Genomic DNA, 136,264 nt, shown 5'->3' with positions numbered 1-136,264 from the left:
AAGCCGCAAGAGTTCCGAACAGCTCGACAACCGACGGGGAGGTTACATTTTCCCCATCTTTCAGATCGTGCGACGTTCGTGACACGCGCGCACTTCTCCCCAATCATAGGAGAAGATAAAATATGATTCCTGATTTAATTGGATCGAAAGATCGACTTCGGTCGTGTACTAGATATTGAATGCGACATGAGATTGCGATCGTTCAGGATTTTCACGTGCCCAGCGGACGACCGACTCGACGCTTCGCTTGCGGGTTCCCGCTACCGTCTCCCTGTATTCCCCTCATCGATTGGGTATAAACCAGAACCTAGCCCTTAGGATTCCAACGATCTGGAGTGAGCAGATAGGCAGTGTTTCTCCGAAGTTCTCTACAACTCCGGTCTTGCCTTCTGACCTAAAACCGTCATCACTTACCCATTCGACGAGGAAGCGGAGATTTTGAAGCAGTCTGGACGTCAGCAGCGAATTTACATGAGCGTATTACCGCTGTCTCGAGCGGCAGGGTGCCGACACCGCCTCGACGTCGGAGCCACCCTCGTGCGGATTCGACCCGAGGGACTTTTCCCTCCTCGGGTGAATACAGGGGTGATTCCTCAGCTTACCGCCGGCTATTCGTTCTTTACCATGCCTCGTATTGTACCGAAACATCGTGGAAACGGGCACAATGCGGGACTCTCGACCCATTGGCTTGAATTTCCTCCCCTACATTGAGCTGCCGTCAAGTTCGACGATAGAGGATCATAGGATATGGAAGTCGTAATTCCGCTAGAATAATGCAGAACCATGGAGGCGATCGGCCCGTGAAACCGTTCGCATGGATTTTATGAGCCTCGTCCGATCATCCTCATTTCTAGAACACTCGTCGGAGCGCACCTCGTCCGAATCGTTAAGACAGCCAATAATGGTATGGAGTCAACAAATGGCACCGAATGCGCAGCGTCTAAAGCTTCAATTACACACGGAAAGAGCATGCGTTTCGCATGGATCTGACACATGGGTTCATTGACTACATATCTTTCCGCAGCAAATCGAGCCGTCGATTACTCCAACCACAATTGACGCGCGAAGCAACCGGTGAAAAAACCGACTCGCAAGTGAGAAGCGCGCACCCAATCGTCTTCCCGCCCGCGCGCCCAGTCGGCAGACAGAAGAAAATACTCAGTGGTTTGTTTACATTCGTGACTTGTACTTCGTCCGGGGGAGCAGTTGGAAGAAAATTCTGAGCGTCGTGACCACAGGGGAAGCCACCCGCCGAGGAGCATCACGACTAACTGTCGGGAGCTACCGAGCCGGGAGCTCGGGTCCGGCCGGGGAGAAGAAACGCAACCCAGCATCTCGATCATGTATCTGGATCGATGCGGCGAACGGTGGTCAAGACATACGACGATACAATCAATCGACGATTATCATGTCGACGGGCCATGGGTCAACATATGTAGCTCATAACAAGAGGCATGGCCGAGGAGCGGCAACTAGAAGGCGCATAACTGCCAAAGTCAGACTCAGCTGTGAACAAATAGCTACAGATCCATCGAGCCAGGCCTTCAAGGAACCACGATGTCTCCCGGGAATATTCCAGTTCCCTGATTTGGGCTGGGTTTATTCATTACGCTCCTTCAGCTTCGGAGAGAATTTATTCCTGTACAACGTCGGAAATGCCGATCGGAAGAGAAGCGATTTCGTGATGAAATCAATGCTCGGAAACCGTTCAAAACACAGTTCCCTCATTACGAAATCAGTCTCGCTCTGGATTTTCGGTGATGTCCTGGGGATCAATCTTTCGTAAACATCGTGAGTTAAGGACGCTGCGTGCTTTGCGGCGCTCACTCGACGTCCGGCTTCCACTTAGCTGGGCTTCCCACCCACATCCAGAGCTCCCGGCTCCAAGGCCAAATTTCGCTCTCGGATTTACGCTTCCCGCCTCTTAACTTCCATGGCATACAGTCGATCCGAACAGGATGAAACCCTCATAGTAATCAGAGGAAGGGGAGGACTCGCACACTTTTTTCGAGGATTGGAGCGTGCATAAGAAAGAAGGCTTGGGACAGTTGGCACTGCATCGTTTTCCATCGATATCGAAATAGGTCGCGCGATTCCGTTCCGAAGAGAATAATGCTTCCTAAACCGGATTCCACTTGGCGGAGCGGGCCTATGCAAATCCTGAGCTCCTATCGAAAAATCGAGAGCAAGGAGCGGAGGAGAGCAGAGAGAGCAGCAACCTTTTCTCGCGAGATAGGGGGAAGAAAATCTTCCATCGGGCTTCGAGGTATTCCCACCCGGGGTCTCTGATCCGGTGAGTTCACAAAGCCGACTGAGCGTACGAGAACTTGTCCCACATGCTATTGGACGAAAATAACTCTAGAAGCTCTCCCCGAATCATCAGGGGACGGATGGAAGTCCGAAGTCGGCAGAAGGAAGCGATATGAACAATGAAGAGCGCTCGGAGCAAATGAGCTCGAAGAGCCTTTACGAAAGCACACGCGAAGAATCTAGAGAATCCGCTTGATCATAATGATGCTGTCTGCCCGTTCTTCAGCGGAAATTGCAGTAGGGAGCGATCCTCTATCAGAAGCGACGCGTAAATCTGGGTTTGTGATCCATCACATTGCAGAAAGGCGGACCTCTGCGCGTTAGCGTCGCGTCGATGGGATAGGCTCCAATAAACAGATCACTCGCTCACTCACTCACGGGCCGAACGGCCGCTTCGGCATAATTTTCCTGAATACGAGAACCTTGGCAGCTGCACCTGAAGCAGCACGGACAAGAGATCTTGGTGTACGACGTCGTCGTCGGTGTCGAAGTCTTCGAAGGCGGCCGCCACGAAAGAAACGGCGGCGATCTGTAATTGCGTTATCTGCCGCGGTCGTCGCGCGTCGAACGCCGCCATTCATTTGAAGTGGTCGATAACAGATCGGATTTTTTCCCCGGCATTCCACCTCAGGTAGTTTTCCTCGCACGTCATAATTACGGCCAGATGCAGCGTTTTTGACATTTATCACCATCGGGAACAAGGGGAGTAGAATTCCTGCCCGACGGTCTCTTCGAAAGCAGCTGTCGAGCTCTGGAACTTACGTTTATTTGTGGATTGGGTCCGGAGCCGCGAGATGCGGTTTTTCCTTTGAATGAAATCCCAAAGATCGATTCGCGAATAATAATCGAAGGAGCTGGCAAACTGTCAACTCGAGCCGCCAGGCTTTGCTTCAGTCAGTAGATCAGAACAGCGACCACAAATCGACGAGCTCGGAATAAGCTTTCTCGAGTACCTTGAAATTGTTGAAGCCCGGACGAGGCGGAATTCAGATTTCGAAAAACTGGCCCTCCAAGTCAGCCATAGCAGAGGTTCTCAATCCGCGGAAATCATCCCAGGAAGGCTCTCGAGAACTCTCCAGCTCCATCTCCCTCAACGCCGGTTTCAACGGTCTCGTCTTCTCATCAGCAGGTCTGATTTTCAACATTATTGATCTCACCTCGAGTCTTGCGGGAAGGTCGGACGGATTGCTAGGAAATATCGTTACTGATTCACGCTTTCGGAATTTTCGTTCCGAATGGTGAATCAACGGGTTCGGAGCAATCTAGAGAGCCTGTCCGCGATATTGACGATCCCATCCGATCCCATATGATTGACCGAAAAAGCTAGCAGCTGACGCGACGTTCGCCAGCTAACCGAAAGTTCTTAGACAAACCGTTCGGAGTAGTAATAAATTCTAAAAGTCCGCAAAGACACTCACTCGAGAACGGAGCCCGAACAGCTGTTCGACACTTGCGACCGCGAACAACTGAGGAGAGCGAACAGAAAACTTGACTCGGCCCTGATCTCTCCGGAATTAAGTCAATGGAGATGGGACGCTTTCAAAAAATGAACGCTCTCCTGTTTAATGAAATCCGAGAGGCAACTCCCTGTACTCTGGAGAGACCCAGGATTTGGGAAGAAAATCTTCTCTCCAGGTGAGGAGATCTCTTTAATACTGGAACTCACGGCCGGAAGGACGTTTGCTCCCCGGAAAGCTCGCACGATTTCCGTCCATCGACACAGCGTATGCCCGCTCAGATTCTCGTATCGAGTTACAATTATTAGCAGTAAGGAAGTAAGTCACGGCGGCCGGAAAAGTCCGATCATCTTTTCCTAAAAGTCTAATAGGGCAGCTCTGCGCCTTCTTTTCGTTTGAGACGTCGCTCCTGTTCGTGCTGTTCGTGATTGGGTTGCGGCACGGGCGCAATGCGGTTTATTATTCGAGCTGAAAATAGATTATTATTATTACAACAAAGAACGACGGAACAGCGTCCGCGACGAGATTTTCATCGAATGAGCCGAGCCCGCAGCGAAAATTAATTAGTAGGAAAGCGAAGAATCGAGCGCTCGTTGTGGAAATCGCTTTTGTCTCAAACTTCCATTCAATCGATCAAATACTACTATCCATTGACCTCCATTCGATCTCTTATGCGTCCGCGGAGACTTTAGGTAAAATCGCGGGATTCCCATTCGTTTCATTCGGGAACACCTATGGCCTGTTTGCCCGAGGCTCGATGGGGAGAAGCTCTAAGGTATGAGGAGTTTCCGGGGCGCGGAATCGATGTCCAGTCGGGATCCAAAGAGTTCGTTCGCACCTTCGTCGTTGGGACTCGGAAAACGCTGCCGACGCATAGCGGTCAGAGGGGACCAGGGCGCAAACAAACGTCGCTCCGGGCGTCACGACGTCACTGCCAAGTCTTGGTTCGACGAGCACGTATTCGCAACATAATTTGGTTAACATAATCACAACGATTGCGGCAGTCGCGGCAAGTAGCGGTGGATGCCGCTTCGATGGCAGGAGCGTGAAGAGCGTCTTTGACAAGAAAGGTAACGGCGGATATCAACTGTGAGATTGGCGGTTTATTATCGGGAAATTTTCCCGAGCAGTAGACATCCCTCTTCTATGGTAGACGGAATCAGCATCTTCGGTCCTACCACTGAACACCAGACACGGGTCAGTAGGATCCACCGACCAATCGTCGGACCGGTCGGACGAAGCGAGCGGTTGATTGTCAACGCGCGTTGTTTCCGTTCGCCTGGTGCGATCAAGGAAACGTATTGGAGGTATACGGAGTAGGCCTGCCGATCGACAAAGTCTCGAGTGCTGAACGTTCGCCGATGAATCCAATCGACTCCATGAATATCAACGACTTCTGTTCCCCTCCATTCCGCGATTCTCCTTCCCGAGCTCGTGTCTCGAAAATGCGTCCCCTCTCGATGAGAACATGGGTCTCTGAAGGATTCCGATATACCGAACGCTTTAAATCGCTCGTTCCTCGTCGTGCAAGAGAGAGCTCGCTGGGGGTTTCTCGACACGGGCAACTCTCCCGGCTCTCACTGAAGCCTCTGTGGTGGGTGGCTGACGCGTCTCGGGCACATTCTCACAGAGAGCGATTTGCGTCCGACTCGATTTCCCATCGCGTTGATGAATCCAGATCAGGCATCAACCATCGAGCATTGAGAACGAGCCCGCTAGAATGTCCCACACCCGACGAACCCGGTTCAGTTTTTACGCGATCTCGCACCACGGGGTTAGTCAGTTCCGCCGTTATTCCCTTCCGGTCCTTTATGTAACGTACATAAGTGTTCCGAATTATCTGCTACCGGGAATCTGTTTAAGTCTCTGATCCCTGTCTGAACGCTTGGGTTTCTGAAGCGTCTACCACTTTGAGGCAACCACAACGGAGACGCTTTGAACAGATCAACACACACCCGAATCCATGTACTTAAACGCGGTCGTTCAAGTTGTTTTTCATTGACCCCTTCGGAATGAAGGTCCGCGTGATTCACGGAACCACGAGAGGAGTTCACGTGGAGCGATTCTAATACGATTGAGCGAAAGTTCAAGAGGTGCTGCCGTTGCCGCTGGTCGTCGTTGCGATAGGGAACTTCTAGTACTTTAGCTAACTGAGTGGTGTTAAGCTCAGCTAACTAACCGCAGGTGTGGACGGGGCAGTGAACTAATTCGTGAATCTGTCAATCCGTTCGCATACTTTCGACCTCAGGTCTGAATGAATCGCGAGCGCCAGACTGAATTCTCAATAACCGCTTGCCGAGACGGCTCGAAGCGGGCGGAAGGCATCACCGAACAATCACTGACCGACCGTCCGAGTGGCCGGTCCGTTCCTTGCCGGGTCGTCAGCGCAGGAGCAGCAGATCGATCAATTTTTCTTTAATGAGAAAAGAATTAGGAATTGATAAATCCCCAATGAGTGGCCCGGCTGTTTTCCGGTATGTCCGCTTCAATTCACCTCCGAGGTCCCCGCGAGAGGGCTGGAAACGCTGAGACCAGACGTCTCCGATGCCTTGACAGACGAAGGAATTATGTGACGGGCCGCCGACAGGAGCACACGGGCGTTGGCGGACACAATTCGCGGCCGAAATTGAAGCAAATTACACATATTGTAGAAATTCTCCGCTGCCCCGTTTGTACGACCGTTTCGCGGATTCACGGACGGACGGACGGACGGACGGACGGACGGACTCACTCGTCAGAGCAGACGAAGAGGAGACGGAGCTTCTTGGCCGGGCGACTTTCACTCCGGAGCGCAGTTTCAAGAGACCGGACACGACCAGAAGGGTGGAGCCTGTGAATCAACAACATTCGATCCGAGCGCTTGCGACAGCCAGCTATAGAGCGAACGAGTGGAGCAGCAAGTGACAGACTTAGCGGCAATCGCTCAAAGATCGCCGCGACGCACACCGAACGACAGAATGACTGAGTTGGCAGTCGAAAAAACTTTTTTCCTTCCTGCTTACAGGCCTCGGAGTGGGATTTCGGCGCCGACTTTGAAGCACAGACCGGCTCGTCGGCAGAAAGAGCTGCCTGGCAGAAACGGACCATGTTTTCACAAGTGCCAATTTGCTCGTCTTGCTTTCAGGACAAACCCTGGATCAATCTTCTATCGCGGATGCATCACACGTCTTTGCTAAGACTCAGACACTATGATTCCCAGGACGATAGACTCCTCAATTTGTCCTCATTTTACGTCGCGGTCTTCAATACCTTATTCGAAGACGCACCTCTATGACATTTCCGGGTCGAAGGTACGAGTTGGCTTCTTGTGGAACGAAGATAACTTCAGTTCTCCATGTTCCGAGTTCCGGAAAACTCGAAAACGCGAGAGAGAATTCGATTGTCAATCCAAGCCGGCGCTTCTGAGAGGCGCGAGATCGGGGCAGGGACCGCGGAACGGCATCCGGGATGATTGAGATGGATATCTTGAAAATTAGACTTTCTTCATCCGCCTGTCTCTCACTAAGGACGAAAAAAGACGGAAAAGAAAGTAAAAATTCAATAATGAACCTTAGCGAATCGGGCTCAATGCTTCTGGCGATCGCCGCTCGTTTGAGGGGTTCGAGCGGCTCCGAAGTCTGTCATAGACGGAAGGCGGGCAATCAAGTGGCCGACAATCATTGTCATCATCCGGCTCAGTAAAAAAGACAAACACGAGTTTCGTCCTCAAAAAAAGCCACCCCCCAGGCGGAATACCTACCTCGGGAAGTATTTGAGAGACTCAGTGGCGATGAAGTGACTTGCCTGATCGTCATTTGCTTGTTTTTCTTTTTCTATTCCTCCTCTTCCCTCCTCCGTCTAGCGTACAGCGGTTCTTCATCCGCGCAGCACGAATCAAGAGGCAGAAGAGACACTTCTCTATGTTTTTTATTGCATCTGCCTTCGATTCTATCATGTGAAGCGCTCGGTTGCAGCGTGCTGTCGACATTTGACATGTTCTATGCCTCGCGATCTGCGGCGCGAGCTGGATTAGCGGATCTCACACTCGGTTTCCGACCGTAGCGTAGCTATCCGAAAGACACGGAGCGAAAAACCAACCAAATTCTCGCGTTTTTGAATTTTCCCTGCATCCTGGATGACCGAACGCTTTGTCCACTGGGACAGTTTATCCGTCTCGAGCAATTATCCTGATTAGTGTAGATCCCGGTTGACTCGCGTCCAGGTCGCTTCGATGCAGGCCGATACGAAGCTAGGAACTAAATGATGCGTCCCGGATGCCTGGACTATCGGCCACAAGTCGAATCGTGGTCCGATCACGGAGCGTCGATCGATCGGACGACCGAGATGTATCGCGACAATTGCGCTCACCATGACTCTATCGCTTTATATTATGTTTACACTTCAATTAATCGGCTCGTGCAAGTCTTCGCCTTATTCACGGGATTGTTGCTGTTGCGGCGGCGCGGACCCGACCGATAGTTCGAATGCTGGTGCCGATTTAGGTTCGCATCCTGTTCGAAGCGAGCGAAATTAAGAGGAGCCATGCCGCCGAGAGATCTCCCTCGAAAGGGACACCTGGTCGATCTATCTGTAGGATACGAGCGAGCATCGGCGTGTGTGGCTGCTTGCCACTGTCGGTCACAGAGGGTCAATTCAGCAGTGTTCAATAATTGTTTTTTTTCTATGCCTGTGTTGCCAAGATTGTCAAGCAGACAAGTTTATTGATCTTCTTAATAAGAAGATCGCCCACAGTGTGGTCGTCGAGAGGCCTTCTCGCTCCTCGTACGCCGGCCGTGATCAAAATTTCAGACAGAGCTTCAACATAAAATGAATCACCGTACACTTCGCTGCGAAGAATCGATGCGCGGATAACTGGATCTGCAGAGCGCTCAGCTTCTCTGGTCGAATCTGATAGCTGTCTCTGAAGATCTCGATTTCGATCATAAGACACAGAAACTCGGCAGGTGTCAGTCGAATCGTGTGTAGGTGTTGCCCGCTGCGTTTGACGACTTCTGAAGCTTGTCTCAAGGCACGATCGACAGAGGGACCCGGAAGGTTTGTCCTTCGTTCGTCTTGGGGGAACAGCTCTGCGTATCCCAACGGGTCCTGAACTTGATTTGATGAATTTTCTGGAAACAAAGTCACGGAGCTAACTTCAGAGACGAGCCATAATAATGTTGCTCGGTGCGAGTTTTTTGTTGCAATTGAAAAGGAGACGGCATGTTCCGAGAGGTTAGCTCCATCATCAGAAGACCATCTTCTGTAATTAGCTCGACACGCTCAAATTGAGATTATACATGACGTTGACCAGAACGGCGATGCGCGAAAACGACGAGGGAAAAACAGGAGAATGGATTTCCAATTTTATCGACGTGAATTATCATATCCCGACTGAGTCACCGTCGTCCGTGCCAGTCGATCGTCTGCAACGACGCGATTTGAGAGGGCCGCAGAGCAGTCCATCCATCCTTTCCTCCCTCGACGGTTCTCGTCCGTCCAGCCGCGCGGAGGTCGTTCCGTGTACTTGGTGGTGATCATAGTATATATATTCTGAACATCTTCCTTTGTCCGATGGCGTATTTCTCATTCCGGCTGATTCCAAAGCTGGACAATAATGATTCGCTCATTTCACGCCTATTTAGACTTCAAGGCAACGCCAAAACCGGCGTGGCGAATTCGGGAACTGCGCCTGCAACGCAAAATAAGAGACGATGCCATAAGGAAGAAAACATTGTCTGACCATAAGCCTATCTTTTCATCTCCAAGTATCAATTCAGTCCACCCATAGCTTGATTTGTATTAGAGATACCTCACCTGCGCTCAGCCCCTTCCCCGCTTGCTGTGTGACAGATGCGTTTACGAAGGATCTCGAATCGAGGACATATGATGATCGAACCGCAGCTCGATGATGATTCATGATATGTGGTGACTTTCATTCATTACTCCCTCGTTTACGGCGAAAGGGTTCGCGATATCGGCCACATCAACGTCGCGTCGTCGTGAGTAGTGGTGCCATCGGAGTAACAAATGCCGCGAGCAATCAGGTAGTAAATCTTTTAAAAATATCAACGGCATCGGATACTTGTCCCATTCACCTCCACCGTCGACACGCGAGGCACTGAGCCTCGATACCCAAGAATTTATTAGCATCCTATCCCCGGAGACCACTTCTGCTCGCAGGGGCGAAGAAGCTGGTACGTGCCTGGTTGAGTTTCATCCTCAGCCCCTCCGTTTTGGTTGCATGAGCGCTTTGTCGTAAGCGCGCGATACGCTTCGACACGAAGCATCAGTTGACTGCTGAGTGCAAGTTCGCAGATAGGCGGCTCACTCAGATCCGAAAAAAGCAGAAAAAAGTCTGAGGACTGGGTTCGCCGGAACTCGATTGCCTCACTCTCGAGGTCCGGAGCTTCCTTGGGGATTCCGATTCCAAGCATTGGCTCGCGTGCCGGGCGATCCAATGATCTCTCCTCTGTGATGAGCAGTGCTCCTTTGTCTCTGGAGAAAATCCCGCCGATGTCGCCGTTGTCGCCCCATCTGACGCTGCCCTGAGGCAATCCCTCAAAGTTTAACCCTAACTAGCAGTTTCTGGTTTTGAAGACGAGGTTGGGACCTCATAGTCGGGGTCAAAAGTCAGATCCGCCTTGTAATGGGAGGCCCAGAGCAATTAAAGAGAACTTATTGAGGAGCGAATGGATCGACGAGGATGAAGCAAGCTACGAACGGACGAGGGAGACGACGACTAGCGAGCAGGAAGGCAAAAAGAACTTATCGAAGCAGAGGCGGCAAACTCTTCGATTCAAACACACAGCTGAACGGACACAGCGCCTCAGCGGCGAAATTAAAACAGCGCACTCCGATCAGCGCTTTCGGTGGGATCTTCATCGTTGCCTCCGCCGATAGACGAGTTTCTATCTAGGAACGAAGACGGGAGAACTCGATGAGTTCATTCCTGAGAACTCGAGAGGAGTTGTCCAGAAAGGGGTCGGAGGTGTGGAGATACACTTCATCGTAAGAATGGCGATATCCCGGAGAAGCGATGATCCAGGCTTTCCGTTGAGTTGTCTGCGGTTGTCGTGCGAGAGCCATCACGGCACCAAGAAAACGCCTCCGTGCGATCGAATTTCTCGATCTTAATAAATACAATCGGCTCAACTGGAACAGCGCCGCTCCGAGCGAAGAACCGCTGGTTCCGTCGCGGCTGCATACGATCATCCTCATGCAGCGCAGGCAGCGTCAATTATTTCTCGGTGCACCTAGCTGCCGATGTTTCACTGGTCGCATCCTGTTTTTTTTTCTTCTTCTTTCTTCCTCCTGCTCCTGTCAAAGTAATTGAGGTGCCACGACGCTTGCAATGAAATCGAATCCATCGGTAGCAACGAAGTCGCTTGATCGGTAGGAACGGCAAACCGCGGGTCGTTTAGGGACATGAATCGGTGCGATTTTGCGCGAAAAAAAAATCGTGAATTCCCGATGGCAGCTCCATTGAAGCCACACGATAATTGGATCAATTATCGTGCGGGCCGCCTCCGATGATAGAGTTTCCCTCTCGCCTCTCGTACGTTATTCATCGTTGCGAATGGAGCTCCACAGCCTCGGATTCTCAGTCACTTGGAATTACACGCCTTAATCCCCTTATCCATACGCAGACGCTCCGAAATCCCATACCATTACTCGAAGAGCTGACAGAGAAGAGCTTCTATGGATAGATCCAACCTTCACGAGAAGGTTCATCGCCTCATTTCGCGGTTCCTGAAGAATTTCCAGATTAGTCAGGAAAACGATGATCCGAAGTCAAAGATCGTGTGACCGATTCTTCAGCAGATCGTAAATCCCTTTGGTTTTCTCCCAATACAGCTCCCTGTATGAACTTGTTTCTGCTGCTGCTTCTTCTGCTATCGAAAACGAAAAGTCCGTCTTGATGAATGGACCCTGTAGATCGCATGTTCCACGCGGGAATTCTTGTTATTCATCTTGCTCGCTTACAACGCTTCTGCTCTCTCTCTCCGACAAGAAGGTTTCGCTTGCCATGGGGCTGACATTCGTGCTCCATCGCATTCGGGCTCGACACACATCCTCAGGTCAGCCAACGAGCTCCCAATCAACAGTATCGGCGGCATTTTCCGACAGCTGTTAGACATCGTTCAATTACTCGACAACAACAACAACAACAACAACAAGAACAACGACAACGCTTCAACGCCCTCACTGCCAGACGCCTGGGCCAGGTGTCCGGCTGTCCTCGCGGAATGTGAACTATGGAGTCGACCTCCGCTCGACTAACACGACTCAAATGACCGGCGCGTTTCCTTGGGCGCTCGACGGCGACCGGGGAGTGGCCGTCACCTCATTTGGCGTCGCGAGACTTGTCGAGATTGGTATGATCCATTGCATACGCAGATCGATCTTGGGGAACTCATTCGGTCGGCTACGCCTCGCGGCACAGGCAAGCTCATTGGACAGTGCGCCGTCGATCGACCTGAACGAAAGGCTTGATCGTTGTCGACGAGGGGATCGGAATCATCGACTTCATCGATATCGATTGCAAGTGAAACTCTCCTGGATTCAGGAGCATCGCTGATACATGGTTCCGTACAGAGGCATGAAATACAGAATAATACGCCTCTTGATGTTTGACCACATTATGGGGAGTTCGTGGGCGCCCAAAACAAACCTCCGCCCACGCCTGTAGCCGACTAAGAGTAGACCAAGCGAGCGGCCGGTCAGTCGATCTGTCATCCGCTCACGCATACAAACAGAATGACGAACAAACACCGCGAATTGGAACCGTCAGCAGAACGGGCAGAATTTGATACGAGCATCAGTACTCTCACAGAATTGCGTGGGTGCTCACGTGAACGAACGTACGAGGCTCCTCAGCCCGAGGGACCGAGAGAAATTCACATCTAGCTCAACCGGACCTTTTTCTGGTTCCTCTAGGAGCGTCTGACTCAGAATCGAGTCTCAAATTAGACTGTATACAGTGATTCGGGACGTTCGAACGAGATTCGAACATTGGAGTGGAACTCTGAATGGATCTGGAAGTTCTGCCTCATCTGAATTGAGAGACTCGATGAAGTGAGAGATCAATCATCATTCTAATCGCGAAGCAGCCCGCCAGGCTGACGACTCAACGATATCAAAAATCATCATTTCTCAGCGTCGTTCCGATGCACGGCGCACGAGATTTCGCTCTGTTTTTTCATCGTAATTATTTCCTCCCCGCTCCGGAGCCGCCCCACACAAGCCCCGATCTACGTCGCCATAATGTCCCTTGAAAGCCGAGCATAATGGCAGACAGAAAGAAGACGAGGCCTCGAACCGTGCCGTATCTGAAGACGGTCAGAGTATACGCTGAAGACGCTCGCTTCAGATCGGTGATCGTCGATGAAGATACCGACACTCGTTCAGCAATGTCTGTGCGAGCGAGCGCATCCAACCCGATAGCCGGTTTGTGCGATCGCGAGATGGAGCAGAAACTCTGTCTGCCGGTGATTGGTCGCTGTCGTAAACGACGCGCTGCCAGATTGAGAACGATAAGTACGACCAGAAGGTAAAGGGAAAAAAAGCATAACTTGCTTCACTTCAACATAATCACTGTGGAGCGGGCCGACCCCGTCGATATAGGAAAACGTACCGTGTGCCGGACGATGCCTCGTTTCTCCCCGGTAGATCATCTCCATGCGCGGATCAAGGTCAAGCCGATATATGATACGAGATGCTACGAGAGCTGAGCTCTAGGGAATGCTGTTGCTCATCGACATGGCGGGAGCTCGCGGGTACCGATAACCAGCAATGATTTCTATATGTCTCTCCTGATACAGCGCTGGTCCAGATGAGGCGCATCACTGCCGTGTTACTCTACATTAGCCGATCTCGAGAACCACGAGCACCTTCCCCGAACGAGGGTCACACCTCCCTAGAATCAGCTGCTTTGAAGAACTCCCTGCATTTTTTTTTCTGACTCATTGAGCGCGTTCTTCCTTCCACGCCTTCCACTCATTCAAGATGGAGCACAGTACCGGTAATTGCGTGCTGACGAGGACCGTTTGGAACGAGGAGGAATAGTATGTGCGCAAGCTATGACACGAAAATGAATATGTATTCAATATGATTTCAAAATCTTCCAGGCATCCGCGGACCCGTGAAGCACAATAAATATCAGTAGAGAATCTCAGTCAGTGAGACAGCGTGGAAAATCCGGGCACAAATGAAAAACGATCGAGTCTCGTCATTCGCCATGAATCATTTACTTCATTACGATCGTCCGGGCAACCGAGCTACGGTCAGTATCGCAGGTGAAGTACCAGTTTTTCCCCCAATCCGTCGGTTCCGTCGTTCTTCATCTCGACGAAAGCATCGTCTAATTTCGGCGGTGTAGCATTATGTAGCAGGGAAAAAATGAAAAATCACAGCCACGATCTGCTCCGAAGCGATGCTTATGGTGTATAGATGGATAGATAGATAGATGGATGACCAGTCGCCGGCCCGTGTGCTTGCTTGATCTCCTCGTTCATTTTTTTTCCATGAACGCTTATGCCTGTGCTACCACTGAACCATCTGTTTGTTTCACATCGCTACTGCGCATCGGTGAGATTCGGTCGATCGACGTCGCCGTCGCCCGCCGTCCGAGCCATCAGGCCACTGCAGTGCCTGCGAGCTAGATAAGTAGCTGAAACGAATGGGCCCGGCAGACACCTTTCGGATATTTTCCCCTAGATAGAGCCGAGGCTACACGGGAACTTAGCGAGTCATCTACTCAGAGCCCCATACATCTCCATTCGTTCGGCTATTCTTCTCGGTCGCCTGCTCTAGTGCAGGGGCTCCGATAGGAAGCGCCAACCTTCGCAAGAACCGCGGCTCGCGTCGAACGCTATTGTACAAGGGCTGTTCGAAGTTCTAAGGGGTGTGGTCGCACCGCGTCCTGATGGATTCTGCATTGTTTTCCAAGTTGACCGCACAGCTGACTAATCATTGACTGCAACAGCGATGGCATTCAATAATCTCAGGGACACTAAGAGCCTGAAACGAACGTCAAACCCTATCCAAAACAAGAGCTGTACAGCTTGAGCCATCAAAGGGCAACAGGGATTCCGGAGTCCTCGCACGCTCTGGAGATCTCAACCAATGCCCAACTCCTTCGAAGATCACCTCGTCCCGACGAGCAATATTGGTTCTGAAGCACAGAGGCCGATTTTGAGCTGATTCGTAAGAGCAAGACACGTTCCCTACGACTACGGTGAGCAAGATACCTGGGGTTCAATTATATTTATCCATACCTATATAAAATCTAAAAAATTTTTCCGGAGGCTACCCAGCCACCGAAAGGGACGTAGCAAGGATCTGGTGGGGGGAGGCGAATACTGCCATGTACTACTTCACGGGATGATCGACGCTGGTGATCAGATGAGAGTGAGCTCCCGGGTCTATCTATTCTTCAGTTAAGAGGCAGGAGTGTTCACGAACGCTCGATTTTACTATGGATGAGCCTCGATGATTTACATTAATCAGCGTCCAGAGGCAGTTGGGGAAACGCTTTAGCGTCGTGCATGTCATACTTCTTGGTGGGAATTAACTTCATTATAATCATACAATACCCGGAACAGTTTGAAGCCGCGGGACATTTACGTTAGTTTAGGAGATGCGAAGCTGATCGTCCCCCCATTTTTGTGGGAACGGTCTCGCAGAGTTGTTCGTTTCTTGTCGGCCGTCTTCATAATATTATCCCAGAACGATGGCTCGACGTCCAACAAACAGGCCATGATTCGTTCGCTGACCAGTTGATTCGCTGCGAGCAAGAGCTCGGGCTTCATCTGAGCAGTCAGGGAGTATCCAACGACGGAGGGTGCGAAAACCTGTGGAGAGAAGTCGCGCTCAGAAATTTGTAGTTCGTTCTTCTCATCCTCACTCTCGATCGCAGAATTTATGTAAATTCTTCAAGGAGCAGTGGTATTCTATTCTCGCCCCCGAGGTTCCGGAGAGGCAGACTTACCGTAGCAAGGTTCTGTCGATTCATCTTATTCTCAGGAACTTGTTCTACGACTTTAAGATGGAGCATCACAAACGCCAGGGTGTCGCGATTGTGAACCGGGAGTGAAGCGACCTCTCCGCGGATTTTGTGCTCGACGTCGGTATTGCCGGGCTCCGTTATTTTCTCGAAGTGGGTCCACACAGAAGATGGGATCAGGGGCTCACTAAGAGATTCGAGCAGAAATTGCTTGACAACACCGGTAATGGTGGCGGTCTCGTACGAGGAGAGATCGTGGTTGACGTGTTTCTGCAACTTTCGCGAAAGCGCCTGTACTTGAGACTGCGCACCACTCAGACGATAGATGCCAACTTCTTTTATACGGTGAGCTTTTTCTATTTCATGGAAACAGTTGATCAGGATAGGCGGGACGCGTGGTCCAACTACTGGACAGAAGTCCACGAGCCTCTGGCTCTTGTTCCCCGTCATCTGCGAAAACAGAGTAGAATTCGGGTCAGATTGACCTGCTCTCCCCATGTGATCGAATGGGACCGAAATGTTCCACCAAGAGGGAGAAGACAGGGTCTACAAACCACTCATGTACCTTTGGCTGCAAAACGGGACACCGACCTTAATTCATGGATTTGATATCTCCTCAAACATCATAAGCTCAACCTACCCTGTTCGATTTCGGAATACACGGGAGGGGGGCTTCGTCTCGGCAATCGACGTGAACCGTCAAATGGCAATCGTCGCAGCGAAGAGCTTCTTTGTAGAACTTCAGGCGGCGTTTGCACCGTCCACAATTCTCGAAGACCATGACGGTCTTGGTCAAGAACCTTAAAACGTAGATATAGAATTTTCATTCCGCCTGGGGAATGGATCTTGGAACTCACACTGATGGGAGAGCGCATTATCGATTGGGCTCCCGGGCTCCAAGAGGGATAACTCACGTATGCTGCCTGTTCATCAGCTTGCTTGCTGAACTGCTCCGATACAACGGAGACCCTTCATCCTTCATGGGAGTTCTCATGGGATCGCGCGAAGGAGCCAGGGGTGTGGACGACGTAGCGCCATCCAAACGAGCGTCTACACTCTTACTGCGACGGCGACTCGACGCCGAAGCTGTTTGGATACGAGCTTCGGCACATACGGTTTGGTTGTCTTCATTAACGGACACGATCAGCGAAGCTTTGTCGCCGGCTAGGATAGGAGCACAAGTGTTAGTCGGATATTAGGGTCCTCCGCCGATGAGCGTATAGATGTCTACCAAGGGGTGGGAAGGGGAGTTGGGAAGATATGTGATCACGCCGTACTAACCCTTTAGCTTCTTCGATATGACAACGTCACTCTCTTCGCTGGAATTTCGTTTCCTCAGGGATCGGCGCACCGGCGGCACCGAGAATTGCGCAGAAGCCGAAGACTGCCCAGATGACGAAGTGCTATTCATGTCAGCTTCCGAAGTGGTGGCCTTTTCTCTATCGTCGGGCTTCCGGAACGACATGAACACGTCTTCAGTATCTCCGTTGGACACAGAGCCCTCGGTCGACATCGAATTGTCCTCAAAATCATCCAGCAGGGACCCGGATTTGTTTCCCAAAGTCACGGCAGAGGCCATACGGAACGGGTGTGGACTCGCGCAAATTGTGTTTATCAGATCGGTGGTTTTCTCATCCTGGGTGTCTAGGCCCATCATGTAGTCTTTGGCGCTGCGCAGCTGACTTCCGAGTTTCTTCAATTGTAGCTTGGCCAGATGATGCTCCTGTGTCTCGGTTTCGAGAGCAGCTTTCAGTCGGACGATGTGAGCTTGCTTCTTCGAGAGTTCCTCCTCTACATCTCTGCACTTCCGAGTGTAATGGTCCAACTGTAAAACAGGCATTCACTGGATCAGCGAATAATCCAAGCTCGAAGCTTCTCTGAATATCCGATCGATTCCTGAGAGATCGTCATTCAGATATAAGCGTATACATAGGGGCATCTCGACCGGGAGCCGAAGAATCGCCGAGAGTTTGAAATGTACGCAAGTTTCCTCTTCGCTCGGAGATATTTCACGGTGAAAATCAGATAGATCCTTGACTTGAACTCACCTTCGCTTTCTCGTCCTCGCGTATTCGCCACAATTTGGCGTACTTCTGAAGTAAGGCTTCGAGGTAGCGAAACCATTTGTCGTTGGGCCCCGTACTCCGGAGAAAATCGTCGGTTTTCTCCACAACGGACAATTGCTGCGTCATGTCTCGAATTTTTGGTTGATTACTGTAGCATGGAATAACACACGAGAACGGACCGAGTTTCTCTCGAGAGTTCAATTCAGAAGTTTCTGAAGGAGGAGATCTCAATCTCAACACAATACACACAACTCCTTCTCCGTTGTCGTTCGCCAACGGTCGCGCAAATTTTCAAAGCAATAGCATCAACAAGCAAGCTCACTCGGCGCGTCGTCTGCTTCAATTTTTTCGCGCGCTCCCACGCTGCGGCGGCGGATAGGGATCGTCGAAGGTGGTTGCAGTCGAGCTGCGAGCTGCGATTACAGCCGCATTTCCGATGCGACCTAGTGGTTCTTTCCTGGCAGACGTGGCCGTCATCACTTGCCATGTCGTATAGTCTTTGTAGGGTACATAGGAGTATTCAACTACTGGGGATGATCTCTTAGGGATCCGACGGCGATTCCTTTATACAGAGCCGGCTATTCGACGATGGCGTAGGATCGTGGGAGATTTTCCACGTCGAAGCATGAGCGAAGGTATGGAAAGGAGACAAGATACTATCCCCCGTTCGCATAATTGGAGGAAACTGGATCCGATAAAGACGCAGGACGACCGAGAAACGCCGAGAGAAATCAGCTTAGGGAAGTCGGACAAGGAGCGCAATCAGTTGGGAACGGGAGGATAGATCTCGGCGTATAGCTCGTAGAGTTTCCTTCGTCGACGATTTCAAGGCGTTCTCCGCCCCTCAAGTTCTCCGGAGGTCGAGGTGAAGAGCTTTCGAATTATGAGATCAGGCTCCATGAACACGAGCATAGATGTTGAATACCATGCAATGCAATTTCGTCCACAATCCAATTACCGGAGTCAGAGACCTCGGGTAACGAGCAACGCGTCGCGGACGCTGAGTCACGGTCCGCACAGCTGCACATAGAAGAGAGGAGCTAGGGCTGGATGCATCATTATCTCTCTTTGTGATCGGCCCTCAAGAAGAGCGCGGAAATTCTCCGTCGAAATCTGCGAGTACATCAACTGCCGCGCTCTAACACGCCTTCGGCGTTTAAGCCCCATTCTCTTCCACGCGGCGGAGGGAAGAATTCCCGCGGTCTTCGTGGGTATGCCATGCGACACGTTGGAACAAAAGTCGTAGGAGCAATCTTCGCTCGCTGCGAAACGGACAATCATGTTCACGAAAAGAGGGAGAGAGGCGAGACATCTTCATTGATGAGTCCTTGGGAGCAGCTCACTCGGCTGCATCATACGTCCGCGAGAACGCCATCCAGCCGCAGGTTCTCTCTGTTGCGACCAGTCCCGCACCCGAGTTGATGGGACGGAAGCTAAGCTTCCAAAAATTATGAAAAACATAGTTTGATGATACAACTCCTGAAGCCTCCCGGGATCCCTCCGACTTCCGAGAGAAGTCCTCAGTCGTTGCGGCGGGCGACGGCGACGAACACGAGGGAATACCCGAATACTTCCCCCAATTCGCTGATTCGAAGGATGTTGTTGCAGCTTCACCTCACGAATCTCACCGACGTGGCGAATCTAGTGACCTCCACCCGAGACTTGATGATTTCGAGCGCCGACGGCGCAGCCTAATTGTTCCTTGAACTCCTCCGGGAGAAAATATCGATATCCCAGATATGGCTTAGATCGAGTGGCTTGTTCTCCGCAACATGCGACATCCGGCATCCTTCTTCGGATGACTCGTTCTCAGTATTGTCCGCACGCGAATGCTCTCCTCTCTTGTCTGGGAGTTCCACTCTAATCCAGGAGCATGGTATAGTGCCGAGATATCGCAGTCAATGAACCGCCTGGTTCCGTTGCCAGAATGAAGGGTCGGATTTGCTCGAATGACGAATACTCGCCACTTTGCTGCTGGAGGGATTCTTACGACTGAAAGGATGGGCGTTCGTCGAGGCAGCTTACTTGCGAAATGTAGAATCGATCGCGTTCCAGCCCCCAGAGAACCTTTCCTCTGTGGGAAAACATGGGATGCCGCGCGGCAATGGTGTCTCGTATAAACACAGCTCAGCTCATTTCTTGAACCATGAGTACAAATGTAAATTTCTCCGCGATTCCCGACGGTTTTCGGCGCTTCCAGCAAAATTCGTCATTTCCACCCTCGTAAATGAATCGAAGTTTCTCCAAACAAGCTAGAGGAATTTGCCCCTAGATCATGGAATCAGGCTCTGAAAGGCGAAGGTGTTCCGAGTCCAACCGGAGCCCGGTGGGAGCCGGCCACTGTTTGAGCTCCTTCGCGAGCCGAAGACATGGCCGGATCGAGACTCGATATGAAGTTTGAACGTAAAGCTTATTAGCGATGAACTACGCCCCCGGTATGGGGACAAGATGGGGTGCGAATCGTGAAAAATGGTCACAAACTTGATCGTCGAAATCCTCTAAAACAAAGCATTTCATGAGGAAAATTGTCATGGTCAAAAATGTGGGACTGCTCGTGAGGCATGGCCAGAAGGTCATCAGTCAGGTTGTAGGTTGAAGTAGGCCTTAATATGGGCTCGGGTCTACTCGAGGACCATTCATCTTAGCACGAATATCATGATGGCAAGAAATGTTCAGCTTCGGCAGTTTCAACCGGCTAGACGAGAGCGGCTCGATTCCGTCAACTACTTACGAGAAAGGAGGCGGTCTCACTCTTCGAAATCCAACCGTGCCTTCATAGACACAATTTGGTTCCACAGAAACATTGGAGCGAAGTATAACCATTCTCTGATGGGGAGAACTATGATTGCACGCATGGAAGCATGATTTTCATTATGGTCAAGCGTGAAAATTCGAGGATATCCGCGATGGCTCGAATTGGCGTCTCTTATCCATACGAAAAAATCTCATCATTTTAAGGTGAATACGATTTTAACTGTGAGCAGATATAGCAGTCAACGAACCTCATAGCATGACAATTTTCTCGCCCGAGGATGTCACTCAATATCACCACCTTGAGCGTACCCATTGCCTTCCAAGAAACCCTTGAAAGTTGTATTCCAATTAGGTATAAAATCGAAGTGAAAGGCCAGTGCAGTAGAGCTGTTGTCGATGATTTGGGACTCTACTCCATCTCTGGGAGATAAGAGAGAGCAGAGCAGTCAGAAAAAGGTCTCCTAATCTCATCCCGGGGTTACGTCGACTGGAATGATGATGGCAGTGGTGAACCCCCACCCTACGATACATTCCGTATGTACTTAAGTCTACGTACTCCAGTTCCGCCAACCTCCTGGTTGCTACGTTTTGTGGAACAAATATTCGGACCCGTGAGGCATTCGAAGGAGGAAGCCGATTGGGAAAAAGCGTAGCTAGACCCATAACCCGACTGAGTTAGAGACTCAGTCAGTTGCCTGCGCTTTTTTTTTGTAGGGAGCCGCTCTCGCCGCGGATTCGGAACGACCGCGAATATCCGCGATTTCGAAGGAAAACTGGGGTTTCTGTGAAGTTTCCGAGTTTTCTGAAGGCGACGCTAGGCGATTTCAACGATATTCCGCCCCGCAGAACTTGCATTCCAGATCATGAGTCATAGACGGAACTTGTAATCTTGATGAGGCGCCTGTGGCTGACTGTGTACATTGACGCACCCGACGGTGCTCGAAGAGCTCGTCACCGTAATCTATGTACTTGGGTGAGAGGGAAGACTGAAGGATCGCTCCGTGTTCGAGCGAAAGGAAACCGAAGTATCCTGCAGGAAGCTCGCGCCGGCCACCTTAGGATGTGTCATATCCCTTGTCCTACGGGAGATCCCAGGAGAGCTCTCTCTGGTATTCCCGGTAGTCTAGTCTTCGAGGATCAAGATTCTATGACAGCTTCTACAGTCAAGATTCATCGAGCTTATCATTCCGCGACTTTCCGGTACCGATACGCACCGTGCGCGCATCCGTGACGATTTCGCGCACAGGGTTCCGGGTTCCGCTCTTGACATGTCATTTGAATTTTGGCGCCACGATTGGAGACATGTGACGATGTTTCTTACAACACGTGTTTGTGGCTGGGGCGCCGATTCGGAGAATGCACTCCAGAGTGAGAGAAGCGAGTGCGATTGTGAGGCGGGCCGTGAGTCAGGCATTTGAGAAAGTCTACGGCGGTGGGAAGCTCCATGCAGTCTCCGGCCCACATAGGTTCTAAATTGGGTGAGGGAGCCTCCTCCTCTCTCGTGAGCGTCGTCTCTTCTGGTGAAGCATCAGCTGGATAGCAAGTTCAGGTGATGCTCCTATGGAACGGAGGCCATTCTCAAAAAAAAGTTCCGAGTGAACAACCCAGCCCGGAACCCACACGGACAAGATGTTCCCACCTCCCCTCGGACTCCGTCTCTTATGGACGGTTTTCCCGCGTCTGGATCCTGCGACACGTCTCCGACGGTATCGGTACTTCATTCTGATGTCGACGTTCCTTGCGTACTTGTGCTATCACATGACTCGGAGACCCATCGCTGTCGTTAAGGCTGTGCTGAATCACGACGGCAACTGTTCCACCGCCCGCCCTCAGATCAACAGGACAGTGCCCGCAAACGAGAGTGGCACATGGTGCGATTGGGAACCCTTCTCTGGCGACAGTCCGTACTTCGGATATCTGGACTCCGCGTACCTGTTCTCCTACGCGATATGTATGTTCGGGTCCGGTTTCGTCGCGGAGCGGATGCATCTGCGATACTTCCTGTCGCTGGGGCTCATGCTCTCCGGGCTAATGACTTACGCCTTTGGAATCGGTTATACCTTGAACTTGCATTCGTTCTGGTTCTACCTGATTGTGCAGATAATTTCCGGGGGCGTCCAGAGCTCTGGGTGGCCAGCCGTAGTCACGCTCATGAGCAACTGGTATGGCAAGACTAAAAAGGGTCTCATCTTCGGGATTTGGAATGCCCATACCTCGGTGGGAAACATCGTTGGAGCCTTGATTGCCGGATCCTTCGTCGACTACAATTGGGGAATGTCGTTCTTCGTACCCGGTCTGATTTGTTGCGCGGTCGGTCTCTTCGTCCTCTTGTTCGTCCCACCGGTTCCGGAAGAAGTCGGCATTGACAGCGAGGCTCCCGCCGGGGCGGATGCCACGGACGACGAGTCATTGGTGACCGTTGCGGGAGCCAGTATGTCGCGCGGCCGAGAGATCGGTCCCGATGAACGGACGGCACTACTGGAAACTTCCGGAGAACACAAGCAAGCGATTTCTTTCTTCAGAGCTTTGGCTATCCCAGGTGAGAGTTTTTCTTAGGTCTGAGATCGGGCCATACTTGTTTAGATATGTTGGAGTCGAAACGCTGACTTGCGCCCCTGCAATGCCCAACCTGTCAGCCGAGCGGAACTCATTCCGGTGGTGACGGCTGAGTTCCTGCACTGGAATATTTACGCGCGTGGCCGCTGTGATGTTTACCGTCGCGATATGCTGGAATGTAGCGCAGTTGTTCGATGGAATTTTTGCGGGATCATGCGGAGCAGCTGGACAGAACTGGAAGAGCAAGAATACTCCTCCGTGGTTCCGTGATGTAGGCTCAAGGCCTCGGGAATCTCTACGCATGTTTTCGGCGGAAATGCGCTGGATGAATTCCCGAGGTAGGGGGGAGGCAGGCTCATCCATATCTCTGCTCTCTCGGTCATGACTCAGCGACTCGGGCGTGGATTCCGAGGGCTCGTGTGCGCCAGAAATTCGCTAGGTGAAACTTCCGCGTTCGAGAGACGGTAATCGAATTCAACCATAGCCGATTTTCGTCGAGCGTGAACTCCGGATAATTAGCTCTCTCTTTTTCACCTGAAAGCCCTGCGGTGAACCGTTTGATCTCGGAGAATCAGTCGAATTTCGCATTCAGATGACTCGAATTCGAGGAATCCGAGTTTTTCACACCACTGAGCCTGGGGTACGAATTTCGGAATCGAATTCGTCATAATTCTTCATCTGGGTCCGCATTGATAGCGATCGACTCCGGAGCCGAGGAATTCCCTTGAGAACATGGACCCATGTTGAAACTGGTTTTTTGCTCGTGAATCGAGTGAATGTCCTTCGCTGCTCCGAACTCCCTATCCAAGCTGTGAAAGTTCTCTCCGTTAGCTGAAATCGTGTGGTGACGCCGTCGGAGAGGCCTTCGGAGAAGCATAGTCGAGCTGACTCTGATATGAAAGTTACACGATCCACTGAGAGAACGGCTCAGCGAGAATAAATAGATCGAGTCGAATTAGCTCGGAAACGGGAGAGAGCCAGACGAGTGCATTCTTTCCAAACGATGACTCGGATCATCGGCGTTGACTTGGAGGTGAATTGTTGGTCATCTCGATCCGTAGACGAATTCCGTGCTCGTACAATGGAATCCCGGAGAACTAAGCATCGAAGCTTTGGTTGCTCGTTGGATTATTCCAAGTCGGAGGCGATCCGTTTACCCCGAGAGATATGGAAGGCGGGGAAATCGGCGCTCGGTATCATCGTCGCGATTCTGATATCATATCATTAATACTTTTGTGGAAGTATCTTCCAACGCAGCGCGCGAAAACGCGTCGTCGAAAACGTCGAATTCCAAAAGCGGGCTCTCGCTCGGCGATTGAGACTTGCATCGATATGGGTTCGACATCTAGCGGATCGGAACCGCTGTTGGCTCGAATATTCTCGAAGAAAAGCTCGAGGGTCCGGGGCGGAGTTGTCCTCCTACTGACGTTCGAAGAGCGTTGACAAAAGGAGCGGGCATCGGCCGAATTGACGCACGGCAGATAGGATCGCTCGTAGAATTTTGACGTCAGTCCAGGATCGGGCTGGAATCCCTTTTTTTTTATCTCGCCAAGTGGCCTTTCTGTGAAATCCTGGATTATTCACGTGCGTTCGCGAGTCCTTTGTGATCGATATCGTACAAAAAGCGGACTATAATAGAGCTGAAGATTTCCCTTAGTTCACAAATCTGTCACGGCGAATCCCTCTTGATGCTTTAATCAAGAGTGAGGGCTTTCCCGGATAGCTGAAATGGCCAAATGAATTCCTGGATTTTGACGTCGGCTTGTCCTGACGGCACAAAGAAGCAGCGCGAGGTCGACGGGCGAAAGCCATTCCAAGGGCCAACAAGGTGGCCTTGTTTGAAACTCACAGAAATCGGAAGCTGTCGCCGTGTAAACCGCCTCCAGCACCCAGAATTCGGAGCAGGGGAAGCTCACTCCTCTTGAACCGTAGAATGATAGTTCAGGCAAGGGACAGGCGGGTTTTAGACATCTGTACAGAAGTCAGCATCCGCTCGCTATCTGAGTGCCTCGAAATGCAAGCGCGCACCCTTCCCGTGAGCTCACACGGGCTCTGCGCCGGGAGATTGATTGGTGCTGTGGATGTGTGGGGAGTCCCCGATATTCCAAAGCTCAAAGTCCTCAGGAAACTTCCTCCCGAACTTGCCTGAATTGAACGGACTGTGGAACGCACTTCGACCGCTTCAGCGGCAGTTTAGATGGAACGCCTAAATATTTCTCCTTCACCTAATTCGAGTAAAAACTTCGGTACTGGATCGGATTTCATGAATAGCATTGAAAACAGCGAAAAAGAGCCTCAATTAACCGTTCATAGGCACCAGCTGCTGTGCTGGTGTGGAGAATATCGTTGATCCAAACCCCATGAGCATCAGCCGATCTTGCTCGATCTCACAGAGGAGAATGAACATAGTGGAGCGGGTACCTCCCACGCGGAGGAATCTCTTCGGAATTGGAGGGGACGTAAAGCTTTTCCGGGCGGACTCGACAGTGATTACAGTATTCGGGTTAATCGCGTTTGTGAGTTTCTACGCTGTCAGCGATACCGCGCACGGTGATAATTCACGAATCTTGAGCGAGCGAGCTCCTTCGAGAAGCAACTTTGAAGAAGGACCTACGTCATCAATACTTCGCAGCCTCTTTGTCTTGACCTATCACGAACCCTCGAGCTCATATCCGAGCTGCCTTTGATGGTTTCGGAGAAACAAACAATCCCGTAGGCATTCACTCTGGAATCCGAAGTACCGACACCGACTCAAAAGCACCGACTTATGTGGGCTCGGGGAAGTGTACATCGACGGATGCTCAGCTGTACTCGAAATCTCTCTTATTCCTACCCATCGATGAATACTTGATAATTTCCAGCCTAAACCTCACAGGTCTCTGATCAAAATGATCTAGATTCTAGAAGAATTCTGATCACATGATCGGTCGTCTTTTACAGGTGTCATCGAGTTTTCGCTCGCCTTGTTCTTTGCGAAACTCGTTGCTTATACATTCCTGTTCTGGTTACCTCTCTACCTCGAGAGCTCGACGGGATACGATGCTCAAACGGCAGCAAAGCTCTCGACCGCTTTCGACATAGGCGGTATATTCGGTGGTATTCTAGCCGGATACCTGTCCGATAGGTGAGACTGGTGACTTTACGAATTATGGAAGGTACTTCTTTCATCGAAGCTTCTTCTCCATTATCCTTCCCTCCCACTCGTTGAAGATCGCGCTTCGACCTAAATTCCATCGTCCACGATCTCATCCGAAGCTATAACGACTCACGACGTTTTTCTCTTCAGAACCGGCGCGAGCGCAACAACTTCAGTGGTGTTCCTCTTTTTGGCTATACCGATGTTATTCGTGTACAAAATGTTTGGCACGGTGAATGTCGTTTTGAACGTGCTTTTACTGCTGTGCACGGGATTTCTGGTAAGTCGGTGCTCCCGACCCATGCCGAATCGGCACGCGGGATGCCCAGATGCAATCGTGCATTCGTCCTGAGAAGAATATCGCATCTTATGGAGATCGATGAGAGAATTCGTAAGCATCGACCGCTCCCGTTCCAGGTCAACGGTCCATACGCACTGATCACTACAGCGGTCTCGGCCGAGCTAGGTTGCCATCCGTCGATTAATAAGAAGAGCAACGCTTTGGCGACGGTCACTGCGATCATCGATGGGACTGGATCGGTGGGAGCCGCTCTTGGACCTCTCTTCGCTGCGGTTCTGAAGAACGCTCTGCCCAGATGGCTCGCTGTGTTCCTCATGGTCATGATCTCGAATCTCTTGGCTCTTATCTGTCTTCTGAGAATCAGCATCAAGGAAATCGCTAGAATGCGGCGCCGAGAAGACAGCTCTCACGTGGAATGATCTCAATAAGAGCCGCGAGGGTTCGTTTTGATACGCGCGTATTGTTCCTCCTAGTCGTCGTCGGTTTACATTGTTAATACCCAAAGGATTGTTGTTAGAATCTATTCGCCCGGAACTGCAGGAGCTGTCGCTCGACGCGAGATCGCTCAAGTCACTGGTGAACAAAGTCGCTCCGCGACCTTACCTGGATAGTTTTAGGGTCGCAAGATCAATCCTTGTGATTCCAAGACGACATAACGACGTACCTTCATGCATATAAACATATATATATGATGACGTTCAGGCGTCTACGGAGTCTGTACAGCCAAGGTAGGGGGAGCCGAGCACCTTGAAGGAAGAAGGTCTGATATTGTGCTTGAAGGGACCATTTTTGGAGCAAATCTAGTGAGATGTTCGAGGGAAACCTGATTTCGGAACTCAGGAGAAACTCTTGGAAGGTTTCCTTTTGTATATCAACGTGTTTCCATCATCTGAGTGATAAACTTCTGAAAATATAATTTAAGAGACAAGTCGAAGCATGGCCCTTTGATTGCGGGAGAAAGGGGTAATCTTAGTGATCTGAGCTGCGAGAATCCGGGTCCTTCAGCGTCGTTAGCACGCTCGCTATACACGATGCGAATCAGCCCCATCCAATCAGATCTTTCGACGCTCAGCGGAAGATTGTGCGAGATACAGAAGTAGCTGGCAGTAACCACGTCGCTGTCTCCACGCGCTGAGCAGAGGCAATGCTCGTAACTTCCTCGGGACAGAAGCGTAAGCCTAATTATGAGTTGGGTCTTGGGCAGGGTCAAATCATCCTCTTTGAGTACAATCAGTCTGCATTTCACGGACACGGCGAGTATCGAGACTCCCTCTGAACTCGCAGAGGTCTTCGAGGGCGCGTCATGTCGGCAAAGACGAAAATTAACCGAGCGAACTTTGGAACTCGACTGTCTGGAGTTAGAACTCTTGCTTTATTCAGGATTACTGATTGCTCACATCGACTGGACGAGAACTTGAAATGATTTTCCTCTAAATTATATAACAGTCCCAATTAATTGTACATCTCTTCTTCCGAAACAGCAAAACTCGGAGCTATTCATGCACCGAAGGGTGCTTTCGGGATGAGTCATCCTGCTTCCATTTTCTCGGGCAAAGAACCACCATTGCCGGCTGAACGATCGCTCCGCTGCTTGAGATTCCGACCTCAACCTTCCTGCATTGATGAGTCGGCATCCTGGAAGGTTTTCCGAGCTCTACCTCTGGTGGCTCGCCGCGGCCTTCCCGGGCCTCTGGTGGCTCCCTTCGCCTCATCCTTGATCTCTTCTTTGAGCTCCTCCTTCAACTCTAGTTTGACTTCCTCTTTGCTGTCGTCATCACCCTCAACCATTGATGGATCTTCCATGACCTCATCTGCGTCTTCACCCTCTCCCTTTGGATTCAGGTGGGAAGGCCGCGGTTTCCGGGGCTTCGGGACCCTGCATTTGGCGCAGTAGATCTGATAGACTTTTCGCTTCTCTTTTACGGACATTGGACCTCGTTTGTACTCGTGCACCTGCAGAGAACGTAAGTCTGATTGAAAATTCGGCATCCGCGGCTGATTATCATGAGCCACGAATCATTGATCATTATCATCATTCATATTTTTGCTGATATGAATATATACCATAGATATAGATATACTAATTTAAGCGTACCCATTGGGCTTCCTCGTCTTCCTCATACCAATCCGGTTTGTACACCCCGCACTGGAAACACTCTCCGCAGTGTCTGCAAACCCAGCCACCCGGCGGAAGTTTCCACAAACCTACGCAAAAGCTGTGGTGGCCTCGATCGCACTGATCGCAGCATATCATCTGATCCTCGTGGTCGGGTCGTTTGCAAACGAAACATGTCTTGCATTCCATGCACTGCCATGGATACTTCTTAAGGTACTCGGGCTCGGCTGACGGCAGCTCCAAACAGCGGAGATGTGACCATTTTTTACAATCGGAGCATCGGAACATGAGCCCGGGTAGATCCTGCTCGCAGTTTTTGCACATGAGTTTTCGCTGAGTTGTGGTTTCATACCAATTCTCACGTAGGTTCGAGCCGGTTTCATCGGGGATCTCCTCTTCTTCGCTCTCTTCGCTTGGATGACAATCTTCGTCACACTCCGAGTTCGAGCAGTCTGCCTCATCCTCTTCTTCTTCCTCCATTTTTGCTTCCTCGGCCAGTTTGTCCAGCACATTTTTGTTGATCTCGGTCACGGGTCCGTAAAGAACGGTCCCGAGCGGAAGATACTTCAACTCATGCGGTGTGTAGGCCCTAGGGAGACGATATATGCATGATGAGAATCATTGCGAATCGCTCGAGAGAAATTGGTTCGACGATCTCCTCGGGTGAGAGATCGATGGACGACGGAATTCTGGGACATGCGCTTTCGGATACTATTCTCGTCGTCTCACCTGTAGTAGTCCTGATATTGTCCAGGGATGATGGAAACGGGATATTTTCCTAATTTGGGCTTGGCGAATACTTTTCTCCGCTGGGCTGGGAACAACAGTGTGTGGGTCTGCAGATCGAAGATGCTGCTCCGCTCCTCGATTCTCTCAGTATTCAGACGGATATTGTACTCGTACACAGCCTCCATGGCTTTCTTGCCAATCTCAGCCATTTTCGCTTTATCAATCTGAGCAGGAGGAGCGTTGAGCTGATTCTTGCGCTCCTGCAAGAGCTTCTTCGCCCGTTCTTTCCGTTGATTCTCCCACTCTTGAAACTTCTCCGGGAATTCCCTGGCTATCAGTTCGCCGACTTCGTCGGATCTGGTGATGAATTGAAAAACGTGTTTAGAAGGAATTGTAACCCTCCAACTAGCGGACTGAAGTTTTGTGCTTTTAATCGATCGATCCTGACTTGGCCACTCACCTCAAGGCTGTCAAACCCAAGTCGCACTGCATATCGGTGACATAATTCCTCGCTCTGAGGAAATCGCGCTCGTGAGCTTCTATGTTCCGGCGGGTGATTTCAGGGTAGCGTCGTTTTATGTTCTTTATACCGACGAACTCTCCGAGATTATCCTGAAGGACCCATGTATGACCAGATTGGGGCGGCCACTCATGTTCCATCAGGATGTCGTGTCGAGCTGCTTGTGTATGATGCGGCTTAATTACTTGATCATCGCGCGAAACACCGTAATTTCTTGATTTAACAGACAACGCGATTCTCGGATGCTTCGAACGTGAATTCCGAACTTACCGAGAGCTTGCTCAGCGATGTGCTGGTCAATACACTTTAGTTTCTTCCTGGTTTTCCCGCTTTTGGAATCGTCTGTACCGTCAAGACTCTGAGACGGTGTCCCCCCTTCATCCAGAACGACAGGGAAAGATGGGTTCGACGGTTGATCGGTGAAAGAGCTCCGAGTTTCTTCTTCGATGAATGGCGCCGGGGGCGGTTTTTGAGGAAATCTCTCTTGGGGAGGCAGGAAGGTGCCAGAGTTCTCCATCTCGAGCTTCGTGAATAGACTTGTCCCGCGGGAGATCCCACCGAGAACGGTCCCGGAATTCTGTGAGACGTGCAGTTGGATATGTACTTATGAGCTTCGAATGTTTTGAAAATTTTCACCGGTGGTCGAGCTTATGGTATTGGTGATCACTTGGGTCTATGCGATTGTAGGACTTCGGAGGGAACGGAATTCCGGTCTCTCGAGTGAAGGAGGCACACAAGGTAGCGTCAGCTGCTTACCCGCAACAGACGATGAGCGGAGATTGACTCTCAATAAAATCCGGAATCCGAATCGGAGGACCTCTCACACCGCGGCAGCAGCGTCCAGTGCAGGTAGAGTCCAACCCAGCGTTCGATTCTACCGGAGGCGGGAAGGACTGTGGCAGCTTCAAGCTTCCTCAACTCCATGATAAATGTACGCGCATTTTCAGACCGACATCTTTCTCCGAGGAGAGGTGAACGATCAACTCTTCGGGGCCGAGAACCGCGAACGTGAACTTCGATATCGGGTCAAGTTTTTCCGAAAATAATTTTCGATGCATACGAGAGATGTGCGGTCTGAGTCGTGATCGGGGATCTCAGAATTCCCGGATACGCGGGAGCAGAATAGATCTCAGAGAGAACAGCATACCGATCAATTCCATGATCTCGCTTGCAGTGGGAAGCTAACTCAATGGGCTCTACGCTATTGCGGAATATCGGTAGGACCCTTGTACGATCGTGGCGATCCCCTGGCCGTTGCGATCACATTCGTTGTCTTGATCACGGGCCGATTTCTTCCCTAGTGTGGTTTTCGGCTCGATCTACAAACAAAATCGAATTATGGAGTCTTGACTAAGCTTCGGAAGATGATGGAGATTCCTACAAGACTTCGTCCCTGGTAGCAGAAATTCCTTAGTTCTCGATCTCCCGTAATAACTTATGAGCGAGTGGGTCTGCAAGTCGGGAAGACAATAATAGCGATTCGCGGTCGAATAGACACCGGCTGGCCAGAGGATTGGGTTGTGGAGATACCGTAAATAAACGGGCATGCCCGTTTATTTTTCGATTTACCTGATTCCGAAGACAGGCGTTTCGATTGGCGAAGATACTGGAAACGGATCCTTCATTGCACTCTGAGCCAGAATCCGCCAATCGGAAACTGCCTGAATATTGAAGACTGCCCGGCTATCGGAGACTGCCCGAATATTGGAGACTGCCCAACTAATTGGAGACTGTTCGACTAATTGGGGACTGCCCGACTATTTCTCGTATATATTGGGAGATGCCCGTCTATTTTAATATTTTCGGCATGTTCCAGGCTTGTGAGGAATCAGCTGTGCGGAGCCTCGCATCGTCTCCGAACTCAGACATCCTGCTTGGCTGAGTCTTTCCGAGACGAGCAAGGAGCTCGACGAGAGCCGGATGAGCTCAGTCGCGCGCGTGGTAGGCGAGCGGAGTATTCTCCGAATCAGCATCATGGATCGTTGCGATAATGTTCTATTTGATGCTAGAGGAATCGTCGTCAGCCTCTCGTTTCGCGGGAGGCGTTCCTCTTCCGTCCTCGCCTTGGTGGAGAGGTGAAGTCCTCCATTGAGTGACATCAGCAATCGCGCTCTCATGTATTCTTCCTGCTTCTGTGCGCGGCGCCAGCGGTCTCTTCAGAATTTTCTCTCGTATGCTTCCGTTTCGCGCCTCGCCTCATCCTCACCCTCGGTGATCCATGTCCATCCGAGGCGACTCTCCAAAAGCCTGACGAGAACCCTCGGGTCCTGAGCAAATCATCTGACGATGAACCTTCCCTCTGAAAGCCAGGAGGAGGAATTCTCCATTCAGCATGGAGCTTCTACAGATCGAGAGGTTCCCCATCTACAGGATTTCGGGTTCCAGTTCCGATCCAGATCAGCTCAGCATCATCGACGGGACAATTTTCCGTAGATGAACGTGTTCTGCGCATCGATGAGGACTCCCATGTGCACCCAGACCTGTTATCCGACATCTAGAGCTTTTCACAATATAGTGGACGAGCTGCGGATCGCGAATCGGTCTGCTGTTGTTGGCGGTATGGCCCAGTCTGTCAGTGCATGCCTGCGCCATTGACCGGAAGGAGGAATAGTATTCGTCCAGGCGAGGGACAGTCGATTGTGTAGCAAAGCACCAAAGATTCGGGCGAGAGACCCTCCATCGGTTCTCGGAGGGCTTCATGGGAAGGAAGTGGCACCCGGAGCGTCAGCCCCAGGTAGAGGCATGAATATCTCCGGTGGCTTTGATTGATAAGGCGGTTCGATAATTGAAGTCAGCAAGAGAAATTCTCCGAAGTCTCCCGTGAGAGACTTCGAGAGTTATTCAATCTCATACCGATAGTCCATGGCCTATCGCGCGGAAACTTTCCCTTCCAGTATCAGTGTCGATTCGCATATTCCACAGATCATCAATTACTCCGTAAAGAGGCACATGATTGATGGGGAGATCTCGGATCATTAGTGCTCCTAGAGCATCGGGCGATCTCAGCGAAACGGGAATGGGAAAGTCGGATATCCCGATCACTCAGAGATTTCGAGCACAACCATAGTTTACCCTCTCACTGGTGATATCTCGATTATGGACTCTCGTCCGAGTCAATCTGGTTGGGGCACTCCCGGTCGAGCACGGAGCTCTGAAGTGAGGGTCACAGCGCTGTAAAGGAACAGTAATCTGAAGCCTCCGACATGACATAATCCTTGCATAGGAAAATCACTGACAGCAGAGACACTCCTCTCGTGACCCTTACCGGATTCTTCAAGCGAAGGCAGGATAAATCATGATGCCAGTCAAACGATTCCTTATCCCGAATACCGAAGCTTGCACCTCGTTCCTCCTTTTCCCCTTCACAAATTGATAGTCTGACCAGCCCCGGAGGCTCCTCTGAATCAAGCAGAGATCATCAACCATGATCACTGGAGATAGCCGCCAAGTACAGCAGCAGCTCGTCGCGGAGAAATAGTGGCTGTTGTTGTTGTCGCGTCGCCGACAACATCCCTCTCCGCTGCTCTCGCTGCTGGTTGCTGTCTGGCTGACGACTGGTTGACTGGCTAACTGCCTGGCTAGAGAGTTCGTTCGCTGCTGCTAGTCAGCGAGCAGGTGACGTGAGGGGAGAAGATATCCGCACGGTTACTGCTGCTTCCAATGCAGAGCTCCGCGGTTCGGACACAGCAAAGAGATTAGCAGGAAGGACGGCGCGGCCAAACTTCTCACGTCGGCGCACCATTGCTAAGGAGTCAACTTCCATCGGCCACCAGGTCAGTCGCGAATCGCTCTGCCTCTTACGCTCTGCGCACCTTTTCTCACTGAGCGGGAATGTAAAGCCGACGGTGGTAGCGCCTTTTTCCTCTCCGTAGAGAGTATTAGTTTCGCGTTCACCGATTGTATAAATTGAGTCCGCTTTGGCTTCCGAAGAGCTCCCGAGCTTCGAACATAACAGGTCAGTGCCGGCAACATTCACCTGATTCACCGCTGTGTGAGTCTCTCTGACAGCCCGTCGGAGATTCGCGCCGCCACTCCGATTGTCAGAGTGCCTCGCAGAGCGGTCTCATCGGGGGCAGTGCTCGCGCTTTTTCGTTCGCGGGCTCCACCAATATCCGGCAGCAGGAGAATTTGTTCAATCCGGCTCAGTTCCCGCGGAAGTGCTTTCCGCCTGAGACCGACCGCGTGGAAGCAGGAATTGTGACGTCGACTGACTTGCACATATGAGCAGCTGGCAATCTCTTGCTCAGGGCTTCCTCGACCACATTCGCTCCATGGGTCGCGGATATGAAGTGAAAGATACGAATGCCTTCCGTTCGGTTGACCTCAATAAGCATTCGAACCTTTTCGTCCTCATTTTCGGTGTCCTGTGATGGGGCGCTGAGCGGGCCGTCGAAAAGACTGCCTCTCGTACCAGAATTCGCGGAAGACCTTGAGCAACTTCAGCGGCCCCTTATTACGGTTCCCGATGCGCTCCCTTTAGCGTTCTCTCGGTTTTTGTGGCTGTTTTATGTCGAGCGAAAGGAAGTGAAATTCTTTCCTTCTCGGACAAATTCGACGTCACAGCGATCTTCCTCAAATCAATCGGTTGTGTGTGTGGGCCGAAGTTCGAGTTCCAACATCGTTAGTTCGAGTGAGTCGACTCATGATGGTCAGCTAAAATACATTCCTAGCTCAGCCAGACAAATCGAGGCCCGAATCTACTCTCCAGGAGCGACTGACAACAGTGTCACGAGTCGATTCGACCCAGAATCCGCGTCATCGCATAAAATTGAATGCCTTTGCCGCAGTCCGACGGAAATTCTGGCCTGTCTTGAGCTTTCTTGAGCAAGCTCAGCGCAGACAAATAGTAGAGGCATGGGAAAATCAATACGCATTCCGAGCAAGGCTCGTCGGATCGTACGGTCACTACGAGATTCCCATTCCATCGCCGCATCCGTTCAGCTTGATTCTCTTCTGGGAAGTCAGAAGGCCGACGACGTTCCTCCGCGGCGGCGCGATGCGTATTCTTGGCTCACAGCTGATTGCGATCGGATAGCTGTAGTTGAGCGAGAGCCACGTCGGAACTTCCTTATGGAATCGATAGAGGATGGACTACCGAGCTCTCGGGCCATCATCGACCGAAGGCATCGAAGCGCGAAACCAAGCGAAATTCGTCGATGAACAGCACCCGGAATCGATCTTCTCGTCCGACGGCTGGAATCTCGGTCTCGTATCGTAACGCCGGGCGCTACGTAGGATCGAAGTTCGTCGACCCCAGGACCGCGGAACGCTGCGGAAAAAAGAGAAAGGAAACTGTCGAATGAAGCCGAGAATTTCCGCTTGCTAAACCACTGTCCGCAGCGGCTATGTAGAGCCGACGACATCTCCACCGCCGAAGGGGATGATCGCGGACTGCTCGCGATCGAGGGAAGACTAGGTATACGCTGAGCGCGTTCGCTCCCAGAATGTTGTTAAGCGAATAGCGAGACGTGGGCACGTTGCTGGCCCGTTGAGCGTAATCAAATCAAGCCCTTATCCTCGCCTGAGCGGACTCTATTTTAGTGGCCAAAGATAGTTTAATCTTTTAACGTCAGCGCCGTTATCGGGAGCGACGCCAGGAGCTCATTATGTCGCGCATGTCGAGCAGCTCGACATAACCTATCAGTCACCCATGTCGGACTCTTCGCTCGCCAGAATGATTCCTTTCCTTCGTTAACACTCGTCTCCTTCGAGGTGCTCGAGGCCGGAGTGATCTAGATAATTTTAGGGCATTCCTACAGATATCACCGTGGGTGAATCGTCCTCCTCCGAATGAGTGTCTGGCCGCTTCCCAAAAAACTTCCCCGTCACCGACGGAGGTCCACCGGAATCGAATAGAGATTCAACCTAGAGTCAACTCAGTTCGGACCGGAGACTCGGACTAGGCCGATAGATTTTATTCGCTGGGCAGCTCATAGGGTCCCTATCAATGAAGCCTCTCCCGTCCTCTGCTTGTCGTTTGTTATATCCTCTGCGACAGGCTAGGCAACGTATTCTGGCCGACAGGATAGAGAGGTATCATAGCCAAAAAGCGTGGGGCCGCACGACCTGCCTGAAGTGGTCAACAGTGCTGTCAGTCAGATTCGATCTGCGTGACGTCGTGGAGATTGCGAGCTGCTGGATCGACGTTCAGATGAGTTCTGGTGGTGCTCGTGGGTTCCCGGGATGAGCTAGAAGCCAGAAAAATAGCCGCGGAAGGATGTCAGAAGCTTTCCGGCTCGTATTTGACTGACTATAATGAGACAATCTCACAAAGCTCTACATTCACACGGAACGTGGGTCTGCGCGACATCTCTATGTCTCACCGGGAAGCGGGAACCGCTTCTATTAGTCGAAATCGCACGGTTTATGTGCGGCAGGGAGTTTTCATCCGCGCGTATACATGGAGGCAATAAGCGTCTAGGTTCGGTCAACCGAGAGCGAGCGACACATTCGGTAGTAGACGCTATTCTCTCTTCGAGATCAGCCCACTGTACTCCACAGAGCTTCGATTCGATAATTCAAACATCTCTTTCTTGGATTTGCAGGGAAAATGTCGGAGGGCCCGTCAGCTTTGAAACGGGCTGGCCGGGAGGCAGCCATTCAAATAATGTCCGGAGGATCAGCAGGTTTTGTGGAGATATGTTTGATGCATCCTCTGGACGTTGCCAAAACTCGATTTCAAGTGCAAAGCAATGCCGCTGATCCCGAAAGATACAAAAGTATCGCCGACTGTTTCCGGAGAATGATCCGCTCCGAGGGATTTTTCTCCATATATAAAGGTTCGTGTCGCAAGCGATCAAAATATGGTAGATGGAACGAAAGGAAACAAAAGAAAAAGACAGAACAAGATGCCCGAATGCCGAATTCCTCAGAAGATTCTTCAACTTCCCTCCTCAGGAATCCTACCTCCGATCCTCGCGGAAACCCCGAAACGAGCCGTGAAGTTCTTCACTTTCGAACAGTACAAAAAGTTGTTCCGCTACGATGTGAAAGACACGCCAGTATCGTTGTCGATGGCCGGTCTGTTCGCCGGTCTCACAGAAGCCGTATTCGTCAATCCCTTCGAAGTTGTGAAAGTTCGGTTGCAGACGGACAAGAATAAGGTGTCTGAACAACCGACGACGTTCCAAGTGGCTCGATCGATCTATCGCGAAGGAGGTCTCGGCTTGCGCGGTTTGAATTTCGGTCTCACGTCAACCATGATACGGAACGGGGCTTTCAACATGGTCTATTTCGGTTTCTACTTTTCGGTGAGGGATCGTCTACCGAAAATGGACAGCGATGCCGCCACTCTGGCCTTGAGAATACTCACCGGTTTCACGGCGGGTACTCTGGCATCGTGTTTCAACATTCCATTCGACGTAGCGAAAAGTCGAATTCAGAGCGAGGGACACTTACCGAATTCGAAGTACAAAGGATGTCTGCAGAGTGTGGGCGTCGTTTATCGAGAAGAGGGCTTCCGTGCGCTGTACAAAGGCTTAGTACCGAAAGTTCTAAGGTTGGGACCAGGCGGCGCTGTTATGCTCGTCGTGTATGAACACATGCGCGAGCTTCTTGAAGAGAAGTGGCCTCCGTACGAATAGTTGTCCGACGGAGATCTACCGATCGGAGACAAGCAAACGAAGAGAAGCACATTCCATACTTGTGCGGATGGAGATTGTTAATTATGTTGTGAGCTTATCTTCGGAATGGTGAACTCGCCGCCTCCTCGGGGAGAGAAACCTCGAGTCGGCGTCACGAGGCTACCGTGAGGGCAGAGAGAGAGTTTATTTTTGTTCATCATTTTCCATCATATTCGACGCCTTTCTCAGAGATCACGTTTATCTTCATATTTCCACAGAGCGCTTCCATATAAACTCCGAGACAGACATTTTAATCAGAGCGGTGTGATTATCGACCTGCTTGTCAGTTGCAACGTTCATGCAAAGTCTCGTTCGTATACGAGTGGCCGGTATTCGGACTTTTTGTTTTGGTATCTTGAAAAGAGAAGTCCTGGGATCTTGCCGCGGTGCTTTGTGAATCCAGCCGATCGCAGTCGCGTCTCTGGAGGCACTCGAGGCGAAATTCCCTCTACAAGCTGTGTCCCACGGGACCTCCTGAGCCTGGGAAGGCTGGGTTCCAGCGCGGCTGTGAAATTTCAGGGGCCGGAGGGAGACTCCGCGCTCCTTCGTGCTCAGTCATCCCTGGAGACGTAACTGATCGTTACCGAGAGAATGTCAGACACTGTATCTTGTGTGTTCTTGCAAAAATGTGTGTTGATAAGGTGTCAGAAAACTCGATCTAATGTGTGCAATCGATAAGACTAAAAGTATTAACATAGATTTCCTGTTCGGGAGAGGCATACCAAGCAGAAAAACCGGAGGAGTACCAGAAATCCGATGTAGATGACCACAGCTGTGTGAAAAAAAATCAGGCTAACCTAGGTTGTTCTAAGCAGTCGTTCGCAAATCGACAATAAACTAAGAACTTGTATCCCTATGGAATCTTCGTTCCACAGAATGATTGATGCGTGAAACTATTCCGAGCTCATTATACCGTACCGCAACATGCCCCGTATCGTAGTGTGAGACCAGTATCCGGCCGCCGATGACGATTTTCTCGCGTGAGACGACTGGTCTCAGGACCCACTCGTCCCTGAGAAGAGCACGAGTAATGCGGACGTCCCCTCGAAATCCGGCGCCGTACTTACTCGAGTCTTGCCGGAACACTGGAATATCGTGGGGGACTGGCTGCTTGACTGCGCGGGTTTCTGCTAACAGATGGAGCTGCGCGGCGCGTCAATACACCTGCTTCACGCAGTACGCTCTGGCAGGTGGGGATGGACAAGGGATCGAAGCGCGAAGCCGTGAGAGAGAAATATGCGCAGAAGACTATAGAAGCTGCGAAGAGCCGGAAATACGCTGAGCTGCCACCCGGATACCATTTCAGTCCGCTTGCATTCGAAACAATGGAAGGGCCCGGTCCCCTGACCGTGGCTCTGATTACCCAGGCCGATGAGGCTCTGGAGAGGGCTGCCGGGGACAAGCGACTGGGCCGATTCTTCGCCCAGAGATTGTCGCTCGATGTCACACGCGGAAACGCCGCGTCGGTGCTCGGCACCATGAGCAGCTGGCGCCGGCCGGCCTGGTGGGAGGGCTAGACTCAAGAATGCAACATACAACATAACATAACGAAATACCCAATATTTAGCGTTGACGTAGGAATGAAACACCATCAATTCTTAGGAAGCAGAAGACTTGGGATTTTCGGGGAGCAGAATCCTCTCCATGGGCCGGGATCGGGAATACCCTTAATTGACATCATGATTGATGTCGTACCAATGCACAGCACGAATTTCTGGAGTACGTACGTCTCTCGGCGACAGACAGAGCGTACGATAAGCATAATCTCGCTCGTTGACGAGCCGAACGCCTCTCCTATCGCGATCGATGGATTCCAGCAGTCAAAATAGGAAAAACTCCGACCACGGAGCCAGGGAAATAGTTCAGAAAAATCCGAAAGTTTGAATTTCGCGCCCGTCAGCTGCTCTCTGGCGAGGGTATCAGCTGACGGTGTATTGTTGCCACTCCGGAACGATTGGTGGTGCGGAGTTGATATCCCTAAACACAGACACGTGCGTTCCTTGAGCAGAGGGAATCGTTCCTCAACAGTTCGATCGCGAAGTTCTCCCGTGGCAGTTCGGCGCTCGGAAATTATTCACCATGGCCAAAAGCATCCGTAGTAAGCGTGGCAAGAAAATGCGAGCTATCAAACGGATCCGGTATGACGACAAGGCCGTGAAAAAACTCAGAGTAAGTCGAACGCTGTCGAGTCTATGCGAGGAAGCGAGAATCTTATCGAACAATGCTTCGGACTCAAGCGAGCCGAGTCTCGAGACGCCCCGGAACTTTCTCGTTGTGAAAGGTCCCTAAAATGATTCATCTCTCGCGCAGGAAACAGTGAAAAAAGGTGTCACTCGTGTCGTAGAAGAGGGAATGGACATTGAGCAAGCTGGCGGAGTGCTAGTCGACTACCTTGAGAAGAAGAAGCAAGCCTTGCTCAAAAGACAAGAGGAAAACATGGAAGAGGGCGAAGCAAAGGTGGATTGAAAATTGTCCAATAATTAATCAACGCTTCTTCCTAATACTATCCAATGTCCGAAGAACCGAGAGAAGCCAGCTGCGGATACCGACTTGTATCATACATGTTGCACGGCGAACTTCGACGCTCCGCTTCGCTGGCTGGGACATCCCGACGTTGAATCCAAACCGCCCTCGCCAAACTCGAGCCCGATGGCGCAAGCTCTCAAGTATTCCTTCTCTCCACGCAGGTGTTCAACAAACGTATGCAGGACGAGAACGGCCAATATCCTGTCTGGATGGGGAAGAAGCAACAGAGAAAAACCAAGCACAAAACCAAGAAAAACAGGAAGAGTAATGGCCGGAAAGACTCTTGGTGAAGTCCCTCCGTCTATCTTCGTCGAACTCGGATAAGGAAAGATCGGCGACTGACGAGGCGCAGAAGTCGGGTGGATTCTCGCGGCGGATCCTGTATATATGTTGAACTCCCACGCAGCGGCATGTTAGAATGTCGTTGAGGAAGCTCGTCATCTAGGTGTATGATATGAGCGCTGAGAAATTCGAAATACTGAATATACCCTAATATGTTCAGGAAAAAATATTTTTTCCATCGAGGACCCTGACTGAGATTATGGGATCACTACACCGACTCCTTCGGCGGTAAACAGTGAAGGGTCGCACGCTTTCCGAAGTACCAAACTTCATTAGATCTCTAAGCAGTCTCCTGATGACAAACGCCTCTTCTCGGATGGACGGGAATCGAATCGATTCGAGACAACTTATCAAAGATCGCTTTTACTTGAAACAGATTACACCTCATTGCGTTCTGCCGCCAACATTTCAAGACAGTCACCAAAAAGGGTTTTGTAGTGAGCTACGTACTGTTGGCACATTTCGCCCTTCGGGAACAGCGCGCTGTTCCTCAAAGTGATGTTTCGTTGTACGAAGAATCTATAGACCGAATAGAATATGGATGGATCGTTGGTTTGTTTCGCAGCCTCGAGGAATTTCCGCGCGGATACCGTATCCTGATTTCCTTGGGCTTGTACTACTTTTAAAGCTGAGATGACTTTGCCATTGTTCAATAGGGTCTCGATGGTTTCCTCGTGAGTCGACCCTAAACGGTACAGCATGTCCAGAGCTAGCTGCTGAGCGGGTGTGTACCGCGGTGCAAGGTCCAGAAGTTGACACGCGATGGGTTTTGAATCGCCCAGGATGTGGTACTGCAGGAACTGGTGAAGTTGGTAGAATTTGTTCTGATCCACCAAGTTCGCGACCATTGCGTCTCGGAGATTATCACAGATTGTGTCTTTGGTCCGGATGTGCTCAACGAATACCCCAAAAAGATAGGACTTGTCGACTTCGTCGCTCAGCGGTTCGAACACTTCCGATACCAGTTTTTCAGAGATACGTTCGATATGAGCGATTTTTCCCATGATTGTGGCGATCGTTTTTAGCGGAGTCTCCTCGGCAACAATGCGCTTCATGCTCTGAAGGATAATTTTCTGACAATTCTTCCGCAACAACAGAAAATCGATGAGCCTCTCCGCAGGCCTTATCAGATGACTTAGGCGCTCTGGATTGAGTGTCAAGCGCCATAGGAGACCGATTTTCGCGTCGATGATGATATTCGGTTGGAAGACGACCCAGTTGGCGGAGTACAGCTCGAAATCGCCCTTGCATCCGATGACCTCAGGGGCGACGATCGGTGAATGGTAAACGATATTCGTCTCCTGGTGGCCTTCGAGGCCTATATCGAAGATTTGACTGGTTTTCGAGCTCTGGTGGTGGACGATGATCAAGTTATCAATGAGATTTATAGCGAAACGACCAGAGACTTCGAGTTTCAGGATGTTGGTTTTCCGAGGCGGCGTGGCACCATCGATGGTGTAGACAACGATTTCCGCGGCACCGCTTCGAGAACTCGACGTGTTCCCCTTGTGACGCAGAACGACGACCCTTGACTTCCCATATATTCTACACAAGCTGACATCTCTATCGAGAAGACAGAGTTTCGGGGGTTTGGGAACCACGGGGAGGTCCACTTCGAATTTCGAATGACGGGTGCACATTCCTTGTCCCGAAAAGTATATAGGATGGAGCACATTACCGAGAATCCCGGAGGAAACCAACAGATAATTCGTGATCGGCTGGTAGATGAACCAATTAACTTGCATCGAGTAGAGTTTGATGTATCGGAGGCATTTCCGCGCCGGTTGGACTTCGTAGAATTCCACGCTCTGATCGGTGACGAAGATGATATCGGTTCCGAAGCCCGTCCATGCGAAACCAATTATGCTCGCCGACTTCGCTTTGCAGGCCTGACTGTACTCGCCTCGGTTCCATTCGGGAAACTGTGGACTGTTCATGAACTCGACGCTCTTCCGAGATCTCTGGATTGCCATCACACTCTGATCCGGACACAATTTCACGGAGAGAATTTCACCTTTGTCATCCATGGTGAAGGAGCAGCTCCTGTCTTCGTTCGGTCCTTTGACGACAACTCCTGTGACCCCACCGGATCTGATCGAGAACAATTGCTCGTTGGCATTGTCGAAGAACACTCTCGACACGGCCGAGGCTGGATCGAAACGTATCGCCTCTTCGGATAAACATAAACTGCTCGTCGATGTCGAGTCCACTGGCTCTGTTCCACAGCTGATCGCTTCCATGTCGACTGTCCTGACAGCAACGTGGGCACGGGAACTACGCTCTCGATGTCACTCCGGTGAGCAGCTCTGTCGAGTCGGCTCGCCACACCTCGTTTAAATCCGATCACCGTTTCGCGAACTTCATTCCTCCTCCGTTGAGCGCCCCCGATCTTTCACTCAGATAGGTGAGGCAGCTGGACTTTGTTTTGGATGCGGCGAATGCATTCATCCAGCTTTTCGAACCGCTCAATCAGCTGTTCATGCTCGAAATCTGGACACGCATTCGCTCATATCGTCTCGGGACCGGAGGTTCTCTCTGGCTAGAATCCGATCTCCTGCGAGCTCTCGTGTGGGCTTTTCCATCTTCGTCCCCGACGAAATTCTGCGACATTGGCTTCCTGGGAAGCATGGAGGCACAAGAGAATGTGAAAATCAGAGTCATTAAAAAAAAAGGATCTCCCAAAGACGACGGTCCTATCAAAGAACTCGCGAGTGTCCGTCAGAAAAAACGATCAAGAAATTCGTGAATCTTTATTCGGATGAAGGTAAAGATCGAGAGACGATTTTACTCAGTGGACGACACCCGTGCAATTGTCTGGCTTCGAGGTGAGTTTCTGCCGGAACATGTCGCAAGACGTCGAAGCGACGCTGAAAAATTAGAAGTGTTCTGTACGGAAATGAACGAATTATACTGTGGATTATCATGGCATGTCCACGAAAGTTATCCCCATTGGGTGCGACAGCTACCCGGATTTCCCTCGCCATTCATCGAAGTTATGAGGGAGACATGTACTTCGGGGAGTCGAGACTTCGGTTTGGAGATCCGCTTTCTCACGTTTCTTCTGCTAACGGAGATAGTGGTGAAGAGCTCATAAGTTTCCGATGCTCCTTTTCACAGACACCAACTCATCAACAACTGCATCTCATGTGGGAGGATAGTGTGCCAACAGGAAGGTTCCGGGTCGTGTTTGACATGTGGAGAGCTTGTTGCTACCCCTCGTGAGATGGAAATGTTGGTGAAAGATTCCCGAAAAGCCAATCAGCTTCGCCAGAAGATCGAAGAACAAGACGCAGCTCTCGCGAAGGCAGTGGCTCATAAAGACCGGTTTGTTGCTTAAGCCTGCGCTTCAGGGGCAGTTGCAAATTGCAAAGTTCGGATGATATCTCTGCTCCTTGAGATGGAGGAGCTCATTCTCGCCTTGCATTCCAGCCTCATCGAGTTCGATCGGACCTGCGCCAAGCGAACTCAGATCATCGACGACGACAGGGATTACTTCTCTTCTGAAAACAAATGGTTAACTCAGAAAGAGCGGAAGGCTCTGCGGGAATCCGAAGAGAAACGCGACACCAGCAGACGCAGCCGGGTTACGAAGATAGACATCGATTTCGAAGGAAAAAGGTGCTACATGTTTTCTTCCGGGAACAAACCGAGTTATCTCGGGATCCGAAGGATATTCACGAACATGACCGCGTTCTCTCACCATCGGAGGCTTATCTCGTCTCACAGGTCACTGAGAAGCTTGAGGAGCTCCCAGAGCTTTATTCTTCGTCGACATTAGGCGCAATCGAAACCGCCTATGAGGAGTCACCATCGTATCTGAGCAAGAAGACCTTGGTGGACCTAGAGTTCGTGGAAACGGGAATTATTTTAACGAATACGGCGAAGAGCGATGAAATGAACCTCTCTCGGATACAGGACAGCCACCTGAAGGAAATTTCTGACGACGGTTAGTCCATCGGTCTTGTGAAACCGCTTCCGCTTCGTACATTCTGGGTCGCACTTGTTCCATTATTCTCTCACTCGGTGTAACGGGAATTCTCTTTTTTACAGGATGGTGTCTTTCAATTCATCAACCGTATGCGAGTCTACTGATCGCCGGCATCAAGAAGCATGAAGGTCGTCATTGGTTCCATGCCCATCGAGGCCGACTCTGGATCCACGCAGCTTCGAAACAGCCGACTCGCGAGGAGCAGGAAAGCGTCATTCGAGCTTACAAGCTCATCAGTCCAGTTGAATTGCCCGCTTCAATGGAATTTCCGACTGGCGTTCTTCTCGGCTGTGTCGACGTCATGGATTGCATACCACAATCGAAATACCGTGAGACGTTCCCCCATGGAGAGATATCCGATCCGTACGTCTTCATATGCGAACATCCGCACCCTTTGAAAACCCAGTTCCCCATGAAAGGGGGACCGAAAATATTCAAGCTCGACAACAAGCTGCTCAATGCTGCTAGAAAACAAGTCATGTTTGATTGAAACGGTGTCTTATAGTGATGTTGAATAAAACTCTCTGACGCATACAGAAGGGCATACTCGTTCGAAGAAACACTCGGCTCCGAAAAAAAAATCAGAGTGAACCATGGGTGATTGCCTCATCGGTGTCGATTTTTGATCGATCGCGAGCCAACACGGGCTGTCCGAGCACCGGCTCGTAGAGTGCCCGATGACTAAGCAGCCGATTTCAGGAAATGATTGCGCTAATTACCGGCGATTCTGCTTCCGAACTCGCGAGATGAGAGGCGGCAAAGCTCAGTCGATAGGTCACCCCGTCCCGGATCGGACTCTAATCGCCCATCCCTGACTCATCTGATCTCCGAGACATGACTGTCGACGCCCTGATTCCAGCGCCCTCAATCTTCTGGTATTTTCTGTTGCTGGTGCTGTCCCTCTCAGGAAACGCTCACTGCCGATTCGGAGATTATGAAGAGCTTCCTTTCCCGTGGGTGAACTTTCTGCGATTTCGATTCGATGGCAAAGCCTGTTCGACATGAAAATTCCGAAATTTTTCAGAGGTCCCCGAATGCCTCGGAACATGATGGAGATACATCAAGGTTTGTCTGAACTCTTCCTGCCCCTCTCGACCCTTTCCTAACACCTATAGCCTCTGATTCTATCGTTTTCTGGAGAGATCGGGGGAAGATAGATGGTACCTACCATCGATTAATGGAGCTTTTTTTCAACAGTTGCTAACGTCACCCCAAGTTTCCGGATAAATCTCACTTTGTTCGTCAATCATATCAGCGAGCTCAACCTCAAGCGAATGGTGAATATTCTTTGGAGCTTCGGAATTTAGCTCGGGTCTCCCCCCACCCGATCGACATTTTCGCTATGTGCAAACATTCAAATAACGACAAAAGTTGCATGCTTGCATCAGAACTAGCATAGTTATTTCCCGAAATCTGAAGACCTTCGACGTCGAAGTTTTCCTCGTGGAGACCTGGGAAATACATCATCAATACGTTTGTGCGGACATAGCCTTCGAGTTCCAGCGTTCGGGCAGATTTCCGTCGCGGAAGGACAAGTTCTCGCCGACCGGGCTGCCGGATGGAATATTCGTACCGGATCTCTACCTCGAAGTGAGTTTTGGCCTATGATTTTCTTGGGCCGACGAACCTCCGGTGTCCCCGGAATTCTTGAATGACTCGACGAAAATTCTAAAGTCCCTGATATCGCATGCATAGGAAGCTATCGAAGACAGAACCCCGACCGTCATCCACCCAGCGGTGAGTTTCTCCCATCGCGTGGGGAACAAGACCTGCTACGGTTCAATCAATATGAAGTAAGTGTGCGGCCGAACCATCGAGCTTCGAATTCCCACGGACAATGAGAGCTGCTCGTAATGATTGTTTCTCTTTTGGCTCTCGTCGACGATATCGTGCCCCATGGATCTGCACGACTTCCCCGTGGACGTCCAGATTTGCCCGATAAACATACATGCTTGTGAGGATTACCCGACGGACTCTCCTCCTCTCCGATACGTATCTAGAACCCCATATCGTAGTCGGAGCGATTCGTCCATCCCATTCTATTCAGGGATCTACCCGAATTCATCGCTCCATGTCAAATGGCTCGACGCACCCACGAACGACCGGGGATCTGGATCGGCGGCGCTGAACCCCCGACAAAAGATGCTCGAATACGAAGTTTCTCTTGAGGCTTATCAGCAGGGCGAGAGCTACGTCACCGAAGATGAGAAAAGTCGATGCCAAGGATCTTCGCACTCCCTGAGCTTTCATTTCGCACTCCCCGAAAAGCATCCCGCATAGGAAGCATCAGGAGCTCCCATATCGGGCTTCGATTGTGACACGTGCAAAGTTTGCAAACAAAATTCGATTTGCAGGAATTATGGACGGGGTGAAAGTCTTGGTTCGATTCCGACGCCTGCTGACCTACCAACTGATCAAATGCTTCTTGCCCTCATTTTTCTTAGTCCTCGTTGGATTTGCGTCGATGTGGATATCTCTCGACGCGTCGAACGAAAGACTCGCGCTGAGTACCACCGTACTCCTCGCTCTGTATACTCAGCTGGGAGCTATAAGAAGCGCCATCCCGAGTGTCTCGTACATGACCGTGAGGCTCTAAAACCCTGACCGCGACCAGAAATGTTGCGCATATTGAAGTTTCATCACTATACCCAAGGAGGAAGTCCGAGTAATGGTCAGAAAATCGCCCACCGGAAAGCGTATATCAATGGTTTCTTTTGTTGCAGTTTTGCGACATATATGTCGTCGCATGCATGGGCTTCGTGGTTCTGTCAATTTGTGAATCGGTCGTCATGGAAAGACTCCACGCCTCGACCGAGACGATATCAACAGCCAACGATGAGGTTCGGCACCGAGACGAATGAGTTCGAATGCGACATGTGCTGAGAAAATATAGCGGTGGATTTGGAAAATTCCAGAATGGCCGACGCTCTGGAACTTCACAATACCCGCAGACTGCTACGAGAGACATCGATCGGGTAGAAAGATACGACGGACTCACAAGGCACAGTATCGTGGCTAGCTTCGGAATTTTCAACTTCGCTCACTTCTCTGTTTTGGCGGTGAGAGTGTATTCCTGAGAGGCTCTGCTGTCGATTGAAGGACCATTGTAGGTTCTTGAGACTTCATTTATTTACTAGGTGAGTGGACTCGAACGATATGAAGAGAGGCTCTCTCAATGGTGGAACTCTTGTTGGCTTTAAAATTCCAAATCGACATCGTCTGGAATGGGGAATCAAAGATTAGGGTTCGAAATTCGGGAACCGTCCAAGTTAGGATTTATCTACTCAGAAGTGAGCCCAACCCACGAGAATGACATACCTGGACGTTTGGGGGCTTTCTCGAGCAATCGCTTCACGAATCTCCCAAATAGCTCCACATAAGGCCTCAGCGAGGTTTTTTTGCAATCAGGTGTGTCGTCGTCTTTTGAGTAATTTTCGAGCTCTGCCATCAATGAGCTGTGGACATCGAACCCAGCATGAAAATCGACCGAATCGTTTGGCAGACGATGACATTCTGTTCCGGTCCGCTCATTCGAAACTCCACTACTCCTTTACGCTAGGCCGCATTCGAAGATAGGACCTGAGATATCCTTCGAAATAAAGCATGAATTATCGCTTACCTCCCGGTTGGAACTTTAAACGGATCGAAATCCTCGAGGCGTTCCACGTCGATAGGAACACACACTCGGTTGGTTTTCGGGTGCAGACAGAAGGGGGCTTTCAGGAGATGGTTGAGTCCAGTTGAGACGTTGACATCCAGACGCGGGTAGAGCAAGTGAAAGAGTACCTGTTATCGCGATCGGGGACACTCGTGAATTTCAGAACCAACTCATCCATCGTCTGGGCAGACCTATTCCCGCTCCAACTTTGTTTCATTCAGAAGTTCATGGCCGTCGCGCGTCGGTAGACGGACAGCGTGAATGATTGGACAAAATTGACTCACTTCCTCGAAGTAGAATCTGTGCTTCTTGCTTTGTTGCTGGTCGACTACAGTCTTAAAGATTTCCCATCGAGTGGCGCCATCTTCCTCCGCCATGATTCGGCTCTCAAGCTCATCCCTTTTCTCGGTGTCCATGTACATGCGAAGTATCTGTTGGAGGGATATTGAGCTTTGGTTTTCGCCTTGAACGCATCTTGGATCAGCCCGTGAAAGAAATGGGATATTCTAGGATCCCAGGGAATCCGGTTCATGATTCCGAGCGAACTCAAGTGCAGTCGGCCACAATAGAGATTCTATGAGGAACTGCCCTCACCTTCACCCACCACTCAGTGCTATCCGCCCACCGTTGTTTTGAGACTACCATATCATCCACGTACTCTCGTAGTATGACCAGTGTTCTCTCCATGAAAGGATGGATCTTCGAAACAATCTTCGGCCGCTTCGGATTGGGCTCGGTGAGCACATCGAGGTAAGATGTGAGCCCGTTTCGGCACGATGAAGTCATTTCCCGGGAAATCCTATCGGCCACCCAACAATGTATCCCTCTACGACCGGAATACACCCAGAGCAAGTGGCGGAATCCAAAATCCTCTGCAGAGGTGAGAGAGCAGAGTCTGCTTCAGAATTCGGCCGAGCTTACGCTCCTCGATTCGGTGTCAGAGAATCGCGATTGGCTGAAGTTGAGAGGATTGCTCACCGGTCAGGGCTGCATGAAGACATCGGATCGCTATCGTCATGAAAGGCCAACATCTCGGACAGATATCGGCATCCTTGCAGCAAATACGGACATCGTCGAAATCTGTCATGTCAATATCCAAGACATACTCTCTCTCGCGGGGCTTCCTGTTCTGCTTATCTGACTGAGGGACAGCGAAATTGTAACTCTCGAAGAGAGATTCCTCCATTGGGAATAGGGATGCTCTATGTCGAAGCTACGTACGATGTTGTCGTAAACTGCACCCAGATCAATCTTGATTGGGTTGTTCTTCACAAGTTCGGCCTTCAACATTTTTTGGTCTTTGAACGACAGGAATCGCAGGTACAGGTCTCCTTCTAGGGTGAAAGAGAACTCTCTGTTCACGAAGTAGCTCTCGCTTGGATCTGAAAAGAATGGAAGACTTAGAGGAAGATTTTAGGGCGTCGAACCCCCGGGAGAACTCTCTCGTTCATCTCCTCACCTCTACCATAAGACAGCCACTTGTAGAAAATATTCACAGGGAAGAGTTTCTCGTAGTAGACCTTCAGTTCATCAGCGAAACTGGAACAAATGTTCGGGATATTGAAACCATATCCCGCTTAGGTCCCAAGCCCTACGACAGTCCGCGGAGAGACGGTTGGAAACCTTGAACGACCGCCGCGGAGCACCCTCCGACACCTCGGAAAGCATTCCGGTCCGACTTCACATGAGAGGCCAGACAGGCCACTGTAGGAAAATCGGCGAGGCTTGGAGAAAAGAATTCGTAACTCACCAGGAACCTCCGAAGACGGAGGGTTCATGTTTCGCTGGTTTCTTCTCTTTTTCTTCCTTCACAGACGGCGCAGCGCCGTCCTCCACCGCGATTGGAGGCATTGCTGAGAAACGTCAAAGCTAAACTTCGGTAACAGATGAGTGATAGTTTTTGGCGCGCACGGCTGTCCTACGCTCATATGTTAGCGCTGTCTGATCGGCGGAGCTTGGCGCCAAATTTGAGATCCGCGATACCGGACCTCGACGGCGGCGGCCGCGAATTTAGCGAGAGACTCCTCATTTCCTGACCCCGTCATTCGCGAGAAGGCTTCTCGCCAGAATTTTCGGAGGATTCTCTGGAAGAATTCGTTCCCGGATCCCGAAGATGATGAACTTTTCGCGCAGCTCATCGGAAGCTGGACATTTATCCGCGGATTAGTAAAAACTCGGAAGAGCTTACACCCGTGTCCCAGACAGAGAGTGAGTGGAGACATAACAACACGGGCACATGTGCTCGTGGAATTCTTACCGGGTAGCTGCGTGGACAATAATTGGGAGTGGAGATATCAATCCGTGAGTCGTCTCTGGGCTCAGAGGAGCAGCAAGATGCCGTCGTTTGCGGACGAGCTCAAAGAGCTCGCGTTGACAGCGCCCAAAGAAAAAGATTCGGAGGACGTATTCAACGACGGTATGTGAAGCGAAATTTCGAACATGGTCCCCCGCGACACTCAGACCCTCTCATATTTCCCATGGATTCCGTGCTTCACTCTGATCCTTTCCTCAGAGAGTAACGCCAAACTTGCGGACTATGAAGATTCATACGAAGCTGTTGAGAAGAAAAGAGGTGCCGAAATCCTCACCACTGGTAGATACAAGGGCAAGACAGTATCGAGGCGAGAGATGTTCGATGAGGAAGATGACGAACATTTCCTAAAGCTGAACCCAAATCTCTATGAGGTCATCGACGACGAAGACGATGATGATGACGACGAAAGTGTGGAGACCGATCAGGAAAGCAGAGGCACGTGAGGACCACGTCTATTCGATATGCACATCTCGATTCCCGTACTACCACATCTTTCCATCTTCTTTAGTCAGATAGGTGCGTTTCATTGAGAAATCTTTGCAGTTGGCGACGGGACCGACGAGGGAATCGCTCAGGCTTCGGAATCTGAACAAGAAGTGGTGGAAGGTGAATCGTTCGACGAAGAAGTCCTCGACGATAACGATGACGTAGATGAAGATCTGGACCACGAAGATGATGATGACGACGACGATGACCGAGACGACGATGACGCCATGGCCGACGTGGACATCTCTGCCTTCGCCAACCCAAATGCTCGGCTCACTCGGCTGGAGGATCCGGTCGACAATAAGGAGCCAACGAATGCAGTCAGCGAGGAAATCCGCAAGGGACAGAGCATCTCGCACCAAATGAAAATCTGGGACAAGCTGCTCGAGTATCGAATTCAATTCCAGAAAGTTCTTGCCCTCGCCAATCAGCTGCCACCCTGTGATATTTTCAAACAAACCATGCATAATTTCCTGGCCAGTCCAGATAACGCTCGTCTATACAGACAGTGCGTTCGCAACATCGAAAGAGCCTTCGAACAGCTGGCAGTCATAAGAGCTGACCTGATTCGCAAGTATCCCGAAATGAAGAAATCAATAGACGGGAAAACTCCTGCCGGTTCGGGTGACGAAGAGATTCCGAGCGATGACGAAGAGATCCCATCCGACATTGCGTCTGGCTACAGCGAGGACGAGGACGGACAACCAAAGCGTAAAAATCCTAGAGTCGATGAAGGATCCTCCGAGGAAGATCAGGGATCCCAGAACCACAATACGGGCGACACGGACAGGAAGAGAAAGAAATTCCTCCCCAATGAATACGATCGAGCCAACGAGGATTTCTATCAGAAATTCCTGCCCTTCAGGTAAAATCTCAGCCCAGAGCGAGCTGCAACGGAGCGACCCTCCCCAAGTCGTATATGAGCAATAAGCAAATGACTGGACGTCCGGCGACGCTCAGTATTCAATTGAAGTTCCTAGACAATTATTTTGAATCTCGGATCTTCACCGTTGGAAAAGTTCTCTTGGTAGTAGTACCGGTCTCCGCTTGCAGGCAAGCCACAATCGACAAGTGGTACCAACGGACGAAGCTCGCCAGCGGGAGAACCTCTAAAGGGTACACGGCCCTTGAGCAGCCTCCAGCGAAGCAAATCGAACATATCCTGGAAGACCGGGACCGCCTCATAGAGAGAACGCGGATCAAACGGAGTCACTATAAAATCATCGGCGTCAGTGAGCCAGAGAAAAGGGTGGGTACCACGTTCTCCCTCCGATGACTTCTGATTGTGTGGAGTGGGTCCATCAAGAACCTCGATTCAGGACATGATTCAGCATCTGTCTCCTGATCGAGATGGCATGTCAGAAACGGGTCGTTTCTTTACTATCCAGGAAGCAGATCAAGTGAAACAGATCATCCCGGAGATATTTGACGACGACGATTTCTATCATCACCTCTTACGCGAGGTCATCGAACGCAAGACTCAAGACATCTCCGACCCTCTGGAGGTTTCGAGACACTGGATCGAAATTCAGAAGCTGCGAACGAAGATCAAACGTAAGATCGATACGAAAGCGAGTAAGGGGAGGAGAATCAGATACGATGTCATCCCGAAGTTGGTGAGCTTCATGACCCCGCACGACGGCTCGACATTCAGCGACCAAGCGAAGTGAGTTCGATTTCTATCAGGAGGTCCTGGGCCGAGGGATTTCCACAAAAATCTTACGGAACGCGTTCTGTGTCTGTTTCGAATATCACTTCGCAATAACTTGGATCTGTTCTTCCAGGGACGAGCTGTTTTCGAGCATTTTCGGAAGGAAGACGGCCGCGAAAGGGGACGCGGCGAGTCAGCTGTCCAAGAGCGATTTGGAAGGATTCAGATTGTTCAAGTGAATCCTTCCCCGGATCTGTGAATAAAAAGAAGGAAAAGAGACGGGATACATGGTCTTGTTTGCCCGTGCCGCTGAATAAGATGCCGAGATGAATGAATTTCGGTTAGGCCACGAGACGCTCGGAATCGGCAGCTATAGATCCAGCCGAGTATTCTCCGAGCGAAGCCTGAAGATGGATAGTAATAGACTCGGGATAATTCTTATAACTCCGCTCTATTCAGTACATCTTCCATCATACATTCGAAAAGAGACGACGACGACCGAATCCGGCGAGGTGCGGCAGTGGTGGAATCCACCTGCCGGGGACCGGAAGCCGAGCAAGGTTTCCTTGACTATGACGACGGTGGCCGCAGGTTTACAAAGCGGCAGCTCCAGAAATGATCTCAATGAGCTCCTTCGTGATGACAGCTTGCCGAGTTCGGTTGAAAGTCAGCGTGAGTTTGTCAATCATTTCGCCAGCGTTCTTCGACGCGCCGTCCATAGCTGACATTCTTGCGGACTGTTCGGAGCAAGCGTTCTCCTTCATGGCGTAGTAGATGGTTGAGGCCAGGTTGAACTCGTGATAACTGCGCAGAGTCTGCAATTTTAAGAGATGGTGCATCAACAGGAGGAGGACGGGGAAGAATGAATCCAAGGCATTTTCAGGATCACATTTTCTACTTCGACACCGATGTAGGAGCTGCGGAGTCGACTCACCTCGGCATCGAGCGAGTCATACGTGTGGATCTTCTGAGCGCCTAGGATCGTTTCCAATGTGTGGAGGGGGATTTCTGTCGTTTCGTAGGAAATCACGGTCTTGAATTTGTTGTAGATGAGGACTCCGGTGTCAAACTCGAACCCACTCTCGAGAATGGAGTTCGCAACAGCTGATGCGTCTTCGAAGAGCGGAGGTTTCTTCCCGAAGTCGTTGAAGGATACGAGCATATTCGGAGCGTACAGACGCTGCAGGATAGCCTTGACCTGCCGAAGAGAGAGAATTCACCTCGGACCCGCTTCTGTGATCTTCCGTCCCGGATGTCTCCTCGCTCCTGACATCTTTCTCCTGGCTTCGTTCGACACCAAAACTACTCTGACTGGTTGGAAGTCGCGAAAGCCGGGCTCTGCGGAAACTTGACATTCGCAGGACCATCTTTCCCCATTCTTGAGCCCGCAATGAAATTCCCCCCTCAAGTGGGAAGATCAAACTAACCTTATCTCCGACGCAGATGATTTTGGCGTTGGGAGCCAGGGTAGGATTTTCAACCATCCAAGCGCGGATCTTCTTGGCAACTGAAGAATGGACAGCTCCGCAGAGACCTCGGTCAGATGAGATGGCAACCAGGAGGGTATTTTTCGGATTCTCCGGCGGAGCGACTTCTACGGCTTCGTAGAACTTCATTGCAGCCTCGCCGAAGGGACGGGCCTGTTTTAATTCCCTCTCAGCCCGGGCATACTTGGCTGCGGACACCATTTTCATGGACTGAGTGATCTTCTGAATGTTCTTGACGGACTTCAGACGAAGTCGGATGTCCTTCAGGGTAGCCATTCCACGGGCCTGCTGGCAGGCCACGACCGCCCCCGCCGCCCCGGTTCTTGGTAAAAGAGAGAACATGGCGACACCTGCTCCGTCGGTACTCCACTAACGCTGCAAACTTCACCCGGTTGCCCCGCGAGGTCACAACAGAGGTGACCAGACTACGACCGACCAAAACACAGCTCTGCTCGAAACCGAAACTACCGGGAACGCCGCGCCATTTACCGACCATTCGGCTCATCCTCAATTATATCCGAGGGGCTTTCGAACTGGTGGGTCGGGAGCCCAAATACCCATATTGAAGCAGACAATAGTATCTCGACTCCGAATCTCCCGGCTTCCCTTGACCCCATACGAGGTTTCTCCGAGGTCGCGGGTGTTCGGAATCTGACTGCTCCCTTGGCGAGCGTTGGATTTCACCGTTCGAACGCAGGGCGCGTTTCACCGTTGCCGAAATGACCCCCCATGGGAGGACTACGAGAGTCATCCCGAATCCGATTCCCGTATTTAAGAGAGCCAACAATCATTTCGGGAAAACGGTGATGAATCGAGAGTACTCAGAGTTTAGCCTTGCAATTCAACCGTTCCTTTTATTCGGACACGCTTAGCGTCTGCGGACGGAGCAAGAACCGACCTCAACTCACATTCAACAGAAATGGCACCAAAATGAAGCGGCACTTCATTATCTGAAACGTCGGAGGGACTATCATCTTCAAGCAGATCACTCAGCAACAGGATTCTCTCCGTGAGGGCTCTTTCTCCTTTGGGAGCTGAGAAGGATGCTTTACTCCCTCAGATTGATTGAAGATCCGTCGATTATTCTCTGTTTTCATGATTGTCCTCCGGGACTTTGAACAGCATCCAAAGTTGACGTATTTCTCTTGTTCTGTGGTCAGCCCCAGAGAATCAGATCAGCCGGCAAAGCTATCATTCGCCGCTCCATGAGTTGAGGAAAGAAATTCTTATGAAGACAAACCCCGAGGGGTGGTCGATCAGAAGACATTTGAGCCTCACTTATAGCTTCATTTGGCTTCGTCCTAAAGACGGCTCCTGGTTCTGGCTCTATGGTTGAGAAATCGAGTACCTCTCTGTGTTTCACTCAAAATGCTCAATTATTAGTGCCGTCGATGACTCAAGCTATTTCCTAGCGATTCGACTTTGAGCTAGATCCTCGCAAATCCTTATCACGCTCACAACTGGACTGCGCGGTCTTCTATTTATTTACATGGAGGAAGTTTCGTTCACGATTGGTGCGACGTCCGTAAGCATTGACGATTGGGGGCTGGAAGAGTGGATTGGGGACTCGTCCAACGATTAGGAGGACGCACTTAGTCAACCGATTCTCGGGCTATCACTGAGCGAGTCCAATGTGTATCTAGGAATGCTTCAAAACAGAATCACTTTCAAGAAAGCTCCAAAATCCAGGAATGTTCCACACCGGCACGGTGGATCGAGAGCGTGCATCGCACCTCGAAGCGGATTCCGACAATTTCGAGGACCAATCACGAAGGGGATGACCACTGGAGCAGGGGGATGGCTCTCTCTTCCGGAACGCAGCAGGAAAGCGCGGAATCATTCCTGTTCGTTCGAGTGCCTTCTCGGGCTCCCTTCGCCGAAGGAGCAAGCGGCCAGATCGTCGAGCAGGTTAGCTGAAGACTTTCGGAACCTTGTTCGGGATGTTTTCCTACAAGAATCCTAACTGTCGAGATTGTTCAGGCGATCGTAGAAGAACGAGTTTGTCTTGTTACGCTTAACTAGAACTCCTGCAACGAGGAGACACTAGTGTCAGGGAGGGTTTTCTACACCGATTCGGAATCCATCCAGGGAGGACATGTGAGCCTACCCTCTTGTTGGGATTTGTTAGAGTTGTTCCAGTGGTCCTGGTCGTCCTCCAGACTGGCAAGTTGGTAGAGAGACCTGTCGGGTTTGGTCATGTACTTCTCGCCGCGTATCGACATCACATAGCTGGAAGCATTGTGGCATTTAGTTCGTACGCATAGTTGATTGTTTCCGATCAATGCATGAACTGACGTCCAAGGTCCATATCAGCCGGAGACCTTTCCAGATGAGGTTCTCCATCGACTCGAGCTGCAACGTCAACGAAAAACTGCTTGATTCACTCACCAGAGAGCTGCCAGATTGACGGTACACAGGAGAATGACGGCGAGGATGACGTACATCAGGGCCATGGGCGTTTTCCTAATGAAGGCAGATACCAGCTCGGGAATAACCATCTCCCCGACCGCTGCGCTCAATATCAGGAGCGCGGATAATCTGTTCGTAACTTGCGTGTGTAACTCGAGCCAGATGAATGACGTTGGGATAATCGAAGCCATCCCGCTCCCCAGGAGGACGATACCGACGATCAGACAGTAAGTCATCTGAGCACCCGCGACCAGTAATATGGCGGCTCCGATGCAAATAACAATGTCACAGATGAGCATCGTTCGACACGAGACACTCATAGAAACGAATATAGAAACGCCTCGCGCGAAAGCAAAACTCCCCCAGAAAATATATATGAGCTGTTCTCCCGTGACGATTGGATGAACGTCCTGGTGGAACTGCAGCGACTTCAAAGTTTCGCCGACCGCGACTTCAGCACCCATGTATAGGAAGAAAAAACAACACATGAGAACTATGAGAGGCATTCTCATTGAGGAGCTCTGGTGGAGGTCGTCGAGTTCGTCTTCTTGCTTGGATTTGGCCTCACGAGGATTCAGGCAGAGGAACAACAAGAACACGACAGAGACGAGCAGAACGTACGCCGCGAGGATGGCGTATGCGATCTCGAACTTGCCCGATTTCTGGATTTTTCTCCGAGCTTGCTCCAGCCACGATTCTTGTTGATCTTCCTCTGGAAGCACCTTCTTGATGCTGTGGTGCTTCGCTACCGACGATGCGGGGACGGAGCTCTTGGGACTCGTCGCCGTGGAAGTGGACTGCGTTGGAACTGTCGATGACGTCGTTTTCATGGTCGAGTCTCGATTTGGGAGCTCGTTTCTGCTACCCTGACCGATTATTGCTGGCTGCTCGTGGGACGCCGATGTCCTGAGAATTTCATTGGTGACCGTCGTTTCTTCCATCCTCGTTGAGACTTCTGTCGTGGACGTTGATGATCTCGTTGCGGAAGAGCTGCTCGTGTTGGGTGACGTAGCCGTCACAGATTCATGCAAGATCACATTCGGCATCGGTGAGGACAAGCTGTTCGTGGGGACGGGAGTGCTCGTGGTGGTAGATATGGAATTTCGCGGTATTGGCACTGTAGCATGAGAAGACGTGGTTTGGTTGGCGAGCAAGATTTTTGCCGTCGTTGTTGTTGTTGTTGCCTTCGGGGTCGTGGTGTTGGAGCTGCCCAGAGGTTTGCGCTCCCACGCGTCCTCGATTTTCTTCGAGTCCGCGAAGTGCGGTTTTTTCGGCAGCGTCTCAACGACTGAAGTAGCTCCCGAGGTTGTGACATCGACGGTCAGGTTTGTGAGAGCTTTCGAGGCAATGATCGGTTGCGATAAATTATATTTCATTCCACTCAGGTCTCGTTTCATTAAATGCTCTGGATGCGAGTTCCCGGACAGATGAGGCCCCAGAGGCGGCAACAGAGTCCGGCTGCCGTTCAGGGCGAGTTGAGATCCGAATGCACTGTACGGATGGATGAAGGGCTGCGCGACCAAGGGAGCGACGAGGGCTCCGAGCCCGAAACAGAAATGCATCATTTGCATAAAGGGCGCGCTCTTGCGTCCCCAGAGATCCAACAACCAAACATTACCACCAGTGTCCAGGAGCCCCATAGTGATTCCGGTGACACAGGTGCATGTCATCAACACCGAGAGAACTCGACAGAATGGCATGATGAGAACTCCGATGGCCGTTGCGAGGAGTGCGACAAATAGAAGAAATTGTCGATTATAACAATTGAAGAGGAAGCCACCGGCGAAGCAGCCAACGATGTAGCCCCCATATCGAGCTGTATAAATGAAGTCAATCTGCTCTTCACTCGAGGCCGTCCTGTACTGGAGACCGTTAATGGTCGCGGTGGGAATCACAAAACACAATCCCTGTAAAACGGAATAGGCTCTGATTAGTGTTGTGGATTTGACAGCTCCCTTCCCGCCAGAGAGGTCTCCGCACAGCTGTTCCAATTCGTTGAGCTGCACGCTCGCACTCCGGAAATCGAACAATTGCCCAAGCTCGACTGGGGACGTTATGAGCGCTCTCTTGTCGATAATAATAAAATCAAGGAAACTTACTAGAGCAAAAAATGACAGACACAGATTCACCGTCCTAGCAACGGTGAGGCGTTGTCCTGAAATGGTGGCACTGTTCCTTCGCAATCGGGTGATATTCAGCCGCCTCCGCTGTAGGAGATTGGTTTGGTCGAACATACAATCGTCCGAATCCGAGCCAGAGCGGTCGCCCAAGCTGTGGAGTGCCCTACGAGGCATCCTGACTAGTAGCACATCTCAGGACGACCAGGATGGAGGAGTAGCCGTACAGGTCGGCTGGTACGCTCGCACGGCGTACTCTAGTCGGGTGGAGTTCCTGCTCTAAAGATCGTACAACCTGACGATGCTGGCTCTAAGAGGAGACGCGTCCGTGAGGAACGCGGGGTAAAAATTCACGAAAATGGAATCTGTCGTCAGGAGAGTGAAGGCGATGATGTCGATGATCCTCGCCGAACGTCTGACCGAATTCGGGCGGTCCGTCCTCGCAACTTCTTGATTTCTCTCTTTAAAGCCTATTGTTGGCCGGTTGGCTGGTCGGATTAGGCCGAATCACGGCGGAGTTATCTGCGGCCTACGGGGTGAACATCTTCAGGAGAGCTCCGATGATCCAATTCGAGGTCCGAACTTGAGCTCTGTAGGTATTCATCTCTGGGAATTCCGGACGTGAGTAGCTGAGTGGATTGACGGTGAACTTTCACCAATTATAGCAAGCGGTGATAACGCTTATCGGTCCTGGACTGCACATGAATCAGCTCGATATCGAGGTTTTCCGATACTTCCTCCGCTTATTGCATCTCGATTTTCTAGGCTCTCCAATGAATCTGCCGAGGGATTGAAAGATGGAATGCGGGATACGTAGAAGCAGCGCTCTCTCCGATAGATCCGGTTTCTCGGAATCATTCTTCGGAGATCAGGGATAAGGGAACTCGCATCCCGGCATCGAATCAGCTTCCCCCGATAGAAGGGTGGTGGTCAGAGACGACCATCTCGGGAGTCCTCCCACTCGAGCGATGCTTGTGCCTCTCCGCTCTCCTACCTAACCTGTCCCTAACTTTTACTTCTTTGTCTGCCAAATATCTCATAGGCCATGGCCGATCGTCTTCATTCCGATGGAATCAATGAGAAATATCAATAAACCAGGAATGCTCTGATCGGGAGGTTTTGGGATAGCGAGGGTGAGCCTTGGGTCTCGTAGGTTCTGACAATGAGTACAAAACGAAGTCGCCACTTTGATCGAGTCGGCTCGTGTATTTTTCGTTGAATATACACTGATTGTGAGCCTCATCAAATCAAGTGTCGACTCGGGCATCGGAAACTGAGTAAGTCACTGCGGGAGCATTCGTTTTTTGAATCCTCTTCCGATACGCGTACACACCTCCCGCGGAGCTTCCGATCGCCGTGAGCAGAGCGAAGACAGCGACAGGTATGATCCAACCAGCGGATCTCGGGAAGTCTACCGACATATAGGACACCTCACCGATCACCATTCTCTTCGAGTCCAGATCGATGTTGTAAGCCGCGATGCTTATGTCATACCTGGAATGCGAGAATCGTTGCTCGATATGAAGTCTCAAGAAGCGCTCGATGGCGGATTTTCATGCTTCCTGAGTGTCGCCGCATACATGTTAGGGGAAGTGGGGGGGGGGGGGTCCTGTTAAAGTACATTGATCGGGCAGCGAGTTTTATATGGGAGAAAATTCATGGGGAATCTTTAATGGAATCTCTCTTACGATGAGCCTCTGGTCAAGTCCGAGATCAGATATGCAGAGGATGAAGGCTCCGAAGTGTAGTTGACTTGAGTGGAGAGAAGATTACTCCTCTCAGCAAGCTCAATAATGTACCCGTCCAATGGACCATTCTTGGCCAACGGTGCGTCCCACGTGAGATCGAGCGAATTGTTTTCGTACCCCACAACCTTGAAATTGCGTACCGCGAAGGGGCCTGGAGGTCATAGAAGGTGAATTCACGCTCTCGTAGGTTTATTATCCTGGAGCCTTTCGAGGAGATATATTGAATGACGCCTCGGTACTACCGAGGGAAACCTGGCGGAGATCTAAGATCAAACTGATACTACTGCCCTACTCCCGGCAATCGAGCTCATTCAGCGTCGGGATATCTGCTGCAATACTCACTGCCAACGTTCGTCATTGCGGTGAACGGAATTGGTTCTCCGCACAGTGGTTCCTCTGCTGAGTCCAAGAAGCAGGCGCTAACATTGTAATCGACGGGAGTGTACGGCTCGAGCTGATCGAGCACGAACTGGTCAGCTTCCAAGGCACCGGGCTCATTCGCGATCCATCGAACTCGGTACTTGATGAGCGGTGAAGTGGATGAAGACACGACTCGGAGCTTGATCGAGTGATCTGAACGCTCGACCGTCTCGATTTTCGTGGGTGGCGCTGAGGGCATACCGAATCGCTGTCTGAGTCTCCGTCGGCTGAGATTCCGAATCGGGAAGAAAATAGATAAGATGCTACTCGACTCACGTAAGAGCTCGATCCCGCGTGGATTTTCACTTAATATTTCGCTGCGGAATTCTTGGTTGGTCGTGTCGTCCACAGAAACGGCGGTAAGAGTAACTTTATAGATACCACGCGAGAGAGGCGGCAAAGCGATCGCGGCGTGAAGACCTGAAGAGTCGACACTGCGCAGAAAGCATAATCAGTAAGCTGTGAACAAAATGTTTGAATTTTCCCCTCAGGGAACGATTCTCCCGAGAGACTCCGCAGAAGTCTCAGGCGACCCTCTCTGTCAGCGATTGAGAGAAGACCGGGACTACTCACGACTTCTTGCGGGTACTATCGAATGCATCCCAAACTTCGATGTGGTAATGATTTATCGGACCCCTCGTCTTTTTCGGAGGTTCCCATTCAAGATTCAGCGAGTTGAAATTCTGCACGATTCTCTTGAAATCGACTGCGTCTGGACGGCCGACGGTGCTCTTGCCAATCCAGGGCTGAGAAAGCCTTGAGATGGTCTGATCCAAGGGCTGGATGTACACGGTCCGAACGGTCAGGTTGTAGTCTATATGATAATCCAGCTCAGCTACAAGATGTTTCTTCCCGGAACTGATCGGTAGTTCGAAGCACTGGATATCACAGACGATGGCTTCGAACCGACCAGGTTTTTCAGTATCGGGAAGATCCCACTCGAAGTCGTAGAGCGCCTTGTCACCGGCCCCAGTCGACAGAACTGAAGCTTTTCTGATAATCGCGGTCGGCCAATCTGTGTAAAGAACGACAGCCCATGGGAGAATGGGTCCCGGAAGAAGATCCGGAACGATGAGTACCAACCGAGGTTCAGTTAGTTGAATTCGGACCCCAAAATGACTCATTACCTTCCCTCCGTGTTTCAAAGACGAAAGGCTCCGCGTCAGCTTCTACCCACTTCTCGAGAGTTGCAGTGACCTTGGCCGTGTACGTTGTGGATCTTTCGAGACCGGTTAGCTTTGCGCGAGGAGCCTCTACGATCACTGTTTGCGCGGGTCGACCCTTTGTCAGGTATTCAACTCTGAACTTGAGTTCCGAGATTCTAACCCCCGAATCGAAGTGCACAGCAGCCTTCCATCCCAAAAGAACTTCGCTCGTACTCAGGTGAGCGACTTGGAGATCGGTGGGCGGCAGAAGTTTTTGAATGGTATCTGTACGGGGCGTTAGAGTCTCAAGTCATCATGTCTGCGTCATTACACGGACCTTCAATCCTGCCCATCTGAGGTAGTCGGCGCAGAGCGTGGACGCAGAGATCCTCGCTCGGCAGGGGCGTACCCGGGATTTTTCTTCTCACTCATGTCAGTATGGGGCTGAGAATCCGAACTTTGTCACTTGGAAGCTCTCACCGAAGGTGATGCTTGCGCTTGTGTGGACCATCTCCTTCCCGTGAGCTCGGAAAGCGGCAGCGACGTTCACCGTGTACGAGGAATTGAATTCTAAGCCTCTGAGAGACAGTTTGTAGGCATTAGTTTTGATGGGTCGATCCGGCTTTTCGTTCGTCTTCCCCTTGGTGACAGTGAAATGGTCGAAGTCGGAATCATCTCCGCTGCACTATGGGAGATAGGGAATCCCTTAGAACTCGTCAACCTGAACTCTCTCAGTCCAATTCGATCAATCGCGCAAGACGGCTTCCTAGGATTACGATGCACCGATAGTTTCTTCCTTACGACAGATCTTCACGTTTGTCACGGCTCTATTTCGATTAGAGTAAATCGAAAACGCCAGGGCGGGGAGATTGCTCAAGGTTCTCCGATCCGACGTATTCTATGACGATTTGCACAGAGTTCCAATAGATTGAGAGAGCAACCCACCTCCCAAGCAAGTTCGGCTCGGATTCCCTTGCCAGGCTCGAAGTGTTCCATGTAGTACAATTGAGCAGTCAGATTAGATATTTTTGCATAGACTGGAATTCACAATCGGGAAATTCATGAATGAGCTCGCCGCCGGACTTTGGGCAATGACCAGGGTTGGATCGGGAGTACCCTCCCGAGCTGGCCAGCGAAGTGAAATCGGGAGAAATCTGAGCGCTCTCGAAGAGCGTTGGCAGCATGCTCTCAGGAGATGCATATGATTCAAAACGAGGAAGGAATGGGCCAAACTCACACCTCGGATCCACCGTAAGCTCCTCTCCCGAGTAAAACTTGCCCTTGTCCACAATTTGGGGAGCGACAGAAATCTTGTAAACGATGCCGGGGACGAGCTTTCTCAGAACTGTGATTCTCCAGACCTAGAACGAAGCACCTGTCATCCCATAATACAGAATACGTGATACGGGTCCGATGTTTTCTGGCGTATTTCCTCTCTATGATGCATAGGGAGCCTTCCGTTCCGCCTCAGATGGAAGGATTCATATAAGGCGGAATTTGATCCCATGTCTCACCCCATCGTTGACCCTCGACGCCTCTCTATGGAGCGTGGAGATCTCCGTCTGTGACTGATCGCTGATATTCAACACGTAGGACGTGACAGCCTTAGGCATGGACGCCTCCTCCACAAGCAGTTGCAGCTCATCGCCGTTCGGGGCAGCGATCAGCTTTTTAATCTTATGCGGCTCTGAGCGGGAAGGACTTTAAGATTGTCTGCTGAGGGCAAGATATCTCGGAAGCCCCCGATGATTTCGAGACCCGGAGTATTCATTCAATGAATCAAAACTTTTTCTCGAAAAGGAAAACGTTCGGAGTTGCAGATGGTAAAGGGATTTCGAATATATGTATGTATGATTTCAGGGAAGCAAGCGACTTTCACCTCCAGGTCCGGTGTATGTTGTAAGATTCAACCAAGTTTGAGGACAAGGCGCGCTAGCCCTCAACGAAACCGTATAGTGGGTCCAGAACTCCAGACCGTCGATGTCGATAGTCGAATTTCGAGTTGTCAGCGGTGCTTCCATTCCAAGCAGGAGCAAGGTGTATTCCGTACCTTCTGTCGAGCATGAACCCCTCTCCCACGAATACGTGATGGAAATGAAGCCATTCCCGAGAGAATTCACTCGCGCTTCCAGACGTCTCGGCCCTGATGGGAAGATGAACACTCAAATCAATAGTTCGAGTCCGGAAACACCAGTTTTGAATCGACCGAACTCTGTTTTGAATGTCAGCAGTGATTTAACTCGGATCCAATTCACGCAAAACTGAACCTTCGTCTGCAGAAAGCGCTGGGCAGAAATAGAAAACGGTCAGTAAAAGGATGATATGGTGCGACGAAGCCATTTCCAACTGAGCGTGGATTATTCGGAGACGTGGTTCACCACAGTCTCGACACAGCATCGAGTGGATTCTTTCTCCTTGTTTCAATGGATTAGGGAGGATCATAGCGGCGACAAGATAGAGGAGGCACTACCAAGGAGACATATCGCGCACGAGAATGAGCTCTGTCTCTGCGAAATCCGCGAGGCGACCCGGAAGCTTCAGAAGCGTCCGGCCGGGTCCGTCTTTTCATCTCGCAACGTCTCTTCTCAGCGTACAACATATACCCGAAAAGCTCTCCGACGCAGAAGTGTCCGGATGGGAGCGCGACGGGTTGAATGATGATTGACCGATCCTCGATTTCGGGCAAGGGTTTCGAATACATAATCTGTCATCGCGTCTGCGTGGAATTAACGTCTCGACTCGGTCTAGACTCAGATCGACTCTACGGTCGTCCTATTGTCGTATCGGAAACATTCCAGAGACGATCCATACGCCCGAATTCAGCCTTTCGTGGGTTGCGGCGGTGCGCTATGTAGCCGGTGGTGGCTGGTGTATCTATCTCTCTCCAGCAGTGGAATTTCGCGCCGTCTCTTCCCTCACCTCCTCTCCCTCTCCATGGTCGTCTGCAATGTTTTGACGACCAAACGTCGTACAACTCTGTGTGTTCTGCTGTTCATCACCCTGCAGAAGAAGTCGACAGAAGTTAAAGCTTATCAGTCAACCGTGATTTGGAGTCATGATGAACTTGAAACGCGTCAGAGATCCGCATTGAGTCGAGTTGTCCGCCGGATCTCTGGTCGGATGGATTGAATCAGTCGGAAGGGCCGTTTCTACAACATGGCTTTATCTCTGGGTCTAAGTAAGAGTCAATATTCGTTCTACTATGAGTGACCGAGCTCAAATCGACGATGCATATTTCATCTTCGAGCTAGCGAAGACTTTGTCCCGGTGCTCCCAGAGTGCTAAAGCGCCGCCCCTCAGTCAGCGAAACTCATCGCGCAGTAGGGCTCTTATCCGACATGGCTCCGCTCCGCTCCGGAGCTACTCTTTCCGAAAACATATGACATGGGGAACTTTTCACAGGCAACCTGGTGACGGCATCCGTGCTGTTAGCATTTGTCACGTCGGGCCACGCATTGGACTGCCAGTGGCTCACAGCGCCGAAAGGAGTGATCAGCACCCCCAATTTTCCCAAATCCTATCCGGTCCCGCTACGCAGCTGTTATGTGATTCAGCGTGAACGTCACACGAAAGAGAGACAAACGAAAACAATCCTGTACTTCACACAGTTTTTCCTCACCGAGATCGCCGTCGAATCCTACAAGCAGTTCACGGGGTACGTCGAAGTGTAGCATGAGCAATGAGAGAACATACGGCGCATTACGTCGCCCGGCTCAGAGAGTATTGGTGGCTGACAGCTCGTGCTAAAAGCGCTCGTTTCGCTGCGGATTCCAGGATAGACTCGCCAAAGAACTCGCCGAGAGTATCGCGCAAGGTCATATCAGCACCGACGAGACCTACCAGTCTGATCATTCCGCAACTCTATACAGTCATACATGTCGAGGTCAAGAACCCCATAGGAGCCAACCTCCGAGTTCCCGAGAACTTGATGGATGTTTATGGCTTCAATATCACGTACGAAATCATCAACATCAACGAAAAACGAAACTAGATGACGATCCCAGCGTCTCGGAGCCTTGCATGAAACATCAATGCAGGTGAGTGTCTCCGACCTCTCCGGAGGGATAGTCCAAAGCGACATCGAATGTCCAGCTTCACGCAGTCCTCTCGTGTACCGCTCAAACATACTCTGCATTACCTCCAGCTACAACGGGATGTGCCGAGCTAATGCGGATCTGACTTCGTACTACTGCGATTGCTTCAAAGGATTCTGGGGGAGAGCATGCCAGTATTCGAGCCGTTGTAACGAGAAGAACAAGGAACGCTGTAAGCATGCGACCAGATGTGAGCACTTCATGGGACTGACAACCTTGCTGTGTTTCTGTGAGCCGGGCTATACAGGTTAGTCGAATGACGGCAGTCTTGGAGGGGAGCTGAACGATCGATTTCGTGAAGCGGAGCGGTTTCGTCTTTTTTTGTGACGGAGAGACGAGAAGACATGCTAGCGTAGGGAATACTGGAGTTCCACAGTATGAGGAAAACACAGGGGATTTTGTTCCAGGACAAGAATGTGATCGGAAGTATGAGCCGAATCAGTGCAGGGAGCAGAGCTGCTCGGCCGACCAGATGTCTTCCTGTACATCATCGAACGATAGGAACGCTCGGTGTGAATGCGAGGCTGGGAACCGCCTCGTCGGCTGCGACTGTGAAGGCGGATGGAAGATCTCGGAGACCAAGAAATGCGTCAGATATCCTTTCGAGCATATATTTTGGGAATTCGAATATTCGAATGAAACCAATCTCGAAACTATTTCGGGTAAGAGAGGAGCCATTCTTCGTTCGGGAAACGTTCGAAACGCCCTTCTTCGACACGGTGGAAACTTATAATCGAGGTCGCGGAGTTCGCATCCTCGCGAATGCTCGCTTTTGATTGTCGATCGAGGATCACCGAATCATCTTTTCTCCATTCCAGATGAGCTGCTCGGCATCGAGAACATACGTAACGCGACGTTGGTGAACATATCATCCCACGCGACGGCTTCGTACGAGATAGTCGTGACGAGAAATCACACATCCGAAGTCAAGGAGGCTCTGAAGAAACGCTACAAGACGAAGCACATCGAAAATGAAGAATTCGTCGTCCTGAGTGTAGTTTCGAACAAACCGATGCCCGTCCAAGAGGGAAACACCCCCCTGGTCCTCTCCTGTGAATATCGATCTTCGGTGGAGGCAGACATCAACTGGTACAAAGTAAGTTCAGTTTTCGGCTGAGTCTCCATCTGCCTGATCGACTCGATAATCTGGGATCATTATTAATTGATCGTGTGCCCTAAATCAGGATGGAGCCCTGATCAACCCGCTATACGGTCCGGGAAATGTTTGGATCGAGCGCAGCAAACGCAGCCGAACAGGACGAACATTCTCAACATACTTGGGCCTGGATCACGTTCAATATATCGATCGCGGTGTTTTCACCTGTGAGATTTCGTGGAACGGCGAGAAACGCCGCCGGAGCCTGACCCTGGACATAAAGATGCAGCCTAGTGGGGCACTCAGCCCTTCGGCGCAAAACGTCGAGTTTGGCAGACCCACAGAGCTTTGGTGCGGCATCCGAGTCTAGTAAGTGGAGGGACTTCAGTTGCTCTTGCGAACGATTTGAGTGTCTGCTCGCAGACGGGACGATTCGGAAATTGGCTCCGACCAACTGGAACGAATCATACTTTTGCAGCTATGACGAGTTATCTTACGTGTGGTACAAGAACACCGTGAGAGATGATTCGAATGCGAAGAAAAAATGGGTCCCCATCACGTTCAAGAGTCTCGATGAAGAGTATGTCGAGCCCCTGCATCCGAGCCGCAGCCGACTCGTCCTCCCGGCTGTTCGTTCGTACGCGGAGTACAAGTGCGCTATCGAAACACCCAAGTTCTCCACTGAGATGCTCTCCTACGTCTTCCCGTATTCAAGTGAGTCTCCCCAGCGAGCCCCGTCATGTCCCATCCCCGACTCTATTGTGTAGCGATAGACCTTCGCAATTCTGTGTATTCAAAAGCGGGAATTCTTCGCTCGCCACAGATACCAGCAAATTCTGCCCGGCCGAAGAACATCTCGGGGTGATGTGGAAGAGAACAGTCGTGGGCAGCTTCGATGTTCAAAACTGCATGTTCTCAACTCCACCGAAGGGCGAAGCAAAACGTATGTGCGTTCAAGATCCTGACGGGAGCGTACACTGGGCCGTTCCGGACTTTTTTGATTGTGCCTTCCAAGAAATCTACGAGATCCGCAAAGAGGTGAGCGACCACCCACTAGAATCGATCCGCTCAGCTGAAGTCCATTGTGAAGATCCGCGGGCCTCTCAATGTTTTTCGATTTTCATCCGCACCCGCTCCTTTGCAGATCCTCGGGCTGGCTCGTGGATATCAGATGACCACGGTCATAGACTCGCTGGCGCGATTGGCCGACTACTTGACCTACCGCAAAGACCACGTCCTCCCCGGTGAGGGAAATCACATCATAGAAACTCTCCATGAGGTTCTGGAGTACGATGATGGACTCCCGCGAACTCACCCGGAAATTAAGAATCGGAGAACAGCTGCTCTCTTATTCCTGGACTGCTTGACAGCGACCTTCAATGTTTGTGAGTATATCGGCGGATATCCAGATTTTTTTGCTGCAATAGCAACCACAACCATCGTCGCTCCATAACTGAGAAACGTTGACGTTGATACTCCCCTTGCAGCGAATGCGGTGAGCGATGATCGCTTCTACGCAAAGTTGAACGACATGATTCCACAAGTTGTGATACGTTACCTCAGCAATCAGCCACCACAAACGAAGTTCCACTACGAGAACGACCTTTTCGGTTGGTTTGTGCCCATATGATCTCAACCACGCCGAGTTTACGATTCTTCGACAATAAAGCAGAAAAGCGAGCCTAATCATCTTCCTCTCTGCAGAAATTTCAGCAGAGGTATTCGAGCTTACGGCTCCCTCCAGCGGATACGTCGCTCTGTACAGAGCTGCTTCCAGTGACAAAAGCGTAACGGGTCGTGTGTACCGGAAGGCGGGGGATTCCCGTGAGTTACCTCATACATTATTCGCATGTTACGGACGATATTGTTTTTTTCCTCTTGTTGGGCGGTTGATCGTTGGATTGATATCCACCCTTAGCTGAAACAATGTACCTCGGAAAGATGGAAAACATTGCTATCTTCTGTTTCAGGTGGTGACAAGTTGATACTCAGTCTACTAACATTCAAGTCTCTCGGGAGAGAATACCTGTCCAGGTTGGAGTGGATACAACGAAGAGGTTCTCTGAACCTTCTGACGAAGTTGGTGAATTTCAAAGCCGCGACTCTATTCGAAAGGAATCAATCCCTGATCTACCTTTCGAACGAGAAAACAGTCATCAACTTCAGACTCAACCCGGTAAGATGTGCAACATTTATCCTCCGCCATCAGCTAACGATTATCACCGTACGTATTCATCCGGAGCAACCTACCGGAGTGGACTGTGTTCTATGCCTGCCCAGTGAAGCGAGTCGAGCTAACTGGGAACTCTGACCGTGGCCGAGAAATTACCCCCGGGCGAGATCCTGACGGACGCCATCGTCGGGGGGAGCGCCGGTAGTTTCTCGGAGTCGACTCATCGGGAAAGAGCGAAAATCTTCGCCATGGAATGCTCCTTCTGTACACGGAGCTCTAGACGCTCAAAGCATTCGACCGTCCCCTCAATGCGATTCGGGAATCTGAAGTCGTATCTCATTCCAGCCTCTCAACACATCGATTCGGTGCGCGCGCATCATAGACGGCAGCGAAGTCGATTTCTCCGGAAACGAGGTGACTGAAATCAACGGCGATTTTTCATGCGAGAGCCGGGGGTCTTCACTTTTCGCCCTGTATGCCGAGCCGGAATCACCTCATCCGGAACCTAAGACAGCGGAGACGCCTATTCTCCGGAACGTGTGCGCGATAATCGGAATATTCATCACCTTCACTTGTGCGCTGTCCATCAGTTGCACGAACAGTTCTTGGGGCTTGGTCAAATGCGTCAAGCTGAATGTGTGTGTCGCGCTTCTTGCTCTGTTCACCACATCTCTCTTCGAAGCTTCCTCTGTACTTGACGAGGTAAGACCGGGTCAGCGGGGAATTTGGAGGTCGGTGTCGGTCCCGGACCCTGGGCCGGAAGGTTGACAGCTTCCCTCCTGACAATTTCGCTCGTTCCAGGCGCAGCGTCCAAGGGTCAAATTGTTTCGGCAGTTTTACATTCTCGTCTGCCACGCTCAGCAAGTCCTTGTCATGTTGATGCTCTATGTAGACCCGGAGCGCGGATTTGTGAAGGGGAGGATAAACATCTACATGTGCTTGGGCATCACTTGGCTCGCTCCGGCCTTGCTGCTGGCTTCTTCTTTCAGTCTCCAACAATTCGCCGACACCGACAAACACTCGTGAGTTTTGCTAAATTCGATCGACTTGATACCTGCTCTTAAGTCGAGCAGCTCCCCTCTCGATCAGCAGAACTTTCAATCTCAATAAAGAACTTCGAATTCTTCTCGTTCAGCTACTGGGGAACATTGGAGAACATCGTGACAGTTCCCGATGCGCAATTCACCGCTCTGATCGTAATCGGATCGACGATCTACGGTTTGATCCTGACGGAGGTCGGGATCGCCTCCACCAACCCATCAGAGTATCGGATGACAACCGTCCAGAGAGGCATTCTCAAACGGTCTCTGCTAGTGACGCTGGCGTTGTTCTTCCACGGCATCACAACCACAGGCTACGTTCAAGACGGAAACGGGAACCTGCAAGCCGTCACATCAGTTCTGATGGTATACAATTTCTCATGCTTTCGGAACATTCAATCTTCGGGGATCTTCCAATAATTCAAGGAGTACTGATGCGGGGAGCATCATCAAGTGCAGAGCTTTCGATTGAAGACATTACATTTCCACAGGCACTGATCGTGTTCCTCGTTTACACGGCCTACTGTGAAACCGACGTGTTCTACCGGGTCGTGTGGGCCAATTATAAGAAGAAGAGAGAAGCAAAGTCCGTGTCATTGAGCCGCTCATAGAGCACAACAGCTTCTGACCGTCTGTAAAAAAGAGAATATTTCTAGATCCATAATATATGCATGAAGAAGCGAACCTCAGCTTCGATCAGCTGTAAATAAAACTCAATCCGTGTACAGCGAAATGAAGGAGTTGGGCCGAATCTTACGTTACTCCCATACAGGCATGAGCCCTAACACCCCCTTCGTTTTCCCTTCGTAACATCCCCGGATCTCCGAAGTGCCCCATGGTCTTCGAAAGCGGGAAACTTTAAGCATATCATGACAGAAAATCGTTCCTCTACCCACCCCGAGTGTTAGGTGCTTGAAAAAGAAAGATGGAGGAAAACGACGGAGCCTGCATAGCCACAGTATTCCGTGGTGACGGGATGAACTCAACTCTTTGCGTAAGGGATCGATGGCAAAAAATCTATTCCGCTCTCAACTCCACGGCTACCTCAGGCGAGTCATCTTCTTTCTTGACAGGAGTTCGAGACTCAATGCCTGGTGGGTCGTTGAGATCGTTCCGCCAAACTCGGGTGGGCGGAAGTGTCGAGCACAGGCTCCCATTTCTCGGCTAGAGGGCTGTGGTTGGGCCGTCGAACGAGTTCCAGAGCTTTTCCGAAAGATCGGCGAGCTGCATGATAGTCTCCGGCCTCGTAGGCTGCTCATGAATGCTGCTCACCGTGCTCATGGATAAGGAGGCGTTGCTTGGGTACCAACGCTGGCGCCGGCTCGGAGAACTTTTCAGCCAGCTTTGTGCTCGCTTGATGTCGGTATTCGATTCAAACTTAAAGCTTCGGGGGATGATTCCGGAGTCGAGCGATTCGCCTTGAAGAAAGCAAGCATTGCCCGGTCGTGTTTGTTCCGTTAACGTGGTCGGAGCGGGACCCGGAGTCGGTCTGAGCGCCATCGCGTTTTCGAGATAGTCGCGCGCATTGGCGGATAGTGGACCACTACCATACCACGGATGGTAGTGGTGAAGGCCCACTGCCTACCCGGATTGTGAGCCATTGGGATACGTGTATATCAACTTCTGAGCGGAAAAGCATCATCTGGAATCTTGAACCAAAAAAGGGAACTTCGTTCTGTTCCATGAGACACGCTATTCAAATGTTCGATTTCTCTGGACAGAATGAGCCTCGGTCCAGGATCTCTTTTATGAGGTCGTGGCATCGGTGCGGGCGGTTGTCACAGTTTTGAAGAAGCTTTCCGGCGTATTCCGTCAGAAGGTCGTCATTTTTCTTGAGACCCAATGGAATCTGAGGTCATCCTGTTTCGGGCTCGTCGTACTGTCCCAGCAGAGAAGAATTGACATTGTGAGTTCGTTCTGATTGAGCACTAAGAAAAATTTCGGTAGACATCCTCTTCGCTGAGCAGATCACTGATCATCGACGGTAGGAGCTTCCTTCTGGATCGAAGAACGTGCAAATGCATCTCGATCGGCAATCCATGCACTGATTATCACAATGTTGGATTGGATACTCACCATGCAGCACAACAGGAGTCCGTCCCAGGGCTCGGAGACTAGGAGCCCTACATCGCGGCGACGTTTTCTTGTGAAGGAGCTCGGGAATATTCATTCGATAAATTTTGAACGCATGGCTGCCGCACACATACACTACGTGGGCTGGGGGCCAGAGGACGAGGGCTAATTGATCTGGTTGTCCGCTTCAGGATGACGCAAGCCTCAGCCGACTCCGACACTCAGCCTTCCAGACGATGAGACAGCGGAACCTTCCTCACGGCCGCTCGGAGTCTCAGGGGCCGCGTGCTCGAGAGATATTCGGACTTGGGCTGCCATATGCAAGGAAACTTCTTCGAATGCATCGAATATGCATCCGATACTATTCGACCGAGGTTAGAACGGTCCGCGTTTGATTCAGACGTTTGAGATACAACGTGAAGACAACAAGTCCTGCCGTACCCAACGGGAAGCCATTGTGCGTATGTGCTCCAAGTCAACACGTTATTCCTTCTAGCTGATTTCAGTACCTCTTCTCTCACATATCCGGGACTCGAATGCATTCTTAGAGTCCTGGGTCCTGGCGTCCTCGGCGGCAGCGAGGGTTTTTTTCGAGGGCGCTGATTGCTCAGAATCCATCGTAGTACGCTTGTCGGCTGGATCCGGGGGAATACTGGAACAGGCAGAACGAGGATTAGCTCGCCAACCCGAAACTTCCTGACTCGAAGCTGACGTGGTTTGTTCCTTGCTCGAGCAGATAAGTGATAGCTACGATCGCCTGATCAGCAAATCTGCCGTCTCTGTCAATCGCCTTTTGAGATTCCGAACATGAACAATCGCGATCGCGCCCGCTCGATTCCCAGCAATAATAAAGGGGGGGGGAGGGGAAGCGCCAGCCTGGAAATCAACTCACACAACTCGAATCTAATTCTCGAGAATTCACGCGAGGCGTCTCAAATCACACTGACGACGCCTGGTGGAGGGAACAGAATTTCCTAGAGGAAACTGGATTCATTTGGGCTCGTGAGAATTCCGGGCCACCGGAGGTAAAGGTCATCAAAGGGAGGAACCCGAGTTACAAACTGCTTTATCCGGGGCCCCTGGATTCAGCCCGAACGCCCTCACCGTCTAAATCCGATCGACAAGACCTATCTGAAAGCAGACCAGACGAGTTGCGGTTCAGTCGAGCAGTGAGACGGAGGCCTATCAGAACCGAAAACGAGCTCGGTATTGTGCAAAGTGGTCCGCTTGTCCCTCGTGCTCGGCCCAAGATGGACGGGGCTTGCGTATCTCCTAGGGGCCGCGTCGTCTCGTTCGTGAAGCAATTCTCAAAGACCGTCGGAATATCTGACGTCACGGTGCGACGTTCAGGCTCAGCGCTAGAAACCCCGGAAGATTGTGCGAGTGCGTTGGGATCTTTTGGATTCGGCCTGCTGCGAGTCAGGCAGCGAGACTCCTGTCAGCGTGACGTCCGTGACCTGAGGGCATGGGGCTTCACGGCTACCGTTTCAAGTGCACTCACTGGAGCTGAAATTCGTTCATAAAACAGCTTTCAGTTCCGTCCTTCGAGATTCGTTCGTTAGTTGACCCGTCCATCCGCAAACTGGACCATACATTGCGATGTTTTCTGCAGCATTTTCCTGAGAATAGTCTCAATCAAGAAGCCCGGGTTCGCCCGTGATTTCGTGAGTTTACCGATTGGCAAGCTGAGACAGATAGGTACTCGTGCCGCATGTGACTGCCGTACACGCATGTGTTCGTCTTCTATTCTGGCTCATGTGTGTTCTGACGTAGCTGATTGGAATTGCTCTGGCGCGGAGCTGGCCAGAAGTCGCGGGCAGAATATACGAGATGTGATTTTTCAAAAAGATGCCGAGCATGTGCGGCGCTTCAGTCGCTCGTTCAGACGGAGACGACTTGAAACAGTGTGACGGGAGAAAGACCCAGAGGGAGGTGTATCGCCATCGAAGTCTGTCAGTCAGCGAGCCAGTGTGGAGGGCGATAAATTCCCGATTGAAATTGAAACGGTTCCTGAAAGCTGGCTGGTGTTTTGTCTGAGCGGCGGCTCCACTCGGTGGTTAGCGTTCGTTGTTTGCCAACGGTCTCATCGGCTACAGATACAATTTCAACGACCCAAGGCGTTCGTCATTGGAGGCACCGTAGGGCGTGGTGTTGACTGTGTTGTACGCGTTGACGAGCCTAGCTGAAGATCTACGTGGAAACGTCGCTCTCGGCCAAAGCTCCCGATTGATTCGCGAATCATATCACAGTTTGAGTGTCTGATAGCCTGAAGATATTCCGATTCCGCAATTTCGGGTGACTTTCCACTGCCGATCAGCTGTTCTCGTACATTCGCAGCGCGATAGCGAGCGTTCCACGATCTGCAGGTCGGGGCCGTGGGCCATAAAACGTCGGTCAGAACGCCGACCTGAGGGCTCGGGACTCGATCAGGTTTCGGCTCCTGTCATGGGTCGGTCGATTCTGGATGATCGACATGGCTCTGAGGTATCAGGATGATCTGCCCGAAGATCAAAGACCCAGCGCTAAGGTTTCAGAGCGGATGTATGCTCTGAGGAATGCCTTGAAACAGTCAGATATATACCGGAACGTAGGGATTCGAGTTCCGTGAAGGCTCCAGGAAACGCCGGGCGGGACAAACGTTTCAAATCACTCGTAGTGCTAGGTGTGGTTTTTTCATTTATCAGACTTTCTGGTTTTCAATGTTTTTCGAGTCCTTCGTCGCTTGGCTTCCGAAAATTCGCGAAGTTATCGCGGCGAGCGGACGTGAAGTCAGCCGGTGGCTTAAATGGTCGACAACGGAGTGGTTAGTCTGTATCGCGGGCCCGCATGATTATCGGTACTCAAAAAGTTTATTGGAGCTCATCGACTACAACATCCGCAGGCTCACCTGAACTCTATTCGCTCTCACTTTTTGGAACCATTTGTCGGATATCTGTGCGTGCCTGTACCGTCTCCGTACGCCGAGTCCCCACGGAACTTCTTGCATCGGACAATGTGACACTCCTGATTCGTTTTTCGCTCATCCCGGGATTGTGGTCGAGAGTTATTTGGGTTCAGATATCCCGAAGCTGCTTGATCGAAGTTCCGAGACACCCCACGGTGAGGGTGGGTGACCCATTTGGAACCATGTTCCGACGAATGCGTTCTTTCCGCTAATTTCCAATACAAGTCCTACTCGAGGATCGTGGGTACTCACGGTTCTAGCGAAGGAGCTTTCCTGCACACGAGAGGGAACTGTGGAAATTGACAATTGAGCAAGCAATGTCTGACAAAGGAATGGAAGCACGTCATATAGAACAGCGAGTAAACGGAACGCGAACTTTCCGCTCGACGTCGATACCTCCCAAGTCTAAACAAACCTGGACGAATGAAATTGTGAAGTTGAGCCCGCATGCTCGCCGTGAAGTTCTATCAAACGCTTTTCAGATTTCGAAAAGTTTTCTACCGCTCCAGAGATTACCGAGAAAGCAGAGGCTGATCGAAATGAATTGTCCAATCCAACACATGATATTTTGTCCTCGATATCTCATAGACTTGCGCGCTGAGTTCCAATCGCTAGATGCCGCCATCCAAAGAACTTCAATCAACATCGCTCCAGCCCGGGATCCCGAAGCTCCCATGTATTCTGAGGACGACGGAGCACTTCCGACCCTAAGTTGTTGGGATGATGACATCGACTCGCGGGGTGACTTCCCGATTGTTCCCCATCAAAGCGAAATCGCATCCCTTCAATGTGGGACATAAGGTAACGCCTCTCTATGGAGTGGATGAACTAGAGCAGAACTAGGGAAACTCGACTGTTCTGGGAAGTCGATCGAAATTTGGCGTGATACAATGCGGCGGATCTATCGTGGTATCGTAGTGGACCAGCTAACCGAAAAAAGCGATAGTATCACATGATAGCAGCTGGACACCGGAGGAAATTCCAGGATGTCGCATTTCTCTGTTTATGTGACTTTTCCCCAAGCTGGGATTGCCCTCGCTTCAGGACTCGCGATAGGCACCTGTACAGCATGCGAGCGGGCAAGAGAACGTGCCGGCGAATTCCCCAATTATCTGGGGCCAAGCATTCCGAGCGGATTTCAAGATGGGCCAGCGCGAGATAGATGCCATTCAACACTGTGCTCGTTGATGTATCCGCCTTCCTCGGAAATGATGGCTTCGGTAGGAACTTTTGTCACCGCTGACTCTGCCGACTCGCGTCGTAGCGCTGTCATCGCAAGGGGAATCGTATTTCGTGTCGGCAATGTGGATCGGTCACGATCTGTTGTTCCGAAACGGCGTTTACAAAAATCAATTTGAAATCTAATAATTGTGATTCGAACAACAGCAGAAGCTGCAGCAACGGAGTCTTGCGCCGCCGACAGGGATGGCGGTGGTCCCCTACTCGTCGTTGTAGTCAAGATGCGGGCGGCAGATGCAGCTTCGCCAGCTACCGAACTTGACGAGGTCGCGGCGCAATCATCATTCAGACAGATCCCGACACTCGTGGCCGAATAAGAAAAGTCGAAATTCAACGTTCAACCTTTAACTCGCTCCCGAATCGATTCTCTCTAGAGCTATATGAGCTGTCGGTCCAATAGAGCCCATTCCATCTCGATGCTCTTGTGTAGAGCATCGAACTTCTTCTGAGGTCTTCCATGGTTCCTGAGCGAGATCTGAGGAGAATTCACGGACAGATCAAATACTTACACCAGATTCAGGATTTTCACTTCCCGTCCGTCTCGGGCTGAGGTTCTTGAGAACTTCGGATTAGGATTCAGCCAACAAGAAATAGTATGAGCATGAATTTTTTTCTCTTGGGATGAGTTCTCATATACCGACATTTGCTATCACGTTCAGTTCCGGCGTTCAAATGCCTGAGTAAGCCTTGGATATCGCGGAAGCGATTGCGATTCGCAGCGATTCCTTCGTCATCAGTATTAGCTTACCAAAGTGTTTGGGCGTTTCTCACCCGAATCTTCGTAAATTGTGGACACGCGACCCACTACAGCATTCGTTACTGAACCCTTATACTCAATGAATATGCATCAGCTGCGATTTGCCTTCGTGAGCTTGAGCGAGGGCGTTGCCATCTGATCGTCTTGATCATTCCCAGATTTGAACAAGAGTCCCCCTCATACTCTCGGGTGCGAAGAGATAGCAGATAGAGGATGCGAGTACGGAGTCCTCTGGAGATCGAGCGGAACAAGGAGCTGGAAACGAATTTCGAGCCTCCACCCTGCGGATCAGCCACGCCCTGACCGACCAAGAGGGGGATTCTCGTCTGCGAGATCTTTCTCAAGAAAGTAGGTACTGCGTGTTTCTTTAGTGACCAGCAATCAAGTCAATCTCCATCAGAGTAGATACTCGAAAAATTCACCGTCCCTTCCCTCCGTCAGGGGGAAGGCTGATGATTGGCCGCGTGTTACGCATCAATCGTCAACTATTCCGGGCACGTACGCCCTACTGCTGTCATCCGATTGATGATCTTATTGAAATAGACATCACCAACAGCAAATCACCGACAGGTTGAGCACTACCGGCCTACAGGAACGTATTAATCGAAGAAGAAATTCTGTCAAGACGGACGACCTCGCTTCCACGCGTGGAATTCGCGGATCCTCCTCGCATAGCTCGCTGTGAATTGTTTCTGACTTGCGAAGCGGAATGTGGGAGAAATGAATTGGAGGCTCGGATGCGAAGAGATTCTCTGGGTTGATCCGCGTCATCGATTCCTGTTTTCGCGAGCCGCGAGTATCAGAAGTAGACGAGAGCCGTTTTGTCGGGAGAGCTCCTCGACTGCCGGTGGAAGTGAAAAGAGAGGATCGGAGAGCGAATAAAATAATTATTTATTTGAGATCTTCTCGGACCCCAGGCTCTTCCATGAGGATGGGAACCTCTTCCGAAACGATCAATCAGTCAGACGGTCAGAGACGAGCGAGCCCTTGATCCGTGGTTGAGGGCCGACTGAGATTCAAGTTTGGAAAAGAGAGGCCATCCCGTCGTTTTCTACGGCTCATCCTCACAAACGAGTATTCCATCCCCCGAGACTTCAATGAGGAGGTCAACGGAAGTCATAAATTCACCCTTCTACCTAGCTGTAGCACTGTACGTCTCGATCGAGTCGACGATTTTTACAGAGCTGTGCAGTTGACTTTTTTCGACAATCGAGCAAAGCTCAAGTCCTCAGGTGAAATGTTGATATCGGCTGAATTATCCGTCACGCACACCCACCGGGACTCATGTCTCATGTCCCTCATTGAGGCGTATGTACCGGATTTCGATCTCTGATAGGTGGAGGTTTCTCTGGGTATTAATTCTCCTGATATGTGAGCCACCGAATCATCGTGTTGTTCTCCTAATCGAAATCTTCGCCGATTTCGTCGTCGTTGCTTGATCGTTCCGTTTGTCGGCCTGTCGATATATCTCTCGACGTAACTGTCCAATTTGTCTCTCTGTTTTGCGTGGCTATAGACAGAACGGCCGCCGCCACCGTCGTTGTTGTTTCGGATGTTGTTGTTGTTGAGGTTGTTGCTATCGTTGTTGTTGGTTGGACGGCTCAGAGCCCTCCTGTGGCTCCGCCCACAGCTGAGGGTAGGGAGGAGCTTCGACAGGCGTCAATGCTCCGCCTCGCATCGGAAGGGACAGCTTGTGAGAAGTCTTGGACGTCCGCAGAGAGCAGCGCTGTCAATTCATATTTGATCGAATCCAGCCAAAGCTGCCGTTCGCTCGTTCGGTCTTTCGTTCGTTCGTTTGTTGTGGATCGCAGGCTATCGCTCATGCTCCTTCTGCTGTTCCGTTCGGCTGCGTGCGTTCGTTGCGAACATCGGCTTTTTTCCCGAGTTTTATGAACTATCGGGGGAGAAGGCCCCCTCTGCTGCATCAGAAAACTGTTTCTGCCGTGATTTGACTCGATGGATGATTTCCGATCGGCACGTAGTCTCCGATAAGCTCGTAAGTTGATGTCTCCCATTTTCCTCAACTAGCTCATCCGGAGCACACGGCTCGCGGAAACAGAGATTTCTTGTGGAGCCTCGGGTATCTGACATGCTGGAGGCGGTTGGGGAGGAAGTCAAATTGATTTGAAACTCCGCAATTCGCGAAAGTCCAAAGTGGTTTGGCTCATTGAAGGAATCGAAAGCTTGCCGCGGCTCGACTCGCTGACTCGGGGAGACTTTGGTCGCTTTCCGGGAGAGGTGGAATGTGGAATTATTGCTTTTGATCAATGTCTCTAATCGGTACCGTGTTCCTCGAGTAGACCTTTGACCAGTGTACAGATAGCGCACTCACGATACGATCGTCCCAGAGCGAAAGATATCAGATTTGGTTTTGCGGGGGCGGAAATGCTCGCTCGACTTCCTCATCTCTGTCGACGATGGATGCTCTAGAAAGTCGAGTGCCGCTGAGAGTAGCAGATGCTCAGGGAGCGCGTTGCTGACAGGTCCAAAAAACTCGGTACTAGTTGCATTCCGCTGATATCAAAAAGTGAAGAAGTGTTCTCGGCCTCGTACCTGCGGTCGCTCATCCGTCAGACGGCTGAAAAAACGTTCTTCAGCGGATTTAATCTTCCGGATACGGGCTGTTCAGGAGAGCGTACATCTCCACAGGAAGCTATCTTTCCAGTCGGAAAGCGGCTCAGAATCAATACTTGCGTCAGATAGTTCATTGGATTATGGAGGGCTCCATCAGACTCGAGCGCTTGTCGAAATTTATCGTCGGCTGCGAGCCGCCGGTCCCCGATCTTCGGACACCCATAATGAAGCCCCGGATGGGTCTTCCCGTGCGTCCGTCGCGGATCTCTGTTTCGGGGAGACCCAGTTCTTCTCATTTGGAATCTGCAAGCATATCCTGACTCGGAGATTCGATCGCATTGCACAGAAAAATCCGTGCGAAGTACGAGTTCCTACGGCGACCTTTGCCGTATCGGCGGCAGCTGACTTCTTTTCTGAGCGAGCCGCTTGGCGTTCTTGAGAACATGCCATTCAGAGAAAACATGAGAGGGAACGAACAAATGGATATCACTCTTTTGGTTCGACCATTATAAGAATCCGTGCGTTGCTGTGCAGCATTGCAATAAACAGATCATTACAAAAGGAATTCCGCATTCGAGCGTGGGTAGGGCCGCTGACTTTCGACTGAACGGTACGTTTGCTGACCTCAGGACAGTAGCAATCAGCCCGACTGGACACGGTGGAATGAACTAACAATCGCGCTCGGAATGAACTAGAAATTATACAGGCATTGATCTACCGTCTGTTCCGTCTGTTTGCATCGAATATCTGATCTGATTCCGGGATCCAAATTCGTCGCGTAATTCGGAGCTTTCTCCCTCTGACCGAGAGTCAGCTGTGCATTTTCTTCTGAGCAAAATCGATCCGAAAGCGACGAATTCGCTCATGTGATCGTTAGCGTTCCCCGACGGTAAGAAATGCAAACACAGAATCGTTCCCCGATCGATTTGAAAATATCCTGCGATCTTGTCCGAATTTCTATTTAGCTTCATGCTCTCGGTGGTCTTCACCGTATCTATGAGAGATTAACTCGATTGGTCTTCGGTGACTCGAGTGCCGCAGCGAGACGATCGCGACGGCGCACTGACGGCCATGAAACAATGAACCGCACGGACCAGGAGTGCCAAGTATCGTACGTAAGCGCGGTAGCGTGGCCCTCGGCAGAGTCGTCAACGCGAAGTTCAACGAAGCATGGGATGTCCCGAATGAGGCGTCTGGCTGCCTGTGTATCGGATCCGATTTGCATGAAGAACAAGGTGGTGATCATTTGCGCGCCGCGGTCAAGCACCTCCAAACGAGATGGTTGGTCACAACAAGTCGTTCGTTCACTACACACAAATCGCTCAGACTTAGTACTCTTCAGCGAGAGCAGCTATTTGTCCTAAATGCGATATGGGTTCATGTAGTATGACGCAGCGCTCGCGCTGCGGGAAGGCACTTGAAGCGTAAGTCTTTGCAAATGATGCGATACGATATGGCTGTGAGTCTGCAAAACCAGCCAGAACAGGTCGGAGAATCTCTTCGATGCTCAAAAAAAACCGCCCCGAAGCTCGCGCGACCTCCGCTCTGTGCTGGCGAAGAGAATAAGTGAAAGAAAAAGGAATAAGTGAAATTTGTCAGATCAGCGAAATCCACGACCGAGAAGTCGTCCATGCGACTGTAATCAAAGTAATTTCGAATTGTCATTACGGGCACGATTTCTGCACAACCGGCCGGAGAGATACTTTCGAATTCTTCTCTCACGACTCGGGGTGCATTATCCGTGAGATGCGACAGACAGGCGGACGGACGGGCAGCCAGGTAGGCCGCCAGGCAGGCAGGCGGATGGCATGTCGAGGGACATCTCTGCAGTCATTGACACAGCACCCGAGGTTCGGTAGGGGTAATTCACCCACTCTTCGACGAATTCTCTCTAACTAAGCTCGGATCTCTCTCGTTTCAGCTCGTCCCACGAAGAATCGCGGAGCTACGATTCGAACTCGAGCTTTCCCGCGGCACGGAATACGGCCCTTGGGAACGGGAGATTTGGTCGGCACCGACGGAGTCAGTGTTTCAAGACCGTGGCCGCGTGGGATACTCAATTCTACCTCGTAGCAGATCGGACTTCCACGGCCGCCAACGAGCCATCGAAGGCTCTTTTTGGCCAAGTCGCTCCGAAAGTGGACCGATCCGGACTTGGACTAGGCATGGTTCAGGCTGGTCTGGGTTCTCCGGAAATCCCGGAGCGCGAGCGTCACATGGACAAAAGCTGCTCGCCGAGTCTTGCAGAATCCAACTACGCGCTGCTCGAAAGCCATGTTGGATCCAAACTCAAGAGTCAGTTCACACCCGTTCATCACCAAAGTTCCGCTAATCAAGACTGGGATATCAACGATAACAATGTGCCAAAAGTAAGTTCACGCTTCTCGTCCGCTATTCGCTGCCCTCGAGCTCCTAGGAGATGCTGGGGAGAGGAGGGGTGGGGGGCTTCTTGTCCGAACGATCGGAGATCAAGAGAGATACGTGTAAGTGTAGATCCTCGCTAGGTCAGAAGCGGCGGCCGCCACAACGGCAGAGGCAGCGGCAGCGATAGCGAGCTGGTATGGTGGGCTTAGGAACCCGCATCTTATGCTGACATCTGCCGCCTTCTACTATAGATGGCCTCACGGCGACGTCTTCCCGAGAGGGGACCAGCGAGCTCCGGCCTCTTCATAACTACGCCATATTAGTCCATCTTTGTCCTATCTTCCCTCAATTGAGCGCATCATCAGCATTTCATCTGGTTCGTCGGAGACTTCCTCGAATGTCCCGAACTGAAACCTTCTGCGACTATTTCTTCGGAACTTGCGTATCTTTGATATTATTTCTGGATCCTCGAGCATTTGAGTCACGAATTGATGCAAGCAGCTGCTTTCTCGCTGATGGATAAATCGCTAATCGAGCTAGCTCGCGCGATTCGTCCGTCGGTGTATTGCTACGAAAATCACGTATTTTTCGTGACCGTGCTTACTTACGACTCTCAGTTACTTATGGTCTGCGTGCCCGTGCTATCCCTCTCGAAGGAGTTTCACGTGTGAGACTTTGGGAGAAGGGTGCATTCTTCGGCTGCGAACGGTTGCGGTCTCGAGGGAGGAAAGAACTTCTGGAGCTCCCGAACCGACGGACTGACTGAATGAGTGAGTGACGATATGTAGTGAATGTCACCACAAGCGATACATCACGCTGAGCTCGCAGCCGGGGGCTCGGTAGTCGTGCAGCACGGCAGAGGACCTTCCTATTGAATCATTCGTCGTTGTCGGCAGCTCATCGCTCAAGCCGGCCCGTTCGATGCGACAATCACGTCCTCGAGTCGAGTTAGAGCCTGACATAATAATTTCTCGGGTCTCGAGTTTGTGGTTTCGGGTCCACGAACTCTCCGCTGAGCTGTTTCCGGGAGGTGCCCCGGATTCATTATTGTCATGCTCATTCCATCGCTTTCGCGATCTTATTATGGAGCGGTCTGCCGGGACACAAAACAGGTATCACGTCAAGCTGTTCATCTAAACTTTGATCGCAATGCTCGGATGCTCTTTTCGCGCCCCGACTATTGTAGTGCATTTAGTCAGTGTAGAGGACGCGGATCCAATCTCAATGTTTGATCTGGAGCCAACAAACGTCATTCTCGAATTTCGTGTCGTTGTCGGAGCTAGAGATGATATCTTGGTCTTGTTCACACATTTTCAACTAATACGACGACGAAGAAAGCCATGACGACAACTAGAGGCGTTTTGTGTCATATGCAAACAGCGGTAGCTCAGGTAGGAGGTTTTTGGGGCGTTGAGGGGCGTCCATGAGAAGCGGGCGACAATTTCGTGACCAAGATCGTTGTATTCGTCAGATCGCCCGTTCAACTCTTGTCTAACCTCAAGCAAATTGAGCATCGTCGGATCTGCGTCTGCGTCCCCGGGGTTCATCGGCGACGAGGACGTCGTCGACGTCGTCGTTGTTGAAGCCTCAACCCTACCGACGGACTTCCGAAGAATCTTCGCTTGAGACGGCGGCGCGCCGCTTTGATTGCGTCCAAGTTCGGTAATATGGAAACAAGCTTCCGTGACTCGCGCTCGCCTGTTCCGATATAAAGGTCTGTGAACGATACCGAGCAACAATAGTGAAGAGTTAGCAGAAACACGATCGTTCGTCCGCTCGGTCGAGGGCCAGACTCCGATCATGTCGTCGTGGTCTCGAACAACAGCACCCTATCATACTGCGACGCAACGGCCTTAATGATTTCGTCTTGCCTGAAATGGACCGGAGTCGATTTCTACAACAAATAATGATGAATGAAAAAGCTGAGGACGATACTCTCGTCCCGGGCACGAGTGTCTCGCTGTCTCAGTCAGACGAGCCTTTTGGTTTTGTCGTCGTCATGATGGATGCTGCTTCAAAGAATCATTTTCTCGGCTTCCAAACCTATCTCCAGACGATTTCTCCTCTCCGATGTCCACCCTCCTTTCGTTCATCGAAGGCGACGAGCTCTGAAAAGAGTGGATTCGTCCCCGCGCATCGAATCTGCATCTATTTGTTCCCTGTGTTCGCACCCTTTGACCGTGTTTATCGTCACCATGCAGTCCTCGCGGCAACTATCGACGCTACAATCGACTAATCCTGTATCAGTCGGCTCCGGGCTCGATAGTTAGGGTGTAGGATGCAGCAGCCCATTAATTTCCACTATAAGCCTCCCCCTTAAAGCCTGTTAAGCTGCAATTGACAGTCGTATAAGTGGCGCCAAGAGCAGCGGTATCGAAAGAGTATCGGCCATCACCTCGAGGACGAAAACGGAAGGACACTCACTGCATGGTCGAGCAATGTCGACCGTGTTTTTGTTTTTTTGTTTCTTGGGTTTGACCGACCGGAAGACGCTGCCGATATGTTTCTGACTCTTGTCTCGATACTGCTTGACCTAGCACATCCAATTAGGTGGTCATCATTCGCGGCGGCGGGCGAGATCCGCAGAGAGGAGAGCGGAATGGGGAACATCAAAGTACTAAGCTTTGTTTGAACACCTCATTTGCAAACAGAAACATCAGAGGAACATCGCCAATGCGGAGCCAGGTGCACCGCCCTGAGGCATGTGTAAACATTGAATGCAGCAATTTTCTAGGCGAATCTGAAAACGAGCATTAAAGAAAGAGCATCTGCCTCGGCGGTTGCGCTGCGCTGTGCGCGAACTTTCCACTGTCTTACGCACGACTCGATTCTCTTCAGAGTGTCGACCCTCCACTATAGAGGCTCCCATTCGATTTGGACGTTTCCGAATATCAGGCCTGAGCAGTCGGGGAAGTTTGAGCTCAGAGATGCGCACGATGGACTTGCAGAAAGCTTCTCCCTCTTCCCCTCTCTACGACTCCTCACAACCCATCTCGCCTCGATCGTACTTTCGCCTGTCAACCACTCAACTGGGTTTATAGTGAGCGATCAATTGATACGATCGATAGGTCAATGGGGTGGGAACGAGGGTATTCAATGACAAATCTAGTGCGGGAATCAACACCTATGAGCTCTGGTGACCTCTTCTCGCCTTCGATGTGCGTCTCGCATCAACCACAAGACACCTGGGAATCGGAAATTTCGGCTTGATTTCTCTCGTCAGGAAGGCCTGTGTCCGCGTGTCATCACATAGGAAAAAAACAGGTTCTATCGGGTTGTGTGACAATAGTAGTTGGCTCTGCGTTCCGCGAATTCCGTTCTCGCGAAATATTTGGAAACGGAACAGAAAGCTCATACAAGTATTCAAAATCAGTGCCGATCGCACGAAATTCCTATGTCATGGTCGATGTGAACTCTCCAGCCCGTATCAAGGAGTCTCGTGTCTTCTCCCGAATCTTCCCAAAAAGCTGGACTCAGTCGCGACTTTGATGATGCTGTTTTTTCCCATCAAATCAGAGCTATCTGTCCCGTGCCTCTTTTTTTCTTCTCATTCATTCGTTCGCAGTTTTATTTCTGCTTCCCAATAAAGTGGGGTTAGTCGAGTATAAAAAAGGAGCCTCGTTGATAACTGTTCGCCGCTTACCGTGCCAAGGGAGATCGAACAAATTTTTTCTCTTCCTCTCGCTCGCGTCTCTGTAGAGCAACTTGGGCTCGATGCCCGCATTCGTGAGGTTGGGAGCTTCTCGGTCTTGTATAGAGACAGCAGCACCCGCTCGCTCGTGTTTCAGGCAAGCAAGCGGGCGAGCGAGCGGGCTACCGATCAGGCGACGAGGGAACCTACAGCTAAACAGTCAGCCGTACTGACGAAGAATGGGAGACACAAGCTTCAATGATCCCTCAGGATGTCAGGGGTGACGAGGATCTCTTGTGATTTGGGGGGAAGACCACGATGCGGTCATTCGAGATGATAATAGCTGAATTCAACCACATGTACACAGCGACACTCGACATATCAATTGAGTGTGTTGAATTGCCTCCCCCGAACTGCTGATACTCGATCGAGGCGGCAGTCTTGCGGCATCGGTCTTCGGAATCGATCCCTCAAACTCCTGTGTTCCTACCTGTCAATAGGTACGCCAGATATTTCCCGGAGATTTCGAATTGCGACGGATTCCCTTGAAACCTCTCGGAGAAAAGCTGTGTCATTTCCTTCCCAATACTGTGAATACATGGAAGAGTTCAGAGAACGGATCATCGAGGTCCTGTCGAGCTCGGTCTGTTTTTCTGATTCTGAGAGCAGAAATTTATGCTTTTTCTAGAGCTGACATCCGAACGGTTTGGACCACCGAGTCGGTGAAATTAATCTTCAGATAAGCGACAATTTGAAGGGACAACACTCACGAGCCAGTAGAGCACGCCGATAAAGAGAAAAAAGAACACGTTCTCACTAGAGTGATCCTTGCTTTTTGCGATTCTGCCATCGACATTTATTGGCCATAATTCCGAAGGCACCGCCGCTGCCGAAATTTCTTCTGGTGCGGCTTTCGAACCGCTCCAATTTGTTACGTGGTGAGCGAAATGCCGAAATCCGACCGAGTCAATGACGAAGATTCCGCTGATTTCGTATCCGACGAGTGTCCTCCCCATCTCGGCGTCTTGCTGTTTTTCGGCAAATTCCCGTACGAGATGCTTTCAGGAGTTGCCATGGATTTCCGTGACGGGCATGCCGTGCATAAGCGAACGACGACGCGAATTATAATCGCCATTAGAGGCTCTCCGAAAAAAAAATCTTGCTAGGCGTATCGCCAACACGTTTAGGCACGAAAACCATTTTGACGGCAGTCCATTATGGGATAGAATGAAAAATGGAATCTCGACAGCACTGGCTCTAGCAACGGTTGTCCGAACCTCTCGCGGGGGACCGTATTAGTCCATATTCCATTTATTCAGGGTTCAGGACCCACTCCGCGGATCGCTAAGACAACCCGATGCGCGGGCGAATGAACTGCCACGGGATTGATTCATTGTCAAAATGTATCAGGATAATTCTTTCCGCACAGAAGGGGGTCGCCGTGTATTCCTGCGCGCGTTTGGGTGGGCTGCTCTCGAAAGCATCATCGGAGTCGCCTCCGTGCGTCATACACGTTCACGAGCTGCGCTGTCAAGCGAATGGATAGGCGGCAAACACTCTAAGCAAACACGGGATCGAATGGAAAATCGGCTCGGATAAACGGCGGAACAGTCCGAGATCCACTTCGTGGCAAGGAAGGGCTGAAATTCGAAATAGCGAGGTACGACTCAGTAGGACCTCTCGAAGAATCGGCGATTTCAGCTTCCCCCGCATGTCAGCGGACTTGGGGACCCTCACACCCAGAGCTCCCTCGATCAAACTGGTTTGTAAGTCCGGAAAGGTCTTGTACTCTCATAGTGATATCCATCGAATACTGTGTGATACTGGGATCATGGATCTCCGATTGCAATCTGATTGGATCTGTTGGGCTCAATCGATGTCCCTCAGATCCCTGATCTTCGATCGAGACAATTGAGACTCGCGTGCGCCCCGCAACAATGTGGTCACGATGCTCTTATCATTGAACGATGCTTTCGCACCTCGGAACGTCGTCAGCTGCGGGGACGTCGGATCGCCGTCCTGGTCTCTTGTTCTCGGCTAATTGTGCGACAAAGCTCCAATCGAGCTGATGGCGAGGATTCCCGCGTTGGTAGCGCATCGCCGCTTCCCTCATTTCGGAGTACGATTCCAGTGGAGTCCCGGACGGAAGAGATGCGAAGCGTCGGACTCTCGGATGGATCTCGAGGGAAGGAGAGCGTCGCTGAAGCTTCGGGAAGCTTGGAATGACAAAAGATCCAAAGGGGAAAGAGTTGATGGAATTCCGTCAGCTCGTCATCCGCTCGAAGTTTTTTCCGCGGTTTACCCCGCGTCGTCTCTCTTAGTTGATCTGTTGGCCTGGTTCTCGCTTCTTTTGTTATGCGTTTCGTCTTTCTCGTCGAAGGGGCGTACCCGTCACGGTTTCGGATCGTGACACCCCCTTGTTTTTTTTGGCATTAATCTACCATCACAGCCACTACGACCGCCATCACAATCGCTGTCCACGTTGCCGCCGGCTCTGTCGTCGACAAGTTGAAGTTTAATGCTCCACGTCCTGATCGGGGGTCTACTTGAACGTTCGTCCGGCTTTCTTTCGACAAGAAGATCCGTCGTTTTCTGAAGACGTCCGTTTGATCGGCCTACAGGTCGTATTTGCTCATAAGAGCGTGGTTTGCGCGGGTCTCGACGATCGGTTTGTCGGTTGCTACGTTTCCGCGATCGCAAAGCTCGCGGCGGAGGAAAGACGTCCATACTGTTCAGACCGCTCGTTCTATTTTGGGAAGAAGTCTCAGTCCGACGTATTTTGCTCTTGCTCTCACCTGCTTTCTTGGAGTGAGCGGATCCTCCATCGTTGTGTGAATTATGATCGATGGGGAAGCCCACGATGACGCCGAAGCGGCCGAGTGCTGTACGGTGAAGCCAAACAACTCAGTTTGTTTTATATCATGGACAGATGTCGTCGAGACAGATGTCATCCATAATTAATTGAGTGACTCTTCGATGCAGCGCGGACGAGGCCAATTGTGATCCGGACTGGGATATAGTTCATATCTTGTCGGTAATCTGGAAAACTCGGGCAGACCCATCGACGTCATGCCGCATGTTGGAAATCGGGAACGAAATGGGAAGCAGATAAGAAGATCTTGGTCTTTCATCTGAAAGGGATTTCGTTGCTGCCGAGTCCGTGGACGTCGCAATGGCCGTGCCCAACGCGGTATCTAAATATCCATCGATCGCTCATGGTCTCTGGTCGCGTCGATCGTCCGTCCGTCTAGGGATGGCCACCATTTTGAGTTCTTAGGGTATTTAGGTGATTTGGCATTTCGAATTGGGGTGATCTGTTACAATTGTCTGTCTTTTCGCCTGTTCGTCTGGTATAGCTCACCGTCCGGCGGTGGCGGCGGCGGATCCTCTGATGGACGGACGGACAAATGGACCGAGTGAGCATCCATTCCGTTTGTTGTTCGACTAGCAGCCAGTGCCATCCGTACAAACGATCTTTGGGGGGAGTTCAAGATTGGAGTAGTCGACGTCGACATCGTCTTTCTCGATGGATGAGCGGACAGACAGTCGTACGGTCGGTCGGTCGGTCGGTCGTTCGTTCGTTCGTTCGGACGAACGCGCCGATAGACGGACGCTCACTGGGACGGACACAGGAATAGACCGAGTCGGTTGGGTCGTTGCTCGCTCGGCTCTGGCGGTCGGAGAGCTCCTTTGAGTGCCACTTGCTGCTGCTGCTATGAGCAAGTGGCCAATTTGCCGTTGAGCAATTTGAACGGGAGTGTCCGAGAACGTCTTAAAGTGACAGGTGAACTCACGATTCCGATGCTTCGGGGGTGGTTGCGCTCAATACGTACGGTCCCATGCGGTCATGCGGTCCCGTTCGCGGTTCATTATGGAGAGAAAAATGAAACCTCTCACTTGTCCGTCGCGGATTTCGCGGCAATTTCGCGTTTTCGAATGGAACAATGGAAAGTGCGCCCTAGCACCTCGGATGATACTCTAGCATTGATAATCCTCGATGTAACCCTAATTATTGTATTTATTTCCCGCCATTGGGACGGTCGGAGCCCGGCTGAAGCGAGGACTTCTCCCTGACGCAGGAGATTCCCTTTGGAGCGTTGTCGGACGTATTTCTGTTTCTTCCTCCAGCGAGTTTATTGTCAGAAGATGGACAACTCCGCGTGGAACTAGGAGTTGTGCACATAATTCTTTTGCCGTCTGAGAGCGTCTGGGTCCGAGTGAGTGTTGCGTCTTTGGCTCTGCCGAAGAAGTCGAGTCGTGGTAATCTTTTTCTGTCACGCAACCATCGCCGCCGTTCGGCGATGGCTGTCGAGCCAGTCAGTTTCAAAGGTAGGTTTACTTGCTCACGAAGCTTTCGCGCCTCCGATACCTCAACACCAAGAGAGAAGAGAGACTTGCCATCCATTAGTAACAACTAAACTTACCGGACATTATGACTTTAGACTCTCGGAGGGAGAACGGGGCGAGAGGTAAGTCGGACAGTGAGACGCAGGAGACGATTCGGCAGCCACGAAAAAAAGAAAGGGATCTTAGGCGGTGGGGGCTCTGAGCGACCGGGTCGTGTGACAACAATCGGCCTCCGAATTATTCGGGCATTCCGGCCCCGCTCGAATTTGTTCACGGCAACAACGCCGGTAGTAATAATGATGATAATTTCAATGATAATAATAGATTTTGATTTATGATTTTACGAAAGGCGAGCAGCGATTTACAGAATGGCTGCGCTGTGAGATCGCCAACATTTTCGAAGCGACGAGCCAATCGGTGTGCTCTTTGCTTGCTCTGCCATAATAATCTTCATTTCTTGAGAGGCCCTCCACAAGAGCTCGTCGACTTGAGGGACCTCAGGAAGGCTGTCGAAAATAGGCGTTTTATCGCGATTGAGAAGCCTGTGCTCGACCTGAGCTGCGAAGGATCCAGTCGGAGGGAGGGTCCTCCGTCGAAGGTCTAGCCGGAGTTCGATATAAATTCAGAATTTCTGTTCCAGGTTACTTCGTTCGATGTCTATGACGAGTGGGCCGACAGCCACTGTCGTTTCGTGTATCGCGCCGATTGCGAAGAAGCTCGACGTCATTCCTCAGGCTGGGCCATGAGGAACACGAACAACCACAACGTACACATTCTCAAGAAAAGCTGCTTAGGAGTTTTAGTTTGTGATAAACGCTGCATCACGGCGAACGGTCCCGTTCACTTGCGACCCGCCATTTGCGACAAAGCTCGCAAAAAACAACAAGGTAGGCCGAACCCCTCCGCAGGAGGAAATGTCTCGGGGGTAGTCTCAGAAAAAAACTCCGTGAAGTCATCTCTCGCGTGCTAGATCTGGATCTTTTCCCCTCCCAACCTCCACCGCTCCGGAAGAATCTGAGGCTGGAAACCGGAGGATTAAACGAAGTTTCTGATCAGGCGACGTTTCCTCATATCCGCCAGGACGGCTTTTTGTGAGACCGATGACCACGACAGACGACCGATGTCAGTCAGTGCGCACAGTAGCTAGATGGTCGTGTTGTCGCCTAAACGAATGGATCTCATCCGTCTCATTATCATAGACTGTTAGCCTCATCATGTAGCCGTCTGTAATTGGGGGGCCGGACATCTGCTCCTGGATCTCAGACTTCCTCTAGACTTCAGCGGAGCTATTCGTGCCCTTAGTTATATTTCGATGTCGCCGTACTTACCAAGGATATTTTGACATATCAACGGTAGGCTCGTTCTGCTGGCCTCAGCCAATTCCGCTTCGTGAGATTTGCCAACGGTAATGTCCGAGCCCCGAGTCAAACTCGCGAAAACCGCAAAAAAGCTCGACTCGAAGCTCGGTGAGATGATCGCAAAAGGAGGTACCGGATCGCTCGTTGCATAGAATGCCGTCCGGAGGAAGAATCGGATCAAGGTGTCGCAATTGAACGACTGTTCAGGGTGTCAGCTCATTGTGCGGATCGAGGTTGACTGACGTGCTGACTGGCTCACTGAAAAGACAGTGGAAATCGATTCGTGCCCTGCGAGAGCGAGCTGCTGCTGATGAAAGTTCGCGTGATCTAGCCAGCTCGAATCAGTCGAACTCGTCGCTCGCTGGCAACTGCATAATAAGCTCTGGGATACTGACTCTTATTCACATCGGGCTCTGTCAGTCACGGTCGCTGACCGAATAAGATCGATACGCTCAACAACCCAACCACCGATAGCTCTCGGAGGTGTCTCGTCCCGGAAGGACATTGTGCCGCTTGATTGTAGAATTCCAGGGACGTGTTCTGGAGCGCTTCGGAAGAATCTCCAAAAATGCAGACAGACGAAGTTGTCGACCTGAATGAGAAGATCAGAAGCCGCACTCTCTAGCACTCTGGCCTATCGATGAAGAACATTTACAACTAAGTATCTTTATAGGCCGTCAGTTATTCTGTCTTAAAGCTGCTAGCCCTTATCGGTCCGATAAAGCCCTCATGAGTCTAGTCGCTTGGCAATAACATGAATTAGCGCTAACGATTTTAACGTCGGCCCGCCATAAATTTTGTGAGCGAGTCTCCGAATGACTTCATCGATCCGATCGGATTGTATCAAATCTTCCGAGCCGATAGATTAACTTTTGAATAGTTTGTTGAGTGCTTGGGACGCGGGCGCCCTGAAAATACCGACATGTCGACGAGAGAGGTATGAGATGGGATCAGCGGGCGGACCTAGCAGTTTTTTTCCTCCAGTCTCACCTTATCTGGGAACTAAATTTGCATTGGAGCACGCGTGATACGGCGGCATACATATTTTTCTGCTTTCGTTCGGCACCTTCACACTTCGTTGCGTCTTGTGGCTATGTACTGCTCAGACGGCTCTGGGGAAAATTAACATTAAACTCACATTAGCTCTAATGTCATCTCACTCGTTATCACCGCCTGGTCAGCCAGCGAAGGAAGTTCTAGGGACGGACGAAAAAATCGTCGCGCACGGTTGGTGTATACATATCTCCGATACGCTCGGATTGTTGAACGTTCGGGGACTGGTCGAGACAACACAGCTCAAATGCGCTGCAAAAAGTTTCTATGGATTCTCTCTCGTTCTGCCATACGAAAGATGTCCCTCTGAAGAACGTCGTCCCGTGGAACAAAGAAACCGCTTGTTGTTGTGACTGGGACAGCGGGGGGTGCAGAGCATCGCGCCGACTAGCCGTACTTTGGAATTTATTTATGTGCACTTCACAAGCGCGCAGCTAGTTCGTAACTAGAATAACAAAGTTGTGTCTGTTTGTAGTTTTTGTGCCTAAATATTCACCCGACATCCGGGATCACGGAATGTTCGGAATGCTACTCAAACCTTCGTTTTACACCAAGGAATCATATTTTCTCCCCGGAATTTTAAACACCGTACGCGCGAAGCCGATCGATTCGATATTCGTTTCTGTCAATCACCAGAGGAAATATCAATCCCGCTCACGCCGCGCGTTGGGATGGCCAAGATCCATCGCTCTGGCGTCTGGATCTTCCTTGGAATCATTCTTGGAAATTTTGTCAGAAGGATCGCGGACGGTCTGAAGACGTGAACGAAGTTTTATCAGTTCCCTTCCGAAAAACAAACACTAGCGTGATAATTAATACGAACTCCGGCCACGTGTTATATGCTGAACTCGCCGTATCGTTCGCTAGCTTCGACCGCATCACGTAAATCAAACATACCTTGAATCCCAAGCAGAGAACGGCTCAGAAAATGTTCAGATATTTTTCGGAATGCGAGTATTTCACGCAAATGCGAAGGACGACTAGCCATCGAACGAGCCAAAGAGTGAAAGGTGCAGCTCAGCGAACTTCACCTCCGGAACGCAGATTTGAATTCGAATCAGGTCGAGTTGAACTGTTCCTACCTATTCCGAATTAGGAGCACGCCTCCGAGACACGAAGAAAAACATAGACGAGCAAGAAGAATCAAGGGGAACAATGAGCTCCTTTATGCTCGGATACGAAGGACGGAATCGATGTGGAATCATCAGAAACGAGAACAGAGGACAGAGCTCGATGTGGCGCTCACAATATACCATTATTTCGGAAGCGAACACGACGGAACTAGCGACGAAGACGGCAATAGCGATAACAGCTGAACTTTCGGCAAGAACCGACATTGGTTCAGGAGCGAATCTAAACGATTTTGCTGGTCGTGTTCCGCATTAAACTGTAGAAATCACGGAAAGTAGATGCACATGCAGATAGATAGTTTGTAACGACTCGCTCAGCGGGTGAAATTTGAAGAAAAATTCTGATCCCCCGCACAAGGACTGTCAGTTGTGAGCGTTCTTCGTGTTGACATGTCACGGAGTTCTTCTTTATGCCTCGTAAAGTCCCGAGCACGCCTTCGATACGCGTCTGCCTGGTTTGATTTTAGACTAAAGACCCATTTTCCAACGCGTATTCCCGTACACTGAACGCTTGTTCGAACCCCATACAAATTGGATTGGGTGTCCGATGATGTAGCCCTCACCAAGGAGAATTCGACGTTTCACGCTTCCTGTAACTGAATCAGAATCCGTTCCCCCAGGTAAACCGTGTCCCAACAGAGGGTGCCCAGGAAGACTTGAAGTCCTTGCATGCAAGGGTCACTGCGGTTATCCGGTCACACACTTCTGGAGACACACGGAACATGCAATTTTCTTCCAAGCCAAAGGAACCCATGATCATCCACGACCGGAGCCGAAAGCCACAGCTGAAGCTCGTCGATCTCTTCGCGTAGCCAAACGCGGCTATTCGTCACTCGAGAGCTCGCGCTACGCCACGCAGCATCTCTCAATCAAAGACCATCATCGTGGATACCAGGTCAGTACCTCGTTTTTTTCCCTCCTTTTTCCCAGACCGCCACCTACGTGGACGGATTGAAGTTTCCGCTGAGTTCTCTCGACCTCCAGTGAATTAGAGATCTTGGGAACCGGAGTAAACTTTCCGTGGAGACGCCCGCGAACCCTCTGCCTGGCCTGGCTCGACCAATAAGATTGCTTGCGGGTGACGGAAACCGTCGCCTACTCCGTATGAGGAGTGCAAGAGCAATGACCCTCCGTCATGAACAAGGCTCATCGGTCTTGGAGTCGAGAGTCTCCGATAGCAGTATCTCGTTTCATTTCACCGTTTAGGGAATCCCCCTTGGCGGCTCGACTGCAGTGAAAAAACATGTTCGGATGTACTTTCGACTACGACGACTACTACTGCTGCGGCGGGAGCGGTAGTGGCGGTGGCGGCGGCGGCAATGGCGAATACCGAGGGAGCAGCAGCAAAAACCACGCCCCGGCTTCGAAACCGGGGAGGAGCTTCGGAACCATGTGTTCGCTCTTCGGACATAGTTGGTTGGCAGCAGCGGCAGTACCACGGACGAGAAAACGCGCTGCTGATCCTACTGCCGGCGTTGCTGATGTTGTCGCTGCCGCTGCTACTGCCGCAGTTCAAGAGGGAACCTCAAAGCGTTAACGTTGAGTTTTTCTTTAGTGACGCTGCTTAGCTTTTTGAGTGGGGAGGGAATACACGCGGATAGAAGACACCGAGCGCGCACAAACACGCGAACACCCGATCGCTGACGTTCATATGAGATAGTTGACTGGTTGACTGTCCGCCGCGACCGTCTGAACGAGCACACCATAAGCTGAGAGGCCACAAGTTTGTTAAATTATCCGCGAGCTGTTCAAGCATCGGAATGGTCGAGAGCCGAGACTTTTGTCTCTGGCAATACGATCCCGTCCGATTCGGCCTCGATGCGAGGTCAAAAATCGAGGAACGTCGAGCAGCAATTAGGTAGAGGAGATAGGAACCCCGTCGACCGCCGTCTCCGGAATGAAGCTGCGGTCGGAATCGGTCGAGCTTTCCGGGCTCTAGGCTCTTCGGAGGGTGTCTCTGTAGTCTATGGCAGACTCAATTTAATCGCGAAGCCGCGTTTGCTCCACGGGAGTACCAGTCGTTTTCCGAGCAAAATATTTTGTTACCGGTCAATTAAAATGTCGTGGTGCCTTTTTCCTTCACGGATGGCGCACCGCCTCAATCGGACGAGGATTTTGTAGCTCTTATGATCGGAAGATGCCAGGAAAGAGAGGAGCGAACCGACGGTAGAAGAGAGGGAGGAGAATCAGTCGTACAGAGAGTTATTCGTCAGTCACGACTTCACGACCTTGAGGTCATGCCGGTGCATATTCAATGAGAGAAACGCAACCGTAATTATTGTCGTTCTCGTCGATGTTGCTGCATCGGCTCGAGTTCATGTGTATGGACCACGATGGTGAGTTGTTGAGCATAAATTCTTTGACCGGCTGGCAGCTGGTTCGGACCCGAAGAAAAATACTCATCTGCTTTCGTACGGGGAGCTGCTACCGTTGATTCACCGTAGGTTTCCCGTAACGACCCACATTGAGTAGCGTCGACGGCCGCCCCGCCGGCTTCAATAATTTCAACCCGAGCGAGATGGGGGCCACTTACTCGCAAGTCGCAAGGGACTCTGGGGCGAAACTTTTCGGACAGAATCATATGAAATGAATATGACGATTGTTGTGAGTTGTGAACTTATGTGGTGGACAATCGTAGAGCTCGACTGCGACCAATACCGGAATTCTGCGCTCCACCGACTAGCAGACCGTGGCTAGCAGCCACCGTGAACGCGGGAGCACATCGGGAACTACATAGACCCCAACGACATTTACCGACCACTATTAGCATGGAGAGGACGACACATCCGACTGACTCCATTAGCGGTCTGGAAAACGTGTACACGTCCGAATATGTCGAACCGCATGGTAATGGTGCCCATGTTAGCCAAACAGCCGATCGACAATGTCGATAATAGCGTCTCTCTACGTGACAACATAGGGAATACGCGCCATATATTCCGCAGACACTGAGGAATGCCGATGCTCGTTTCGACGACCCTATCTACGACACAGTTGGCGGCGTCCGTTTCCTATTGCCCAAGATCGTATAGGCTTGCGGGCCTGGACTTCTGACACCAGACCTACCGAAAAGCCTATATGCTTCTACGTCGATTGCAATTTTTTCTTGAAGATCCCCTCAACTTCGCGATAGCGACCGGGGCGGCTCCATTCACATTAGATAGTTTGTAGAGCGAGAATAGACGATGCTTCCCCGGAGGAATGTCTCCACGTGCTTGAAATTCCGCTGATGGATGTCAAATGTCTCGATCTGTCCCCGGTCTATCACCCACCGACGCACGCACGTGTTGAGACCAGACCTCAACGTTTATGTAAATCGAATGGGAGCATAATTGCGGGGTTGTTCGCTAGTTTCGATGCCACGACGACGACGGACGGACGGCAGAGACTGGGCCCGGTGACCCCTGACAGGAGATCACACATGCCTTCGGCCTTCGAGTCGAAACGTGCTTGTACTCTGTTAAGGTCAGGACATCTTGGGCCCGTCAATGCGCATTCCGATGCAAATCGAACAAATTGCTCGATTGTCAAAGGTCAGTCATTGCTCATGAATCTCCGCTACAGGGTTGGGCACTCCGGACGGATTAGTGTCGTGTCGTATACTAATGCCTCCGAGCCGCTGTTGCCCCGAGCTGTCAGCGGAGCCGTCGTCGCCGTTTTACGTACTTCTTGTCAGCTCTCGAGATTTTCGAACGTAACTAGCGATTAGCTCACGGCGCGAGCACCGAGCAGGAGAGTCGTGTCATCCCGATCGAAAGGAACTTCTGTGAGTCGAGTTCGTATCGATGGTCTTTGTCGACGTCGATCGGGTTGAATTCGTACGTTCTCAGAAGTTTTGCCCGATTTCGACCGTTTGGACACATTTTCTCTGGGCCACTTCGCGTCGAAGCCTCCTGCTTCACTCTAACTCATACATAAGCTATTGAGCAGCAAATGATTGGCATATTTCACCAGCGCGCCTCACGCGACGTAACGCTGGATTCTCAGAACGAATTTCGGCGTCCCCAAACCGGAGAGAACGGTTGCGTCAATTGGAAGGAGCATTTTATTCAAATGAATCGAAAAGCGGGCAATTTTTCTATGACAGCCGAATGATTCATGAACTTGTGGAAGCGATACGAATCACGAGAGGAAATCGACGAGATCGTCTGCTCGTTCGGCAATCGCTTCGAGCCAATCGTAAGAGCTCCTCGTTGCCGAGGAGCTCACCGGCGGACGACGAAAGAGCCGGTAGCCGCCTTCTTGAATCACGAGCGAGCGGGAAAAATTGCGCTGCCAGAGTGAGGAATCGAAGTATTGTCTGTTCGAGCGGAGACAGCGGCGCACCGACACCGATCGTTCCCTGGTCGTCGTCGGAGCCGACGCCTCGCTCATTCGAATCTCTGGAGTTATCGGTTAGAAACGAAACGGCGAGGTCCGGCGAAACAATTATGTCCATTGAACTTGTTCGTTCGCCGTTCGTCATCGATGCGGAGCATCTGTCACTGGCCGCACATCGATCGCTTGCTCCTCCGTTCGTTCTACGGCCGGCGGCGGAGCGACCGAGCGACTCCATGGCTGACTTCGCTGGTCGCAATAGATCAGAATTAATGCTTGCGCTCAAATTATGTCGTTGCTCCATCGAGAGGATAGCGAGGAGAAAGAACCCGATCCGTCGTTAAGGTAGGGGCGCTTTCGCTCCTCGATGGGAAGATTAGTTTTCGTCATTCTGTGGAGTCGGGGCGAAACCTCGGGGACATTGGAAACGCGTAATCGAACAGAGCTCTCGAATCAAGGGTCGCGTCGCAAGGTCGGTGCTTGCACTTTTCGAAACTCAAACCTCCATCCTTCTGAGCGACGGAAGCCCAAACTCTCGCGTAGGAAAACGCTTCAGTTGGATGCAAGTTGCATCACCTGTTCGCGAACGATTCGGATGCTTGCTCCAAACATCGGCCATCGAGATCGCGTAGTTCTGGGGATTAGTTGCGCAGAGCAAATATTTGAGTGAAGCAAACGGGAAGAGAAACAACGCTGTGGGGCGGATCTCTCCAGCTAGCGAATCGAATCCCATCCGCCGAGCCATTGTAGAATCATCATGAATCGACGGGACATCCGAGGAATTTTCACAAGAGAATCTGAACGCGAAGTTACGCATAGGAAAAACTCTCGATATTCTCCGTCGCCCGGCCGCTCCCTGCGACGTAGACTACCTTCCGGGGGGGTTGATGAATCGTATCGAGACCGAACTCGCATCAGTGACATCAAAGGAACGGCAGATGGGAACGTTCCCAGCGACACAGTTTACCTTTCCGAAGGAAGTCTGGTCTAGGTTTATGTACTCAGGACCCGCGGCTTCGCTATTGAGATAGACCGAGAGATTACGAACGCAACGATGCTCAGATTTCGGCAATGAGCTGTGCGACGCTTCCCTCCGAATATAATGTTCAGCTCGGTTAGGAGAAAATACGGAAATACGTCGAAAAATCCCCCGGACTGGAACTGAACTCAATAGGTGGAAACGAGAGAATCTTCCTGGTTCATGGAGGATACTAGCCGGAAATTTCTTTCCTAATCCGCTCCTATTCCTCTTCAGCAATATCCGGCGAATGTATTGGCCGCGAACGGGCCCAGCGCCACGTGGACAACGACGACTTCAGAAGTTGACTATGAGCTGCACTTGAAAGTTTCTCGAATCGAAAGATTGAGCATGGTCAACACAATGACGGGAAACGGCCAGATTCCAACCCTGCCCTGCATGTGTCCCCCATACGAATGTGTGTGCGGATATCAAGCTCCCTCGAAGAAGCGCTACGGGAACCAGAGCTCTTATTCTCGCCCGCCCATGCCCCCTCCCCAGAAGCAAGCGCCGGGCCCCGTTGCCAACTACGAGTTCAACTCGATGCTGCCATCCTCGTTCGAAGTTTACCAGGCGCCAGTCGAAAAGTTCCCAGAATACACAGGCTCGACGGGAGGGGAATCCAACGATCGATCGAGCGAGGATAGCGACAAGCAACTAGTCTCCGCCACGCAAAAGCATGATTTCAAGCTTTGGTGAGTCCGAAAGAATCTCTGAGTGGAAGAAGACTCGTCTAAGCAGAAAAGGGCCGACCGAATCGGAGAACTAGACGGATTTTTTATTTTCCCAGGAACGAGCCCCCCAATCCCATGCAGCACGCTGACCCGCTCCAACATCATCTCGAACAGTACCAGCCCACGAGCCATACAGCGCATACGTCTTCATCGTCGCAGATCGTGAAACAAGGGGGTCCGCTCCATTGCCAGAATCCATACGTGAGCACGCTCGATGAAAACGACCACAGCCAGAGATATTACTCTGGCTTCGATAGCATGATGCAGGTGAGTGTGACTAGAGTCCGAACTCTCCAGAATTCGTCTGGGGGCTCCAAATCCTCGGGATCTCAGTAAACATCCCCTTCCCCCCATATTCGCTAACTTTACGCTCCCCCTTTAGGAGGACCCGGCGACTTCGTCTCAACTCATGCAGCAACATTGGGCGGACTGGCGGCTCAACTCGGGAGAGTATCATTCATATTACCAAGAACGGGCTGGCTACCACCAGAATTACGATATGGGCTCGCGAGTCCCTCTCGTCCCATCCCACCCGGGCATGAGCTCCGTTGGATTCCAACATGGACCCGCTCTGATGCCGCCTTCGATGAATGAAGTTCCTACGCTTGCCAGACTCTAGGGAGGAGCCGACGGTCGGTTCGCACAATCGAGCCCCGATGTGTCTAGAGCTGGCTGGGAATTAACAATGGATCTCTAGCCGTAGGATTTCCATGAAAGATTAGCTGCTTCTGTGAATACGTAATCCTCCCCGGATTCGGTAAGCAAGTCGGATCGTTGAGGGAGGAGTTCGCTCGCGATCGTTCCCGGATCCGCATCGTAGAGTTCCAAGCCATATGATCCATGGAAACGAATCTCCTGGATCTTCCGACAATAAGTTCCTCCTGCGCTATATAGGATGCTGCTTATTAGTTACAAATGAGCAAGAAGTCGATGCAGCACGAAATTGGTGAAGTTTTCACGACTGTACCAAGAAGTTTAAGGATGTGGGGTGATTGCTTCCTGTCGTCGGTATTGAACTCAGAGCGTAGCGAAGAATGAGTGAATCTCACACGTTCAGGTCGATTGTACCGCGTCGTGTATCTGTCTCTGGAAGCTCTCGTAGATTATAATTATTATATCGGGTCGGTGTCTATCTCTTGGGATCGACAATCAACTGCACGCTCGGGTCCCGTGGGCTTCTCGAGGGGAAGTCGAGAACGAGGTATTTATTATGCCTATCGTGATGTAAATATTCTGTAAAACCACTGAAAACATTCTCGATCATCGGATCGGAGGGATTTCTGCAAGGTCGACGAATGAGAATCCCTGACTGAGATCTTTTGCTTCTTCTGCTAGCACTATATGTCTGTAAATAGGTTTAGTTAGAAATTAGGTAAACAACGATTCAAAGAGTCGATGAAGAATACCTGCATCGTGTCCAATCGAATAAATGTCCGATATTATGACCGAGTCCTCGGATCATCTCTGGTCGAGATCTCCGTTCGGTTTCCGTTCGTTGAGATGACTGCATATAAGTAGGTTCAGGTATGAATTCAAACCTGATCGTCTTGCTATACCGACGCAAGAAAGAGCCGCTATCGACGACGACAGCCGAAGGCGCATGTTACCAGTGTTCAAAATGGCCTTCGATGCCGCGAAAGATGTTGCCTAACGATTTTTCAGATGTCTCGACCAACTGTCTGAGACTGTGATTTGAACGTGAAGGCAAGGGAGTTGAGGTGAAGTGAAGTGAGCGAGTTACGGCGCCTCTGGGGGCCACCCGAGGAGAATTAATAACGCAACACAAACAGTTCTAATGCGAAGTTTCATCTCGTGCTTCAACCCGTCACAGAGTTGGTGATTTCGGAGCCTTCGCTTCTATCGGGAGTGACGCGTAAGACCACACCAATCGCATTCGCGTCGAAATTTATCTCGACAGAAGTGACGCGGAAGGGTGCTGCGATTCTTTGGACGCCGAGAGCCGCCGGAACCATTTCCGGATATTCCACGGTTGAGCTCTCTGAGCGGAAAAAAATCACATCGGCCCAGTTATTCATTCTTCTCAATCTGACGTTGTCCAGGAGAAGGCAGACTCTGGATCTGAGCTGAGCGCGTGTCAGCGTTTAGGCCACACGGTAGCAGTCGTCGGATCGCTGACAACTCTTCATCACGGGGTACCGGTCACTGCCAAATCGAAGACATATGACGAGAGACATGCCGGTCGTGACCACTATGTTTGTTACTCCCACAGAAGAGAATTTGTCTGCGGAAAACAATGAGCCCTTCCCGTCATGTCGACAAACAAAATCGGCGAATCGCCGTCATCGGGAGGGCTGAATTTCACTACAAATTTGTCAGGCGAGCGAGCCGGGATGATAGGAAAGCGCTTCCAAACGGTACCATTCCTGGAATCAGAGGCTTCTTGCTTCGAGACATTCCACGAAAATGCTCCGACCCTTGAAAATTCGGGATTTCGGCGAGCTTTCGGTGAGACAACGATGATTTCACGGTAGCGAGAGACCACGGATGCCCTGCGCTGACGGCACTACCCGAAGCCGTGGCAGGCGGTTCTCAAAACGTTTACCCCCAATGATTTAAGTGAATTTACTTTACAAATAGCCACCTTTCAAACGCTTCAAAACTTCGAATTGCTTCTTTTTCAGCTGGCCTTGGGTGGTAAAACCTTTTCGTGCTTGTCGAGCTTCCCGTGTAATTTGGCTCAAAGAAGGAAAATGCATTGAACCCGAAGATTGACATCCTCCCGAAACCGCTTGAGTTCTTCTATTTTATGTAGTCAGCACAAAATGTTGAAGCTACACTCCGCGGAAGTTCTCTCCTGTGCAGAGTGCTCGCTCCGCCGGAATGCCGATTCCGGAGAGATCTTCAGTCAACGGCATAGGCAGGGGATCTAGAGTTCAACCTCGCCGTGAATACGACCAAGTGTCGGAGCCTTCCTCCTTACTGATGTTGGATGGGGCCATCGGCGCTCTAAGGATCTGATCTTCAGAAAGGATATTCCGGTATCTGTGCGCGTCCTCAAGTGTTCGATGATTATCATACGCCCTTAGTCTTGCGCACGGCATGAGCTGCGGAGGAGCAATACCCTTTGCAGCAGTCGGAGCTATCGAGAATCCAGAGGTACTTCATACTACATTGGCTACTCTCAACAAACCTCCGTATCCCCGGGTTTTTAATAGCATGATGCAGGTGAGCCTAACTAGAATCTGAAGCATGCAGGGTTCGTCTGGGAGCTTCGAATCGTCGGGATCAGAGTGAAGATCCCCCCATGCTCGATAACTTCACGCTTCCCCTTGTCGGGGATCCGGCGTCTTCGTCTCAACTCATGCAGCAGCATTGGGAGGAGTGGCGGGTCATTCCGGAAGGGTATCATCCATGTCATCAAGAGCGGGCTGGTCACCACCAGAATCTCGATATGTGCTCGCGAGTCCCCCTCGTCAAAGTCCGTGATTCCGGGTCCTGTTGCCGACTCATCGATGGATGGCTTTGTCTCCCATTCGGAATGTTATGGCACGAGCAATCCAGAAAAAAATGTCACCCACAGACCAGCGTCGACGGCTGCAATCAGCGTGATGCTTCGACAACGCGAGAGTTCAGGGGAAAAGGATGACCGACTATTCCCGAGTCCAACGATGCATCGCTCATTGATTGACTATCTAAACTCGGGTCTTTTCCTGATAATTCAGGGTCTTAGAACTGTGAAGTGACACCCCTCGAAGCAATAACGATATTCGCGCTCGGGAGACATCGAAACCCGACTTTATTCATAAATATTACAATTTTTAATATAATATGTGCTTAGATAGACTGCCAAAGGCCACTCATTCGGTATTTACAGGAGAAATGAATCTAGTAACTTTTCTATTCATGCACCAATAAGTTTCGCACAGGTCTGTTTTTCCCAGTGAAAGTATAGAAATTGGGACAGTTTCCCACTGTTTCAAAAGTCTTATTTTGAAGTTGAGCACCCGCTCGAACTTCCATGAAGTCTCCGGCGATTCTCAACGTCGACCACATGGCGATGAAGAGCGAAACGATGGTCTGTACGACGATGTCCAATGGCACAAACGAGGATCCCTGCTCACTCAAGCGGAGATACGATCTGCGAAAAATTAGCGATGAGTTTTCGTTCCATCAGGGACAAAACCTCATGTACAATACGATCATCGGGGGCACAGCTGAGAGACGCCGAAATATTCCTAGAACTCACTTGTGCTGCGCGGCCGACAGACCGCAGTGGACAAGGCTGAGTACAGAGCACCAGAACAATCCTTTCGAGACGTAAGCCATCGGGCTGAAAGCGAAACCTGATTGAGCTTCCCAAAGGACATAATAATAGGGTGCGCCTGGAATCGAACGTGATGAATATAATCGGAGAACTTTCGAAAGAGGTTCGATTGATTAGGCTATGCGAGCTACCGCTCAGTCCTATCGCTTGGGTCTCGGCCTAAAATTCCACTCTATTCAAGGGGAGAAGAGAAATTTCGAAGCCCGGGATACTGAGGGCAAATCTGGCGCACAAAAAGTCTCTCTAGCGACATGACATGGAGCATGATGACTGCCGTCCCCTCCGGGGATTCAAGGAACGAATCCTCTCATGCCACCATTACGCTAGGAGGATGAGCGACCCTCTCGAGCTTTCCCACGTCTCCCAATGAGCACAAGAAGGTATTTGTGTAACTCACAAGCAACAATATCCGAGTCAGCCGGAAATTCTGTCGTGTGCGAAAACTGCAAGGGTGGTTGAAAAATGATCTGCTGTGTTTTGTGTACTACGGAAACAGCGCAGAAAACAAGGCAATATGGCTGCCGGAGCAGCCCGCGATGTTTCAAAACCGCTCTCTGCGGGCTCGAGAAGGAGCCCCACGTCCCTTGTAGCAAGTCGCTTTTTTCTTCGCTCCCGCCTCCCGCCGTCTTGTCTCGAAGCCTGATTGCCTGCTTTGGCTTGCTAAGGGGATGTTCTCCGACGTACATGACCCGGTCGTGCTTGGGGCTTCCCTCGGTGACGATGAACTCTCGTCCGAGCTCGACCGAGTCGACGAGAGAGGAACGATTTCGGTATGGGACACGGTCGGCCGCCTTATCAAAAAATTGCCGGATGACGTACCTGTCTGAAGTTATTTATTCTCTCGCGTAAACATAACAAACGACGCGTCTGCCACGACAAAACGATGGAATGTACAGCGATCCAACATGTTTATATTCTACAACAATGGCTATCGCGTCGACCGGAACAATTCTGTACTCCGAAGCTATACAATTATACACCCGCTGCGACTTGTTGCTGTATCCGCTGCAGCATTCGCTTATCCAGCGTCCGTTTCCGAAATATAACGAAAGCAGAGCTCAGACCGCCGAGCAGCCACGTTAACATTTCGAATTTGTAGAAGTGCAACAATTCCGAATCACTACACGATCTGTACACTTCACCTGTCTTCGAGCACTTCAGGAGTTCTTTGTATCCTGACGACACACAGGCCGCGATGTTCTTAGATATTCTCTCGAAATCAGAACAAGGCTCGCATGGTTTTCTGATGACGAAGTCCTCGTCATCCCAACAGCCTTTCTCCTGAACGACAGTATGATTCGTCGTGGACTCGACGAGAATTCCTTCCAGTGTTAAAATGAATAGACACGCGAAAATCAGGAAAATCGTGCAGAATATGAGCTTCTTCAGCGACATAGACTCAATCATCTTCGCAGAATACTCCGGAACACGCGAATGCCCACGGGATAATTCGGCTTCAGGAGAGGATGCGTTGCCGAGCGTCAATTATTCCGTCGTACAGTATACTTCATCGGGCTGAAGTCGGCAGTAGTCGAGTTCTGGACACTCTGGGGCGAACCGACACATAGAGAACGGAGTCTGGGGGGATATTCATGTGCGGAGAAAGATGATCGTGACTCATGCACAACCGCTGCTCTGGAAAAGATGAACCGTTGATGAGGACTCCGACGGAAATAACGATTCCTTAGATCATCCCCGGAATGGGACCTGCAGTCGAGGACACGAGAGACAGCCTAGTTCGAACAGCGGGAACCCTTTTTCTTTCATCAGCTGTTCGGGTGTGCCGATGAAGGCATCGTCCGTATGGAGGACTACTGCCTCCGCAGCTCATCCATCAGATGAGAATTTTTTCGAATAATCTCACAGGTCTCTGCTTGCCGACGTTTCTACACAGCGAACGGCAGAAGATTCTCACCTTAAGATCCGATTCGCAATTGTCGTGTTATCTTTACTTTGAGTGTGCTGTCAGCAGAAGCCAAAATGGCGACCAGCTGTGTTTCGCCAACAAACGGCGGCAAATTTGAGCCGCTATTTTCTCCGGTGTGCGAAATTCGAAGCGTTCTGGTGCACCCAGCTCTCCGGCGTTCGATTGAGCTCGCTGCGTCCCTCAGGGGCGGAATCGTTGGTCGGACCGATGCCGTCGATCATTGAAATTGATAAGCAGGGAATTGGAAGGCTTGTACTGGCATACAAGATTGGTTAGTGAGATAGAGTAGAAGGCAGTAGGGTCGTCTCCGCTGTCGCTCAGCGTCACCGAGGCGAATCTGAAGCTCAGCCACTACACTCGTGAAGTGTCGAAGAAGCACTCGGGTAGAGTTTTCACAAGACAGTGTGTTTATCGATTGAAAAAAGGTTGTTTCTTATACTATTGTCTATGAGAGAGGGGAATCTATGTTGGGGCGCCGATCCGACACCCCTCCTACTTGATTGATGAGCCCACCCCCGTACACTATGGGTCCCCATAATTAAACGGAGGGCTCTCTCGAGCCGAGCGCTTTGTCGGCACTTGTGGTCGTGCGCAAGCGTATGCGGAGCCGCTCTGATTCTCAACTCCGTACTGTTTCGCAAACCGGGGTCCATTGAGACCCGGATGCAGTTAGATATTAGAATCCGAGATCGGCTGACTTCTTGCTAGCTTCTCCTGAAGACGGCTCAATCCATTTCGGATGATTCCGTCCCGATGACAGGTAGTTCGAGGCGAATGTTTGAGCGGTCTTCCAGAGATTGAAGATGCGTCCTCGCGGGGTGACTCGTAGGCATCGCTATCTATGTTTCTCTATTCTCAACAGAAATAATACCCTTCGAGGAAGAATTGTAGCCTGAGGGAGGAGCGGATTTCCGGAGAGGATTGAATGGAGCCCCTGATTCAATATTTCTCGCTCGATCTTCAGTCCTTGGACTTTCTCCGGACCGTCGAAGAGTCGCGATACGCGCCCTTGACGGGATAATTCGTTCTATGCTAGAAAGAGGACACGATGGTGATATACTGGGAGGCTACATGTATTTCGGTCCAACACCTTGCGATCTGAGTATTCATTGTATTCATCGACCTTTCCGCACGTAGCACTCGAGTGGGCGAGTGGCCTAAGTCGAGACTCATACTATTTCATACTATTCGGAAGTGAGCTTTCTCCCGGGTCGTCACCAACCTCAAACGCGGCAGCCGAATCTGTTGAAGAGAAGATCCGACTGCAGGCCCGCTGTTCCGACCCTGTCTTGCTTGACGCCTATGTTATGCCGCGCTATAAGAAGCGATCGACGCATTACTAATTTCTATTCAGCTCCGCAGCTGAACTATTCCTACTTATAGTCGGTACCGTACATAATTACCGCTATTGTGAGTATAGCATAATCCTCGTTTAATTCAACGGAGCGTACACCAGCATCGGAGACCAACATAGACGTCTTCAAAATCAAGAAACATTCCCAACAGACTCGGAGTCTCTGATCGCGAAACCCGAGACTTCGCACCGTGCCGTCCGGAAAGAGGTGTCACTCGGAGCGTGGCATTCGAAAAACTTCTTGTAAATGCATCAAAAATACTCAGAAGTCGGTGTATAACATTAAGGTAGGCTTCTCGCCGCTTTCAAGGGGGAATATCTCACTATTATCCTGCCGTCGGAGCCCGTATTTTCGGGCCTTGTGTTTGTTGCTCATTCCTCATGGAGCCCTCCACAGAGTGCGTGGTATGGAACTATCGTCGGTGAAATGAATGAGTTCGCATCGAGGAAATAGTGATCGAAGAAAAAAAGGAAGAACACAACAAAATACATGAAAAGGCAACAATTTTAATTGTGGAGACCTTGTTTGTCTTCAGCTGCTTCTCGTCTGAGACTTGTTGACGATACATGTCATGTTTTAAAATCATTATTTCTCTACCCTTCAATAAGTGTCATCGATTAAGTACTAAACACAACTGAGAGCTTGAACTTCAACACAAAATAAGCATCATGTTTCCCAGCGTGTTGTTTTGTTCTCATTTCAGGTACCCCATAGTTCCTATGAATATACCTCTCATTGAAATGATTCAGTCCGTGAAACAGCTCCGGGATCACGAACGACTGGTACATTTGTCAGTGGAGGTTGAGTCACTTATTCATAATGGGTCACGAATAGAAAATGCCGCGGGTCAGAATCTCGCCTCAGGGCTGAGTGGCTTGCGGCCGATATTTCAGCCTCGTCGCGCACGAAGACGGGTCGCATAGTCCTCTATGGAAATCAGGTATGTTTCAAAACTCCAACGGAAATCATCGGGACGTGCTTCAAAATATAGTAGAACGCTCATCTATCATCTGTACTCATCATGATCACATCAGCTTTTCTCACTATTTTCCGGAAATTTCCGAGGATACGATCGGTAGATTTCCGTCCTTTGTGAATATTGCAATTTCTTTTCGGAACTGAATTTCCAGCTAGTATCAGAAGCGCTGTTCGGAGGAGCTGTCAGTGATGTGTCTGTCGACCTTTTGTCTGTATTATAGTCGTGGTCGTCGTCATCATCATCACCATCACGAAGACCCGTAACTCAATTAGTTGTTTGAAGACGATATGTTAGACCTTATGTCATATTTCGACCTGACGGAGGGGGGAGAGGGTGTGGTTCTCTTTCTGGAGCGGAAAGGACCGAGATATACGCGAAGCTTTTACTGGACGCGAACTAGAGATGGGGCCGTGTCGGGACGAGTCGCAAACAGCGTCTCGATCACTCCTTCGTCAGCGAGCGTGCTGAGGTCTCCGAGGGTTCGATTGTTGACCGCCACGCCACGCAAGATTCTGCGCATGATCTTCCCAGAACGAGTTTTCGGGAGTACGGGACAGGCATGGATGACGTCAGGTGCCGCGAAGGGTCCGATTCTCTCACGAACTTTATCCCGCAATTGCTTGGCAATGTAATCACCATACTCGTAACCCTGGAACGTATCACATAGTTATCGTCTATCGTATTTGTGACGAGCTCAGCGGGAAGCGGGTAGTATGCGGGAATTATTTTATGCTCATATCCTTCAGAGGTCGAAGCCGGGACGACTCGCTCACTATTCGCTATGTGTTTACCTCTTTAAGTGTCACGAAGCAATAGAGACACTCTCCCTTAACGGGATGCGGAGCCGCAACAGCAGCCGCCTCGGCGATTGCTTCGTGTTCGATAAGGGTGGATTCCACTTCAGCAGTCGATAGGAGATGACCGGACACGTTCAGCATGTCGTCCATGCGACCAGTGACCCAGATATAGCCGTCCTCGTCCCTACGGCCGCCGTCCCCAGTACAATAGTATCCTGGGAATTTCTTGAAGTAGGTCGTCTCGAACCTCTCATTGTCCCCGAAGATCGTCCTCATGGTAGACGGCCAGGGTCGCTTGAAGGCGAGGTAGCCTTCGGCGCTTCCTGATAGTTCTTTCCCGCTCTCATCGAGGATGGCGGGCTCGATTCCGAAGAACGGAACGGTCGCGGAGCCGGGCTTCGTAGAGATCGCTCCGGGAATTGGAGTTATGACGTGGCCACCTGTCTCTGTCTGCCAGAAAGTATCCACGATGGCGCAATTCTCGTTGCCCACGATGCGATGATACCAGAGCCAGGCCTCGGGATTGATGGGCTCTCCGACCGTTCCGAGAATTCGGAGGCTAGAGCGCGAGGACGAGCCTGTGACCAAGGCATCCCCTTCTTTCATCAGGGCTCGGATCGCCGTGGGTGCGGTATAGAATTGAGTGACGCCGTACTTGTCGATGATCTGCCACAACCGAGCACTAGTGGGATGGAACGGAGTTCCTTCAAACTGAAATAAGGAATATCGGATCGGTCAGCGGAGCGAGAGTTGAGCGATAGAAGGATCGCTCGAGCCGTCGAACGTCCCGATCGGATTAGGAGAGCCCCGCAAATTCCGAATATTAATCCAGCTCACAATAACACTGGTGGCGCCGTTGAGCAGAGGTCCGTAGCAGACGTAGGAGTGCCCCGTGATCCAACCGATGTCAGCCGTGCAGAAGTAAACGTCTCCGATATGATAATCGAAAACGTACTTGAACGTAGTAGCCGTGTACAGCATGTATCCACTGACGGTGTGGAGGATCCCTTTGGGCTTTCCCGTAGATCCGCTGAATGCGAAAAAGAGGTCTTAATGATAGCCGACAGATCGACGACGGAGAGATTGCTGTTCCGCGAAGAGAGCCGACAGAGCGAACTCGAGTAATTGTCACTCATCGAGTTAATGGACATTGGTGTGTGAAGATCCCGCGCGCACAGTAGCAAATAACATTGTGGGCTGCTCACCTGGTATAGAGAATGAATAGGGGGTCCTCAGAGTCCAGCCACTCGGGAGCGCAGGTGTCGGGTTGGTTCTCGACCGCCTCGTGGAACCAAGTATCCACGGGTCCGAGTCGCTCCTTGAAAGGGGCATACGGGCGTTTGCCTTCAATCGAGGGCGCCTCCGCTCCCGCTTCTGGGGTGAGGTGGCGGACCACGAGACAATTATCGACTTCGTAGCCCTGTTGAGAAAGCTTCTCGAAAGCTTCGTCAACAATTTTCTTCAAGTTGATGAGTTTATTGCCCCTCCAAGTCCCATCGCAGGTTATGACGAGCTTCGCTTTGGCGTCCATGATTCGCTCCGCGAACGCATCCGATGAGAACCCCGCGAAAACAATCGAGTGTACGGCTCCGATTCTCGTGCAAGCCAGCATCGAGACAACGAGCTCAGGGATCATGGGCATGTAGATGGCGACCCGGTCTCCTTTTTTGACGCCTGATGGAACCAATGAAGCGTGAGCTTTCTGACCTTGCCACCGAGAGATGGACAGCTAAGCTAGTGGAGTCCACCCAATGTGTACTTATGCGGAGAGAGCCCCACGAGAACCGAGAGTGCTATTTCTTCCGTCAACACCAACGCTCCATGCTATCCGGACAGATAAATCCGGAGTAGCCTCGTGAGGGCACAGCCAACTCGATTCTGGCGTTTGGGGGTGCGGCCAGTGGGGAGGACGGTACGGAAAACCGCCAAGATCGAGTATCCCCAAGCGAGAGGAGCGTGGTGTGCTCGAGATCATTTCGAACGCAACAATTAAGATAACTCCGGGAATACATGAGGTCGTCCTCGCCTATTATTTACCTTTCGAACGCAGGGCGTTGGCGAGCTTGCAGACCTGCCGCAAGAGTTCGGTATAAGTGAGGGATGACGTGTCTTCTGGATCATTTCCCTCCCTGGAAGGTTTCAACATGAGTCATATAGAAGCGATCCAATGTTTTCTTTGAATTCCATCGTCTCCGTGTGGATCGCAGGTTCATCTTTTCACTGTACGGGTCGTAGCTAGGTTTTCGAAATTTGATCACCCGTTTGACGGATGTTTCGAAGGCTAATCGTCCACTGAAACCCGGAGCTCGAGGGCGCCTCCGTGGAAGAAAAACTTTTCCGCAATCGCTGGGATTTCCCACTCATGTCCCAAGGCATCATCTCGGGTGAAGGTTGAATCACTACGACTAGCGAGCAGCCGGAGGAAGTACTTCACAAAGAATGTGTTCGAAGACGCGTTCTTGGACCGCCTGGCGACAGACAGTAGAATCTGGACATGCGAATGTCCATTTCCGCATGAAGATTGCCGCTTGCTGCTTAGCAACATCGGAAACAAGTAATCAGTAAACTTCTGAATCTCGTCTCGCGTCCGCTTCTGAGTTAGATTGCGTCGGTTCCTATCAATCATTCGAGACGAATTGGGTACTGTGACCGATTTCATCATGGGGAGCGGCCGTTCATCATCTTCAAAATCATTAGCACTCGGCTTCTGACCGATGCCGGATAGGGTCATCGGTAGCGCCAACGGTACCGACGAGACTCTCTGCCAGCTTCGAGCAAACCACAGACAATCAGCTCTCTATGATCAGACCGATGTTCACGTTACTTTCTCGCGGAACATTTGAAGCTCCGAATGGTCTAAGGAGTCTTTGTTTTTCACTCCGAAAGATTACACGGAGCGATAAATGGCCCCATATGGAAGGGCTCCCGAAAACACGGGCGGGGGGAGCTAATTTCGATCGCTCGGAGATGGTTTGATATAGGGAATCGATGCGGTATGGGTGGTGTGTTGTCCTTAGACCCTAGGCACTCTATGCACAGATTCATTCAGTGCACAGGTTCGCATTGCGAAGCCTCGCTAGACTGTCGCCTCATTCACGATCCGCATCCACGGACATTCAGCGATTCCTTCATGATAAGCTGCGATTCATCTTGTCCGCGAGGAGGAGTGCCGAAGGAAATGAGGTTATCACCTGGATCACGACTTCCGCAGGGAGCGATGAAATTTATCGAATGGCGGAAGCGGCAATGAATCGCCAGCCGAATTCGCGAACGACTCTCGGATCCGAACTCTTGGAGCCCTGAAAACCTGATCGACATACCCTAATTTTCCCGAAGAACGGGATCGATTTTCGGGGGAAGATTTCAAGCCCGAGTCGGGAGGTGTAAATCTCAATGCCGTAGACCTCCCTGTGAGTCGGAAACAAATCTCGGGAATGCCGGCTTATAGGATTCTATAATACGGGAAGTTCACCGCTTAGCATTCAACTTCATGCGTCCCGTGACGAGAACCATGTTTTTATCCGATGAGACCGCTTGCTGAAGGTCACACTACTTCGAGCGAATCTTCACGAGTGCCTCACGCAAGGATGAACGTCGCCGTGAAGAAGGCAGACGGACGTATACATCGCTCCCTCGATCGACGACTCTCCATTGGATTTTTTTCCGGAGGGACAACCGCGACATGAAAAGGAGAATCGCGGAATCACCCGTTGCAAACATGTCCATCTTGCGATCGAGGATCATTCAAACGACCGGCCTCTCGAAGCACCGAGCCACAGGTGGGGAAATCAATTCTTCGGCGGGGGACGCCGTCATTCCAGAAACAGAGTCCCTTCTGGAAAATCATGGCGACATCCGGTTGCCGTAAACCGTACGTCACACCATGCCCGTCAGGGCGACGCGGCACTTCCACATTCGAACCAGCTTCCTGTGAGCGCTAATCTTGCGGGAATAAGCATTTGAGAAGAAATTCTGGATCGCTGATCCGGACTGAAAGATTCGATGTATCTCGTTTCTATATCGAGGGCGGATGTGACGTCAACAAGGCGACAAGCTGGGAGAGCTCTCCCACCGAGAAAGACCGTCCTCAGCGACGGATTACTCCCGCGGGAGCGGGTTCTTGATGAGGAAAAACAGATATCATACCTCGGAAATATTCTGAATAATTCAGCTCCCCGACCGATCTCCCGGCTCGAATAAGGAACAACTCGGTGGGCAAATCTCATTATTGGATAACTCGGGACGAGTGAATGCGTCGAAGCGAGAGGACAGCGAGACGCAGAAAACACTCGCTTGGAATTTTATCCTTGTGAAGTTCTTGCTCAGCTTTCCAAGGAATTTTATGACGAATCTTCTGGACTGAAGCACGCCTGAACACCTACAGAATTCAGCGGACGCATGTTATGGTGGCCACTTGACCTTCCTTGCAATGCTCTCAACCCTACGCAGGTCATCGGGCCGACAGCGTGGACTCCTTGACAATGTAGTTAATGAGAAATAATATGAGATATCTCCCAATGCCACGCCAGAAAAGTGCAGTCCCCTCGTCGACGCCACGCCGTTAGTAATCCGTCTTGTTCGCAGGCAAAGCAGCACGTGAAATTCCCTCGAGCAGGAACCCGGAGCCGGAACCCTCGGCTGCAGCCACCGTCACCAGAAGACTCGGTTTGTGGGTCAGCGGGGAGAAAGCGCCGAAGATAAAATAGAAAACACCACGAGAATCGACGCTCTTTGATTCGCGGACACGAGATATTCCAGCAGTCGGAATCGAAAGTATTTTTTCCAGACGGTGAAGCTGACTCGCCGTGCAACTGGTTGTTGTTCCGCGGGTTTCGGAGCAAACGGAGATGGATTTATAGCGCGAAACATCCTCACTGAATGAATAGGCTCCATGTGAGACCTGAATACAGCACCGCGTCGCAGAACATCGAGTTTCCTACTTCCGTCTATGCTGAATGTCAGAATACAACGACCAGTCCGTGTCTATGTCATTAATCAGGGAGATAAAGACTATAGCGAACAACCTGAAGATGACCGCGGTCCTCATTGAGCGCAGTGACTCCCAATTATCGAAAACTTCCGAGATTCACGATTCCGAAAAATCCACTGGCGTTCAGGATTCTGGATATCCAATTCATTCCCCGCCCCCCCCCCGCTGCGCGATAGATCCCGGGATGCGACATATAGAAATTCGGGACTAGAAGCGCCGGAAGCAGAACTCACCAGAAGTACGCGATGTTGTCTCCGAGTCCCCTCTCAATGTTCCGGTCGAGAGCATTGTAACATATATTGGTTTTGGCGCCTTCCATGCATTTGACAAAGATTGGGCCGTTGTTGACGTTGAAATTGTAGTCGAACACTTTGCCACTCAGAGGTTTTTCCCAGTGGAACTGCTCGGCGATCTCCTTCCAGAAGCCTTGAGGATCGTCCAGGGAGCGCTTGTAGAGCGCATCGTATTCAGCCTTGCTTTTGATGAAGGCTATATCGCGCACGCGTGAATTCGGCTCGTAGAGTTGATCAGCCATGTTCTTCTTGTTGATCTTATTGTTGACCTTGACGTAGGAGGTTCGGTTCTGGAGCTGTTTCGGTCGTTTATTGCTGAATCGGATATCGCAACCTTGCTTCGCCCTGCAGCCTCGGAGTGGAGACGAAGACCTCTTGAGCACGGGGCAGGTCAGCGAGCACAGACACGTACACTCAGTGTCTCCGCTTCGAACTATGGAGACGGATACGACGGGAACAGAGAACTCGATTAGACAACTGTTCGCCCCGACTGGACGATCGGTAATGGAGCCAAAAAGAAAAATTCTTTCTCTCCGACTGCCAGTCGACGACGAGTCCTCGCTGATGATCGCGGACTGACAGCAATGGAGCTCTGAGCAGCGCCGAAGTAACCCGGGAGCCACAAGGTGAGGGAGAGACAGCGGACTGAAGGCCGAAAGCGCATGCGCCGATTCAAACAGCGATCACCCGAAACTACAACCACCACCATCGTCAAGCAATCACTACTGAAAAGAGCCGCTCGGGAATCAGCTGTTACCGTAATGGATCTAGTAGCGTTCTATAGCGTTATCGCTCGGGGAAGCGATAATAGCCACGGCCGCAGAAGGTATACCCACGGAGAAATCAAGCAGACAGACAGAAAGATGGGGAAACAACATTCACTCCGACGGAGACAGAAATGCGAAACGAGGCGAGAGACTGCCGCGAGGAAATAGAGACGCAGATGTAGGAGGAAGCGGGAAATGAAAATCTCGAGTGTTGGCGGCAAGAAAATGAGTGACGCCGCTCGCATGATGATGAAAAGAAGGAGGAGGAGGGTAGGGTGAAGCCACAGACTTGATTGCGGCCTTCTAAACTGGAGTTTTTCCAGGTGGAGACTTATACGGGACTCAGAAGAGGATTCCTCGAAGAAATCATTCGACATTTCAGACGATGAAAGTGCAAATTCAAAGCCAAAAATGTTTAGAACTGGTTCGTCCTGACCGGATCGAGCGGGAGGAAAATTCGCTACATGCTCAATGGAACCGGATCAGGTTTCCCCGGGAAGGCTCGTTCTGACGTCAGCCTTGCGAGTGCAAATGAGAAGGGGGGGGGACAGATCTGATTTTTGTGGATGTTACCTCTCGAACGAGAGAATCTGCTCCTCGATTGCCCCCTGCGTCGCTCTGATCTTCCAATCGTCCGATTCGACGACTTTCCGCTCGCGAAGATCCTCCTCACGCGTCGAATAGATTACTGACGCTCCTGCACTCGAGACTGATATGAAAACTTCCAAGCGCATCCTAGCTGAACGGAACGTTTTTCGACCCCAATCAAGATTTTAAATGACCCGAGGAAAACCTTGCCAGAAAAAAGCGAGCTGCGAAGCGAAGGATTTCTGAGATCCGACCATGATTCCCAGAATGGATACGCCAGGCATACCTACTCGGTACTTCTTATTCCATAACTTATGCCATCCCATAAGACATAAATTCCAGTACGCATACGATCAATGCGGGTTCTGGGGGTCGGCGAAACATGCGCCATTTTCTTGGGGGAGAGAGGTTTCAGCCATTAGGACGTTACAAGTGGTCCCAATAAAGTCTTGACGGTATGTGACAATGCAAGAGATTCCGTGCGCTTAACCGATTAGTCACAGACTAGCCGGGAAATGTGAATCACAGCCAGTGCGCTCGGTGTGAGGGATACTTCGAGAGGCATTACTCCTGCTCACGCATGCACAGCTCGATGAGCGGCTTGGAACGGCTGTACTCACCACAATCCATGGCTTAGCCCTGCAGATTGACTTCTCTGCCGGTATGAGGAGCGATACACTTCCGGTGATAGCTTACAGTGGACTGTTTCCTCTCGGAGTGAGACACTCGCTTTAGGTGGGCTCGAATATGCCGGGCGCTTTTTAGGCGCTTGTCGCGCCCTCTCAAACACTCTCTGGAAAACAGAGAGGGCATTAGCATTCGAAAAGCTACACGGACAGACACTCTCGATTTCGGAGCCAGGAGAGAGCGGAACACGCGACGACTCGTTCGGGGAAAGCTTCCGATCCTGTTGCTGAACTGTTCGAAATCTCATGCTCCGCTCACAAGCGTAAGTAAGCCTGCGCTGATGCAGGTTCGGAGAGAGCGGAAGTCGGTCTGCGTCGTGAACTGAGATTCACCGTATGACGGCGAGTCCTGCGCCGAGACCCTCGACTGACTGACTGATTAATTAATAAGCTCATTGGCCGAGAGCATATGCCCGATCCGAATCGACTCCATCGATAGGACACCGAAAGCACGTCGCAGGAAGCAGACCGACTTCGGCAGGAGAAATTGACTACATCGATCGAATTACAATCACGACACTCTGATTCAAAGAACTCGTCGTTGTGGTCAATACACGGTATACCTCTTCGTCACTCCCAGAAACCGCGCCGCTGGCGAAAGAATTCCCGAATCGATTGGGGTTCTCGAGGAGAAACGGGGACGCAAGACATTGGAGGCTACCCGCAAGGCTGTGTTTGAGGGGTGGATTTCAAGTCATGCGTCTCGAGAACTCTTCCCGTCAGATATCTCCATCTCCTCCCATCATGTTGACATTTTATCATGGGAAACATCGCACACCTCGAGTCCGTGCACTGGAGGAATTTCGTGCTCGCAAGACGATCGAGTCTTTCTCTCTCATGAGACCATGGACAATTTAGACTCACTCCGTTGTGGGCGACCGGGTCGGAGAAGCATGTCACGAAGACCTGGTGTCGCTCTTCGACTCGTCGTTCCAATTCGTTGTCGTCGTTCACTATTATTGTACGGCGATGCTGTCGATTGGTCACGGGCTGTGCGATGGCAGTCGGTGTCATTTCCATTGCTGGGACTCGTGTTGAGCGATGTATCGACTTACGTGTGACGGAAGTCTGTCATGAAACTCGGATTTTCCCCCTATTTTCAACCGGTTTTCGGGCGCGGATCCGAGGCTACGATTTGTTTTGGCGCCACGTCGATTGCGGCGTCCGTCTGGCCTCAGTGAAGACACGTGACGACAACACGCGCAGCGAAACGTACTCGGACCCCCGCTTTCCCCTTCCCCGTAAGTGGCGGAGCGAGTTCCCATCTCCAGAGCTTCCCATTGTCGGGAGGGGATTCTATGCGGAGCGGTCGGAATAATCTTTCGTCACGGATAGTCTGCAAATATCTTCAGTCTAACACGGGAAAGGCCGACCCGGATGATGGAATCTAAATCAAGATCGGAGTCTGGTCGAAGTTCAGATCATCTCTCTCTCGCGGAAACTCTCGCGGCGCGAGGCTCCGATTCCGGATCAACGCAAATAAACCTTCTCCAAACTCCAGACACTGCCGTTCTGAGCGCCCGTCTGGGAATTGTGATGCCTCGCGGGGTGGAAGACATCGCTCATGCACAAATTAAGAGCGAGGCTCATCAGATGGATGAAGACTTGGATCATCGGAGATCTCTCGTCGGACACTGTCCGCGACGATTCCTGCGGTCATTCGCAGCTTCCTACGTTTTTTCGCGGCTATCTGAACTCCCGCCCCTCGCGAACAACCCATGTGCGAGAAACCGCCCGTGCGATCGTTTAGATCCTCCCCGACGAGCATCGATGGCGTCGGCTGCGGCCGGTAGTCGTTGGGTATCTCACGATATGACTACAGGGATCGGGACGAAGCTCGAGTAGAACACTCCTCGAGAATACCCGGGACTCTCTAATTATGGGTGTACGGGTTACGACCCTGCGATTGATAGCTCTCCACCAGAGCCGATGCGTTGAGTATAGACTGTTCGTCTCTTGGGGGTTGACCTACATAATAGAATTTTCGAGTCTCAGATCCTCTAGAAGAAGTGGGACAGAGATCTCGGAGCGAAGTCTTCGAGCGAATAGGCAGTTCAGGAATATGAGATTTTGTCGGATCCATCGGTTCAAGGTCACCCCTGTGGGATTCGAGTCTCGTCTGTCATCGTTTCATTGTCGGCTATTCGTGGCGTTTCCATGATGAGCCGCAGGAAGGGCGAATCATGGAATCGCGCCATGGCTCGTCATCGTGGAGCGATTCCGTCCCGCACTCGACAGCATGGTGTGAAAGGAAAGGGAATAACTCACGCAGCCACCGTTTATAATCGTTTTGCGGCGGACGCTATCGCTATAATCGAAGCGAACCCCAAAATAGGTGGACTTGATCGAACCATGCAGAACATCACCGTTCGTTTTCGAGACCCAGTTACCCACTACGATTCGAATGAATCATCTGCAAGCCGAGGAATATCCTTTTTCGATTCAGAGACACATTGAACTCCGTCTAACCTTCGCTCAAGAGGATCGGAAGTTTCTTTCGGTCTGATCTATTGCACATTGTGTCTCTTGTATCTATGTCGTTTCTCCGATCGGTGTGAACGGGCGAAAATACATACCCAATTTTGCTCAGCCCATGAGGGAAGCCGCAGGATCGTCGCAGAGTCGGGAACCGCGAGAAAAGTCTCGAGCAACAGGTGAAATAGCAGGACTTGAAACGATTTCAGCACGAGATCTTTCTACAGTGTCGGTCTCTTTTGGAAAGCGCTCCCGGAAACAGTTGACGGAACCACTCCATGGGTACCGTCGAGGATGCACATACTCGTCCGGAAATAAATTGGAATGATACCCTCATAGATTCATATTATGAAGGATCACAGAAGAATTCGTACTTCGGCCGAATTATTCATACGAGGTAGGAGCCTCGCTAAAATCGTACGCATCCGAATGATGAATCCCTTCAAGTCGTGGTTATGTGGAGGCAGAGACCGGGATGAGAAGAGTAGAATACAAAGGACACAAGTCTCCGAAACCTTTTTCTGATCGAAACCTTCATTTTGGAAAAATCAAATACTCGTTCAGGACATTTCCTCTTCATCCGGATTGGCGCAGAAGATTACGCTCGAGAAGCGCGGCTTTCGATTCCCCCGCTGGAATGTTTCCTCTCCGATCGTCCCGCTCAGTTGAACCTCCGGTGTACTCGAGCCAGAATGGTTCGTCGCGACACGATCCGATAACGCAGTGTTCATTCCAGTGCTTTGGGAGCGCAAGCGAGACTCAGAAAGAGCAAAGTAAACCTCTCTCGTTCAATCACACAATTTCTCTATTCTGGTTTCCAGTGGAGATTAAAAACCGGGGAATTTGTTGGAGGCTCCAAATGTGAGCTCGAGTATCCAGAATGGGGACCCCCGATTGACCATCGAGTGAGCGCTCGAGCATACGGGCGAGCAGTGAGATTGAACATCGACGGGGCCATGTAGATTCCGCGACTCAGAATGAATGTGTCGGTGGTCAACAGACGATGCAGTCCTGGAATTCGCAACGATAATCGAGAATATGCATCTCGGGCGGACTATGAACCGGATGGAAATAGATACGCGCAGGACTGGCGCGAACGTAACGGGCACTCAATCTCGTAGGGCGGCTACGCATTCTTTGTCGCACCGGAGATGATCTCTCGGGGAGGCCCGATGAGCAGAGGAAGTTGCTGAACTCCCCAGATTCCCCTCGTTGAAGGTCGGATGTGCGTGGAGTGAGCGAGCCAGCCCTGTCCTTTCCGGGGAGATCGACAGAAAGATCCGATGCTCACCAGGTCACGCGCTGTATTTCTCGGGGCCATTGACAAAGTCTCTCCAAGCAGACGTTCCGACTTGGCGCATGATAAGAAGACCATGTCCACAGCGCTAACGCGGAATGATGCGTGCCATTCTAGACTTCCTCCTCCCAATTAAGAGTGTACGGCCGGTAGAACTAGAATAGCTCGCATATCATCGAAATCCAGAACTATGTTGGCGAAATCCTTGTTCACGATGTGAATTTCGAGGCATGTTGGGAGGATATGGAGTCCAGCAAGAAGAGAGGACACTTTCCGGATGTCTAGATTGATCTCAGCGGGACCGCACTCTGTAACGAATCATTCAGTGAGAGAAGAGCTCCGACCCTCTGATCCTGAAAATCGCGGCTCGCACACCCCAGTGAGCGGTAGAGATTCGTCAATCGACTCACCTCGCGGGTATTGTAAGTCTTTGAATGTCGTCACGATCCGAACTTGCTGAGGGATTTCCGCTGAGACTTTCAGCTCGAGATCTCCATCGGAGTCTTTAGTAACTCGGAACGAGCATATATTTGAAATGGTTTTTATACGTTCGATGAAGGAACGGAAATGATTCACCTGCGAAATCCTTGATTAGTCGATCTCTTCTGTCCATGAACGGCATGGAGCGAAATCCGGCTCATTTTCTCTTCTTACCTGATACGATCGAATCTTGGCATCCATCTCTTCTCGTTCTTCGATTCTCGTCCAATCGGCCACCGGGATAACCTGCGGTACCGCGAGACATTGATGAACGATTCGTTGATATGACTCTCCCCAATTTGGATATTCGGGTGGACCTCGCATTTTCGCGTATTCGGCCCAAGTTTTGCGATACCTACTCGAACAGGTATATCGTGGGAAACACATCTCTGTGCACTCATGGCGGACGGCAGTTCCGCCAAGGCGACGAGTACCGGTGTGCTCTTCTTGGACAATTTAATCTGCAGTGAATTCGAGTTCAGTTGCTGTCATCGCTTCATAAGCGACGGGAGAATTATTCAACTGTAGAATGCTCGGAAATTCCAGAGAAGGGCTCGCGTTTATGCGATGAACCTCTCGGAAAACTTGCCTTGAAGCTGTGGGCGGAAGATGCGTGCTTCAGTACTTCGAGGAGGACCGATATTGGAACCTCGAGATGGATTTCGTTCAGCTCTTCAGACACCCCTGACATGATGTAGTCAGTGAACAGCTCCTCCTGCGAAAAAAGATGATGTCCTAGTTAACCTTGCGGACGAAATGATGCCCCAGTTAGCCAGGCAAAAAAAATTGTGTCTCAGTTTAGTCTCACTGCCTGAGCCGGGGATCGAAAGCGGAAAACCTGATGAGCACCTTGTCTATCGATATTTTCACTCGCAGTCCCCCCTTGTTGGCTGGTTCGATCACCATCAGATTCATGGAGTCTTCCGTGAGTTGAAGGTCGACATGTTTGGCAACTTTTGATGTCATATGGACAGCTCCTGGCACAGGAAGAGCGTTTCGTGTTATTTCGCGAGAGACGAGAGACACGGCATATGGGAACCCAAATCGAACTCGCCATTATTGCTTGAGTTCCAGGTTCGCGCCAGAGCAACTCACTCAAGAAGACTTGGAGTCCTCTGACACTGTCTGTGATCGCCCCCCGAAACTTCATCCTTTCGTTCGTCTGAAGAAAGATCAGGAAGTACAAACTTCTCCGCACATGATGTTGTTTGCCCGCGGTCCGAATCGAAGTCTACACGGTCATGTAGAAAATCGATGATGATGGTGATCTCTGCTTGGAGATCCTAAAACTCCCCCCCTGAACCCTGAAGTCCTTTTTTTCTCTCTACTCGAATTGATCGAAAGAAGGAGGCGAGCCTCCGAGCATTCCTTCGGAGAACTCGGCATTCCGAACGCAACAGTCTACTAACCAAGGCCTACTCGATCGCCAAGGACTACTCGATCCTCCAATCCTCGGGAGAAGTCAGACACGTAAAAAGTCTCTGGGCTTATACTTGCTATACGACCTGCTACGAAGAACGTGGTGACTGGTGACCCCGTCTAGGCAGAAAGGCGGAGCAGAGCAGGTGATATCGTTGCGCCGGATATAAGGGCTGTATCAAGTCCAGCGTCACGTGGTATATTTTCACCTAAATCAATTGTATTTCACTCACAACTCACAATGTCCGACTCTATTCTTTCCGGAGTGGTGATGATCGGCTGATCCACTCTTTGCCATCGGGAAACCTCGGGCACATCGAGATACCGCATTCGATCCACGATGGAGATGTCCACGATGACGCATGAGCGCATGAGGTGTAGGGACCAGAGCCGGGGTTTGAGTTTCCTCCTCCGTATCCGCGGGGAGGCATCATTGTATTTCATGATTGTTCTTATATAACAGCCTCTTCTGGATGTCCAGAACGTTCCCATCAATGATCGGAACGTCCGGAAACTGTGGCTCGATTCTGCTTCCGCGCTCCGCGAGGATCATAGCCTGTCCTCTTTCTCAAAAGAAAATGCATAAATCATGGTCATCATCCGTATATCACCATCCGCCATCTTTTCTCGCGGTCAGATGACGTCTCGCGTCGTTCTTGTTCGATCGCGCAGAATCGCGGCGGGCCCTTTAGGCCGCCAGAATCAGCGGGGCGAGAAGGCCACTATGCGCGATCTTCGATGCTCTCACTAAGAGGAGCCTCGGCTCGGAAAACGGTCAATTCTCGATTCAGTATCCATCCGGTTCAGAGAAGTATTTTGTAGGTCGCGACCGATTAGAAGGAAAAGTTTGGGACGCCCGATTTAGTGAACCGCTCGCAATAATGAACGAATTCAGCACGTCCTCAACGACCCCTGCTTGTTGAGTTGATCGAGAATATAATGCTTCCTCTCGATCCTATCCGGAGAAACACCGAATCCCTCTCGATTCGTAGCTCCTATGTCCAAAGGAGAACGTCTTGATCTTCGACTTTTCTGGAGGATATCGAATCTCTTCTTTTCCGCTTAGACTTCATATCCATAAAAGGATATCGCTTTCCCCCCATTGGAGGTCTGAAGGGTAACCCTCCATATGTATGGGTAGCATATACGAAGATAGTTCATCCGGATCGCTGAGTACAGAGTATTCGATTCATAATCAGGGAATCCTTATAATATTCTGCTGAACCGGGCGCAGCGACGGTCCCAGGGGCGAAGGCGAACGTAACTGAAGCAATGTCAAAGGATAAAGGATACCTCCAGTAGAATTACATCAAGAGAGCCTCGGTGTGTGTCGTAGTTTGTCTGAACAGTCCTGACTTATTACACATGTGGACCATGGACTGTCCGGATTTTCGAATCGGGCGCGGGCTCTGTCAGCCTCGGAGGCGGGCCTCCTAGGGTTTGAGCTCGGTCTAGGGTCTCGGAGGAAGAGTCAGCTGTTTGAGACGATCCTCGAGAGCAACATGTAGCTAACGATGATGACTTGAAAGGCGGCTCCCGTGAATTTTCGTGGGAAAGTTGTGGAACAATCGTAGGAGAAATGTTGGTGAATCAGCACGCGATCGACCCGCACATGGGATGCGTAAGTGTTTTCCTGAATCGACTGGGTCGAACGGAGAGGTGTTCTCATCACCGGCTCCTTGGGACCATCCTCGATTTTCATCTATCGGCTCTGTGACCACGCGATTCCCCTATTCGGAGCACGAGTTTCCCTTGATTCCACGACTAGCAGCCGGAGATGCGCTTCCGTCGCATGCTGACTGGAAGATAATAAATAATAATCTCTCGGTTTATTTTCCATTCAGGCTCCTAGTTCAGATTCTATCGTTCATTTCCAGCCCGGTGAACTCGACGGTCCCGCGTACATCAAACGTGTGAGAGACTTATTAGACAACAAACCTTTCGAAATCAAGCCGGACGACCGGAGGGCCTTCAGAGTTCTGGTTCATCATTTCGCCCATAATAGGGATCGGAACCTCATGCGACCGTGCTTAGACATGATCCTATGTCGAGGCTTCCACTGCTCAGCGTATCAACCCGGTGACTACACCGGTGTCGTGTGTCGTGTGCCGGAACCGTGCTGTTCACAAACGAAGCTCTTCATCGAATTTATTCATTTCTTCCGAGAATTCCATCGGAAGTCATCGAGATTCTCCTTGCGTAGAAGAGAACTGATGCTCTTGGACGCCATGCTGATTCTAAGTCGAGACGTCACCGAGGAAGAACTTCTGGAATTCGAAGAAACCAGCGCTGAAGAGGTCGCTCTCATATTCGAACATCAACAAATAAGATTAATCGATGAAGCGCTCGTCATGAGCAAGGGCTTCAACATGGACAAACTTGGCGACTTGGAATTTTTTCGTAAAGCCCAGAAAGTCCGTGACCGTAACGGGATAACTCGCGATACTCGTCCGGTGCGGTGTTATGAGTCGACGGAAGATATAGCAGCCATAGAGGAACAACTGGAGCGACAGAATCCCCTCGAGTTCCTCGTTCAATCTCACGCTATGGGCCTGATCAATTGTAGACTTTTGCGGACCATGTACCACACGGCAACGAACTTCGATCAGCTCGTGAGCCTCTTGGATCGAACTGCGGACACCCGTTCGGCATACGAGGATCCGAATCAGAATCGAGAACATGCCCGGATGTTCATCGCGGCCTTCAGTCACATCCGGAGATTGCAACCGACTTGGTTCCAAGCGATGTTGTTGTTCCTAGTGGGCGTGGATGTTCCCGACGGCTGGCATCTACCCCGCACGGATCTGGAGTCGATCCCGGAGCGCTGTATCGATATTTATCTAAATTATCTCCTCGTTTACTCATTCAAATGCCTCACGAAACCTGAACCTCGCATCGATGACCTCGAATTGATGAACAACCTCTCGAAACTACCGAACATTGTCGACCGATTGATAGCCCGAGGTGCGTCTCTGAGCTTTGCGGTGCATTCACACAGAGCCATCAGGAAGCTGCTCTACAGATATTGTCCAAGCATTTTGCTGAGGACTGCCTATGTCGAAAAACCGTGTCCGATGCTATCGAGTCTAGGTGCTCTGATCAGACTGACGCAAACTCGGAGGGAGTTGATTTTTGGCGACTGGCTGTCTGATCTCTGTTGCCCTGTGACGAGACAGGATACGGAAATCGTCTACGACACCAATCGGGTGTCTGCTTTGAAATGTCTTGCAGCTCGGACGTATACGTTGGACAGGGATATCGAAGAGCTGCCCGTTCGCTTACGGGGAATGATTCTTCTACATCAGGACCTCAAGCAGGTTATAAGCTCGAGAAACTCGTGATACGAAAGCACCGCACGCTGCCTGGGCGAGCTCATTCAAGGCAAGAGGATCCTCGAGACGTCTCGACTCCAGACGCCTCTTCTGGGTTTTCAATACGGAAAGGTCCTACAGGGGTACTGGAAGAAGACCATGTCATTGCGTCCACTGTCGCTCCGGAAATATTCAGTCCTTGATCCCGTGGGGATTAGACTTAGAGCGATATATCTTGTTTCAGTGATAATGATCGAATAGCTGTCTTCTCGAGTTATTTATCTCGGGGCTCATGATTGGAATTACACCCTGTTGCCTCATTGGCTCCTACGGGGGCTTCGAGCTCCACATGGGCCTTGATATGAGTATATCTGAGTATAACGTATGCATCGATACGAAGATATGCTGGTCGCGAGTCGCGACGACGGGTCGCGATATGATATTTTGAAAGGTGTTCATTGGCTTCAGATCAAAGCCATGTATCTCATCTATGCATGATAATTATAATAAACTAAAATAAGCAGGCAGACGAATCCTTGTGGAGAAGCTAATCAACCCAGAGAAAAGATGATGATCTGTTCTTGAGCTCCGCATGGCTGAAGAGCATTCTGAGATGGGAAGGAGAAAAACTTCCTGGGGATCGGGCCGAGTGAACCGAGAGCTCCATTCCAATCGGACAGCTATCGTAGCGGGGAGGCGGACAAGTATTTCCTCTTTGCCTTCGATCTGACGATTTCCGATCCTCTTGGATATCCTCTCATCAATGATTGGTAGGGAATAGAACGGAAACTTTCTGCTTGTCTAAATCCTGTATTCCACAACATCTGATCCTCCATGGGCGCATGAATATGTGATTAATGATTAGGTAAGTTAGTTCCCCATGTGGAAAGCGAGACAAGAGCAAATCTGGTGGGTCTTGAGAGGCAGGGACAGATAGTCAATGTCGTATATTCAAGACTTTATTTCGAGGACTATTCTCGAACTCATATCACAAGATTATTCACTTTGATTATATTCACCTCATGGAGATGCAGCTCCCTTCTGTCATATCGACACCCGGGTCTGAAAGGATGCGAAGATACGGGCTGAGCTCGGACGAGACTGGCATAGCGTTATATCGATCTGCTTGGTTTACAGTCGTTGCGCCGATCAACCTACTCGTTTTCAAGGAGTCGGACCTCTCATCTCAGTCTCTCTGAGGGTCTTCCTTCATCGCCTGGAAATTGATTCGCGTCATAAGCTCAGTATTCGAGAAAGCGATCTCATCGTGAGATTGGCTTGTTCGAACGGAGTTCATTTCACCTGTTCAACAGCTTTCATCCTTTCCAATGTTTCGCTGTTCATCTGTTTTTGATCTCCGACTGAGTCGTTGGCGGCCTTCGGGACTGATCCAAAGGCATCCTGGGTACTTCGCGTAGGATTCTGCACCATGTCGACAGCGATGGTGGGTACGATTGCCTCGCTGTCTCCAGGAGATCGTCCGAACTCCTCTTGTGCTGATCGCGCCGCGCCTGTGGCCGTCTCTCTGACGACGCCTGTAGCCGCTGTCAGTCCGCGCGCAATGTTTCCGACGATAGTTGAAGCTTTCTGAGTTGTTTCCTCAGCAGCTCTGTGGCTGTTCTTTGAAACAGCTTCGACGCGCTGCAGATTCCGATCGGCAGCCGCTATCAATTCATCTCGCAGCTTCATTGTTTCCTCAATCTCTCTCTGCAGGCTATCCGTTGCTTGCTTCATCGAGTCAGGCAAACGATATCCGGGACTTTCCTGCGGGATGGATCCATCTTCCCCTCCTTCGTCGGAGATCTCTTCCTCGTCATCCTCTTCTTCCTCTTGCCCGTCCTCCTCATCCTCCTGGAATGTCGTCCCTCTCAGCCTTGGATGCTCATCCATATTTAAAAGATTCTTGTTCTCTTTTCCTTTCAAGCGCAACTGAACAATGAGTCTTACGTCGTCGATATACTGAGCCGGCTCTAGATCTTGTCCGAAAGCCTGCACGATATCCCTCTGGTCCGTCCCGGCATTCTCCAACTGGTCGGGATCGAACTTCTCTATGGGAGGGAGAGGATATTTTTCCTGGAACACGCGAGATACGATTTGGAAACAGTAGACTCTCCAGTCGGGAGCGAGCATTGAGGTTGGGCAGTCGGGAATCGCAGCGAGCTGAGAGACTAGACTGCGGAAAAATCCGAGCACCAGCATGGAATCCTCTCTTCGTATGGTAATCCGAAGAAGGTACGAGTATCTCCGCCGACGTTCCCAGGACCATCGGTGGGGAGCGATCCCCGAAAGGGATCCTTCCGCGAGTCGGGTCGTAATAATAATCGGAAAGTTCTTCTCAAAAAGGATTCCCCGCGGTAGGTTTCGGAGTCTCTGTTCGCCCGCATTCGAGAATCGATTACGCTCGACAAGACTCACGTCTGTACTGTCCGCGATGGCCGGAGGTCGCTCCTTGGAACCGGCAAGCAAAGACAAGACGAACCATATCGGAAAGGTAACCGTGTATAGAACTTTTCGTAAGATATCCATTTTGGCAGAGGTTACCGGGACAGCCACACACCGATCAGCACGAGAAGTCAACTGGCGAGGGTAGAAGAGCCAGAACACTCTAAAAATAGACCGGAGTTGGTAGCAACTCCTGTCGAGTCTTAGTCACTGAGGGCGTCCCTTAGATTCGAACAGACGGCGCGCCAGAGCTCGCGGCGACGGCACCGCGCCATTCTGGAGTTTTCTCTGCACGACGCATACTGAGGAGGGCTGTCTCCTTTCAAGGTTCTCACCTCAGTATCGAGTCCCTCGCTCGACGATAGGGAATTAGCTCAAGAGATTGAAGTTTGAAGTGCCCACTTTCAAGATCTGTGCTCTACAATCATCCTCAAAGTCGACCCAGTGACGACACCGAACGTGCCCGAATTTCCCTCGCTATCGGTAGTCGCTTTCCCTTAGGTCCATCGATGGATACCTCAGAAGGAACCCGAGATCGGCGCGATGCCCCCCCCCCTCCTCTCGGAAAGCACGCGAGATGGCGTCGATCGCGATATTCAGTAACTCCATGGAGAGGTTTTTGACACAGATTCTCGGGCTGGTAGCCTGATCCGCCCCTCTGATCGACTTCATCAAACCGGTCTTCCTCCTCCTGCATCTTGATAAGTAGCGCTAGCGTTGCTTATCAGTCACGTGTGAGAAGTATATCCGAAGGAGTTTGACAAGATAGACAAGACACGTCTACAGGTGGCGATCGAGCTGAAACCCAAGGTGTTGGCTTTCGTCGTCGACGTGGACGCCGTTGAAAACGTGGAATCGATGGAATAACAGAAAGTTATCAGAAGGTGAAGCCGCGCCATGACGCCGCCTGCCTCGGACTTCAACGCCACAATCAGTCCTCAGCAACATGTCAGAATTTCGGTAGTGCGCGTCCCCAGTGTATGAGCGGCGCCAGTCAGTGAATGCAATGGTCAAAAGGGAGCGAGGTCGTAGGAGGATCCTTTGGACACGTTTACGAGCGTGGTATAATTGATGATCGATCAGCGCAGATCCTCTCTCTCTCTTCCTTCAAGAAAATGAACAAGGTCGGATCCACGAAGGACTGCGACGGACAAGTTCCGTCTTTGACTGAGATTACATCTCTGCGCCGCTAATCGGGCGCTTTCGGGTTAAGCGATGAAATAATATCAGAATCAAGAGTGTGGGCTGAAGGCTTTCTCGACCATCCAGTCCTTTCGCTCCATTTATTCAGAAGCAACCAACCAACCGCGACCCGGAGGCATTCGTTCATGGCGATTCCTCAGAACTTCACCTTGCATTGGTTCTCGTTCCTTCTGCTGACGCGAGTCCAACATCGAGCCAATGTCACACAATGGGCGAGCGGTCACGTATAGGGAGCGATAGATTCCCCAAAAGGGCGCATTATCACGGGGGGCATGAATGACTGTGTGCACAGCAGAAGATTTTGGGCTTATTCAATCGTTGCGTAACGATCGGCCATCGCCTCGGGGCCACCCACTCGTTATTCCGTGACAAGCCCAGTACATAGATTGGACACTTCGACATTCAGCCTTCCAGAAATTATCTTCCCTTTGGTTAATGCAGATATATAGATCGATCGATCTCCCTGAACCCTAGGCGGCTTACACGAACAATTGGAATGTCATTAAAACAACCCCTTCTGGGCAGCTGATGATCTTAGCTGCGGACACAGAGTTCTGAGTTGAAAACTCCGTGATCCGGACGGCTTTACGGAATGACTTCTGCTCGCATTTCGGAAGGCAGATTTTATAGTTGATCTGACTCAGAATTAATTTCGTCAGAATTGCGTGTCATACGGGTGAAGCAATCTTGGGGTTGCCGCGGTCTGTCATCTTCTATCTCAAAGTCGCTCACACGTTCCGGGACGTGCCCTTCTGAGGGGCTCCGGGCGAGCAACAGTCTCATCTTCGGACGAGAAATGAGGTAATCCTGGATAGATTTTACTTTCGTTCTCTCGATTCTCGCGAGTCAGATGGACTGCACGGCTGCGATTATGCTATCGTCGAACGAATAGAGCTTCGTGGGAGCCGCTCTTGGGATCCCTCATCCACCGATTAGGCTCTCGACGGATCGAACCAGAACTGATCGACCTCCCTCACACCTTTGGCGGTGATATCCCGCCGTTCCAATTGTTGCGGCAGCGAGATGGGCGGGATAGAAGAGCCCAGGAGATGTGGGATCGTACAGTCTCTGGGAGTCTGAAGTCCCGCTCTACAGTTCTACCCTTCTGGTTCGAGAACAATGAAATCACGGGGGAAAAGCGCCATCGTCATAGAACCTAACAAAAGCAACTCAGTCTAGAAGGCAGTCGCCCTTCCCATCCTCCAGGATCCGCTTTTGCCAGTCGTAGACTGCGAGCCGCCAACCGGGCTCGAAATCCTTTTCGGTGTCGGTCAGCGAGAGTTCCCTTCTTTTGGATAATAAGCACATTCCAGAATAATTTAGAAGCCGCGGAAATCGACTCACTTTCGTTTCCCGTTTGGTCATTCGAAGTCGGAGCCGTCAGAAGTATAACATTTCACCATTAGCATATCGCTTGATAAGCATGTGACTTGAATGATGCAAACATTTCAATGATAACAGCTCGCTGGAGGGTCGCGGCAGATAATAATCTAATCAGTGATTTCGGGTCCCATGTATCAGCGTTGAGATCGTATAAGCGACTGGTCAGACTCCCGTGAGAGTTCTTCCTGATTCTCGACGAGACACCGGATCCCGGATCCTGCTGGAAGGGGAGATCCCGCGAATGACTCTCATTGCGCCACGTACTTTAGGATACAGCATCGCGGATACATCAATCTGCAGCTTTCTGGGAAAGCAACTGCCTCACCTTCGTTTTTTCTCCGGAAATGGCTCAAGAAAGAGCTCGGGCCGTGTGATTCATCTGATTTGTTCCGACCGTGGCCGGCTAGACTATGGCTCGCGCGGCAGCTCCGATGGACAGTCGCGTCGTTGACTCAGAATGGTCGAGCAACCACGGAAACTGGAATGATTTGACGGAAGCCCCCTCAAAACCGATAAACTCTCCGAAAAAAAATCCGCGCCACTGGCGGATATCGCGCGCTCAGAAATCGTAGAGTCCGAAAAAGGGAATCGGATCTGCCAAGATTTCTTTTTCCTTAGTTTTCACCGAATCTTGGGCAGAGCGCGTGCATCGACTCTACGGCATACTAATTCCTTCACCAGGACCTCCGCGACATTGCTGATGCCAGCGTGACCATTCCCTCACCGTGAATGTTTGGTCTGAGGATAGCGGCAAAGCAGAATGAGCGGAAAAATTGTTCGCTGGTCTCATGATACCGACCTCGAATCGAGAATGCGTTGAGAGCTTGATTGTCCGCGAAATTTCAAAATTTTCTTCCCTATGTATTTCGGAACTACATTTTTTCATTAAGGTACTCCAGAAAACAAGAAAATTCTATGCCGGCCTAAATCTTAGCTGAGCGTGAGACTCTGCCGCAATATACGGATGCGGAGCGGTCTGCACTCAGCACGCCCGAGATGCCGCTCCGATCCTTGGACACCCCGAATTTAGGCCGGGTCCTAGTCGGTGAATTTTTCGGTGTTAATCGTGGAACCCAAGGCCCAGAAAGCAATCATCTGGGTTTGGCTCCGATTTCTGATCAGCACACACTTGACGGCGACCGGTATTCGCGACCGCGGCGACGGCGGCGACGTTCAACCCAAGTACGACTGGCGTACCTGACGTGGAAAGCTTCTGGGGAGGGGGCAATCGATATCGATTCGGACCCCGGGCCCACTCGCCGTACCGAGCTCATTGCGCAAGTCGTTTCCTTCCCCGGCTTCTGAGAGCCAGCTATATATAACCGATCTGGTAATCTACTTTCAACAAACGAGTTCACATCGTTTATTGGAAAAGACACAAGTATGCGTTTCTCTTCGATACTCGCTCTCGTGATGATGGCCATCTTGGTCTCGGTGTCGGAGAGCAAACATTTACTCCTCAGGGTGGCGGCAAAGAAGCTCGGCCCGGCGGTCATCGCTGGAGGTGCAGCTGGCGCCGCTCTTGGTCTCGGAGCCGGTATCCTCTCGGCGAAACACCACAAGAAGGATCACGGCTGGGAATCCCACGGTTGGGAATCCCACGGATGGGACGAAGGATGGGCACCCGCCCACGGATGGGAATCGTAAGTGTCATCCTAGTCGTTCGGGGAATGTTTCGAAAAGGTTTGGGAGTCTGTGATCTCCGACGATTATTCTGGTTTCACGAGAGAAGGAAGCGAGCCCCCATGTCTCGGGCCCTTCCGCAATTCCTGGTCTCCGGACCGGAAGGCTCTCGCTGCCGGACCCTCCCAAGACCTATCGTGATATCGTTCCCTAGTGTGTGCGATCGAGAATGTATTCATTCAGTTCGTAATTCAATTCGCCCTCTTAACCGCTGGATAGGGATAGCAAAAGAGATTTGAATGAAACTTCGCCGCTAGGTCGGCATCGATTCATAATGGAATTGTGGCGATTTCTTTCCGACGCGTCGCCACACTGAATTCTCGACACGTCCAAATACAAACAAAGGATTCGAATAGAGAGAGGCTGATTCAATTTTGGGTGTATGTTTGATGTTTTCTCTCTATTTTCAGCAGTGGATGGTGGTAGAACGTGAGTTGAGTCAGCACGAAATCACCGTGTAAATAATTCCATCCCCGCATTACTGTCATGGTGTGAAACATCTAGTAGATATCATCATGGCGATCTCCGATGAGCTCGACTTCCTTCCCCACGTCATCTACTCAGCAGCCTCACTTTCTGCTAACCCTTCACCCTGGTAGTTCTTGCAAAATGTGTTCCGCGGGAGTTTCTCGTCGGATCGCCACTTATTCTGTGTCCCTTAGTGTATCGTCTGTCTGTCTGTCGGTTATAATTGTGATAAATAACCTTTCCTTGTAGAAATGATGGAAATAATTTTGTATCTGTGGCTTGGAGATTCGACAAGCCTAATTGATGCCAAGAGGTTAATACTTTTCTAGTTAGTGTAACTCACTACTCAGGTCTCTCCTGATTCATGTTCCAACACAATAAAATCTAGTTCAACGAAACCTTCCGCAGTATTAACCATATTGAACATGGTTTATGATCGAATAGAAGGAGTGCAAGCTTCTGCGAATCTTCTGGTGATCAGTCCCGTACAATCTGCTTGAACTCTGACCCAGCTCAGTCCACCTCAATCAATCGGATCTCCGTTACGGGATTCGCGTGTACAAGATTCTGAGGCTCCGAGTTTCGTAGCCGAGTGTCGCTAGGCGACAAGCTCCGACGGTTCTCAAATCTCTTGATGAACGCTGCTCTCGGTGGAAACGCTCGTAGATCTGGGAGTAGTCGCATCCGCATACGATGGATCGACGAGATACTTCTCCTCTGTCTCCTTCCCATGAATTTCTACAAGACGTTTCTGGGGGAACGAATTGAGCGCTCTGCCGGAATCGGATGGTCGAACGGTCATTCGTTTGGTGGTCAGGCTTTTCATGATGGGCAATCGATCAGTGGGACTTCCCTCATGAGAGACTTGACGCTTCTTTCCCCCGACACTCGGCGGACGCCGGTGTGCGCCGGAGTTTCGACCTCCGGAGGATATCGTCGGTGCAACGTTCACTAATGGCTCGGATGTGAAGTGTTCATTCGAGAATGTCGCTGATGTGATCACGATCACCATGGAAAGGGCCTGGTCGAGTTCTGAGGGACCAACTCTCATCACTGACGCATCCTTGACATGAAGATTGCTTGCTGCCGATCACACGGGGGAAAATCTCCTTGCTCGAAGCTGCATACACGGATGCGCTGTCTTTTCTGAAGCTTCAGAATTATGCGTGCTTCCAGCAGGTGCCCCAGGCACATCTTGGATTCACGGCAGCTCGACTGGTAATTCCAGCCTGTTATCTAATGGTATTCTATTATATTATCAAAGTGGAGCGATGACGAAATCGTGCAGAAACGATGCACATGTCGCTATCAGAAGGTATGAGCTAGCCGGAATGTCCAAACTTTAATGACGTAACTCGATGCGACGCTAAAGAAAACACTTCTTCGGAAGGAATGGCAAATGATAGTGTTCTGTATGAGAGAGCAGAGCTGATTAGCTAGAGATGGGATTAGTAATTGTTCTTCATGCTGCAGTCACTATTGTTGCAGATGCGCTCTTCATAGACCATCGACAGCGTAGGGGCAGCTGAAGCCGCGACTGACTGAGACTAACAGTGCTGGCGTCGGCGTTCGCGACTATGTGTATTGTCCTTCGTGACGCGTAGACAAGGCCGCTTCTGGAGCCTTGCCTGACGTGCGGTTTCGACCCGACGTCATCTGTGCCGGTTAGCGGAGGGTTTTCTGTTGCGTAATGACGTTGTTCGTTGGGGACCTTCATATCCTCCCCAAGAACAAGCTGAACACAGTTCACTTTCTATAAGACGGCGTCAGAACGCCGGTCGCCGCATAACCCGTATGACACCGGCGGGAGTGACGCCGGGAAGCTAGGAGGAGACCGGCCGGCCGGCTCTCTCGGCCGGTTCTCGTGACCTCCATTCTGTACTCTGTCGGCAAACTTTGTTCTATTCTGCTCCTCTCTCAAGCACCTGCTCACCTTCATCCGGTCACCGCGGAAATCCAACTTCTCGAGGGGCGTCTCCCGTTCCTTCTGAAGTTCGCCTGGATACGAAGCCAGCCCGGGTCCAAAGTGTCCGACTTGAAAATTGTTCTTCCTCATTCATGCTCGAGAAATCCGCTCTGCTCTCCACCCTCACTAGGAACATGAGTAAGTACATCCAAGAATTCTGTTTTTGAAATTCTACCACATCGGCAGCTGGCTACATCGTTTGAGGGAATCCAACGGGGATCCGACCTTCTGAGGAACTGCGCAGAATGTTGAACGAATTACCTTTTCTCTCTCGAATCGCTGGATTCGTGATCCGATGTCAGTTTTCGGCTAGTTGTGAATCATTGATTATTCTTTCTACCTTAGCCATCCTGACATGTCTGCAATTCTGCCTTACAGTGGCAGGATGGTTCTACAAGGCTCTTCGCGCTCTGTGATAATTGGTTGAGGACGTTTTTGGGAACTTCGCTTCGATTCCATTGTTGAAGTCGCTCGCGCACCCACTGCCTCAGCATGCATTCGCACACCACAATGTACCGTACCTTATGTTAAGGAGAAGATGCCCTACATGTCACCGAAAGATAGGATGTTATCAATGTTAATCGTTATCTGTGTTCAATCGTTCCCCGTGGAATGATTATTGTCTTGCATGTTTGTCCAAACGTTTTTGTCCACGTACCGTCCTCGTCCCCCGTCGTCCCCGTCGTCCCCCTTTATGTTTGTCTCGTCTGAAAAAAAGAAAAATCCGTGCAATCCTCGTTCGATTGAGGACTTTATGTTATATGTTGTGTCGTCCGGCAGCTGGCCCCAACTGCTACGTGAAGCTACCTCCATCTGCTCAGCCCGAAACGAAAAAACAAAACAATAGTGTGCCTCGCTGAAGCCCCCAATTTGTATACATTGTGATATATGCATGTATGTTCATGGAAGGAGGAGATTATGGAAAAATTGTTGAGGAAAGGTTAAAATAAAAGAGAAATCGAAATTTCTACACATTCACTCATGATTTCAGCTTCTCACATTCCTGAAATCTCAGAGGAGTTCCGCTCAAGGAACCCTGAATCGTCTAGTGGGGAGGCGTCGATCCGACATTATGGGGGCCGTTCACGACCGACAATGCGAACACAGCAGAATTTTGGTCATGGTCGAGGGAAAGTTTTTTTTTCTCTGAATTCGTGTTGAAGCCATCACACGTGATGTAGAAGCGGTCCGCTCGGATTTAGGACCAGATTTTGCACAAGAGCGACCCCATGGAAAATCGTGTACCATATCACTTGTCCGGGATCCAGGTAGGCGTCAAAGGTTCCAGGTTGAGCTGTTCCCGTCTACGTTAGCGAAGAAATTCACTTTCGCCAGAGCTGCTCATTGAACCCGTGTCGACGACAACTACTGAAAGACTACGCATGCCATCTCATCACAGCAACAATGAAAGTGTACCGAAACAAACGATAGCATGTCATGGCCTACGGGCCATTGTTGCGATGACGGCGGCGGCGCCGTAAGCCGCCTCCCGACACCACAACTCATAAGTGTAGTGTGGGGGCAAGAAGCTAGCCCGCAAGCCAGCCATTCATCGGGCCCAGCCGACGCCGTTCCCGAGGCAAACCTTGCTCGATGAATTTTCGCCCATGTGGTCGGGGAAATAACGATAATCGCACTCACTATCTGTGCGCAGCCCCTCAGATAAACTTATCCGAAGAAGGGAAAA

The 136,264-nt window shown here is 50.9% G+C and overlaps 17 protein-coding genes across 19 annotated transcripts; 8 read left to right on the top strand and 9 right to left on the bottom strand.

Moving 5' to 3' along the window:
- Positions 1-15,204: 15,204 nt before the first annotated feature.
- On the bottom strand, positions 15,205-18,077 carry LOC100907478 (rac GTPase-activating protein 1). Its single transcript, XM_003748078.2, has 6 exons — positions 17,799-18,077; positions 17,032-17,575; positions 16,665-16,914; positions 16,391-16,550; positions 15,736-16,200; positions 15,205-15,598 (listed from the first exon to the last, which is right to left on the bottom strand). Exons 1-6 carry the CDS (start codon positions 17,940-17,942, stop codon positions 15,368-15,370), a joined length of 1,794 nt encoding a protein of 597 aa, XP_003748126.1. The 5' UTR covers positions 17,943-18,077; the 3' UTR covers positions 15,205-15,367.
- Positions 18,078-22,088: 4,011 nt separating this feature from the next.
- On the top strand, positions 22,089-27,492 carry MFS16 (major facilitator superfamily transporter 16). The gene is made up of 4 exons (XM_003748014.2): positions 22,089-23,109; positions 26,067-26,250; positions 26,413-26,542; positions 26,680-27,492. The coding sequence occupies exons 1-4, from the start codon at positions 22,200-22,202 to the stop codon at positions 26,980-26,982; spliced, it is 1,527 nt and encodes a 508-aa protein (XP_003748062.1). The 5' UTR covers positions 22,089-22,199; the 3' UTR covers positions 26,983-27,492.
- A 464-nt stretch (positions 27,493-27,956) lies between these two features.
- LOC100907335 (PHD finger protein 10) lies at positions 27,957-30,774 on the bottom strand. The gene is made up of 6 exons (XM_029112798.1): positions 30,685-30,774; positions 30,199-30,505; positions 29,869-30,085; positions 29,409-29,765; positions 28,659-29,268; positions 27,957-28,516 (listed from the first exon to the last, which is right to left on the bottom strand). The coding sequence occupies exons 2-6, from the start codon at positions 30,443-30,445 to the stop codon at positions 28,169-28,171; spliced, it is 1,779 nt and encodes a 592-aa protein (XP_028968631.1). The 5' UTR covers positions 30,446-30,505; positions 30,685-30,774; the 3' UTR covers positions 27,957-28,168.
- Positions 30,775-33,511: 2,737 nt separating this feature from the next.
- LOC100897416 (mitochondrial 2-oxodicarboxylate carrier) lies at positions 33,512-38,404 on the top strand. Of its 3 annotated transcripts, none has more exons than XM_018641287.1 (3): positions 33,512-33,701; positions 36,474-36,707; positions 36,826-38,404. In XM_018641287.1, the coding sequence occupies exons 2-3, from the start codon at positions 36,479-36,481 to the stop codon at positions 37,509-37,511; spliced, it is 915 nt and encodes a 304-aa protein (XP_018496803.1). In that variant the 5' UTR covers positions 33,512-33,701; positions 36,474-36,478; the 3' UTR covers positions 37,512-38,404. The 3 variants fall into 3 exon arrangements, with proteins under 3 accessions (XP_018496803.1, XP_003748068.1, XP_003748067.1); XM_003748020.2 differs by having other exon boundaries at positions 33,616-33,705; XM_003748019.2 differs by lacking the exon at positions 33,512-33,701 and adding an exon at positions 33,858-33,883.
- Positions 38,405-39,514: 1,110 nt separating this feature from the next.
- On the top strand, positions 39,515-40,581 carry LOC100897652 (protein LLP homolog). Its single transcript, XM_003748021.2, has 3 exons — positions 39,515-39,719; positions 39,861-40,007; positions 40,238-40,581. The coding sequence occupies exons 1-3, from the start codon at positions 39,630-39,632 to the stop codon at positions 40,364-40,366; spliced, it is 366 nt and encodes a 121-aa protein (XP_003748069.1). The 5' UTR covers positions 39,515-39,629; the 3' UTR covers positions 40,367-40,581.
- Positions 40,582-40,668: 87 nt separating this feature from the next.
- Positions 40,669-42,732, bottom strand: Bulli (regulator of MON1-CCZ1 complex protein bulli). The gene has a single exon (XM_003748076.2). It carries the CDS (start codon positions 42,656-42,658, stop codon positions 40,796-40,798), a length of 1,863 nt encoding a protein of 620 aa, XP_003748124.1. The 5' UTR covers positions 42,659-42,732; the 3' UTR covers positions 40,669-40,795.
- LOC100907048 (activating signal cointegrator 1) lies at positions 42,704-44,934 on the top strand. Its single transcript, XM_029112775.1, has 6 exons — positions 42,704-42,714; positions 43,103-43,243; positions 43,536-43,742; positions 43,848-44,035; positions 44,143-44,364; positions 44,469-44,934. Exons 1-6 carry the CDS (start codon positions 42,704-42,706, stop codon positions 44,894-44,896), a joined length of 1,197 nt encoding a protein of 398 aa, XP_028968608.1. The 3' UTR covers positions 44,897-44,934.
- A 1,368-nt stretch (positions 44,935-46,302) lies between these two features.
- On the top strand, positions 46,303-47,267 carry LOC100906900 (gamma-aminobutyric acid receptor subunit beta-like). The gene is made up of 4 exons (XM_003748074.1): positions 46,303-46,360; positions 46,454-46,618; positions 46,761-46,990; positions 47,130-47,267. Exons 1-4 carry the CDS (start codon positions 46,303-46,305, stop codon positions 47,265-47,267), a joined length of 591 nt encoding a protein of 196 aa, XP_003748122.1.
- A 246-nt stretch (positions 47,268-47,513) lies between these two features.
- Positions 47,514-49,988, bottom strand: Prim1 (DNA primase small subunit). Its single transcript, XM_003748073.2, has 9 exons — positions 49,815-49,988; positions 49,524-49,603; positions 49,286-49,446; positions 49,043-49,205; positions 48,659-48,936; positions 48,349-48,495; positions 48,026-48,192; positions 47,725-47,861; positions 47,514-47,625 (listed from the first exon to the last, which is right to left on the bottom strand). Exons 1-9 carry the CDS (start codon positions 49,913-49,915, stop codon positions 47,603-47,605), a joined length of 1,257 nt encoding a protein of 418 aa, XP_003748121.1. The 5' UTR covers positions 49,916-49,988; the 3' UTR covers positions 47,514-47,602.
- Positions 49,989-50,992: 1,004 nt separating this feature from the next.
- On the top strand, positions 50,993-52,794 carry Aatf (Apoptosis antagonizing transcription factor). Its single transcript, XM_003748071.1, has 4 exons — positions 50,993-51,729; positions 51,918-52,113; positions 52,253-52,530; positions 52,649-52,794. Exons 1-4 carry the CDS (start codon positions 51,092-51,094, stop codon positions 52,752-52,754), a joined length of 1,218 nt encoding a protein of 405 aa, XP_003748119.1. The 5' UTR covers positions 50,993-51,091; the 3' UTR covers positions 52,755-52,794.
- A 153-nt stretch (positions 52,795-52,947) lies between these two features.
- ATPsyngamma (ATP synthase, gamma subunit) lies at positions 52,948-54,465 on the bottom strand. Its single transcript, XM_003748018.2, has 3 exons — positions 53,943-54,465; positions 53,450-53,713; positions 52,948-53,330 (listed from the first exon to the last, which is right to left on the bottom strand). The coding sequence occupies exons 1-3, from the start codon at positions 54,342-54,344 to the stop codon at positions 53,109-53,111; spliced, it is 888 nt and encodes a 295-aa protein (XP_003748066.1). The 5' UTR covers positions 54,345-54,465; the 3' UTR covers positions 52,948-53,108.
- A 1,219-nt stretch (positions 54,466-55,684) lies between these two features.
- On the bottom strand, positions 55,685-58,858 carry LOC100906322 (sodium-dependent glucose transporter 1). The gene is made up of 4 exons (XM_018641257.1): positions 58,511-58,858; positions 56,391-58,318; positions 56,110-56,231; positions 55,685-56,029 (listed from the first exon to the last, which is right to left on the bottom strand). Exons 1-4 carry the CDS (start codon positions 58,703-58,705, stop codon positions 55,962-55,964), a joined length of 2,313 nt encoding a protein of 770 aa, XP_018496773.1. The 5' UTR covers positions 58,706-58,858; the 3' UTR covers positions 55,685-55,961.
- A 5,963-nt stretch (positions 58,859-64,821) lies between these two features.
- LOC100908103 (uncharacterized) lies at positions 64,822-70,946 on the top strand. The gene is given in 18 exon segments (XM_029112774.1): positions 64,822-65,019; positions 65,244-65,496; positions 65,616-65,806; positions 65,809-65,878; positions 65,986-66,182; positions 66,343-66,597; positions 66,754-67,031; positions 67,120-67,400; positions 67,510-67,745; positions 67,855-68,069; positions 68,176-68,416; positions 68,519-68,641; positions 68,736-68,855; positions 69,002-69,207; positions 69,550-69,906; positions 70,012-70,226; positions 70,340-70,610; positions 70,736-70,946. Coding segments are annotated over 18 exon segments (3,651 nt in total). The 5' UTR covers positions 64,822-64,997; the 3' UTR covers positions 70,856-70,946.
- Positions 70,947-81,996: 11,050 nt separating this feature from the next.
- LOC100906031 (uncharacterized) lies at positions 81,997-100,402 on the top strand. The gene is made up of 6 exons (XM_003748068.1): positions 81,997-82,200; positions 90,814-91,060; positions 94,335-94,609; positions 99,287-99,744; positions 99,840-100,050; positions 100,166-100,402. The coding sequence occupies exons 1-6, from the start codon at positions 81,997-81,999 to the stop codon at positions 100,400-100,402; spliced, it is 1,632 nt and encodes a 543-aa protein (XP_003748116.1).
- Positions 100,403-103,520: 3,118 nt separating this feature from the next.
- LOC100898952 (uncharacterized) lies at positions 103,521-106,009 on the bottom strand. Its single transcript, XM_003748026.3, has 4 exons — positions 105,984-106,009; positions 105,049-105,703; positions 103,991-104,126; positions 103,521-103,882 (listed from the first exon to the last, which is right to left on the bottom strand). The coding sequence occupies exons 2-4, from the start codon at positions 105,473-105,475 to the stop codon at positions 103,642-103,644; spliced, it is 804 nt and encodes a 267-aa protein (XP_003748074.2). The 5' UTR covers positions 105,476-105,703; positions 105,984-106,009; the 3' UTR covers positions 103,521-103,641.
- A 1,846-nt stretch (positions 106,010-107,855) lies between these two features.
- On the bottom strand, positions 107,856-116,497 carry AcCoAS (acetyl coenzyme A synthase). The gene is made up of 7 exons (XM_003748006.2): positions 116,385-116,497; positions 114,350-114,842; positions 111,164-111,255; positions 110,332-110,800; positions 109,964-110,156; positions 109,121-109,837; positions 107,856-108,978 (listed from the first exon to the last, which is right to left on the bottom strand). The coding sequence occupies exons 1-7, from the start codon at positions 116,392-116,394 to the stop codon at positions 108,712-108,714; spliced, it is 2,241 nt and encodes a 746-aa protein (XP_003748054.1). The 5' UTR covers positions 116,395-116,497; the 3' UTR covers positions 107,856-108,711.
- A 3,717-nt stretch (positions 116,498-120,214) lies between these two features.
- Positions 120,215-122,433, bottom strand: Hus1-like (Hus1-like checkpoint clamp component). The gene is made up of 8 exons (XM_003748013.1): positions 122,362-122,433; positions 121,798-121,864; positions 121,552-121,679; positions 121,292-121,417; positions 121,062-121,163; positions 120,877-120,948; positions 120,633-120,798; positions 120,215-120,530 (listed from the first exon to the last, which is right to left on the bottom strand). Exons 2-8 carry the CDS (start codon positions 121,850-121,852, stop codon positions 120,355-120,357), a joined length of 825 nt encoding a protein of 274 aa, XP_003748061.1. The 5' UTR covers positions 121,853-121,864; positions 122,362-122,433; the 3' UTR covers positions 120,215-120,354.
- Between the last annotated feature and the right edge of the window lie 13,831 nt (positions 122,434-136,264).

The sequence above is a fragment of the Galendromus occidentalis genome, unplaced genomic scaffold (assembly GCF_000255335.2).
Source record: "Galendromus occidentalis unplaced genomic scaffold, Mocc_1.1 scf7180000077527, whole genome shotgun sequence".
Taxonomy (NCBI): domain Eukaryota; kingdom Metazoa; phylum Arthropoda; class Arachnida; order Mesostigmata; family Phytoseiidae; genus Galendromus; species Galendromus occidentalis.
Note: the sequence above shows the minus strand (reverse complement) of the source record. Positions and strands in the feature narration are given on the sequence as shown.

Excerpts from the sequence above, each read along its gene's own strand:
- LOC100907478 (XM_003748078.2), bottom strand. The coding sequence starts at position 17,942 with ATGACGCAGCAATTGTCCGTTGTGGAGAAAACCGACGATTTTCTCCGG. Across the intron at positions 17,576-17,798 it reads GCGAGGACGAGAAAGCGAAG|TTGGACCATTACACTCGGAA; the intron begins GTGAGTTCAAGT and ends CCTGTTTTACAG. Across the intron at positions 16,915-17,031 it reads CATATCGAAGAAGCTAAAGG|CCGGCGACAAAGCTTCGCTG; the intron begins GTTAGTACGGCG and ends CTCCTATCCTAG.
- MFS16 (XM_003748014.2), top strand. The coding sequence starts at position 22,200 with ATGTTCCCACCTCCCCTCGGACTCCGTCTCTTATGGACGGTTTTCCCG. Across the intron at positions 23,110-26,066 it reads CAGAGCTTTGGCTATCCCAG|GTGTCATCGAGTTTTCGCTC; the intron begins GTGAGAGTTTTT and ends CGTCTTTTACAG. Across the intron at positions 26,543-26,679 it reads TGCTGTGCACGGGATTTCTG|GTCAACGGTCCATACGCACT; the intron begins GTAAGTCGGTGC and ends CTCCCGTTCCAG.
- LOC100907335 (XM_029112798.1), bottom strand. The coding sequence starts at position 30,445 with ATGGAGAACTCTGGCACCTTCCTGCCTCCCCAAGAGAGATTTCCTCAA. Across the intron at positions 29,766-29,868 it reads TTGGGTTTGACAGCCTTGAG|ATCCGACGAAGTCGGCGAAC; the intron begins GTGAGTGGCCAA and ends ATTCATCACCAG. Across the intron at positions 29,269-29,408 it reads CAATATCAGGACTACTACAG|GGCCTACACACCGCATGAGT; the intron begins GTGAGACGACGA and ends TCGTCTCCCTAG.
- LOC100897416 (XM_018641287.1), top strand. The coding sequence starts at position 36,479 with ATGTCGGAGGGCCCGTCAGCTTTGAAACGGGCTGGCCGGGAGGCAGCC. Across the intron at positions 36,708-36,825 it reads ATTTTTCTCCATATATAAAG|GAATCCTACCTCCGATCCTC; the intron begins GTTCGTGTCGCA and ends TTCCCTCCTCAG.
- LOC100897652 (XM_003748021.2), top strand. The coding sequence starts at position 39,630 with ATGGCCAAAAGCATCCGTAGTAAGCGTGGCAAGAAAATGCGAGCTATC. Across the intron at positions 39,720-39,860 it reads AGGCCGTGAAAAAACTCAGA|GAAACAGTGAAAAAAGGTGT; the intron begins GTAAGTCGAACG and ends TCTCTCGCGCAG. Across the intron at positions 40,008-40,237 it reads TGGAAGAGGGCGAAGCAAAG|GTGTTCAACAAACGTATGCA; the intron begins GTGGATTGAAAA and ends CTCTCCACGCAG.
- Bulli (XM_003748076.2), bottom strand. The coding sequence starts at position 42,658 with ATGGAAGCGATCAGCTGTGGAACAGAGCCAGTGGACTCGACATCGACG.
- LOC100907048 (XM_029112775.1), top strand. Across the intron at positions 44,036-44,142 it reads CATCGATTTCGAAGGAAAAA|AGGTCACTGAGAAGCTTGAG; the intron begins GGTGCTACATGT and ends ATCTCGTCTCAC. Across the intron at positions 44,365-44,468 it reads GAAGGAAATTTCTGACGACG|GATGGTGTCTTTCAATTCAT; the intron begins GTTAGTCCATCG and ends TCTTTTTTACAG.
- LOC100906900 (XM_003748074.1), top strand. The coding sequence starts at position 46,303 with ATGGATCTGCACGACTTCCCCGTGGACGTCCAGATTTGCCCGATAAAC. Across the intron at positions 46,619-46,760 it reads CGTCACCGAAGATGAGAAAA|GAATTATGGACGGGGTGAAA; the intron begins GTCGATGCCAAG and ends TTCGATTTGCAG. Across the intron at positions 46,991-47,129 it reads CGAGTGTCTCGTACATGACC|TTTTGCGACATATATGTCGT; the intron begins GTGAGGCTCTAA and ends CTTTTGTTGCAG.
- Prim1 (XM_003748073.2), bottom strand. The coding sequence starts at position 49,915 with ATGCCTCCAATCGCGGTGGAGGACGGCGCTGCGCCGTCTGTGAAGGAA. Across the intron at positions 49,447-49,523 it reads GTGGCTGTCTTATGGTAGAG|ATCCAAGCGAGAGCTACTTC; the intron begins GTGAGGAGATGA and ends CATTCTTTTCAG. Across the intron at positions 48,937-49,042 it reads TCTTCATGCAGCCCTGACCG|AGGATTTTGGATTCCGCCAC; the intron begins GTGAGCAATCCT and ends TCACCTCTGCAG.
- Aatf (XM_003748071.1), top strand. The coding sequence starts at position 51,092 with ATGGCCGACGTGGACATCTCTGCCTTCGCCAACCCAAATGCTCGGCTC. Across the intron at positions 51,730-51,917 it reads CAGAAATTCCTGCCCTTCAG|GCAAGCCACAATCGACAAGT; the intron begins GTAAAATCTCAG and ends CTCCGCTTGCAG. Across the intron at positions 52,531-52,648 it reads ACATTCAGCGACCAAGCGAA|GGACGAGCTGTTTTCGAGCA; the intron begins GTGAGTTCGATT and ends CTGTTCTTCCAG.
- ATPsyngamma (XM_003748018.2), bottom strand. The coding sequence starts at position 54,344 with ATGTTCTCTCTTTTACCAAGAACCGGGGCGGCGGGGGCGGTCGTGGCC. Across the intron at positions 53,714-53,942 it reads TCATCTGCGTCGGAGATAAG|GTCAAGGCTATCCTGCAGCG; the intron begins GTTAGTTTGATC and ends TCTCTTCGGCAG. Across the intron at positions 53,331-53,449 it reads ATGACTCGCTCGATGCCGAG|ACTCTGCGCAGTTATCACGA; the intron begins GTGAGTCGACTC and ends TTAAAATTGCAG.
- LOC100906322 (XM_018641257.1), bottom strand. The coding sequence starts at position 58,705 with ATGCCTCGTAGGGCACTCCACAGCTTGGGCGACCGCTCTGGCTCGGAT. Across the intron at positions 58,319-58,510 it reads GTCTGTCATTTTTTGCTCTA|GGATTGTGTTTTGTGATTCC; the intron begins GTAAGTTTCCTT and ends TCCGTTTTACAG. Across the intron at positions 56,232-56,390 it reads GTCAATCTGGCAGCTCTCTG|CTATGTGATGTCGATACGCG; the intron begins GTGAGTGAATCA and ends CAATGCTTCCAG.
- LOC100906031 (XM_003748068.1), top strand. The coding sequence starts at position 81,997 with ATGGTTCAGGCTGGTCTGGGTTCTCCGGAAATCCCGGAGCGCGAGCGT. Across the intron at positions 94,610-99,286 it reads ACCATCATCGTGGATACCAG|CAATATCCGGCGAATGTATT; the intron begins GTCAGTACCTCG and ends ATTCCTCTTCAG. Across the intron at positions 99,745-99,839 it reads AAGCATGATTTCAAGCTTTG|GAACGAGCCCCCCAATCCCA; the intron begins GTGAGTCCGAAA and ends TTATTTTCCCAG.
- LOC100898952 (XM_003748026.3), bottom strand. The coding sequence starts at position 105,475 with ATGATTGAGTCTATGTCGCTGAAGAAGCTCATATTCTGCACGATTTTC. Across the intron at positions 104,127-105,048 it reads ACAGCAACAAGTCGCAGCGG|GCGCACCCTATTATTATGTC; the intron begins GTGTATAATTGT and ends GTTCGATTCCAG. Across the intron at positions 103,883-103,990 it reads CTGTCGGCCGCGCAGCACAA|ATCGTATCTCCGCTTGAGTG; the intron begins GTGAGTTCTAGG and ends AATTTTTCGCAG.
- AcCoAS (XM_003748006.2), bottom strand. Across the intron at positions 110,801-111,163 it reads CAACGCCCTGCGTTCGAAAG|GCGTCAAAAAAGGAGACCGG; the intron begins GTAAATAATAGG and ends TGGTTCCATCAG. Across the intron at positions 110,157-110,331 it reads CTATTCATTCTCTATACCAG|CGGATCTACGGGAAAGCCCA; the intron begins GTGAGCAGCCCA and ends TTTCGCATTCAG.
- Hus1-like (XM_003748013.1), bottom strand. The coding sequence starts at position 121,852 with ATGAAGTTTCGGGGGGCGATCACAGACAGTGTCAGAGGACTCCAAGTC. Across the intron at positions 121,418-121,551 it reads TGAAAATATCGATAGACAAG|GAGGAGCTGTTCACTGACTA; the intron begins GTGCTCATCAGG and ends CTTTTTTCGCAG. Across the intron at positions 120,949-121,061 it reads CCCACGATATACCTGTTCGA|GTTATCCCGGTGGCCGATTG; the intron begins GTAGGTATCGCA and ends GCGGTACCGCAG.